Source organism: Pygocentrus nattereri, chromosome 3 (genome assembly GCF_015220715.1).
Source record: "Pygocentrus nattereri isolate fPygNat1 chromosome 3, fPygNat1.pri, whole genome shotgun sequence".
In the NCBI taxonomy this organism is placed as follows: domain Eukaryota; kingdom Metazoa; phylum Chordata; class Actinopteri; order Characiformes; family Serrasalmidae; genus Pygocentrus; species Pygocentrus nattereri.
Window position 1 is genome coordinate 48,126,407 of NC_051213.1, and position 144,179 is coordinate 48,270,585.

The 144,179-nt window shown below is 41.8% G+C and overlaps 4 protein-coding genes and 1 long non-coding RNA gene across 6 annotated transcripts in view; all 5 read right to left on the bottom strand.

Annotated features, from left to right (window-relative positions):
* Positions 1 to 5,850: 5,850 nt before the first annotated feature.
* On the bottom strand, positions 5,851 to 36,573 carry cacng7b (calcium channel, voltage-dependent, gamma subunit 7b). The gene is made up of 6 exons (XM_017714606.2): positions 36,295 to 36,573; positions 19,414 to 19,609; positions 18,242 to 18,328; positions 16,997 to 17,137; positions 12,073 to 12,218; positions 5,851 to 7,528 (listed from the first exon to the last, which is right to left on the bottom strand). The coding sequence occupies exons 2-6, from the start codon at positions 19,607 to 19,609 to the stop codon at positions 7,082 to 7,084; spliced, it is 1,017 nt and encodes a 338-aa protein (XP_017570095.1). The 5' UTR covers positions 36,295 to 36,573; the 3' UTR covers positions 5,851 to 7,081.
* A 4,818-nt stretch (positions 36,574 to 41,391) lies between these two features.
* Positions 41,392 to 92,904, bottom strand: prkcg (protein kinase C, gamma). 2 transcript variants are annotated; one of them, XR_005130121.1, is made up of 18 exons: positions 92,518 to 92,904; positions 91,200 to 91,430; positions 80,171 to 80,202; positions 79,077 to 79,159; positions 75,647 to 75,758; positions 73,216 to 73,344; positions 68,993 to 69,149; positions 67,696 to 67,897; positions 66,917 to 67,099; positions 61,837 to 62,010; positions 58,706 to 58,797; positions 58,551 to 58,613; positions 57,245 to 57,383; positions 52,449 to 52,529; positions 51,071 to 51,178; positions 47,967 to 48,107; positions 43,300 to 46,472; positions 41,392 to 41,729 (listed from the first exon to the last, which is right to left on the bottom strand). XR_005130121.1 is itself a non-coding variant. In XM_037537297.1 (17 exons), the coding sequence occupies exons 2-17, from the start codon at positions 91,427 to 91,429 to the stop codon at positions 46,311 to 46,313; spliced, it is 2,088 nt and encodes a 695-aa protein (XP_037393194.1). In that variant the 5' UTR covers position 91,430; positions 92,518 to 92,904; the 3' UTR covers positions 41,392 to 46,310. The 2 variants fall into 2 exon arrangements, 1 of the variants encoding a protein (XP_037393194.1); XM_037537297.1 differs by having other exon boundaries at positions 41,392 to 46,472.
* A 23,060-nt stretch (positions 92,905 to 115,964) lies between these two features.
* Positions 115,965 to 116,703, bottom strand: LOC119263071. Its single transcript, XR_005130076.1, has 2 exons — positions 116,638 to 116,703; positions 115,965 to 116,133 (listed from the first exon to the last, which is right to left on the bottom strand). It is a non-coding gene; the product is annotated as an uncharacterized LOC119263071 (long non-coding RNA).
* A 13,162-nt stretch (positions 116,704 to 129,865) lies between these two features.
* Positions 129,866 to 134,141, bottom strand: LOC108437464 (formin-like protein 14). The gene is made up of 2 exons (XM_037536697.1): positions 131,630 to 134,141; positions 129,866 to 131,581 (listed from the first exon to the last, which is right to left on the bottom strand). The coding sequence occupies exon 1, from the start codon at positions 134,064 to 134,066 to the stop codon at positions 133,494 to 133,496; it is 573 nt and encodes a 190-aa protein (XP_037392594.1). The 5' UTR covers positions 134,067 to 134,141; the 3' UTR covers positions 129,866 to 131,581; positions 131,630 to 133,493.
* The window catches only part of LOC108437450 (glutamate receptor ionotropic, NMDA 2D), a 113,132-nt gene continuing 103,026 nt past the window's right edge, over positions 134,074 to 144,179 (bottom strand). The window contains exons 14-18 of the mRNA XM_037537187.1: positions 137,069 to 137,310; positions 136,059 to 136,616; positions 135,975 to 135,977; positions 134,212 to 135,944; positions 134,074 to 134,077 (exon numbers count right to left, since the gene is read on the bottom strand). Of these exons, the coding sequence (XP_037393084.1) occupies positions 134,074 to 134,077; positions 134,212 to 135,944; positions 135,975 to 135,977; positions 136,059 to 136,616; positions 137,069 to 137,310 (2,540 nt within the window). The remainder of the gene's footprint in view (positions 134,078 to 134,211; positions 135,945 to 135,974; positions 135,978 to 136,058; positions 136,617 to 137,068; positions 137,311 to 144,179) is intronic.

A 144,179-nucleotide genomic window follows, 5' to 3' on the forward strand; every position in this document is an offset into this window, starting at 1 on the left:
CGTAAAATTAAAGAAGCTGCTGGTGAAAAAAGTCGAATTCAGCTCCAGTATTCACCGTCATTTTGCTGTCTTTTCTGTAGACTTTGTTCAGTTTGGTCGTTTTGTTTCCTGTTGTCGTCTAAATTCAGTCTAAACTGAATTCAGTTGTTTTTAATTGGTTGAGCTAGTTTGTATTTTAGTACTGCGCGCTCAATGTTCCCCAAAATTACCTTTAAACACGTATTTTTTTATTAAGTTCAGTAGTACTTTTGAAATTTGTATACAGTATGCCATACATTGCTAACATGCTGTCATTAAAAGGCTACAGTATTCTTACCGTTGTTCAGTGTTTTGACCTTAAATTATCTGAAGAATGTAGACTGACTTATTTAGGACTCAAGTATTATGACTATTGACTTGGGACTCGACTTGAAACGAGACTCTGCTATCTTGACTCGGGACTTGGAACGAGACTCGGCTATCTTGACTCGGGACTTGGAACGAGACTCGGCTATCTTGACTCAGGCCTTGAAACGAGACTTGGCTATCTTGACTCGGGACTTGAAACAAGACTCTGCTATCATGACTCGGGACTTGAAACGAGACTCGGCTATCTTGACTCAGGCCTTGAAACAAGACTCTGCTATCATGACTCGGGACTTGGAACGAGACTCGGCTATCTTGACTCGGGACTTGAAACGAGACTCTGCTATCATGACTCGGGACTTGGAACGAGACTCGGCTATCTTGACTCGGGACTTGAAACGAGACTCGGCTATCTTGACTCGGGACTTGGAACGAGACTCGGCTATCTTGACTCAGGCCTTGAAACGAGACTCTGCTATCATGACTCGGGACTTGGAACGAGACTCGGCTATCTTGACTCGGGACTTGGAACGAGACTCGGCTATCTTGACTCAGGCCTTGAAACGAGACTCTGCTGTCATGACTCGGGACTTGGAACGAGACTTGCAGCTTAGTGACTTGTTCCCTCCTCTGCTGTCTGCAGATTTCTTTGAGAAACTGAAAGCGAGTCTCCTGAGAAGAATGGAAGCTGGAGTAAAAGTAAAGAGCGACTGTATTCAGGTGTTTTACTTCTGTGTAGTTTTCTGTTAAATATTCGTTTTCTGCTTCTTTTCCTGACACTGAATAAACAAAATTAACTTAATTAACGGCTGTTTTGGCCAGAAATTATATAAATGACGGTGAAGTGAAATGCGTCAGCGACAATTAGCAGCCTAAGATTTTTTCTCTCTCTTTGGTGCAACATCTCATCTGTGGCCAGACTAAAAACCACAGCTGAGCTCCTTGAGACCCTCAGTCCCTCTGAAAACACTACATTATATAGAAGCACACTGGTGTATATATACATACATATTGATTAGCCTCGTCGTTAAAACCCCCTCCTTGTTTCTACACTTAGTGTCCAGTTTATCAGCTCCACTGACTGTATAGCTGCACTTCGTAGTTCTACAGTTACAGACTGTAGTCCATTGGTTCTTTGCACACTTTGTAGTGCCTATATATATATATATATATATATATATATATATATATATATATATATATATATATATATATATATATATATATATATATATGTAGTGTCTTTATATATATATATATATATATATATATATCGTTGTTGTCAGATGAAAACCTCCTATCTCCAAAATGGTAAGTTTACAGGAAAAGGACAAAACATGCTTTACTTTTAATGTAAGTCAATGGAACCAGACGTCTTTCCAAGTCATTTTGGGTAATTTCTGTTGTTCCATTCATCATGAAACATACAATACATATATTTACATAGAATATAAAGGATCATGGATACTTTCTAATTAAGTCCAAACCTGAAAAATGGAGAAAAAACGGAGATACAAGGTTTTCTTCCGACAGCAGCTATACGTGTCTGTATATGTGTGTGTGTGTGTGTATGTGTGTGTGTGTGTGTATATATATATATATATATATATATATATGTGTGTGTGTCTGTGTGTATATATATGTGTGTGTCTGTGTATATATATATATGTGTGTCTGTGTGTGTGTGTCTGTGTGTGTGTGTATATATATATATATATATAATGTGTGTGTCTGTGTGTGTGTATATATATATATATATATATATATGTGTGTGTGTGTGTGTGTGTGTGTGTGTCTGTGTATATATATATATATATGTGTGTGTGTGTGTATGAGTATATGTATGTGTGTGTGTGTGTGTAAAAATGAACTAATTTATGGTATGAACGGGGAAAGACACCTAGAACTGAGACAAAATGGTCTCGCTCTCTCTCTGTGATGTAATCGTTCCCAGAGACAGCATCAGGTGTGACTGTGTTCGCGTGCTCTCTCTGCATGCTGATTTGTTTTTCCGACCGTTTCTGTCCGGCCGTTGAACTTTCAGCTCACTCAGTCAATGACAGTGTCCTACATTTTCTGTGCTAATACAACACTATACTTCTCACTTTCACAGTGAAGGATCAGGCTCAGTCTGGATCTGTCACTCTCAGGCCTCTCTAGCACCGCCTCACCCTTCAGATGGACTGTATGAGGCTGTATTCCGGCTGTTGTGTTTGTTTATGCGAGGCTGTTGTTTCAGCACCGCGGACAGCGCCATGCAAATTCATTATGGCTGCAGTACCGCCTGTGACCTTGTAGATGGCGCTGCGGACACGATTGTTATTATTATTATTATTATTATTATTATTATTATGATGTCGTGGCATGTACTTTTACTTTGGAAAGTGATTTTTTTTGTCTCTTGCTCCTCGCCCCCCAAAACCTGTACTAAAATACTGTACAAAATATTTAAACACTTATATATATATAATATCATATAAACACTAGAAGCAAACGCAGTGACCCCTTAGGTTTTAAAATATATCAAAGCCCACCTGCTGCACACAGAACACACACCTGGATCATTCCTTGTAAAGCAGTGAATCTCTCTGGTATAAAATGATGTGAATGTGTTTCAGGCTGCTTGCAGCTTATAGGAACCTTTTTACAGTAAAAGAAGGTAAATATGCTCAAAGACAGCACAGAAGAGCAGAGCAAACTTAAAAAAAGTTAAATACACACATTCACAGATCACCGTTTATCTGAAGAAGCCACGCGGCTGTAAGAGCTGTAAACTCTGGACACTGTGTGTTATTAGTGTGTGCTGTGTAGTTCATTATAGCTGCTGTAACTGCAAACCTATTTGATGAATAAGGCTTCCGTTTGTCTGTGTATCAGTCCGTCTGTCTGTCTCTGCTCATCTCCGTCTGTCTTTCTGTCTGTCTACCTAGCTATCTGTCCCTATTTGTCCATCCATCCATCCGTCGGTCTCTGCTTATCTGTTTATCCGTCTCTGTATCTATATGCCTGTCTTTCTGTCTGTGTACCTAGCAATTCGTCTGTTCATCCATCCATCCATCCATCCATGCGTCGGTCTCTGCTTATCTGTCTATCTGTCTCTGTATCTATATGCCTGTCTTTCTATCTGTGTACCTAGCAATTTGTCTGTTCATCCATCCATGCATCTCTCTGCTTATGTCTGTATATCCGTCTCTGTATCTGTCTGTCTGTTCATCCATCCACCCATCAGTCTCTGCTTATCTGTCTATCCGTCTCTGTATCTGTATGCCTGTCTTTCTGTCTGTCTACCTAGCTATTTGTCTATCTATCCATCCATCCATCTCTGCTTATCTGTCTGTCTGCCTAGCTGTCTATTTGTCTATCCATCCATCTTTCTGCTTATCTGTCTGTTTCTGTCTATCTATCTATCTATGTGTCTGTCTATCAATCTATATGTGTCTATGAGTCTATCTATATGTGTCTGTCTGTCTGTCTATATGTTTGTCTATCTATATGTGTCTATGTGTCTGTCTATCTATGTGTCTGTCTGTATCTATCTGTGTCTGTCTGTCTATCTGTGTCTATCTATCTGTGTCTGTCGCAATGAATTTTAAAAGTCATTGGGCTGAAGTCGATCCGATTGTGCTTTGGTTAATCAAGATACAGTACAGGGAGCTATTTTGGGGCAGACAAACAAACAAACAAGGGAACGTCGTCACTCCTGTTGGACTGTCATCCGCCATCAGATCGATCCCATTTTTAAACAGAAAGAGCTGTCAGTTGCTTTCTTCACTGAAATACCGTCTCAATCAGAAGTAAACAGTCTTTTGTGTTCGTCTGTATTCGTCTCTGTCTGGATCTTTTCAGTGTAAAATAAAATGCTAAATCTCCAAAGAGAGAAGAGCGAAGATCAGTAAAGCAGAACAGGAGCTGGACCAGCACCGCAGGATGAAACCCAGTGAAAGTATCAGGTACTAAATGTTAATGGCTAAATTCTAACTGTGTGACTTTCCTCACTGACGTCCTTCATTAGAAGTCAGTAGAAGTATATGAGTGTTGGACAGTAGTTGCAGGTAAATAATGCAGACTCGGCATAGTGGCTTTATTATAGTGATAAAAGACTCTGACTCCCACAAATCTTACTCTTTAATACTGTCGCATGTTCATCTTCTTCATCATCAGAAGCAGCAGGAACAGCTCACATCCATTAGTCACACACTCAAAGCCCCAGGTAGGATTTTTTTTAGAACTAAATGGCATGTGAATTGATTAGCACACTAATTCTACATGTAGCAGCAAATAAGAGCCAGTGCTTATATAACCTTGGGAAGAAAACGACTAAATCCGTTCAATACGAATAAATCATAAATGGCTTAAGCCACCAGTCTGCTGCGAATAATGTGGAAAAAGTGCTTACGGCAAGTCTAAAAAGCCCAGAAAAAAAAAAAAAAAACACACTCCAGAAAGTCCTGACCAAGGCTTTAGGAGAAGCCCATTTGAGTCATTTTCATTTGTCATCTTTTCAGTTAAAAATACAACAGACATAATATTTACATCATAAAATCTGGTCTCCAGAATCTCTGCGTCAAAGTAGAAATAAAGTACTTAAAGTGGTCCTCTAAACTTTTCAAAACATCTGTATAATCCAGTGTGTGAGGCGTAATCAGAGAGATTCAGAGGGTTTGGTGTGAAACGGTTCAGACGTCTTCACAGTGGTGGTGATGGGAACCAGGCGTCGCCATGACTACAACACAGATATAGACACTTTATTTACCATCCAGAACCACCAGAGAACCTACACGAGTCTTCTGAGTGTGTATGGAATGTTGATGATGGAAAATCTGAATATAATAAGTTTTCTTTGGGGACTATTTTGCCTCACAACACCCTGCATGTCTCCCTCCACCATGAATGAATATAAAAAATATGCTTAGACCAAACGTTTCTCAGAACTCTTGTAAAAATTGTCGTCAGGCAGTGAATTCATAACCATTTCATGTACTGTCTGTAAAGGGGGCTTTTAGAGGGGGACGTCTGGTTCCTATCACCACCACTGTGAACAGTTCTGACTCGGTAAGTTGCTCTAGAACGGAGCGATTCACACCGAACCGCTCTGAACGACTCTGTTTACATCTCCGTTTAATTATGCAGAAATTCTGCAGAACCTCTGAAAAAACAGGTGGAATTCCCCTTGGATGTATTTGCATCTTTTCCCTGGTATTAGGTCATCTTAACTGTTTGTCATTAGTAATAACACTCATATTGATACATTGATTGAGAAAGTGATGGAAAACGAAGAAAACATTTCAATATCACCAGAAGAACTGAAGGCAATAGTTACAGTCTTTGTCCACTACATGTGAAAGTATACATTAAAGTCTGTGAAGTCTTTTGCATTGTACATCGCTTGTGCAGAAAACCTTATAACGCTCTGTAATGCCGCATAATGGAATCGTGTTCCACTATAACATTCATATCTGGACAGCAAGTCTTTCATTAATTACGCTCTTTATGAACGTTCTCAGCTTTTTCAGCTCAGTTGTTGTTTTTTTTTTCTCTTCTCTATCAGGCTGTGTCCAAAACGATGCCCTATTCACTGTGCAGTGCACTATTCTGAGTTGCATCCAAAGCTATGCCCACTATACAGTCCAGTATTTTGGGCTGTGTACAAAACTATACCCTGTTCACTATAAAGTGCATCGTGTTGAGATGCATCCAAAACTGTCCTGTTTATTGTAATGCACTATTTTTGAAGCTGCGCTCAAAACTATGTCCTGTTTACTATATATTGCACTGTTTTAAGCTTTATCCAACATGATGCCCAATTCACTATATAGTGCAGTATTTTGGGCTGTGTACAAAAGTGTAGTCTATATTCTGATCTGCAGCCAAAACTGTCATTTATGCTATATAGTGTACTATTTTGAGCTGCATCCCAAACTATGCCTAGTTCACTATATAGTGCACTATTTTGCCTATGTATAAGATTATGCCCTGTTTACTATGCAGAGCAGTTTTGGGCCGTGTATAAAACTACCCTATTCACTACATAATGGCGTATTGGGGCTGCGTGTGAACCTATACTCTTTTGAATATATAGTGCACTTTTGGGAGTCATTTGAAATCCCACAGTGCACCTCAGTAAGTATTGTAAACGATGGATCGTAGTGGACGCTTGTGTTGTTTAGGTTGAAGTTGACGTTCTGTATGTTTATATAATGTGCTGCGACTGCGGTGACTAAACTTGAGCTCGACCTGAGTTTAAAGACAATTTCTATTCCCTACAATAGTGTTTTATATAGTACCCTACTAATACAGGTAACAGCAGTTAGGGATCATTTGTATTCCCAGTAATAGTGCCCTATATAGTGCCCTTGATTTTCCAATGTGGGAAATAGTGATTAAGGACCTTTTCCGTTCCCTATGATAATGTTCTATATAGTGCCTTTGACTTCCCTTGTAGGGAATAGTAACTAGTGGTCATTTCATTTTCGTTCCCTATAATGATGTTCTATATGGTGTCCTTGGCTTCCAATGTAGGGAAGAGCAATTAGGGGAAAACTTTTGTTCCCTATAACAGTGTTCTTTATAGTGCCTTTCATTTTTCCAATGAGGGAAATAGTGATAAAAGAGCTTTTCTGTTCCATATAATATCGTTCTATACAGAACTCCACATTTAATAATAGCAAACAGGGGATGATTTGGAACACAGCCTTTGCCTTTCCTTCACAGCCATAGTGCGTTGCACTGCCTCTGTCTAGCAGGGAGAGGCGCTCATGCGCATATGCGTATGGTAGTGTGGGGGTGGCACTGCGGGGGGTGGCATGGCCAGGCCCTGGGGGTCAGCAGGGCGCAGTGGGTGGTTGTGGGTAAAGGTTGTCGTGGCATTGGGTGATTGGAGCTGGTAAGTGGTTGCGGAGGCAGGGCTGGAGACGGCGGTCAGGCTGGTGGGCGGCGGCCCCTGATGGACGGTGGGTTTGGGTGGGGGCTGAGGGTTCTGTGCCAGCTGTATGGAGACGTCGCTGGACAGCTCTGAGGCGCTGCGGCCGCGCTGAGGCGGCGGCCAGCTGTCTGGGTGCAGAAACTGACCACTGTAATCGCTGCTGTCGGACAGACGAGGGCGGTAGAGCGCAGGGTGAGGACGATACATCTCCTCCTCCGCATAGCGCTTCATAAACAGGTACACAGACATCACACCAGCACCCTTAAGAAGGAGAGATATAGAGAGAGATAAATGGGGGGATAAAGAAAGGGGGAGAGAGATAAAGGATGGAGGAAAAAGACAGAAAGATAAACGGGGAAGACAGGGAGGAAGGGAGAGAAAGAACAAGGGGGATAGAGGGAGTGATCAGGAGGGAGATAAAGGAGGAAGATGGAGGGAGGCAGAGCGATAAAGGGGTAGAAAAACAAAAGGGAGTGATAAGGAGTCAGATAAAGAAAGGGGGAGAGAGATAAAGGGTGGAGGAAAAAAGATAAAGGGGGAAGATGGAGGGAAAGAGCAATAAATGGGGTGAAAAAACAGATAAGAGGGATAAAAGGAGGGAGAGATAAGGGGGAGAGAAATGAGGGGGGAGAAAGATAAAGGGGACAGAGTGAGGGAGATAAAGGGGTAAGAGAGATAAAGGGGGAGACAGGGAGGGGATGAGATAAAGGGAAGAAAGACAAAAAAGCGAGGGGGGAGAGAGGGGGAGAAAGAAGTGGAAGAGAAAGGGAGAAAAGAGGGAGGAGAGATAGAGGGGGCAAAGACAAGGAAGAGATGAAAGAGGGGAGAGAAAGGGAGGGGAGAAAAAATAAAGGGAGGGAGAGGGGAGAGAAATCAAAGATAGAAATGAAGAGAGGGGAGAAAAAAGGGAGGTTGAGATAGAGATAAGAGGTAGGGACAGAGATAAAGGGGGAGAGAGATATAGGGAGGAGAAAAGGGGGGAGATAAAAGGAGGGAGAAAAAGACAGGAAAGATAAATAGGGGATAAAGAGAGGGAGGGAAAGATAAAGGGGAGAGAAAGACAGCCAGAGAGATGGGGGGGGGGACCAAAGAGAGATAAAGAGAGAAAGAGAAAGATGGGGAGAGAGAGATAAAGGGGGAGAGATAAAGACAGAGACAAGGGGGGGAAGACAGTGGGGGGGAGAGAGGTAAAAGAAAGAAAGATGAAAGAGACAGAGTCAAAAAGAGACCAACAGAAAAGGAAGGGAGAAAATAACAGAGTGAAGATGCATTCATATACATACAGTTTATAGAAATAAAGGAGACAAAGTCAGAGAAACGAACTTCACAGGAGACTGACAATCCATTAAAGGGCCCATATCCTACATTTTCTTATGATATTTGTGTACCAAAACAGCCAAATTTCATCACATGACCAACCCGGCCTCTCCTTATCCCTTATAAATAAACAGGCCGTTTTGTTGCTGTGCCTTTAAGACTGACACAGTCTTAGTCAATGGACATTTTTTGTGGACACATTCCCTACAGGAAACAAACTTCCATATGACATTATTCCGCATATTGTAGTGCCAGATTTCTATTTATTTGCTGCGTTTAACATGGAGAATGAAAAACAACAACCAAAAAACCAAATCAAATCATAAAATGTGCTGTAACTTTTGCACAGGGCACATTTTCCACTTTATTTTTCTCCCCTAAAATATGAAATTCATCATTAAAAAGTGCAGAAGTGTGTTCTCTGTAGATGATGTGTTCACTTATTTACACTTAGAAAATCAACAAAGTGTCATCTGAGCAGGGGTGCCAAAACTTCTGCATATGACTGTGTATGTAAATGACCTCTGTTCTGATTGGCTGCTCTCTATTGCGCCTCATTCAAAAAGCAAGCCAGGTTGAAACACTCCCTATAGCCTCAGTGAGAGTAGATGCGCCTACTATAGGCTTAATAGGCTGATAGGCGCAAATGTGTTGTTTTTGTGACATCACAAAACTGAATCATATTAAATGGGCTGTTTTTCCAGCTTAGGTTCCATAAATAAGCTGCATGGACCAGACAGTAAAGGGTATGTTATGAAACTTGATCTGTATTACATCACATTTCAAAAAGTGAGGAAAATTCCACGATATGAGCCCTTTAAAGACTGAAGGGGGAACACTGCACTGTTCTCTCTGCAGCTCCCGCACTGAGTCAGTGCTGCAGCTGAGATTAACTGATTAAACCATTTCACTGATTTAATGTTTTAAGAGCTTTCTCTAGAGCTGCTTTTCAAATTGCTATTTAAATCACTTCTTTTTTCTCTCGCTCTCTAACGTGCACACACTCCCCCTATCTGTATAACACACACACACACACACACACACATGGCTCTCTAAGCAGCCATGAGCGTGTGGCAGTGCGGAGACCCTGCTGAGTTAAGCAGAAAAAAGAGTTTCACACAGAAACTCCAATTCAGCTCAATCCTCTCACAAACTGCTGATTGACACACACAGCTCCGGCCTCAGAATCAACCCTTTATTCTCTTTCTTTACTCTCCTCTTTTTTTATCCTTCTCTTCTCTTCCCTTCCCCTCTCTTCTCCTCTGTTCTCTAGTCTGGTCTGATTACTCAGTATCTGCTATGAATTATTCAGTATCTACTATGAAACTAATGTGTACATTCTGTAGACATGTGCGGGAGGAAGTGTGGATCAACTCACAGGGTTAAAAAGAAGTAGAAACTACATTACAATGTACAGTATAAGATGCTGTATGTATTAAACACTACTACACTACGCAGTACACCATAGTGCACATACTATACCATACTACACTTCACAGTAACTCATACTACACATACTGCACCTTCATACACTATACCATACTACAGTATAACATGCACTTTACCTTATTACACTACACATTGCACTGTAATACACATACTATACCTTACTACAACACCATATTACACTACACAATGTACTATACATACTATACAGTGCACTATACTACACATACTGTACCTTACTACAACACCATATTACACTACACAATATACTATACATACTATACAGTGCACTATACTACACATACTGTACTTTACTACAATATCATATTACCCTACACAATATACTATACAGTGCACTATACTACACATACTGTACCTTACTACAACACCATATTACACTACACAATATACTGTACATACTGTCCAGTGCACTATACTACACATACTGTACCTTACTACAACACCATATTACACTACACAATATACTATACATACTGTACAGTGCACTATACTACACATACTGTACCTTACTACAACACCATATTACACTACACAATATACTATACATACTATACAGTGCACTATACTACACATACTGTACTTTACTACAATATCATATTACCCTACACAATATACTATACAGTGCACTATACTACACATACTGTACCTTACTACAATACCATATTACACTACACAATGTACTATACATACTGTACAGTGCACTATACTACACATACTATACCTTACTACAATACCATATTACACTACACAATATACTGTACATACTGTCCAGTGCACTATACTACACATACTATACCTTACTACAGTACCATATTACACTACACAATATACTGTACATACTGTCCAGTGCACTATACTACACATACTATACCTTACTACAATACCATATTACACTACACAATATACTGTACATACTGTCCAGTGCACTATACTACACATACTATACCTTACTACAGTACCATATTACACTACACAATATACTGTACATACTGTCCAGTGCACTATACTACACATACTATACCTTAATACAATACCATATTACACTACACAATATACTGTACATACTGTCCAGTGCACTATACTACACATACTATACCTTACTACAATACCATATTACACTACACAATATAGTATACATACTGTACAGTGCACTATACTACACATACTATACCTTACAACACCATATTACACTACACAATATGCTATACATACTGTACAGTGCACTATACTACACATACTATACCTTACTACAACACCATATTACACTACACAATATACTATACATACTGTACAGTGCACTATACTACACATACTATACCTTACTACAACACCATATTACACTTCACAATATACTATACATACTGTACAGTGCACTATACTACACATACTATACCTTACTACACCATATTACACTACACAATATACTATACATACTGTACAGTGCACTATACTACACATACTATACCTTACAACACCATATTACACTACACAATATACTATACATACTGTACAGTGCACTATACTACACATACTATACCTTACTACAATACCATATTACACTACACAATATACTATACATACTGTCCAGTGCACTATACTACACATACTATACCTTACAACACCATATTACACTTCACAATATACTATACATACTGTACAGTGCACTATACTACACATACTATACCTTACTACAACACCATATTACACTACACAATATACTATACATACTGTCCAGTGCACTATACTACACATACTATACCTTACTACAACACCATATTACACTTCACAATATACTATACATACTGTCCAGTGCACTATACTACACATACTATACCTTACTACAACACCATATTACACTACACAATATACTATACATACTGTACAGTGCACTATACTACACATACTATACCTTACTACAACACCATACTATACACTTCACTGTGCACTATACCATACAACAGTGTGTAGATAGCTCTACTCAACATTTTTTAAATAATGTTTTGTGATCTCTACACTCTGACCTCTTTGAGGAGGAAGGAGCTGGCTGCGAAGGCGAAGGACCAGCCATAATGATAGTTGAAGAACTGCTCCGGCTCTCGCGGCCTGTTCATCACTTCATCATTTATACTGGAGATATAGAGCACCAGGCCCACCACCAGACTCAGACCTGAGAGGCAGAGAGATGGTAAAAGGTACAGCTGAAATAAATGCATGAAACAGTGGGATTCCTAAATCAGAACTGACCAAAACAGTAGAGAGAATATAAAAATAAACCCTTATAAAACTGAATAATACACAGTGGATTAATTAAAAAGAAATTGTTAAATGTTTATAGAATTATGACTACAGTTTCTCCAGCCGCTGTCCACTGCATGCTGTTTTCCTTTGCAGTGCTACATTATGAAACGGGCTGAGACAGATATGAATGGCGTTTTCGGAGATTGCCGCTGTGGTAAACGAAAAAATGCCCCAGCAGAGATGGCTAAGCTGATTTTTTCAAAATTAGTGGGCAAAAGATAAAATGTGTTGTGTTGTCAGGTTGTCCCACTCACCGCTGCTATAATTATCTACTTCTAATAATTTATTCCCAGTTTATCTGCCTCAAGGTTTGATCACTACTTCTGACACAGAAGCCAGTCTATGAATTAATCTGGATGTTCTTCAGCTTTCCCAGTCGTTCCTGAATCGTGTACAGTTCTATTGTAGACACATCTAACATTTTTTCAGTTTTTACACAGTTTACAGTTTCTATTAATGATCTTAAATCTGAAGTTGTACAAGGTGAACAGATTAAAATTATTTTATTAATTTGTCTGCACCCAAACTACGTCTGTATTATTTACCGATCGGCAGAAAGGTTCTTTGGAGATGCGTTTTTTTTGTTTTGTTTGTTTAACAAGGTACATATAATGTAAACGTTCCCTCAAAGTTCGAGCAGTGGTTTTAAGGTCCGGCTGTGCACCTTAAATACATAAAAGCCTGGAGGCGAGGCGGGGTGTGTGGAGTCAGTACAGCTTAGAACAGATCATTTCGGTGGATTATGGTTCAGTTATGGACCCTGAGTAAAGGCACTGAGCCCTTGAGGGTCCCACTACAGTGACCGTTTCTGACCTTTTTTTCCTGAGTGGTGAGACCACCGATTCCACACTTTTGAGCAGTGATGTAATCCTCAACTCCTGTTCAAAATGGGGCAGTCGTGGGCTGGAGGTTAGGGAACTGTGACTGGAAGGTCGCTGGTTCGATCCCCTCGGCTGACGGTCCATGACTGAGGTGTCCTTGAGCAAGACACCGAACCCCAAACTGCTCCCCGGGCGCCGTGGATAGGGCTGCCCACCGCTCCGGGCAAGTGTGCTCACTGCCCCCTAGTGTGTGTGTATTCACTAGTGTGTATGTGGTGTTTCACTTCACGGATGGTTAAATGCAGAGGTGGAATTTCCCCATTTGTGGGATTAAAAAAGTCTCACTTAACTTAAAATGACTTTTCACATCCCGGACTGAAAAACAGTGTGAAGAGGAATGAAAGGAAAGAAGTAAAAAATATTATTTCGCTCAAGGACAGTGTGTCAGTTTAGGTTGTACAGCAGAGGGAACAGATTGTGGACAGATTAAAGAAGGCCTTTCCTGACCAGCTTCAAGGTTACAGAAGCAGAGATGTAAACAACACTGCGGTCTGCATACAAATAGACTTTACGGACAGAAGACGTCTGCAGCTACTGTAAACAGCAGTTATATGAATGTACATGTTATGCCTAATAATTCTGCACAGCAGCCCAACAATAATATTGAATGCGGATATTGATCCATTATGCCACTGGAGTGCTGTTTAGTGGGGGGGATGGTGGCAAACCAGCTTTTGAGTGCCGAAGCGTTGGGTGTTCGCAGGGCTCCAAACTGCTTCTGCAAATTTTCTATATTTCTATTCTATAATACGTTAAAATTAGGCAGATAAACAGTAATTGTGTGTTAAAATGTGCAGAACTGTGTTCTCTGTAGGGGATGTGTTCACTTATTTTCTCTTAGAAAATCAATAAAACATGTCATTTGACCAGTGAAACTTCTCTACTCAACGGTATAACCAGTCTGAGTGCAGCACAGCAGCTGGAGAAGAAGATATTATCGAAAGAACGCAGATCTGACATGGAACAAAAAAGGAGTTCATTAAGAGTAAATTTCTTTAGGTACTGTTTACTTTGTAAACAGTGACTCTTGAGAATCAGTTCACTGTATACATGTGCTTGGCATTGTGAAGGGATTGAAGAACCAAGTTTAGTTCCTGGTGTTTCCTGAATGGTCCCATCACATTGATCGCATGGAATTCCTTCACCAACACACTTCAATTAACATGAAGTATTAAAAAGCCAAACCTGGTATTTGTTGACAACCAAGCTAAAAAAAAAGAATCCTGGGCTTCCTCAAGAAGAACTTTGGAAAATAAAAGCAGTTAAAAGCACAGATATAAGCAAAGCCACTACCTGTATTAGTGCTATTTGTGCTTATTCTAATATTGTTTTTCCAAGTAAATAAACGGCCCATCTAAAAATCTAATTTCATTTTTAAACTCATTTCTAAGTGAGGTGTCTAAAACCTTTGTACAGTACTACATGTGTATATATGTACAAATATGATGAATGGAAAAACGTCTAGTTCCATTGACTTAAAAGTAAAGTAGGTTTTTTCTTTCTCTTGTAAAGTTATTATTTTGGAGATGCAAGATTTTCTTCCGACAATGACGATATACTAATATATAAATAAATAAAATAAAACATAATAAATAATGAGTATTATCAAAGCTTTTAATTTCATATTTCACTTAAAACTGCTGGTGTGGTTACACTAATCAGTCTACTACAGGTTGAGCCTAATTTCGAATTAAACAGGCATCTACTTGGACAAGTGTAGAAACCTTTTCCTTGAAGTTGAGTTTATAGTTACATTTTTCAAATAAATAAACATCATTATAATAATCACACATCGTCACGGTCCCCCTGACAAGGTAAACTGAACCGTTCTAGCCACGACTCAAAAATGATATTTTTTTGCAGGGCTGCTGACTCAGGCATTGCGAGATGAAAGTCACCTGGGCTTTTCTTTATGACGCACTACCCTGACCCCTCTTTCAAAAAAGCATGTCAAAATAAAAGGCCTCGTTTTAGTTGTGCTGTCTGACATTTGAGGAAGTCATAACTTGTGGACAAAAGTCTTTCAGCGAGTTAAGCATTTTTAAAGTTGCCTTATTTTGCAGCATGGTTTTTATTTTAAGGTTTTCATATATAGTCATAGCTAAACTATTTTATTTACTAGCTTATGAATAAACAATTTCACTTGCAAACTATTAAAATACTACTATAATAAATGTAATAGTAATTTTAACAAAATTACTATAATAAACGTATTTATTTATCAAGTAGCTTATTTGATTTGATTAGTTTGTTTATAAAATAAACAGACGGTTGCACCACCAGACGTTTTTGACTTCTACAGACGAAACAAACTAAAATGAGTTTTACATGGATGCACTGGATATTTCACATTAAAGAGGTACTGTTAAAGAGAAGGCGTCGTTAGCAAACTCGAGTAACTCCAGTTGAGCCTAAAAGCACCAGTGCTAGACAGAACTAGACAAAACAGATGGGGAATCTTCGTTATCAGACGTGGATTTGAGATTGAATAAGACAATGATCATCAAATGCAGATGGTACGTCTTCACTCCAGTTACTGCTGAAAACAGCATAATACAGACTGCAGTCTTGTAAACAAGGAATTGTAAACAAGCGTAACGCGTCTTTGTTATCTGAAAATGAATTTAAAGCCATTTTCTACTAATAAACATATGTAAAGATCATGCCTCATTTACCAAATGTCCTGTGAAACCTCAAGCGGTGTCTCTGCACACACAGTTAAAATCAACTGCAGAGCCGGGCTTATAAAGTTATTATTATCATGTGCTAAAATTGTGCTGAAACAGTTGTTATTGTGAGAGTGAGCTATATTACCATTACCCAAAGCTCTCCTTGAGGAAGTCCCGTGTTTTAAGCTCCCATCCAGTACCTGGTTTATCCACTCAGTCCTTCATTAAATTAACTCAGCTAATCGATGTGATTGTTGGAGAGCAGAGAGATGTCGGGAACCAAGCCAGTGCTGTTCTAACTGCATTAAAAAAGGCAGTAACACTTTATAATAACATGCCTCTATAAACAGCAGCTTAATAATTATCTAATAGTTTGTTAATGACCGTATAAATATTACTTGTGTATTTGTAAGTTGTACTATTTTAATTAATAACCATTTATTTTGTGACGTACATTTATTTAAAGCACAGTCATTTGTACTTTTCATAAACGTAAAGCATTTAAGTGTAGTAGGTAATACAAAGTGTCTTTATAAATACATAAAGTCAAAAACTTGTAATAGGGGTACAATTAATGTTATTAATGTTTAAAAAAATACACATTAACTGCTAGACATGCTGGAAATGCATGCATCACAGTGGGCAAGATCAACAACTACTAAGAATTACAGCTAAAACATGACTGGTGATTTATCATTTTGAAATGCTTAATACTCTGTTTCAAATTAACTCATTATTAGAAAACTATAATAAATGATTAGGTTTCTGGAGTCCATGTAATAAATGATATAGTTTATTAATGCATATGTAGCAATTATATAGTGATTTATAGTCGTTATGAAGTATTAGATAATTATTAGGTTGCTGTTTATTAGGGTTTGTTATTATAAAATGGCACCAAAAATCATGTTATGTTTTACTTTTTTAATACTTCTTTGTATTTATTCTCATGGCAAAAACACACTCTTTATTTTGCATTTTCTGTCTGCTGTTATTTAGTGTTTAGGGCTTTTAGGGCTGAAAAAAACAATAGACAGGGCTTGTAAATAAGGGATGGCGGATTAAATATGACAGAATGATGGAGTGGAGGTTTGTACCTGAAAGGATGAAGAAGATTCCGGAGACGAAGGCCAGGATGGTGTGCTGGGGGCGGATGTGTCCCACGTTACTGATGATGAAGGCAGTGAATACGAACAGTAAAGACACCATGGGGAACGGCGTGGCTGTTCGCACCATTTCTGAGAAAAACAAAAAACTTTTTGTTTGGTGTGGTGTTGATGTGTTTGTTTTTTTTTTGTTTATTACTGTTTTTTTTTTTATCAATACAGCCATAAGAATTTATGTAAAAGTGGTCAGCGCAGGGTTCTCCTTTAGCAGCTGTAGCCAGTCAGCAGCCTCACACACGCACTCTGACAACAGGCCATGTAGGAGAACAGAGTGAAGGACAAAACACCTCCACACTTTTACTCCCCGCAGGTTCAGCCCAACACCACATGTGTAATATAAATGTGTGGGGGGTGAACAGAGTGAAGACTCTCAAAATGGGTTATTTTATATGTTCTTCACTGAAAACAAGCAAAGACCAAGAATCTGAGGCTGAAAAATGAATAAATCACAGTTTTTTATTTGGCTAAACACTGAAAATGAGTCCCACAGACCTGAACACCACACAGCAGTGAAATGTGAATAGTGAGCTCATAACTGTGTTTTAAATTTATGAAAATAAGAAGAAAGAAGACAAATTCAGCTCTGCACTATGTCTAGCTCACTGTTCACATGTGACCTACAGCCTAAAACAGTCTCAAATCTATCGTAAACAGCGTCTCAGTCATCAGGCAGTGAATTCAGAACCAGTTCATGTAGGAACTTTCTGTGAGGAGCTTTTAGAGGGGGACGTCTGGTTCCTATCACCACCACTGTGAACAGCTCTGACTCTAAGTTTCTCTAGAAGGGAGCGTTTCACACCAAACCGCTCTGATCGGCTCTGTTTAACATCTTAATTATGTAGGCTTTCGTACAAAGGAGTCAGATTTGTGTTCAGACAACGAACTCTCGGGAGGTTTTGATCAGAGGCACTCACACAAACTCGTGGAGTGCAGCTCAATTCCATGCTGTCATTATAGCAGAAAGGGGACACGCCTCCAAATACGCAGAATATCTGAAATTTGCGTAAATATTGTAAAGATTCTGCCCTTTGGTCAAACTGTTATTATATTACCAAAGCTGGTAATATAATCTGTATAACAAACTTTGTAAGAAAATGCAAAATAGGACAGTCTCAGACTTTCGGACCCCATCGTACGCGCAACGGGCTCTCGTTCACCACACCAGGGTTTACTCACTGAGAATGTTTGCGGTGTTTTCTGTTGTGATCTCGATCTCTGGTTCTGTGAAATACTCTGAGGCCACACATCGTCCTTTCTCCGAACCTGAGAGCGTGAGAGAAGGGGTCATCAGAAGTCAAGAAAGAGTAAAAAGGACTATGAAACCTGGAAGGAAGGAAATCACATGTCCACCAGCTTTAATCAGATGAAGTTACTAGGTCCCATTTTAGTCATTAACACTCCGCTCCTAATTCCGTTTTTGGGGTTTCATTTCATTCTGCCGTGTTGGTTTATCTCAGGGATTGCTTTGTGATTGGTCACACCTCTCACTTCCGAGTTTAGCATTTTATTTTAGACCCAAAAGAGAAAAAAAACAAAACAGTCTGACAAACTTCCATCCATCCATCCATTTTCTAAGCCGCTTCTCCGTCAGGGTCGCGGGGGGAAGCTGGAGCCTATCCCAGCATTCTTCGGGCGGAAGGCAGGATACACCCTGGACAGGTCGCCAGTCCATCGCAGTCTGACAAACTTGAATTACTGAATTATCGGATGCTCTAAGAAGTTCCACTATAAGTTACTCAGTACGTAAGCAGGTTTTTGAGCTGGCTGGTTTTTGGAAAGGTACTTTTCCTCAGGGATGTGGGTAGGAGTTTTAACTTCGGGTGCAGAAATTTTAAGCAGTTTATGTGTGACGTGAATGGTGATGTCATGCAAAATTATTACCTTTTTTGATAATTTACATCACAGCGTCATGATGTGGCAAGAGACAATATACCCACTGAACCCCAAAGTTTTATTTCACGCCTCTATGTCTCTGTTCTCTTAGAATAGCTCAGTCAGTTTACATTGAAGTCCCTGTTATTACTGAATAATAAGCCTTAGTATGTAATAAACCTGGGATTTTAATAAGTTATTAAGTGACACATTGAACCGCCGCTGATACACACCCTGATTACTCTGCTCTTGCTCCTTCCAGGTAAGCTGTATGCAAATGAGCCGAATGCTGTCCAGTCAGATTGTTAATGTGTGGTGCACAGAATTTATATTAGAGATTTTTATGTTGTTCAACTGGTTCAGAAAAATGAGTGTGTGCTTTATTGAATATAATTCACGGTAATTACTTAGAATATTCTAAAATACAACACCCTCCAATGTGCCACCTGTGTGTGTGTGTGTGTGTGTGTGTGTACCTGCTATGAAACACACTCTCCACAGGCCGGAGTGCAGTGCCATCTTGACGTCGATGGTTTGGTTCTGCTGCAGTACGATGCCCTCCTCCATCAGCAGCCAGTAATCCGTTGCCACGGCAACCCCCACCAACAGCAGCCCGCACGCCCCAAACACCGTGGAGAGGAGAGTGAGAGCCCGACTGCTGCAAGAGCTCATCTGCGCGCACACACACACACACACACACACACACACACACAGAGGAATGAAAAATCCAAAAAGATTCTCCTTAAAAACATCTCCACAATATTGCTGTACAACCAAAGGAAAGACTTCGGCTGCAAGGGGAACTCCACCGATTTTTCAAAATTTCTGCATGAGATTCAGGGAGATTCAGTCATTCAGGGTGGACTGATATTGTAATTAAGTGACCCTTGTTGGTCCCACATCGGGGAAATTTCACCTCTGCATTTAACCCATCTGTGCAGGTAAACACCACATACACACTAGTGAACACACACACACTAGGGGGCAGTGAGCACACTTGCCTGGAGCTGTGGGCAGCCCTATCCACGGCACCCAGGGAGCAGTTGGGGGTCAGGTGTCTTGCTCAAGGACACCTCAGTCATTTACTGTCGGCTCAGGAGATCAAACCAGCGACCTTCCAGGCACGAGGCTGGTTCCCTAACCTCCAGCCCTGAACTCAAACTTTCCTCCTTCATCACCAGAACTTCTCACAATGAAATGATGTTAATCTCCTCTTTCCTCCTAAGGGTATAGCGAATTCAGAAATCAGTGATCCTTCATTGGTGTAATATTGAGACAATCTTAAGAAGGAGATTTTATCCTCTGGGAAAGTCATTTTATTTACTATACAAAACCACCAGTGAACCTACACGTGTCTGCTGGAGGTATCTCCTGCTGTTCAGATGTTTCTGAGGACACCGGTAATCTCACATCTCGCCCTTTGAGGCTTCGTAGAGATCTAATAAAGTCACACAGTGTGCTCAGATCGGCCAAGATAATAACATCTGAACTGAACAAGTGACGAGAACTCAACAATTTCTCATCCAACACAGGACAACATCTCAGTTTCAGTGCTGTGAATTACTGTGGTCACGTTTATCTGGACCAGCAGTATCTCACGTCTTTTCATCTAATGCTGTTTCTCCTCAGGAATGTTAAGAGGAAGTTTTATGAGCCAACAAGGATCGACATTTGAGCAGTAAAATTCTCCAATTTCTTTACTCAGGTCTGCAATTTAATATGCATAATAAAAACCCACTTTTCAGTTGCGTTCGTCGTCATGAGTGTTTCAGCAATACTCACACAGCAGCAGAGAGAACTTCACGGATAAACTCACACCCTCACTCACACACACTCAAACACACACACACACACAGATATTAAAAAGAAGAAAAACGTACAGCATTAGCGACTCAGTTCAAGCTTGAAATCCACTCTGGCACGGCGACAGAGTACAAATGAGATTCAAGCGCTGGAGCCAGAAGCTCCAGTTAAAAGGAAATACTTTTGCTTCATTTTCAGTATTTTTCACTGCTCGCACTTTTGTCTTGATGATGTGCTTTTAAACTGTACCGATAATTAGAGATGCACCGACCCCATTTTCCTCTCCTGATACCAAATCCGATATCTGGGGTGTGTTCGTCACCAAGGAAACACAGCACAGCGTTCACTTACATGGAAACGGTGCCTTGAATACTGTGTTGTTATGCACGCTTTGCAACTATGGCAGCTGATAGGGTCGTTCTTGACGTCCTTTTTGAAGAGTTTTCAGAGTCTGGCAAAGTGCTTGGTCTGCTGGACCCACTGCATTACTGTTTTTAAATCAATACAGCCACAACAATTTATGCAAATCTACCAGATTTTTAAAGTATTACAAGCGTAGGGTTCTCCATTAGCAGCTGTAGCCAGTCAGCAGCCTGTCTATGATGTGCACCCTCACACACACACACTAACAGCAGGCCATGTAGGAGGAGAACAGAGTGAAGGACACAGCACCTCCACACTTTTACTCCCAGCAGGTTCAGCCCAACACCACATGTGTAATATAAATTGGAGGGGGGGGGGGTTTGGGGTGAACAGAGTGAAGACACTGAAAATGGGTTATTTTATATTTTATATGAAGTAATAATAAATCACACAATTTCTTCTTTTGTTAAACATTGAAACTGGGTCCCACAGACCTGAACACCACACTAGAGATAAATACGTGAATAAAGACAATTATATAAACAACTGCATTATAAAGTAGAAATGCTTTCAAAAACTTCAGATAAAGAGTGTTTGTGTAAATCTACACATACAATAACCCATACAGTTAGTTTAGAATAAGTGTCTTCTAATGTCTTAGAGCAGCGTACACCAAGCTGCAGTGGCTGCATTCGTAGAGGCGTTATTAGACTTTATTGTGTGCTCTGCTTTATTAATATGGTGGGTTTATATACACATCATTGCTGATTGGGCAACACCTGTGACACCCATCAAACGCGAGAACGCGCCTCAATGCACACCGTGTCACACCATTTTAACAAAACATGCCGTTCAACCTGGAAATTAGTGAAACGGCCCACATTCTGAGATTGAACGTGACCCTAAACTGTGGGTATTCGCCGGCGCAGGGTATGAATCCGATATCTGTGCTTTAATAAAACTGTGTTTCAATTCTGATCAGATCACTGCGTCTGTCACTAGAGCGAAAGACAAATAACAAAAGAAAGAAATCAGAGTAAGAGTTCACACGCACTGAGAAATCTGATTACTGAACTAAAATCCAGCCTCTTTATCGGATTTCTTAATCAGATCGGAGTATGGCGTTATATGTGACCATGTCAATATTCGGATAACTGCAGGAATCTGATTATGATTGGATTATTGAGTGCATGCAAACGCACTCAGTGCGACTTGGTTCAAGACTGATATGCAGTATTTTGACCAAAATTGTTTGCTATTGTTGGATAATAGGAACATGTCGATGATTACAGCACTTACGAAACAACTCTGTGATTGGTTAGAGGCTGATTTGCATATTGCAGACTTTTGCAGTTTCAGGACCGCAGTGATTGAAATTTCAGTACAGATTGACTAACAATATATCGAGTAGCTCTAATGCTAAACTGCTTCAAGCTTAAAGCTGTTGTCCCCTAGTGGCTGTTAAAAGCCAATCAGATGAAAGGCCAAAGTTCATCTAGTAGGACGGGTGTTGGTCACTGAGGCAGAAAGTGAGACCTTATTGGCAGTGAATCAGACCTCATACACCCACACACACACACACACCCACACACACCCACACACCCACACACACACACACGCGCTGAGCTATGAGTCACAGTTCATGCAGAGATACAGACCTCTGTTTCACAGGAACACTTTCATTCACACTCACACACAGCCTTAAGTGACCGTTTATATGGTCCAGCATTCCTCTACACTGCATTTAATACACACTTTAACACTATAAATTCTATCATCATATATTATCAAAATGGAAGCTTTACAGAAGCAGACAAAATATTCATTACTTTTAATGTAGGTGATGTAAAATCAGCTGCAAAGACTAAAATCATGAAATTAATATCATGAAATCATCATGAAATTTTCACACAACATAAAAGGACAGCTGGAGAGCTCAAAATAACGTAGAGAAATTAAAATACTTTTGTCTTTGGACAGTGACGATATATTATCACATCTATTTACATGAAAAATGAAATGGATTCAAATATTTCAGAATTTGTTTGTATTAATGCTGGACCAAAAACTCAGACATTACATACAGACTCACAGACTAGTTCACACACATATATATATATATATATATATATATATATATATATATATATATATATATATACACACACATATACACACACACACATTAGTAACCACCTGGGACAGCATAGCAACAGCCTAGCAACGCCTACCAACCACCTGGGGTGACGCAGCAATGGCCAGGCTACAACTTATCAACCGCCAGCGATACAATAGCAATGGCCTGGCAAAAGTCATCAACCAGCAGAAGGCAGAACATCTGAATCCTCAACTTATCAGAGCCTGCTGAAGGCTTCGTTTTACTCTAATTCACTCTCAGAAGTCTTCGGCACAGAGATATTCCCATCTCCCTCACATGTTAACAGAGCGCATCACTCCTCGTGTGTCTTCACCACTACCACCGGGATCGGCAACATGTGGCTGTTGTGGCTTCATATCTGAATCAGATCAGTAGGTAATAATAAAATAATCCTCCTCTACAGTAAAATGAAGCTCTGCTGATCCTTCAACACAGTTTAACAGTAAATGGTCTTAAACGCTGGAGTTAATGTAGAACTGCTGATTCACCCTTTAACCCTGAAGATCAGCGCAGACGGCTGATCACCATAGCAACACAGACAACAGTCTCGCCCAGCCAGTAGCTACGAAACGGCAAAGAGAGAGATTTAAGACGGACATCGATAATTTGGTGATGACTGATTTGCATTTATAGTCACTCCAGCTGGTTTCCTGACACGTTTAATGTGCAACAAGAAACTGTCTAAAAAGTCATAACGCTGAAGTCACTTCTCCTCCGGCTGCTTCTCATTCAAATTCTCCTGTTCCACCTTCCAACATTTAAGGTGGAACGGGAAAATTCAAACAAGAAGCTGGCAAATGAGAAACAACTTAAGGTTAAGTGATACTTTTTTAATCCCATAACCGGGGAAATTCCACCCATCCACCCATTTAACCCATCCGTGACGTGAAACACCACATACACACACTAGTGAAAACACACTCACTAGGGGGCAGTGAGCACACTTGCCTGGAGCGGTGGGCAGCCCTATCCACGGCACCCGGGGAAAAATTCGGGGTTAGGTGTCTTGCTCAACGACACCTCAGTCATGGACTGTCAGTGCTGGGGATCAAACCAGCAACCTTCTAGTCACAGGGCCACTTCCCGAACCTCCAGCCCACAATTTTAGCCTCGTGAAAAGCAGAGAGACATAGTTAAAGGAAACTATTCCGCTTTCACAAAATGTTTCCTGCCAGAGATGTGACAAAGCAGCTATAGCTGAGCTAAAGCTTAAAGCAGAGCAAAGTAAGTGTTTTAGCTTATATTTTTAGCCCGAGACATATTTACAGCCAAGATGGTACAACGGACGGAATGACTGGGCTGAAATGGACTGACGTACTGGAAATGGATGTCGTTGAAGACTGTAAGGGGATGCCTCGGCTAACAGAATACAGGGGCATTATGGTTGAACTGTACAAGCAGGTACTGCAACCCCTCACTGCTTTACCCAGTTAGGTTAAGGATTACACTGCCTTTAGGCAAAAAGAGGTGGTTGGAGTCGATCACCGAGGCACGAACGTACATCTTCAGAATGGTAATGGCGAACTGTGAGAAGGACTACTGAAGATACGTTCTGGGCCAAATCAGTGACGGAATAAAAGTGATTTTATCCTGTGACAAACGTGTGAGGTAGAAATGAGTCTGTCTGGTGTGCAGCAGCTTCTGGCCTTAAGAGTCAGGGTGTGTGTGTGTGTGGAGGGGGTTATTTGGATAATTGTCAACTATCCATCCATCCATCCATCCATTTTCTAAGCCGCTTCTCCGTCAGGGTCGCGGGGGGGTGTTGTGGAACCTCTAATTACATCTACACAATATAAACTAAGATTACAGTACTGCAATTATGTCATATATCGAGATACACCTTCCCACACATTAAGACCACACTGGTGAATCAATAATGAGACATGGTTAAAGACTGGCCTGCAGTATTTTGATCAAAAATACTTTCCTTTCTTTTGGGTTATGTAAAGACCTTGATTTGATCCATCAAAACACCCACAGGAACTTGTCAGGACCTGTGATTGGTCAGGATGCTAACAGCACACAATATAAAAAAACACTGTAACTGATTAGTGGGCTCATTTGCATATCGCAGCCTGGTGTATATCTGGATTGGCAAAGAGCAACGTCACAATAACGATTAGCAAAAGATTCACTGTGCAGCTGTAATTTACATACAACCTGAAAAACTGACTGACTTTCAAATAAATTTGCTGAACTGAATGCTGCATAAGTGATGTTCATTAGACAGAGAGAGAGAGAGAGAGAGAGAGAGAGAGAGAGAGAGAAACAGAAACGAGCGAGAGAGAAACAAGGTAAAGTGAGCGCAGTAAAGAGAAAGAGAGTAATAGGTAAAGACAGTGAAATGGGAATGAGAGAGAGAGGGAGAGAGACAGTCAGAGAGAAGGAAGAAAGAGAGCTAAAGACAAGAAGAGAAAAGGAGAGAGGGACAGAGAGATGAAGACAGGATAAGAGAAGGGAAAGGGAGAGAGGTAAAGACAGGAAGAGAGAAGGGAGAAAGAGAGAGATAAAGAACTAGGAATAGAGAGAAAGGGGGTAGAGAGAGAGAGAGTTGAAGACAGGAAGAGAGAGAAGGAAGGGAGAGAGAGGGGTAAAGACAGAGGAAGACAGAAAGGGGAGAGAGAGAGGGGGGTAAAGACAGAGAGAGAGATAAAGAACAAGGAACAGAGAGAAAGGGGGGGGAGAGAGAGAGAGAGGTAAAGACAGAGGAAGAGAGAGAAAGGGGGGAGAGAGAGAGAGGTAAAGACAGAGGAAGAGAGAGAAAGGGGGGAGAGAGAGAGAGGTAAAGACAGAGGAAGAGAGAGAAAGGGGGGAGAGAGAGAGCGGTAAAGACAGAGGAAGAGAGAGAAAGGGGCGAAGGGAGAAAGAGAGAGATAATATATAACAGGGCTGGTGGAAGAGACTGTAGAGATCAAAGTGAAATGCAGTGTGAATGTGTGTCTGTTCATATCCCCCCTCCCTCTTTCTCTACCCCCCCCCCTCTCTCTACCCCCCCCTCTCTCTCCCTCTCTCTCTCTCCCCCTCTCTCTCTCTCTACCCCCCCCTCTCTCCCTCTCTCTCTCTCTCCCTCTCTCTCTCTCTCTCAAACAGCTGATCGATGCTTAATTAATGCTGCTGTGTCATTATGCGCCTCTATCAGACATGACGAGCAGAGCACTGAGCTCCACCCTGACTGTAAGTCGTATGAGGATGAGTGAACGATATAAACCCCCGATGATGCTGATAAATCTGAGTGCGTCTCATTCAGGACCAAACTGGAATTAAGACATCATCAATTTTGATAAATCAATATCGCTGAGGAGCTGAAAAACCCCGATAACTGATTTTAGCTGTTGCAATTCAATATGATCAAAAACTGTCTCAACTTTCACATTCTGTTACATCAAAATAATCGATTTAGTGCTTAATTATCATTAACGATCATTAAATCCGTCAGTAGAATTTTCCCTTTTTTTCCCATTCTGTAAGTGTGAGCACTTACACATTTACACACGCGGCAATGAGCAAACAAACAAAAGTTTTCAAAGCTTTCAAAAAGCTTTCAAAGCAAAACTCAGACTCGTTAGAAAAAGGCCTCAAGGCTTTGTCGCCCCCCTTTGGTGCAAATGGAAACAGACCTAGCTGTACTGATTACTGTAAAATATCAATATTTCTCAATAATCTTGTCCTAATTTATTGATTTATCATCCCAGCCCTCAATATAAACAATCAAAATATATTATTACACATGCAGAATCCAGGAATCACACTAGGGCTGAGAATTATTAAAATATATTAAAATATGTTCATATTTGGAGGAGAAACGGATCATCTTTAGTTCTCAGATGCACCGCCGTGGTTTTTGGAGGCCTTTGAATATTTTCAAACATGGTTAAAGCGCTCTTCAGATTGATGGAGGATGTGCTGTAGATGGCAAAAGAGTGTGATTCCATAAAATCCCTCAATATGAGCGACAGCCCTCATATTACAGGAGTATAACATGGCGTCTTATGGGTGACGCTAATATCAATAAATCTGTGGAAGTTTAATATTGACCAAACAATATATGGGTCAGGCTCAGATCTCATTCCATGAGTGAGCTGTGTGTGTGTGTGTGTGTGTGTGTGTGTGTGTGTGTGTGTGTGTGTGTGTGTGTGTGTGTGTGTGTGTGTGTAAAATCTGTGTTCACACATCCGCTCTGTTTTCAAACTGTCGTTTCCTGTCTCCCAGAGCTGGTGACTCAGAGAGAGAGAGAGAGAGAGAGAGAGAAAGAGATAGGGAGGGAGAAAGAGATAGAGAGGGAGGGAGGGAGGGAGAGAGAGAGAGCGAGAGAGTTAGAGAGAGGGAGAGAGAGAGAGAGGGAGGGAGGGAGAGAGGGAGGGAGGGAGAGGGAGGGAGAGAGAGAGCGAGAGAGAGGGCAAGAGAGAGAGAGAGAGAGCGAGAGAGGGAGCGAGAGAGAGAGAGCGAGAGAGAGAGTGAGACAGAGAGAGAGACAGTGAGAGAGAGAGAGAGAGAGAGAGAGCGAGAGAGGGGGGAGAGAGCGAGAGAGAGAAAGGAGAGAAAAAGCGAGAGAGGGGGAGAGAGAGAGCGAGAGAGAGAAAGGAGAGAAAGAGCGAGGGAGGGGGCGAGAGAGAGAAAGTGAAAGGAGAGAAAGAGGGAGAGAGAGGGAGAGAGAGAGAGAGAATGAGAAGGGGAGAGAGAGAGAGCGAGAGAGAGGGTGAGAGAGAGAGCGAGAGAGAGAGTGAGACCGAGAGAGGGGGAGAGAGAGAGAGACAGTGAGAGAGAGAGAGAGAGAGAGAGAGAGAGAGAGAGAGAGAGGGGGTAAGAGAGAGAGAGAGAACGAGAGGGGGGGAAGCGAGAGAGAGAAAGGAGAGAAAGAGCGAGAGAGGGGGAGAGAGAGTGAGAGAGAGAAAGTAGAGAAAGAGCGAGAGAGAGAAAGGAGAGAAAGAGCGAGAGGGGGAGAGAGAGTGAGAGGGAGTAAGGAGAGAGAGAGCGAGAGAGAGAAAGGAGAGAAAGAGCGAGAGAGGGGGAGAGAGAGCAAGAGAGAGGGGGAGAGAGAAAGTAGAGAAAGAGTGAGAGAGAGAAAGTAGAGAAAGAGCGAGAGAGAGAAAGGAGAGAAAGAGCGAGAGGGGGAGAGAGAGTGAGAGGGAGTAAGGAGAGAGAGAGCGAGAGAGAGAATGGAGAGAAAGCGCGAGAGAGGGGGAGAGAGGGAAAGGAGAGAAAGAGGGAGAGAGAGAGAATGAGAGGGGGAGAGAGAGAGACAGGAGAGAAAGCGTGGGAGAGAGAGAGAGAGAGAAAGCGAGAGAGAGAGAGAAAGGAGAGAAAGCGCGAGAGAGAGAGAGAGATGTGATGGTATGATGTTGAGGCCTGGCTATAAGAACGCATTCAAATGATCATCTAGACAAGAAAAATATAATGAAGATGCAGCTTTTCCTTTAGACCCCATGCGTCAAGAGTCCCGCAGGCCAGATCAGGCCTGCCACACAATCCTCTGTTTCACAGTGCGCTGCACTACAGTCCCCAGCATGCACTGCAACGTAATCAACACCCTAACAACAATCCATGGGACCTCAATTCTACACGGATCTACACAATTCCACACCAGTCATATCACCAAACACACTAACTGTATTTCAGCTGCAGTTCAACCAATAAAAACACAACGTCAGCTCAGAAACTGAGCCCAAGTTTTAATAAGCCTGCAGTAAAGCAAGGATGCCAGGTGTTCAGTTTAAAGTAGGTTTGAAAGACTGAGCTCCTGAGGACATTCAAATTTGGAATATTTCAAGTATTCATGTAAAGTTACAAGTGGCTGTATTTTACTGCTGAAGTACTTTGCATATGAATAAACAATGGACAGTTCAGGTTACAACACAACATTAATTAAAACTGAAATAAAACCAATTTTTCCCCACAGAATTGATGAGGCTTTTTAATAATGGCCCTCTTAGTATTTAAGTTTGACACCCCTGCTTTAGACTAATAGTCACACCACACTCAGCGCGCTGACAAACAGCCAAATACCTATTAGGGCCAGGATACAGTTAAAAAGCTCCACATTTTAATATTTCATTCCTCCACTCTCCCACTATAATATGTGTTTTAAGTGCCACAATCATACAACCCCAATTCCAATGAAGTTGGGACGTTAGACCCCAGAATTGTGATTTTGAGACATTCAAGGGGCCACAGACGTTAATTACAGGGTCCCATACCTCTCCCTCTCCCTCTCCCATAACCCTCTGTATTTGGCACCTTGCCTCTATCTCTGTGTTATGAGTTGGTTTGGAGCAAAAATGTGCACCGTCTGGGGACCTGAAGACCAGTTTGAAAAAACACACACACACACTTTTCTACACCGCTCATCCTTCTGGGTCGCAGTGGGGGGGTGCTGGAGCCTATCCTAGCAGTCATTGGGTGGAAGGCAGGACAGGATACACACTGGACAGGTCGCCAGTTCATCGCAGGGTTTGAGAACAATATATTAAAACACTGGTGATCCAGAAACGTGGCACGGTTAAAGATTGGTCTGCATTATCTTGACTAGGGGTGGAAATTATTTGACCAACGCTTTCAGGTCAAAAACATTCATTTACTATATTTAAAATTTCCAGTAAACATCAGGTCCTGCTTGAACAAGCTTGTTTATCGTTTAAATCAAGCAATGTTTATGAATTGTATACATGAGGGCACAACAGGCAGCTGGCTCCTCTAAATTAAGGGGGTCACTATTATTTCTTTGATATGGGGGACGTGAGATGAGACGCACTGAACACAGTTAAATTTCATGCTATAAAACATGTTATGGCATGAATAGCTTCTGTAGTTGTATCTAACGCTAACCATAATATTCCTAAAAGTAATAACAAAACAAACGCAAAAAACTAGAACTGGGAAAAAAAATGGTTTGGTTTGCCTACCTTGAACGGTTGATTAGCCAAACGGATTGAAACAGCTTGTTTCTCAGTCGAGTACCACAACATCGGGAAAACCCAATGCTAACACCTCAAATATGCCACACTAATTTGTGAAGACATCAGTTATGAAGCGTTGAGAAAACGAAAGCCAGGTTCCTATTTGATTCTTCTGTTCCACCTTAAATGTTACCGCTGCTTCATTTAAGGCTCAGTTGACACTCATTTTTTTAATGAGGAGCTTCTGAATCGAAACCAATTTCAGCCACAGCAGGTGCTTCTCGCCCTACAGGATTCAGTAATAATGTAATATAATAAGTCAGGCGATGTGCGCACTCATAAGTCATTCACAATGCTTTTAAACACGGTTCGGCCAATCAGATTCGACAGAATCTGCATTTCTAATTTGTGTCTTTTAAAGCTGAGAGAACGTCACATATTTGCCCTGCTGAATCTCAGACGCACATCCAGTAATTTATCACGCACTTTCACACATGCATATACAACTACTGTGGTTAGAAACCTGCAAATCTGTGGTTTGTTCTTCATATCTGCTCACGTGACTTCTGAAAAAGTAACAGCAGGCATTTTCAAATAGACTCCAAACTAGGTTGCACTGATATGGGAATTCTGGGCTGATATAAATCATGAACATATATGCTAATATTGATGCATAAACATTTTATAAATGTAGACACCGGGGCTAGATCCATCTGGATCGGCATTACAGAGAAATGTGTATGTCTGTGGGGAAACAAACGGAGAAGAATGAATAAAATGCAGACATACATCACCAACATCTGCCCACTGGCGCAATTTAGCTTTTAAGCAAATATCTGCTAAAATTATCTCTAAAAAAATACGATTTGCGTACCTGTTACTGACACTGGCACTGAACTGCATGTACACATTTAGTTTAACCTCTATAGGAAAGCACTGATAAACAGAATGGAACGCTCTGAAGAAGCCGCACATGAGCCGAAGGCCAGCGTGCCCAGATTAAGCTGCAGAACCCTCACGGCTTGTAGGCCGAGACCGCGGCATCGCCTGAAGCAGCTGGCTGAGCAAGGACCACCATAGGTGTTGCACAAAGAAAGCCGGCTAGTCTCCATGGAAGGCTAATGGCTAATAGTTAGCCCCAAGAGACTGGCTTGTCCCTCCAGTCTCTTTTCCCAATGTTAATTACTAGTGTATATGGTGTACATTCAGTCGGTATATATATATATATATATATATATATGATCCAGAACTGATCATTCAACATTGGTATCTGACCTCAATAATGCTCAATCAAATACCAACAGCAATGTTTCAATATCTAGTTGTAAAGTCTTAGAAAAGAGGGAGAAACTCTTAATAACCTTCATTTCACAGACGCAAAACCGTCTACCAACACACTTCCCAATATCGACCTGCATCGCTTCTCTGCGGAGAAGATGGTGATTCCAGACAGCAGGAAGAAACCTTCAGCTCGCCAGGCGAACCTCACGCAGCAGGGCAGAGTGTGTGTGAGGACACGGGCGCCTCGCAGCGCCGCTCCAGGCTGTATTTGTGCGCGTACTGGTTACTTACTCATGCGGATCTTCCGGTTTAGTTTTACTACACAGGAGGTTTAATACACAGTCTTTGGCTACAGTGACACACAGCCAGGCGTCTTTCACCGTATCAGAAGACCAAATCATGTCCATTAATGACGTAAAACGACAGCCTATCCACCAAGAAGTGCCTTGAGTTTGCTTCCGTAGCTGTGCACTGGAGTTAGGAAGACACTAAATGTGGGCAAACATTCCCACAATGCACTAAATGAACAGAATGTCGCTGAAGGAAAAACTCTTTGTGCTTTACAGTGTTCATGTTTAGTTGTATTTATTCTGTTAAAAATTAGGCTAAAAGTTAGTAAGGCGTGGGAAAGAGATAATTAAACTGTGGACATGACTTAGTAAAGCAAGGGCATGAGATCCTAATGCGTGGCCATCTCGTTCCCATGCCTTACTAACTCGTGGCCATACAATAGGATCTCATTCTCACACCTTACTAAGTCGTGGCCATGACTTTATTATCTCGTTCCCATGCATTACTCATTCGTGGCCATGCATTAGGATTTTGTTCTCACAATTTACTAAGTCATGGCCATGATTTTATTATCTCATTCTCACACCTTAGTCGTGGCCATGACTTTATTATCTCGTTCCCATGCCTTACTAACTCGTGGCCATACAATAGGATCTTGTTCTCACACCTTATTAAGTCATGGCCAGGACTTTATTATCGTGTTCTCACACCTTAGTAAGTCATGGCCATGACTTTATTATCTCGTTCCCATGCCTTACTAACTCGTGGCCATACATTAGGATCTTGTTCTCACACCTTATTAAGTCGTGGCCAGGACTTTATTATCTCGTACTCACACCTTAGTAAGTCGTGGCCATGACTTTATTATCTCGTTATCATTTATTATCATTCATTCATATTTTATAAATTTTGTTTAGTCAAATATTAACACTTTTCTCAGCAAATAAACACAAACTACACAAATAAACAGATTCTGAAAATGTGTCTTGGGTGTCTGAGACTTTCACACAGTGCTGTAGTTAAGATGTAATAGAACTGAAGAGTCACTCGGTAGCACCTGTTCAGCACCTCTAACAGACTTGCTTAAGTGGTTTCGGACACTGGATGACCGTTATTTATAAGCACGGACACATATATGGACAAAATTCAGCTTCTGCTGCGTCTGTTTTTAGCAGTGTGACACTCACAGATAACAACTCGGCACGGAGTCCGCATGATGCTAATTGGTGGAGTATTAGTTTCCGTTACTTATTAGCACCGTTAGCCTCACAATTCATTACTCATTGTTCTGTTATGTTTTTAGAGATACCAGGTTTTGTTCTGACGGCGGTGAAATACTAACATTACCGAAGAAGTATTCAAATTATTCGGGCCTAGGCCCGGCGTTGTGATGTCCGGTTCACACTGGGAGGTCTGCCAGCTCAGCCGTTACCTTACTAACGCCCTTAAGCAGTTATCTGCAGTCCAGTCTCCCGTGTACTCGAATCCGGAGAGACCTATTAAAGCCCAAACTGAAATTCCAAACCGATTTAAAATCACTCGTGATAGAGGTCTGCGCTCCTGCGGGTTGTCACGAGTCCTGCCACAATATCTTGAGGCGTGGGACTAATTTATAGTGCTGTACGCCGGAGCGGGCAGGAAATCAGCCCACTGCAGGCAGGAGTGAGCCGAAACACACGTGGAGAGAAATCCTGTAAATTAATGAACAGCCTAAATAAAGTAGAATGATCACTAAGTTTATATATACACACACACACACACACACACACACACACACACACACACACACACACACACCGGCCACTTTATTAGGTTCAGTTGCCTGTTAACACAAATAGCTAATCAGCCAATCACACGGCCGCAACTCACTGCATTTAGGCATGACGACTTGCTGAAGTGCAGACCGAGCATCAGAACGGGGAAGAAAGGGGATTTAAGGGGCTTTGAACGTGGCGTGGCTGTTGGTGCCAGACGGGCTGGTCTGAGTATTTCAGAAACTGCTGATCTGCTGGGATTTTCACACACAACCATCTCTAGGGTTTACAGAGAACGGTCCGAAAAAGAGGAAATATCCAGTGAGCGGTCAGTTGTGTGGATGAAAATGCCTTGTTGATGTGAGAGGTCAGAGGAGAATGGGCAGACTGGTTCCAGATGATAGAAAGGCAGCAGGAACTCAAATAACCAACCAGAATCTCTGAGGAACGTTTCCAACACCTTGTTGAAAGTCTGCCATGAAGAATTAAAGCAGTTCTGAAGGCAAAAGGGGGTCCAACCTTTTACTAGCAAGGTGTTCCTAATAAGTGGCCGGTGAGTGTGTGTGTGTGTGTGTGTGTGTGTGTGTGTGTGTGTGTGTGTGTGTGTATATATATATATATATATATATATATATATATATATATATATATATATATAATACAGTCATTCTGAAGAGCTGAGAAGCAGCCAAACACATGAAGTCTTGAAGCTCACAGAGACGTCCGATGGCCATAGCTGCCCAGCAAAACACCAAAAATAACTGCTCTGTGGTTCCATTCCATCCTGCTTTGTGTTTACTCGGAATGAATGGCGTTTGGTGAAGTTACTTCACAGTGAGCCTGATGCTCACGACTGCCGTGTTATTTCAGCAGAGAATAATGTGTTTGTGAACAGACTGTGTCAGATATTGGATTTCACTTTGCCCTGACAGAACTGCGCAAGTGGGGCTGGACAAAACGTTTCGGTTGCAGGCAAGAGCGGGATGAAATCTGCCGGAAGGTGCAGGACTAAATAAAAACAGTCCCACGCGGACGTCTAACTCACAAGATCTGACGAAAACCTCATCACGAGTGCTGTGTGACTAAAAAACACACAAAATCCAAAATAAGAACCCGTTTTATGTTTAAACTGAGGGGCTGACGACTTATGTTCTTATCTACAGGGAGGCTGGTCAGCTGGGTAACAGGCTGAAAGAGCCTGAATATCTCCATCATCAAGATCACAGGCTTGAATTAAAGCACTTACGCTATGATTTACTGTAAAAAGGCCAAAAATGACACTTCGTCTTACATGCTTCAAGTGTTCGTGTTTCAGTCAGAAGCAAACCCCGGCTGAATCCCAAACAGCTCCGTACTCCCTAAATAGTGTTCTAGCTAACGAAGTTTGGAAATTCTAGCCTCTACAGCCAAACAGTGCATCATTTATCAAGTGTGGATGAGTCTGAGTCCCAAACGACTGCTTCTTAGCTGTATTTTGCTCTGTTGGGCTGCAGGATCCAGTATTTATATTCTTACACAGTGCACACAGAGAGCAGGGAGCAGTTAGAGATTCAGCCCCAGTGTCAGAGAAGGGGCACCGCTGGATTGGTGCTAAAGAAGACTCGCGATGATAATGTGGTGACCAAAAAGTACGCATAAAGTAAGTGTTTTTTGCATTAAGCAGTGCTGCGCTGTCATATGCTCATTGTTATATAGCAAAAAAGAACCGAACGTTCTTCTCCTCAATCAGCGGTCCATGCTTTGTTGGCAATAATACAATACTCTAAAGGAATTTCTTGGCGGAATACTTATGTCGATTATTATTAACTTGAATTATTTTCTGAAAAAAATTGTATTTTAGCAGATTTTATTTTGGCCACCGTTTTATAAAAGAAGCTACTTGAGGCTGTGTGTTACTGTGACCTTATCACAGGGAAGGGAGCCACTCGTGGCTTATTGCTTTAGTATCTCAGCCCCTCTTCACAGCCTCATAACTCCGGATGTGAGTGACGTATGATCTCGAAAAGTGGTGGAATGGAAAGGGCGACTCTATGTTTGAACTGTAATTCTGCGCCGTAGATACAGAAACAGATATGGTAACATCGAATTTGACATGCGTGAACCCCAGAGGGTTAAGAAGGGATCTCATGCAGTGTCGCCTTGTTCCTCTGGGAAGCATGACAGTGGCTGAGGGTCAAAGCACCTGAAGGCTTCCAGAGTGAAACAGGGACAGTGTATGTATGTGACCCTGGGATGAGGCTAAGGTGCGGAAAGTCCTTGGCCTAAAAACTGAGCCACTTCCAGCCCACAGCACTCTAGCGTGGTTCCCAGAGTCAGCCCTGTTTGCTCTAGCCTGTTAATTGGTTAATGAGTTGAACCAGGTGTGCTAGATAAGGTGCTCAGTGTGGGGTCAACACGACTGGAGCTGGGAACCCCTGAAAATACAGGACACAACTGTGTCAGCCATTCTGAATGGTCATTTCAACTGGACCAGCGTCCAAGTGTTAGAGAAAACGTCTAAAATGATAAATACTATAATTTCTCACTGAAAAGTCGCTCCCTACAACACCTTTCTGACATCAGCTCGAAGGAAAACCCCCTCAGTTTCTAACACGAGCCTGAAGTTGGCTTCTCGTTCGAATTCCCCGTTCCACCTTAAATGGTGCGGCAGTTACACTGTGGCGCATGAGACCCCAGAATGTAACTGCTGCACCATTTAAGGTGGAACGGGGAATTCGAACGAGAAGCCAACTTCAGCCTCGTTGCTCGATAACGACTCTGTCAAACGACCAAAGCGACCAGACAAATAAGATCAAAGCGCCTGTTGTTACTCACCTTTCCGGGAGAACCGAGAGAACCGAGAGAACCAGCTTTAAAGACGAGCTAAAACCCCTCACAGACCGCGGAGACGAGGAAGCACACAAACACCACCGCGCTCGCGCTCACTCTCGCTCTCTCGTGACGCCCTCATCTCCCGCTTCTTTCTGCACGCTCGCGCTACAGCCTGTTTTAGCAATGCAGTTAGGAAGCCAAGGTGAAAGAGAGAGAGAGAGAGAGAGAGAGAGAGAGAGAGAAACGAGAGAGAGAGAGAGAGAGAGAGAGAGAGAAACGAGAGAGAGAGAGGGATAAAAACGAGAGAGAGAAACAGAAAGAGAGGGATAAAAACGAGAGAGAGGGAGCGAGAGAGAGAGAGATAAAAACAAGAGAGAGATAGAAACGAGAGAGAGAAATAGAAACGAGAGAGGGATGAAAACGAGAGAGAGAGAGAGGGATAAAAACGAGAGAGAGAGAGACAGTGAGAGATAAAAACTAGAGAGAGAGATAAAAACGAGAGAGAGAGAGAGCGAGAGAGGGATAGAAACGAGAGAGAGAGATAGGGATAAAAACGAGCGAGAGAGAGAGAGGGATAGAAACGAGAAACAGAAAGAGAGAGAGATAAAAACGAGAGCAAGAGGGAGTGAGAGGGAGAGAAAGGGAGAGAGAGAGAGAGAGAGAGAGAGAGGGAGAGAGAGGGAGAGAGAGGAGAGAGAGAGGGAGAGAGAGAAAGGAAAGGGGGAGAGAGAGAGAGAAAGAGAGAGAAAGGAGAGGGAGAGGGATAGGAGAGGGAGGGGGATAGAAACGAGAGAGAGAGAGAGAGAGAGAGAGAGGGATCAAAACGAGCAAGAGAGAGAGGGATAGAAACGAGAGAGAGGGATAGAAACGAAAGATAGATAGGGATAAAAACGAGAAACAGAAAGAGAGAGGGATAAAAACGAGAGAGAGAGGGAGCGAGAGGGAGAGAGAGAGAGAAAGGAGAGAGGGAGAGAGAGGGAGAAAGAGGAGAAAGGAGAGAGAGGGAGAAAGAGGACAGAGAGGGAGAGAGAGAGAAAGGAGAGGGAGAGAGAGGGAGGGAGAAAGAGGAGGGAGAAAGGAGAGACGGAGAGACAGAGTGAGAGAGAAAGAGAGAAAGGAGAAAGGGAGAGAACGAGAAAGGAGAGAGGGAAAGAGGGAGAGAGAGAGAAAGAAGAGACGGAGAGAGAAATAAGAGAGAGAGAAAGGAGAGAGGGAGAGGGAGAGAGAAAGAGGTAGAAAGAAGAGAGAGGGAGAGAGAGAGAGAGAGGGACAGAGGGAGCAGAGACAGAGAGAGAAATGAGAGAGAGAAATGAGAGAGAAATGAGAGTGAGAGAGAGAAAGCAGAGGAGAGAGAGGGGGAGAAAGAAGAGGAGAGTGAGAGAGAGACAGACAGAGCAGAGACAGAGAGAGAGAGAAAGAAATGAGAGCGAGCGAGAGAGAGGGAGGGAGAGGGAGAGAGAGAGAGAGAGAGAGAGAGAGAGAGATGTGATGGTATGATTGAGGCCTGGTTATAAGAACGCATTCAAATGAGCATCTAGACAAGAAAAACTAGAAAGGAGAGAGAGAGAGAGAAAGGAGAGGGAAAGAGAAAGGGAGAGAGAAAGAAGAGAGAGAGAGAGAAAGAAGAGAGAGAGAGAGAGAGAAAGAAGTGAGAGAGAGCACCTTTTCACCTGCAAGAATAACAGCAAGCTTTTACTCCTCTTTTCTATGAATTGTTACTGTAAGAATCCACACGTGTCACTGTCTCCTCTTCGCTCCTCAGTTCTTCAGCCTATCTTTAGACCTGTGATGAAAAAAAAACTGGTATTTTTAGAAGCTATATCAATAGAGCATAGTACACTCTGACCTCCAGGAGAAATAGATCTTACAGCGTCACGTGACACACGGCCCCTGAGACGGGGAGACGTCAGCTGTCAAGACTTAGACAAAATCACTCAAGTTGTTATAATATTTTACAATATACAGTCATATACTAACCCTTGTGTGGTGTTCAGGTCTGTGGGACCAATTTTCAATGTTTACCCAAAGAAAAAACAATGTGATTTATTATTATTTCAGCCTCAGATTCTTGGTCTTTACTTGTTTTCAGCGAAGAACATAAAATAACCCATTTTCAGTGTCTTCACTCTGTTCACCCCCCACACATTTATATTACACATGTGGTGTTGGGCTGAACCTGCGGGGAGTAAAAGTGTGGAGGTGCTGTGTCCTTCACTCTGTTCTCCTCCTACATGGCCTGCTGTTAGTGTGTGTGTATCTGAGTGTGCATGTATTAGTATGTGTTGTGATGGGGGGACAACATGGACAGGCTGCTGACTGGCTACAGCTGCTAAAGGAGAACCCTAAGCTTGTGATAGTTTAAACATCTGGTAGTTTTACATAAATTGGTATTGATTTAAAAACAATAACGTGGTGGGCCCAGCAGACCACTGAGTAACAATCACATCAACACCACACAAGGGTTAAAATATAAAAGCAGCGACTTATGGACGCTTATTGAACAAGAATCGTCCCATATGTGTCTCAGTACAGCAGGTAAAGAGTTACGTTCATAATTGACCAATTTTACATGACTAGAAATGAAATAGTTAAAGCGATAATTTGACCAAAAAATGATAAAGTAACGGTTTCAGACAGGACGTGAAGTTTGCTCCTTTAGTTTTATAGCCAAACCTATACGCTCTTAGAAAAGATGGTTCTACAAGGGTTCTTTAGTGAGGAAAATGGTTCTATATAGAACCATGAACAGGCAAAGAACCCTTTGCCTGAATAAAGCGTTCTTTGCATGGTGAAGTGGTTCTTCAGCTTGATGGAAAATGTGCATAAATGTGTTATAGATGGTTCTATATAGCACCCTAAAGGGTTCTTCTATTGTTACAAACTTGATGCTGTAACTATAGTAGAACCCTTTGGGTAACTGGTCCTGAATCTGGAAAAAAACTCTTATGACCTCAGTAAGCCCACGAGACTTAACTAAAACAGTAAACGACACTTCCGTTTCCCAATGAAATCATCGTTTGAAAACAGCGTGTTATGTTTAGTTGGGTTATATTTGTATAACATTAACAGCTGTTTGATGATCTGAGACAATCAAGTGAGAAAAGTATGCAAAAATAGAAGAAACGTACTTTTTCATGGCATTGATATATTTAACTGTGAGTGGCCTAGTTGTCTTCTGTCAGTCTCTTGCTCGCCCTTGCTTTTATTAGTGTTCATGTCTGGATGGGGAAAAAGCTCCGGCCTGCCATGTGTGGGGCGATGTGTTATCCACAGCGCTGTTACACCATTAACTAATGGGAACTTCATATGAATCACAACCTATTTATTCCGACGCGGCAAACGATGGCCATTAATATGTCAAGGAAAACGAATTAGCTACACAGCTCCAGCGCAACTGACTAAATAAGCAAATTTCAGACTCCAAACGTCATTTTAGGATAAAAGGGGGATTTCTGGTTGAACTATTGCTTTAACAGTAAGCGTGTGAAGAAAGTAGAGAGAGTGAGAGCTGGGGGGGGGGGGGGGGGGGGGCAGTTACAGTAAGGAGGTTAGGCAGGATTTTAATAGGCGGGGGATCTGAGGGTGTCCTGTTATATCACTGTATCCCTCCGGGAGCCAGCCGGGATGGAGTGATGAGAGGTGAGACTGAGAAATGGCTACAGAGCTTCTTTTAGCAGCTGCCTGACACAGGAATATAATGACCATCATGCATATCCATCATATAGGTTCACTCGGTAGGTTTACTGAAGCCCATCTGTTGCTGCACAATTCATTAGCCCCCCCTTCACCCCATTCATCAAAAGAGGGGCCATCATAGGACCACCACTGACCACTGATGAAGGACCAGAGGGTGACCAGCACAAAATGTAGCAGCAGATAAGCTGTGCTAGCATCCTCTAGTCCAGCGGTCGGCAGAATCCGGCTCTTTGACTGCCCTGTTGCTCCACGGCTGAATCAGATCAGCAGGTAATAATAAAATAATCCTCCTCTACAGTAAAATAAAGCTCTGCTGATCCTTCAACACAGTTTAACAGTAAACGGTCTTAAACGCTGGAGTTAATGTAGAACTGCTGATTCACCCTTTAACCCTGAAGATCAGCGCAGACGGCTGGTCACCATAGCAACACAGACAACAGTCTCACCCAGCTAGCAGCTATGAAACGGCAAAGAGAGAGATTTAAGACGGATGGCGATAATTTGGAGGCAAATGGACGTCTTTGTGTTTATAGTCACTCCAGCTGGTTTCCTGATACGTTTAACCTGCAACGAGAAACTGAAACACTAAGAAGTTGTGAGGCTGAAGTCTTCATTTATGTTTTTTAGCCTACACCAGTGCATCAGCACTGTCACGATTGGCCCCTCCCAGTCCTGTCCACGTGTTCCTGTCGTGTTTTGGTCTAGTCCATGTGCTTTTTGTTTTGATCCCAGTCTGGCCCCTTGTTTGGTTACTCTGCTGGTCTTTGATATGTTTCATGTTTGAAGTGTGATGCGTTATGTTGTTTGATCTCCCAGCCCTGTTGTTTGTTTGCCCCGTTTACTTTCATTATGTCCGACTGTCGTTCTCTCCGCGCTGGTTCTCTGACCATGGACCATTATGACCCTGATTTTGGATTTGCCCACAATAAAAGTCGCTTATCTCAGCACACGCGTCCGCCTCCTCGCTCCCCGGCGTTACAAGCACATACTGAGTCATATTTACAGCCAAGATGGTAAAACGGACGTGTTCTGGCTTTTCTTAACATTTGGGTTGCGACCTCTGCTCTACTGTTTCACCAGTGGTCAGCTTAGGACCACAGAGCTGCTCTTGTTTGGACAGGTTTGAGTGGTGGACCACTCTAAACCTAGCAGTTTCACCCAAATAATATGTGGTCAGTGGTGGTCCTATGGTGGTCCCTTTCGATTGATTAATTTTAAATGGTTTAAACGAGTCTAATCAGCTGTGCAGCAACAGAAGGGTGACAGTCAGTAACTGTAAAGCCGCAGAGTGCACCTGTATGGTAGGTGTTTCTGATAAAGTGGCCACAAGGTGGGTGGTCATAGTAAACGTAGTTACAGATGAAGAAATGAACAGAGCAAAAAACAACGAGGTTACTCAGCTTGTAAAGTCAGTATGTTTCACTTTATTCCGCACCTTGAATAACACAAACGAACAATTACCAAACTACTGTACAAATTAATGTAAGTGTCCCAATCACATCTATCTATCTATCTATCTATCTATCTATCTATCTATCTATCTATCTATCTATCTAATTACATCATGACAGTCAAATAAAGAGCTCTAAATCTGTGTACTGGCAAATACTTAAATAATTATAATCACTCATGTAAAATACAATAGCATGTAAAATACATTTAACAAACAGCGAGAAATGGGACAAAAATTATTTATGCTCCATCTGGTGACATGGCCTTGAGCACACAGCTGCTTCCAGAACCTTCAAAACACAGAGATGTGATTAATTCACCGTTAACAGTGGGAATCAACAATTATATGCGCTTTCTGCAAAGCGTCTTAGCCCGAATCAGCATATGAAGCAGAGTCTGTTCAGCTCTACTCTGCTCCTTTTGGTCTAAACTAAAACGCTTGAGCTGCTAAAGACTGCTTAAGCCCAAACCGAAGCCATGTGCATCTTTTATTACTCGGCTGAATGTACCTCAGTGAAGGTCTGATGGATTTTTGAGTATTTTCAAATGTACTCTTACTTCTGAACTTTATTAGCGAGGAACCTAATCTACTTCTTACTCCGCTCCACTTTAGTCATTAACATTTCCTTTCTAATCCCCTGTTGTGTTAGTACAGCTCCTGCAGTCCTTACGGGTTCTTAGTCCTCTCGCTTTGGAGCTCAGCGTCTTGTTTTAGACCAAAAACTGAGTCGAACAAACTTCACTGTCTGCGCTGATGGACGCTGGATGGACTGAGAGGCTCCCCTGCGGTTCTACAGTGGAACTCAGCTCTGTTTTTAGACCAGAAACCAGATTTGACCCCAGTTTGTTTTTTTTGCTTCACACTTAAGATGGTTCTTCAAGGGTTCTATAGTAAAGGCAATGGTTCCATTTAGAACCATGAGTTCTACATTTGAGCCATTTCATTCTTAAATGGTTCTTCTACAAGTGAAATGTTTCTTTTAAAATGATGGAGAAGGTGTTGCTTATGGTTCTATAAAGAACATTTGTGAAACTGGTTCTATATAGCACCAAAAAGAGCTGTTATAAGCTTGGCATTGTAAGAATAGAAGAACCCTTTTTGGTGCTATACAGAACCATATACAACACATTCTCCACCAATTTGAAAAGTGTTTCAACATGCAAAGAACCATTTAAGCATGCAAATTGGTTCTATGCAGTACTAAAGCGTGTTCTACTGTCGTCAAGCTTGTAACAATAGCACAATCCTTTTTGGTGATACATAGAACCCCTCTCAAAAAGGTTCTATACAGAAACATTTACAAAACATTCTCCATCAGTCTAAAGAACCATTTCACCATGCAGAGAACCCTTTAAGCAATCAAATGTCTTTGAGTGTTTATGGTTCATAGCACTATTTTCTGTACTAAAGCTGCCTTAAAGAACCATCTTTTTAAAAAGTGTATGGTTCTATATAAAAATCATTCTTCTGTTCTATGTTGTTGTAACAATAGCAGAACCGTTTTTGGTGCTACATAGAACCATATACAACACACTATCCATCAATCTTAAGAACCATTTCACCATGCTAAGAACCCTTTAAGCATTCGAATGTGTTCATGGTTCTATATAGAACCATTTTCTGCACTAAAGAACTCTCGAAGAACCATCAATGGGTCTACATACCACCAAAAAAGGGGTTTTCTATTGATGTATGACTGAGTTTGTAACAACAGCAGAACCCTTTTTGGTGCTGCATAGAACCATATGCAACACACTATCCATCAATCTAAAGAAGCATTTCACCATGCATAGAACCATTGCTAAATACAAGCACTGTCTTTGCTAAAGAACCCTTGGAGAACCAGGGAGCACTTTTACCTCTTATTTCACTGAAGTGAGACTCTTTCCCGTTTCGTCTGCGGTCTGAGTGTTTAGGCTACTCCTCTCTTCTGTTCTCCCCGAGTCTCCTCTCCTCTGTAAGAGGTGACCTGTGCTCACTGAGTCTCTCTGCACTGTTGCTGGGTGGAAGCAGGTTTAGGCTCTGGGAGCGGGTGGTTCTGGATGCTGTGCACACTCAGAGTTTTCCAGGCCAGGTGTTCTGCCTTAAACCAGGCCAGGTCAGAAACTGAGCCACCGCTCTCTAGTGACCGCCTACAGTAGAGCTGCAACAATGCGCTGAGGCAGATCCATATATGGTAGAAAATTCATTCAAATACAACACTATGCAAAACTGAGAGACCGTCCTTTGTTTATTTAAAACCGCACCGTGTTAGATTTCAGTTAAAGGTGAAAAAAGTGCCAGGAGCATGAAAAATCTAAAATACGATGAGCATGCACTGCTGCAAGTCTCCCTAAAAACATTAAATAATCATATAAAATCCTCAAGTTCAGACCACGCCGTACATTTTTACGCATTACTGATGACGCCAGCGGAATTAAATGTGGGCCAGAAGGCATTATGGGATACTATACACCGTAGAAATTTAATATTTGGCATAATCACAGCTTAGGCTGTTGCTTTCTGACACTACGGTTGGTCGTATATTACAATGAATATATAATAATTATTCATACAGAATTATACTACAACACAATTAGAACAAAATGGTAAACATGCTGTTGTTAGTAAGTGATAAATATGGGCTGAATTAATTTTAGAGCACTTATCTGATGTGAAACAGTCCATTTGACCTGCAGCTGTACCAGAACACTAGACGTGCTGTGCAGCCGGATGTCATATACTGTACATATATATGACCATAAACCTAGACAACCAAATAATCACAATATAGAGATAATTATAATAATTAATTATAAGAAATAAATTCCAACTCATTAATGTTGTGACGATGTTCTGTGCTGCCACATTTTTCACCATTACAGTTTATTCGTCGTCAAGTACGTTATACGTTAGTGTACTATACTGCATCTGTGTTTACTTTTTAAAAATAAAATCTTTTGTTTATGATTTGTAAAATTAAGCTAAACTGTAAAGTCGAACATTTTCTGTTCTGGGATGCTATTTTGGATCTATCATCAAGCAAATATTTTTTTTTTCATACATGCACTTTAGTATTATTAAAGATTTTTAAGTATTTCTGGCTAAAAACGGGGAAATTAAGCTATTTATAATTTAACTGTTAAAAATATTAAATATATATTAAATTAGACATTTTATAGTTTCTTATAGTGCAACATTATATCAGGCATCAGCTCTTATTTCCAATGAATTGTTCAGTGTATAATAACTGGGAGAGCTGAGATGTTGAAGGGGAATTCCACCAATTTTTGAAAAATTCAATCACTGAGATGTAAACAAAGTCATGTGGTCATTTCATACGTGACGCCTGAAGGTGGTTAATCTGAGAAAAAATCTTTTTGCCTGGGAAATATGTTTCCTTACAATACGCTACATGCATCTCTCCACCATGAATGGATTAAAAAAAACTAGGTTTCAGACGAAACCTTATCAAAACCTTATCAGGCATCCAGCGGCGTGCTCTGTGAGGGAGCTTTTAGAGGTGGACGTCTGGTTCCTATCACCACCACTGTGAACAGTTCTGACTCCAGAACAAAGCGTTTCCCACCAAACCGCTCTGAACGACTCTGTTTACATCTCAACTGTTTAAGTGTTTTAGCAAACTGGTGGAAGTCCCCTTTAATATTTATTAAACAGTATACAGTAAAATCACCAGTGTTTATAATGACTATTACTGACAGTCATTTTTATACGTCTTGAGTTTTTATACATTTTAAAATCAATTCAAACGTCTTCCTTTGCTTCTTAGATGACACACCTACACACTGAGTCTCATAACTTTTAAGATGCCACAAACACTTCAGCATTACGCTCAACAGTCTAACGACTCAGCTTATTTGTTTATTCACAGAAGAGGTTTAAAAAACTGTGCAAAACAAATTCTGTCACTTCAGGCTTTGGCTTTCAAACAGTGTCCAACAAAAGCAACTTTTAGGCATATATAATTTTTAAGCATTTATATTTGAATATTTCATGCAGTGTTACACATCTTTGCCTAGATATGTAATTTACAACTTATCTAACATCCAAGTTTACCCTTCCTATACATTTGTTATAATTACATGATAGTAAATCACTTAATAAATGCTATCAGATACGTGTAACATTAAAATCGATCCAGAATAAAGTGAGAGATGTACGTGCTCATGTCCAGGGAAAGAAAGAGGCCTACTCAGCATTGGTACTGTAACACAACATGAGCAGCTGCTACTGAAATTGAAAACGAAAATATTAGCTACTGATCTGAACCGCAGCACCTTACCGAAGTTACTCCAGTGGCTTTCTGACCACTGTACACAAGAATGGCATCATGCACTAATTAATACCATTTTTAATCAGATATTTTAGGAAAACTGAGCTTCAAACAACTTTAGTCCCTTTTTGCTGAGGCAAAAATATATTTGCATGCACACTGAATCACTAACAGAATACATGTGTACAATATCTAACATAAGGTGACTTGTTACATGCAAATTGATTATTATAGATTATATCACCACCTATACCGGCCTATACGGTGTTGTGCTGTTGGTGTTGCACACAGCTGACCTTTTCTGCTAAATTAGGGTGAGTTGCTCTGATACTCTGCATTTCAAAGTTTTCTTGGAAAGAAATTCGGATATGCTTAGATATAATGTTTAGAAATGCACTATATTATATATATACTGCTGATGTTTTTCTGGAAAATACTTGATTCTCTCGACTGCTAGCGGCTTACACTGGTGATTTTACTGTACAGCAGAGTGTTTTTGAGTTAACTACTTTCATTAATATCAATTCATTGGAAAACAACTAGTTCCTGATTAATGAAGTGTGTTTTAAGGTTGTAGGTAGGGCTAAGATGATGATCTCAGACAGCGGTGAGAGGGGTGGCAGGGAAATCAAGGTTAATGTAGGTAAAACCCTGGAAATCTTCCTGATCGATGGCTGCGAGTACATCTGGGTCAGAAGGCGTGAGGGCAGAGGAAGCAGATGTGAAGAACTTGTCAAAATTTTCTCCTTTTCTTCCTCCCTGTGAACAGAAAAAGAAAGAATGCACAACCATCAACTGACCATCATGGCTCTCTAGAGCATTACGGCAGCTGCATCGGCTCTACCTGGTGAGGTTCTGTAATCCAGAATGAATCTGTAGTCTTTGCACTTTGTACAGTCAGACGGTAAAAATTGTGGAGAGTTTTTAATCCAGTATGGAACTTTAAGATCCAGCCTATCATGATCTTAGAGAACCTCATGCAGCCTGCAGTTCAACATACAAATGGCTACATCAACACACACACACACACACACACACACACACACATTTGGGGACAGAACCTTATGTAATTTAGAGGAGGGCTTGTTTTCATTTTGCAGTGCAAGACACAAAAACATACATGTGCACAAACACAGAGTGAAAGAAACTGAAGTAACTGCTGTTCAGAGGGACAAATAACAAACATCAACTGAAAGCCTGAAAAATGCATCCAGATGCAGCTCAGTCCTCATTGCCCACTGCCACACAGGCCACATCTCACTGCCACACAAACCCCTACACGCTTAAAAAAGATCTTCAATGGTTCTTTAGTAAGGACAGTAGCTCTACATATAACACTCAAAGAACCATATTGTGCTTAAATCGTTCTCTGAATGGTGAAATCATTCTTCAGACTGATGGAGAACGCGGTTCAAAAAATGGTTCTATTGTTACGATGTCGAACCTGTAACCCTTTTTGTTGAACCATTTTCTTCACTAAAGAACCCCCTGAAGAACCATCTTTTTAAAGTGTGTAGCACCAAAAAAGGTCCTGAGATTGTTACGATTTCAAGCTTGTCACAAGAAGAATGCTCTTTGGTGCTATACAGAACCACACACAACACATTCGACATCAATCTGAAGAACAATTTGCCCATGCAAACAACTTAATCATGCAGATGGGTGTTTGAGTGCTCAGGGCTCTAAATAAAACCTCTGTCTTTACTATAGAACCATTTAAGACCCATTGTTTTTTAAGAGAGTACCCCTGCCCCAGCACCAACACTTTGTCCTAACAGCGAGCGACGTGATTAAGTGACAACGACGAGAAAACGCTCCTGTTCTAATCGCTTGAAGAGAAACTCATGGATGTCTACAACTGCCTGGACGTTGGAGATGGACACCGTTTGGCTTGTGTCACTGACTGATAAGGATACTTGGCTAGATAGCCAAGAAGATGTAGCAGATATCAGTGAGCAGAAACAAACGAGCTGCCCAACACCAGAGTAGAATAATACTATTTTAACGCTATTATTTAACTCTATTATCAATTATTAACGTGTTATATATTTCATTATGTCTGAGCCTCAGAATCACAGCTGCACAGCAGAACAGCAGCTATTTTCTGATTGTTCCGCAGTTTGTTTATGTCTTGCTCTTGACATTTCCAGTGTAGACACAGTGTAGAAGTCTTGTTGATCTGGTGACGTGACATTCGGACGCTCTCTTGCTGCTAGGATGCGGTGTGAGAGTTACTGTAATGTTGATACTGACGGCTCTAGGTTTGAAGGGTGGCTGAATCTCCAGTCTCTCCAGCCTGTCCCAGTCGATCCAGCGGAAAAAAGGATGCTCCCGGATCTCTCTCTCTGCATCCTCTCCTCCTCCCAAGCGCTTCCCCGGGTTCTTAGTCAGGAGCTATCAACAGAAACAGACAGAGGAGGTTGTGCGTGGTTTAAAGGGGAAGTCCACCAATGTTATTTTGCCATAGAACATCCTTCATGTATCCCTCCCCTGTGAATGGATTAAAATAAATGGATTAAAATACATTGTAGGCCAGAATTTTGATCACAACATTACCATAAAACAATGTCTTAGACACCAGGCACTGAATTCATAACCGTTTCATGTAGGAACTTTCTGTGAGGGAGCTTTCAGAGGTGGACGTCTGGTTCCTATCACCACCACTGTGAAGAATTCTGACTCTGTAAGTTTCTCTACAACAGAGCGTTTCAAACCAAACCGCTCTGAATGACTTAATTGACGTTAACCACTTAACTATGCAGACATTTTGAAAAATCTGCGGAGTTTTCCTTTAATACAAAAGCACAATATTGAAATAATTCCATGCTTATCTGGCTGTTTTCCAACCTCTCTTTAACCCTTAGAATAAAACATGCTGTTTGGTACTGTGCCTTTAAAACTTATATATGTAAACAAACTCAGGTCTGATGTCCTGTGTAGCACTTTGTCCAAATGAACCATGAATTGTCTACATTTTGCACCCAACAAATCAAATTCTTTTACTTTAAAAGATATATGAACTTTTTTCCCATGAAATGAGAAATATCTTGAGGCAGATACATGTGGAAATTCTAGCCTTGTTCCTCAGCGTTCCTCACTCCCAAAACACAGGTGTATTTGGAAGAAGGAAAACTCTAAAGCTGTCCAAGAGTGGGAAAGGGAAACACTGCAATAAGAAAACTCCTCTGAAGAGCCATCAAGGAATGATGCTGCAAGCTGGACTTTTCACCCTTAGAAGTCACAGCGTTTATAAAAGCCTGCTAAATTTCTCTATTGATTACTGCTGACTGTAAATGTCACTCCTTATGTAAACAACTGTCTTTAATCATGCAATTATGTAACTATATTTTAAAAATGATGTGATCTAACACAAGTTAGCAATATTGCAATAATCTTTGGACTTCAGCAGGACACTGTAGAATGTTTTTCTAGCATTTTATTTTTATATTTTCAGGTCTGTTTATAACATTCGGACAGTTTTATGTACCACAGCAGTCCAGGTTGAAACACTCCTTAAAACTGCACTGCTTGGAAATAAATCGTTTTTCAGGACATCATTCATCATTTTTTTGTTTAGTTTCCATATCTGGGCTGAATGGACTGTGGAGAGAATGGTTACAATGTTCAAATACAACATCAAACTCTTAGTTCTGTAGCGTCGCAGATGAAATCAGACGCTTGCGGAAAAATAAACAAGGTGAACTTTATTAAAAAAACGTAATCCGAGCTCATAGTCAAAACGGGCGTGGGTCAAAACCAAACAATCCGAAGGGCGAGACACAAGATCAAAGTCCAGAGAACAATCCACAAGGTCAGAACACGGAGATATTGCCACAGGCAGATAAACCGAAGGGAATAGCAAAAGAAGTAATCAGTAAACAGGCAAACGGGTCAGAAACAATCAGGCATATATACAATGAAAACGCTCAGTATGTCGACAAACGATACAATACTGCAGGAGACATGTGAATTCCCAGAGGAGTCTGGGGAATGGAGTCCAAGTGAGTATCAGAGCCCGAGGGATGCGTGACAGTTTCAAAGATGCCATAGAATACAAAACTGTTTTTACATTGGCAGAGTTGAATAAGGAGAAATCGGTACATGAACTGACACACTGTGAACTTCAAACACCGTTGGCTCCTCCTTCAAATACAAATCCGTCTGGAAAAGAGGGCAGCAAAACGGGCCGATTCTAAAACTGCTATATAACAGTCTTGACTCAATATTTACTCCAAAATTCACCCACACCAGCTCACGGTCTAGCCCAGCGAAATGACGACAGCGGAGCGACAGCAATGAAAATGAGAGACTATGTGCAGAAATGCAGCATATCCAAATCCACCATCCAAAGGAACTGAACTGTTAACGGGCTGATGTTTGTCTTCAAACAAGGCTGAGGTTGGCTTCCTATTTGCCAGCCTCCTGACTGAATGTTCCACTCCGCCTTAAATTCTACCGTTTGTACAGGCGCCAGACTGTACCATTTAAGGTGAAACAGAAAATTTGCAAAACAAGCTGGCGGACAGGGAGCATTTCACTCCAGACAGTTTCTCAAACCTTGGACGATATCAAGCAGCTTCACTGAGTGTTTCACACTGAAGAGGCGGAGATGCAGTTCCAACTTTATTTGCATCACAACCCCAAAAGCAGCCTGTAAGCAGTCATGCTGTGTGATTTCATACACTTTTTGACAGCTGGCGCAGATCATCTTAAACTGAAAGTTTCATAGTGAGCTGACGGCTTTAGTTTGTGTTGTCAAGATCGAAAGCGAGTAGCTTTACTAGCAAGCTCCAAGTAACAAGCCTAGCTACCTAAAACAGCGCAGACGTTCCATTCGAGCAACAGCGGCGACATTTCAGAGTTTGTCTATAGGGCAGTTGTGGGCTGGAGGTTTGTGATCACCGGTTCCCTGAGCCGACATAACGTGAATCAAATGACCTTGAGCAAGGCACCAAACCCCCAGCTGCTCCCTCACCAGCCAATCAGAGCAGAGCTCATCAGATTATTCATGAGCCCCACAAAAAGGGGGAGTGTAAAACCGCATCTGGACATTTTTTGCCCCGAGCGAAGTTACATGCCAGGCATCAGAAAACAATTTAAAATACTGAGTAGTTGCGTTCTATGGCACTTTTCAAAAAAAGAATGAAAAATGTAGTTTTCCATGATGTGGGCCCTTTAAAACAGGCTTGCAGAGATGATCTCTTCATGTGGGTAACTACTTGCTAAGCTCCACTAGGATAATGTTGTATCTTACCTTTTTAACTTGGTTATTTGCAAACATTGTAAAAGGTTATGAAAACTGTTTTTATAAGGAAACAATGACAACATCCTTAATAAAACAGTAGGAAGTAGATTACCCCCTTGCAAATGGCGACAGCCTCCCGGGACAGACTCTTGGGATAAGAGACGCTTTGCTCCATAATGGACTGGAACAGCTCCTCCTCATCGATCCCATCAAACGGAGGCTGAGAAAAAGAGGATTCAACCACTAAATTATGCAATGATTGAGTTACACAGTAATAATATAATAAATAAATAAATAAAAATATATATTTTTTCCTATTTTTTAAATTATGCTTCTGAATTTGTCATAATGCTGACAATGGTTCAAAGGCAGTAATCGCCAGGAAAGAGAACTGAGAGAACTAGAGGACGACCAGAATGACTTAACATCTTGTTAAATAATATTAAATGTAAAATTATTAAGATAAGATAATAAGATAACATTATGAAAATGTAACATTTCTCATTTTTCATGTAACGTTTCTCACAGTCATCTACTGCTGAATTCTGGAGTGACTCTACTGTAATGATGGACAACAGCTTGTTTTCAATATGTAAAGTACATGGACATGGATTTGGAACTCCTGCCTATCAGTTTGACGTTTCTCCAGCAGGGGGTGCTAACACTAAAGTTGCTGTACCGTTTCTAGTTCAAAGATCGAACGATGTTTCAAAAGTTAAATATAAAACTTTTCAAAAGATAAAAAAGTTCATTACCAACGGATGTTGAGGTACACAGTATTACGTGACTATGAAGATTTTCATTAAAACTTTAAAACCATTAAAGCTGAAAGAGCCAAAGACCAAAGAAACACAGCTGCAAAAGACTGTGTTTCACTTTTGATCTGCTGCTCAAACTGTTTAAATGTGTCTATGCCGACCAGCGCAGGAGAGTGAAGGACACAAAAAGCGTTTTTTTAATAAATGTTAGTAGTAATAGATTCTCTGAATCTTCAAACGCTGTGCTAACACTCAACAACCATCGCTTCCTCTAAGCAGCTGGCTGAGGGTCTGACAAATGAAGCTGACTGATGCCTACAAAGCAGATGAAGCTATAAAAAGATACCAAAAGCGCCTCCAGCTCACAATTATCCTCAACCGCTTAAAGCTGTCTTACATTTATCTATTTTTAAACAATCTACATAATATTAACGACAAAATATCTTAATAAACACCAATAAAGGGTATTTTGTTCATGTTATTGAGGTCGTCTTGTGGCACTGACAGTGGGTATCCACTGAGTCTATGACCTTCCTTTCAATTAGGGCTATCTGGGGAAATTAAACAAATTAATCCAACAAATTAATTCCATACCATCTGACCGATCAAATCTCACAGATTACTTTACACAATCTCCTTTAGGAAAATGACTGTAGCTTTTGTTTTGGCAACATAACATTCTACACTATAGAACAGTCAGCTATGGAGAAGAAAGAGGGTACATTAACTCACCTGGCCAGCCAGCATCTCATAGAGCAGAACCCCATACGACCACCAGTCTACAGCTTTACCGTACGGCTGATATGCTACAATCTGACAAACAAACAAATAAATAAATGACTAAACAGAGTCTTCACAGCAGAATCATCTCATGTATCATATGCTACAAGAGGAATCTGTCAATAAGCAAACATAAAGCTGATATGCCTTAATGATTTTAAATGATGTGAATGAGTTTGTGTGAATCTTCTTGATAATTTCTCGGATCGTTTATTCAAATTCCAAAAAAGTTTGGACAGTGTATGAAATGTAAATAAAAAAACAGACAGCAGTTTGCAGTGCATTCCAAAAAAGGTGGGATGGACCGTTTAAGACTTAAAACATCATAAACAGGTGATACAATCATCCTCGGATAATAAAGGAGCATCCAGGAAAGGCCGAGAACTTTAAGAGCAAGAATGAATCACCTCAGCAAATAGACCAACTGTTTAAGAACAACGTTCCTCAATGAGTGATTGGACGTTCCTCAATGAGTGATTGGACGTTCCTCAATGAGTGACTGGACTTTAGGCATTTCACCCTCTATAGTGCACAAAATAAAAGATTCAGTGAGTTCAAAGAAATCTCTGTGCATAAAGCTTAAGTCCAAAAAACTACAAACGAATGCTGTGACCTTCAATCCCTCAGGTGGCATTGCAGTGAAACCGGCATGTTTCTGTGATGGATATCACTTCATGGGCTCTGGAATACTTAGACAACCCATTATCAATAAACACTGTTTGTTGCTGCATCCACAAAGGCCAGTTGAGACTGTACTAGCCACGTCAACAATGTCAAATAACAAAGTCAACTTTTCTGGACTGGAGTTCATCTGAAACGTAGGAAACAATGGACGTTGTGTTCTCCAGGCCAAAGAAGAAAATGACAATGCAGATTGTTACCTGTGTAAAGTTTAAAATCCAGTGTCTGGGGATTTTAGTCATATTTTGGAGCAACACAATGTCACATAAAAAAAAAATCCATTATTCAAGTTTACTTAGCATCTCTTAGCGTATCAACTGAGCACAGAGACTGTCCTCTACTCCTCTACATTGTGTGAAAATTTTATTATGAACAGCAGGACTGTCCCGAATACCAGATTTGGGCTCCAGAGCATCGGCAGCAATTAACAGTGAACATTCAAAGGTTTTATTTTTTGGGAGAAAGTCATTCAGAAAATTTGCATCCGATGCACGTGCTGAGAGCACATCCACTTCATCCGCTATAAATCCATCACAGTGCGACTTCACTCCCTCGACCAGGACCACTAGCCTCTCTTAGTGGTGGGCTGGTGGTGACAGCATAGTGCATGCACTGAATCCCAGAATTAAAGACCGAATATCTACCCGACGAATGAATATCCGAGTTTAATTTCTTGGAATAAAATCTCTTAAACTTACACTGAAAGTAAATGACATACCTTCTCCTTTAAAGATACCATTTTGGAGATGCCTGTTTTTTAGGACAGTGACAATATTCTGCCCTCTAGCCGACATTTTTTCATTGATGTCCATGCTTATTTCAGCATGACAATCAGAGAATGCAGGTGCCAGGCTGACCTGCCTGCAGTCCAGAAGCATCTCCCTTCAAAAATATGTGGTGCATTATGGAGTGCAAAATATGGCAGCAAAGGCCCTTTACGACTTGTATAACAGTCAAAAGGAAATTTTCTGGACAGAGCTGCAGGCCTTATAATTGGAATGAGCACCGTTCTCAATATAATACAGGCTGAACAGAATTTACTAATCCATGCTTTCTGTTTTTGTAAGTATTTCATATTTTCTCCAAATGTTTTTGGAACTGAGGTTTGTAGAAAGGCTGGACATTCTGCTTAAAAAAATTTTGGACTTCAAGTTGCTTAGTTTGAAGACAAGCCTAAGAAAATCATTTTGCAGCCGATGTATGCACAGTGTTTGTGTGTGATAATGCGGAGATAATGTAATCGTGTGTGTGTGTGTGTGTGTGTGTGTGTGTGGAAGAGTGTGAGTGAGAGAGATTAATTTCCTTGCCAGCAGGGACACATATTGCATCTGTATAAAATGATGGGGACATGGGGATCAATTTTTTACGTAATAAAATCAATAAGAGTGGGTTTAACTGGTGGGTTAATGATAATGTGCTGACGCATGCACAACTAGAGTTCACACACACACACACACACACACACACACACACACACACACACACACACACACACACGGACACACATTACAGTGAAGGTAATCACACTCACATGAGTACGAGTGCACATGCACATACACTTACACAGTGGTATGTGCTGACTGATCACACTGATTGAACGTTAGAGATTCATTATTCCAAACTGAAAACAGCAGACATGCTGTATCTAGGGGTGGACATGGATGGCTGGGGTTGTAGGATGGTCAGGAATATCGCCGCTGCGATATGACAAGACACAGGGCTTAACATCTAAACAGAGGGTTGGGCAATGTGGCGATATGTTCTCCTTAAATGATGTTGTAATGTTCTTTTGTGAGTATATGACGTGTACGCTCAGTACTTCTACAAAGATCTCCCATCTCCTTTCTCGGCAGGTAAACATTGAGTGTGTTTACATGCACTTGAGTAATCAGATAATGGGGAATCTCCAGGTCTAAATGAGTCAGACAGTAATCAAATTTCTGCTTTTCAACCAGCCAGTAAACTCACAGAAAAAGACGCGACGTAAATGTGACGTAAAACTCTTTATATAAATATCGAGCCACTTTACCTGAAAATATGAAGATACATCATCTAGAAGATAGAGAACATTTAAACCTTTCATTGTGTTAAGCATGAATCTGGTTTCAGCGTCGCTCCAAAAGAGTTTTGCTGCGTCTTGTGGCGATGCTGCTCTCTTATTTCGGGTACCATTGTCTGTTTCGCACACGCACGGACTGAGATATTAAAAAGAAATTCACAGCAACGAGAAATCTGATTACTGAACTACAATCCAGCCTCTTTATCAGAATTCTTAAGCAGATTTCTAGACCTTACTCCAATCTAAACATGGGTATGCAGTTTACATGACCAGTCAAATAACCAGATAATCAGATTGTGATTGGATTATTGAGTATATGTAAACACACTTACTGTAGCGTCAGCGCAGAAGGAAATGCTCTTTTATTTATTGAACAGGAGCTTCAAAAACACCAAAAAATGACCATCCCAGCGCTACCCCAACATGAAACACAGGGAGAGTGTAAGATGGGAGGATACGACATATGAGAAGGGTAGACTACAACTAGTAGACTACGACTAGTATACCACCAAGTCCACCCTTCTTGGACAATATATACATAATATAAACATAACTACACCTAAGAACAACTACAGGGAGCATATCGCATCCCGAGAGCCACTTCATCCCACAGTGGCATAGAAGACCTCTTTAAAATTGAGTGTTTTTCTCAATTAAAAATAAAAAGCTTTTGCTTTTAGCTCATCCGAAGGCAGCCTCCTTCCCTTTCTCACTAGTGTCTCCTCCTCATCCTGATTTAAGCACAGCATCTAAAAAATCTCTTGGCTTTTTATGACCGGGGCACAATATATTTGAATAATATTGCCACCCTGGTAAGTTAAACAGGTTCAGTGCACTCACTGATATCACCATGTGGGACTTCTGTATAATACGCCATTTGGTGCCACAAAGATGAACTGAGATTCACTTCAAAGGGCCATAAAATAAATAACTCTCTGCAGAGATCCTCAGTTTATTTTATTAACCCCGTAGCTTCCAAATCACATGAATTCATGCAAGCTATATTGTGTGCTCTATGAATTAATAAGTCACATGTATGGTGGGAATTGAGTGCCATTTGTTTTGGTTACACAGGAATTGTAGTTACCTGCTTCAGAAAGTGACAAGTGTCAGTGTGGAAATACAAAGCCTGTAAACAGCAATGACCAGTGTCCAGTAACTGTATAAACTGTATAGTAACAAGTAGCTGAATCTTGTTATTCATTTATTTTTATCAATTGTTGGAGTTGCCCTCCTGTTTCTACTGTAGATTTTTAGTTGTTTTAAAATGTAGCACTACTATTTTATTGGTGAGTTTCTTCCATTGTAACTCATGTTCCATGAATTGTGGTATATGTCGTGTATTGTGAAAGTGTTTTCAAGTATCGTGATATTATCTTTTTGCAATATTGCCCAGCCTTACATGAACACATAAGACAAAACAGTCAGAATGAGTTTGATTTTGTGGGTTCATGTACAATCCGCATCTACTTTATTGTAAATGCTTTAAGCTCCACTTTGATGTTGACGTTTGTGTTACCCATCCTCTAGTTCTTCATCAGTGGTCAGTATCTGACCACAGAGCTGCTCTAGGCTGCTTAACACCGCTTTGTCTGATACACTCATACCAGCACCACACACACTACCATCTCAGTGTCACTGCTGTGCTAGGATTGGACAACCACCCAGTGATACCTGGACAGCAGTCAGAAATTGGGTAGAGGGGGCTGATAAACTGCAGGAACAGATGGACTGTAGTCTGTAACTGTCAACCTATATAGTGGAGTTATAAGGCAGATGGAGAGGTGGTGAGTGGAAGTATATGAGTTTATTAGTGGCTACGCAGTGCATGTCCCCTAAGTGACCCCGTGTCTACTAAGAGTAACAGTCTTATAATTAGGAATAATTGATTTTAATGCACCAGATGTCTCAAATATGAATGTGAAGCCTTTGTTGATTATGATATTGTGAGCAGCGTTGTACTGATCTCTGATGTAGCACAGTGATTTAATGCAAGTTGGGTTTGAACCTCAGGAGCGATGTAGTCAGGAGTGCCGCAGAACGTCCGTGTGGTGTCTCCCTCCATCATGCCTTCTCTACACATCCCAAAGTCAGCTATCTTTATATGGCCCTCACTGTCCAACAGCACGTTATCCAGCTTCAGATCTCTGACAGACAGAGAGAGACAGAGAGAGAGAGAGAGACAGAGAGAGAGACAGAGAGAGAGAGAGAGAGAGAGAGAGGGAGAGAGAGAGAGAGACAGAGAGAGAGAGAGAGAGAGAGAGAGAGGGAGAGAGACAGAGAGTGAGAGAGAAACAGAGAGAGGGAGAGAGAAAGAGAGAGAGAGAGACAGAGAGAGAGAGAGAGGGGGAGAGAGAGAGAGAGGGGGGGGGGGGGGGGGGGGAGAGAGAGAGAGAGAGAGAGTGAGAGAGAGAGAGGGGGGGGGAGAGAGAGAGAGAGAGACAGAGAGAGAGTGAGAGAGAGAGAGAGAGACAGAGACAGAGAGAGAGAGAGAGAGACAGAGAGTGAGAGAGAAACAGAGAGAGAGAGAGAGGGGGAGAGAGAGAGAGAGAGGGGGAGAAAGAGAGAGAGAGAGGGAGAGAGAGAGAGACAGAGAGAGGGAGAGAGAGAGAGACAGAGAGAGGGAGAGAGAGAGAATAAGAGAGAGAGAGACATGGGGGGGAGGGGGGACAGAGAGAGAGAGAGAGGGGGAGGGAGAAAGAGAATGAAAGGGGGGGGGGGGGGGGGCAGAGAGAGAGAGAGAGAGAGAGAGAGAGAGGGGGAGGGAGAAAGAGAATGAAAGGGGGGGGGGGGGCAGAGAGAGAGAGAGAGAGAGAGAGAGAGAGAGAGAACCATTTAAGCACATACCGAATGCATGGTTCTAAAGTGAACTACTGCCTTTATTAAGAACCCTTGAAGAATAATCTTTTTTTAACTGTGTAAGGCTTGAATGAAATATCATTTGCCCAATAAAACTGGCCGATGTTAAGGTTCTAAATTTATCAGTATTTACAGAAAACCTGCAATAAAGCAGAAATAATGTGTATTTAAATGGTATTTAAACAAACACATTCAAAAAGGTGATGCTATCTGAACAAAAGCTGTTTGCTTTGTTTTTGTCGTTTGAGTTTAACGAATTCAACAACTATATTTGACAAATTACAATCACATCAGTCACTAAAACACTAGAGCATTTTAAACCATATAATTATCTGCGCTAAATTGTCAGTGATTTAAAATTTTAGCTACTTAAAATCAGTAATGTTGAGTGAATGTTCGCTTCACAATACAGAATAAAACTCAGTCGATAACTGTGGCCATGATCTGTGCAGTACCTGTAGATGATGCCTTTGCTGTGCAGGAAGAAGAGCCCCACTGCTATCTCTGCTGCATAGAACCTGCAGGAGATTATTCATTAATGTCCGTGTTCAGGTTGATAAAAGCAGAGAAGACAGATGTGGAGGAGTAAGAGCACTGCTACAGGACTCACGCTGCATGGGGCTCTTTGAATTTTCCAACAATCTGAATATGAAACATCAGATCCCCACCATTCACATACTCCATCACGTAGTACAGCCGATCCTGCAAGAGGAACATTATTATCCACAGTCAGCTGCTCAGTCATTCCAATAGTCATATGAGCACCATCACCAGTCACTGATCTTTGACTGAGAAGTGTATGATTTTGTTATTAATCTTGAGACTTCATTCAGCATCTCTAGCTACTGTAAATTATTCAGGAATTAATAAGAATTATTCAGAAAATACTGTGAATTGTTCAGCATCTAACATGAATGAATCAGAATCTATGACTCATGAACTATTCAAGAATTCAAGAATCATTATGAATGACCGAGTTACTACTATAAATGATTCAAAAAATTCTATGAATTATTTAGTAACTATTACTTTATTTTAAAGAAATTACTACTACCGATTAAGCAGCCATTATAAATTAATCAGTATCTATGATTTATTCATTGCCACTATGAATTATTCAGCGTCTACTAAAATTTATTCGGAAAAAACTGAATTATCCAGTATCTACCATGAATTATTGCAGAAATCCTACAAACTATTGAGTAACTGTTATAAATGATTCCAAAATTAATATGAACTATTCAGTCATCACTCTAACTTACTCAGGAACCACTATAATTTATTAAATATGCACCATGAATTAATCAGTATCTAGTATGAACTATTCAAGAATCATTATGAATTATTGAGTTACTACTATAAATTATTCAGAAATTAGTATACATTATTTAGTAACTACTAAAATTTTTAAGGAATTACTATTAATTATTAAGTAGATATTATAAATTAATCCATATCTACTACGATTTATTCAATACCACTATGAATTAATTAGTAACTAGTACAAATTGTTCAATATATACTACAATTTATTTAGTAACTAATACGTCTTACTCAGTATGTCTTACTATGAATTATTAAATAACTACTGATAATTATTTAGTAATTATAAATGATTCATTTTCTATTTAGTGTCTACTATAAATTTTTGAACAACTGCTAAGATTTATACAGTAATTACTGAAACCTACTATTAATATGCAGTAGTCAGTAACTATTATGTATTAGTAGCTACAATAAGAACACACTGGCGTGCCGGTCAGATGATCTCATTCTGGACTCTGTAGTTAATTAGGGCAGTCAGCGGATTCAGACCAAGACAATGGATGCCACAAGACGTCTGATCCTGATTTTGATGCCGAATGTGTTCAGGATACAGACACATTGACACTTTTCTTCAGGAAACCATCTGAACGAGCAATCAGATAATGAAGGCATTGCATAATTATTCCCTGTCAATCTTCACTTCCTTAGATAGACACACACACACAGGCACATTATGTAATCCCCTCCAGTCAAAATTTTAAAAAGCAATCTGTTCTCATTAAGTAACTCCTCCCCTCAGGGCTATTAATGTCCTTGGCAAGAGCATCAGCACCAATTAATTAATTAAATAACTGTAGCTCCTATTTAGGCCAGCATGCACCTCCACGTAACAAAGTGAAAATAATGATGTAATGTTTTATCAGGATTCAGTGGCATTTCTGAGAGAAAACTGTGCTGACTACACAGTGCCCACCATAGAAACTCACTCAAGACAACCAAATGATCGTGGTAAAGTAGTGGGGGTCCTGGAGGAAATACCACAACTGTTTCATCAGTGGGAGCTGAGAGATAATACTGCCATATACACACGCAGCTGTAGGAAGCCCTACTCATTATATTTATCTTTGCTATTTTATATCCAATAAAAACCTATAAAACATCATTTTAAATATGCGGTGTAGAAACCAAAAGGTATGGTAAAATGTCAGTCAAATATATAAAATAAGTTAAATTATTACTAAATAACAATTAACTTACTGTAATTATTTATTTGCATAAAAAAAGTATTAGCCCCTTAAAATCTCAGGCTTATTAGTACTAAAGCTTATTATTCAGTAACTACAGGGACTTCAGTGCAAACAAGCTGAGCTATTCTTGGGTTATAAACAGGCTACCAGGAATGCCATCTGTGGGTGGGCATTTCAATTATTATTATCTGTGGGTGGGTAATAACAAAAATGCTGCTTTTCTTAAACAGGGTTTGTAAACAAGGACAAAAGGGGTGGACAAAAGGAATCTGATTTATTGTAGGGGGTCCAGGGCCTGCTTTGAATGAGCCACCTATCCATGCTGGAAGATTTACCTAGCCAGCTAAATACAAATACCTTTACTGTTGTAGTATAAGCACAACAAGATTAAAAAAAATTAAATAATTAAAATATGATATATAACATAAAATAGAATATGGGATAGTATAGGATGAAAGACAGAGCATATTTATAGAGGAACAAATATTGTGTTAGTCTTCTGTAATATTATTTTATATCCACCCAACAAAGCCGACTGCAGCACACATCAGTTATAACCATCCTAGAGCTGGCTAATGAATAAACCAGTGGCCAAGCTTAACACACAGCTTGCAAAACGTAAAAACTCAACCGTTAACTATACATGACTGATACAACGTATAAAAGGTATGAACAGTTTAACCTGGAACAGGTTTGGCAGTTCATTTAACCCTGTCTAGACTACATATATGTAGAGGTGTGGTGGTTTAGTAATGTAAAAGAGGAGCACTGACTAAGCTCACCCACACTTTCAAAACAGCCAACGGGAAGGAAGAGCATTTTTGATAAGCACTATCAAAATTAACTATGACCAAAAACTGAACAGTCAAAAACCAGCTAGAACAGTGATTTTTTTGTTTTCACCAGACGGGCAGATGATTTCCCACCTGTAGACACGCCCTGATTGTAAAAGTGCATAATAAAACGCTGCATCCTCACTGAAGGATTAACGTCTTCGCCTCATGATTGGATTATTCTGGATATTAGCTTCACTAGAAGTTAATTCTGGATGTTTGCTTTACTGGAAATCCATTCTAGATGCTCAGGGTGTTAATGAAGTTCACTCTTGTTTCTCAGTCATTTTATACCTTCACCTGCAGACAAACTGATTTTATATAAGAGAAAACTCTGAATCCAAACCTTTAAACTGTAGTGTGAGGTATTCGTACATGCGCTCTCTCACGCTCACCTCGGTCTGGAAGGCGCAGTAGAGTGAGGTGAGGAAGTGCGGGCGGCCGCTTAGCCCTAATACTCTTCTCTCCACCATCGCACTTTCTGTGTCCTCATCCTGAAACAGGACGTCCTTCTTCAGCACCTTCACCGCAAAGAGCTGCTCGCCCCCCCTCTCCTCCGCCAGCATCACCTAACACACACACACACACACACACACACACACACACACACACACACACACACACACACACACACACAACAACAGCTTCACACTGCATTCTCTTTGCCTCAATGTTAATCGGGAAGGTTCCTGATGTGAACAAGTGTTGGCACAGTCAGAGAACGGCAAGAGATCACAATTTTGATCCTGGAAGTCTGAGCATAACTGGCATTGCTCTCTCTGGGTGGGTAGGATGGTCCTCCTTCTCCCCCCACCACTTAGCGTGGGGGGTCTGTTGCTGACTTTACTTTTTTAGTGTTCTCCTCCAAGAGCGCTGAGCTCCAATAACGTGTTAGCAGCATTTTGAAAAGATGTAGTGGAGCTTCATGTGTCTTGGGCTACGTTCACATTACAAGTCCCACTGCTCAAATCCGACCTCTCTAACATGATAATTCACACTCGTTTAGGTAAATGATTCAAATCTGTCATTAATGTGAACGAATCGGCGTCCTGAATTGACCCACGTGCACAAAAAGGTACGTATCCCATCTAGGACCACATATGAAAGTGGCTCAGGTCGGATTTGCGTCCACACAGCCCTGAAAACATCAGATCTGAGGCACATTAGGGCAAAATATCGGATTTGCGCCACTCGATAATGTGGAAGTTAGTTAGTGGAAACTGGACATGACTAAACAAAAAAAAAGAATAAATAAATCTAAACAAAAGTGAAAACCAGGGCTTTTATTTGATGTTCTGTCTGTTATTTCAGTGATTGAAAAGTCTTGCCTACACTCTTAAAAAGATGACTCTTCAAAGGTTCTTTAGTAAAGACAACAGGCCTCATTCAGCAACTCCATGAAGAGTTTTCTTCTTAAAACCCACTCACGTGTTTTCTTATGTGGGCTTTGTTCTCAGGTAAGAACAGGGTCTACACACACTCTAGAGAACAAAGGTGAGAACTGCTCTGTGCTTCAAGAACATGTCATGAATCTGGCGTAGACTTTTTCGCAGGACCTTTCTCAAGAACACATTTAAGAACAAACTTAGGAACATATTGGAGATTGAGGCCCAATGGCTTTAGATAGAACCGTGAACGCTCAAAGAACCACTTTATGCTTAGAGTGTTCTTTGCATAGTGAAATGGTTCTTCAGATGGATGGAGAATGTGCTGTATATGGTTCTATGTAGCACCAAAAAGGGTTTTGCTATCGTTACAAGCTTGTAAGGATGGAGGAACCCTTTTTGTTTCTTTATACAACCCTTTCCAAAGTGATTCTATTTAGAACCCTAAACAGCACATTCTGCATCAATCTAAAGTACCATTTAATGATGCAAAGAACCCTTGCAAAGAAATGGTTCTTTGACTGTTCATGGTTCTATACAGAACCACTGTCATTACCAAAGGACCTTGAGGAAACATCTTTCGTACTTTATAATTAGTCAATATGTTAATACGACATTTTATAACTTTTAAATCTGCAGTCTGGCAGTCAAACACAATTTCACACACTTACGTCAAGCCGAGTTGAATTTGTTGGTTGTTGGTTTCTGACACTGCTGATCGCTTATAAGCTTACTGACTGTCTGAAGACTGAGACCAAGTGGATAAACAAGGGGAATCATGTGCCCTGCTGATTGGTTGGAATGAAAATGAGGAGCCAGACTGGCCCTCGGCAGAAAGACTGGACACCCCTGCTGAATGGCAGACTGTCCATTTTTATAGATATGTTATAGTGTCAGAAAACACAATCAAGACTACCAGAGATCACAAAGTACCAGTTAATGGAGATTAAGAAACTGGTACGGCTTGTAGAAAGTGGGTGATGATTTATACATATTTTTACATATGCAGTCAGCACAGTCCTAATTGGTGGGGTTTAAGCGTCATTACTAGTTTGCTAGATTAGCCTCGTTGCTCTGGCGCAAACCTCACTTTCATAATCGTAATGGCATTTTGTATATCATTCCTAACGTATCTCAAGTCACATGCCTATCTAAAGAACTGAACTGCTACTGTTATTGAAGCCTCTGGCTCAAAATTTTAGTGTTAGTAGTATTTAATTTAAATACAAAATACTACAAAGTAAAAACGAAAATGGGGAGCGATGCTGAGGCGGACGCATGTGCGGAGACAAGCGAGATTTATTATGGGCAAATCCAAAATCAGGGTCAAGACAGTCCAGGTTCAGGTAGCCAACACAGAGAGAATGGGGGTCAGACATGACAAAAGAACACTTCAATCAGTCCATGAAACATCAAACACAATCAGCCCATCAAACATCAAACACGATCAAACAAAGACCTGCACTAGACGAAGGAAAACACACGGCTTAATACAAGAGGGCTAACGAGGGTTCACAAGACAACACAGGTGGAAAACAGGTGGAAACAATCGAGGGCGGAGACAAGAAACAAGGGGCAGAACCGGGAGGAAACCAAACAAAGAAGCACATGGACGATAAAAAGTAGGTGGAGGAGTGGGAGGAGCCAATTGCGACACATTTGTTATCTATTACTGATAAAATTTGCTTGCAAAAGAACAAAACTAAGCTGACAATAAATACACGACAACAAACTTATCAAAATGATTAGAGCACATAAACCGCAGCATGTGCCATGAAATCCAAAGTCCTTGACAAGTGCGAACTCTCGGTCGTTCAAGGCATTAAATTCCACTATTGTGTTGTTTGCTTCTGTTGTTTTGCTGTGCTCCGTCTATCCTGCATATCAAGTGATATTACGTGTCGTGCCCACTGTTGATACTTGACATGAACAGTGATTAGGAGTCTCTTATCTAATGCAGTAGCTCCATGCAGCCGACGTGTTTCGCACCGCTGATCTGCTGCCACTCAAAACTGTTTGAACCATTTGCCTCATTAACCATTACCATGTTAAGTGTTCGATTTTGGCCATTTGTTGTAGTCCTATTTAATCTTCAATCAGACAAAACCCGAACATTCTACCTTTCACCACTTTGGGCCAAAACGTTTCGGTGAAATCCTTATTCCTCATCACTCTAATTTCAGCCTTCACACAGAAAAAGCATTAGAAGCCTAAACCAGGATTAGCTACACGATCAAAATTCACTCCTGCAGAATGCAGAGTTTCATTTTAAATGCACGGCTGCTCACTTTGCCCTCCCCTTTTGCTCTTTCCTTCCTTTCTGTCATCCCTCGTTCTCCTTTCCATGTCACTTTTCTCCACCCTGCCCCCCCTCATCACGCTGCGTGTCAGATATCTCACTGTCTCCAGGTCCCGTCGCTCTCTCTCTTTCTAATCTCTTCCCTCTCTCCTTCCTTTCTTTAGCATGCCGCTGTGCCCTGGAGGATGCACTGTCTACTGAGCATAACCCTGCACTCTTATATAAGCAATCCTCTAGTGCACACGCTCACACAAGGGCATGCACACAGGAACACACACACACACATTCATGTACACAAAGACGAGTGCATTTTTAGTAATTAAAACGACAGTTTGAGCCAACTTTCAAATTTCCACAGTCCCCCTCCACCTACCCCAAAGGTAATCAATCAGCCAAGACACTGTGGTGTCTGAGGTTTGCTTTTTTTCAGGTTTACACTAAAGCTATGAGGCTAATAAGTAATGGAAGCTAAAACCCCACCAATTAGAATCAGAACTGTGCACCTAAGTCATCTCTAATAGACTTGCTTATGTGGTTTCCGACACCTTGTGACACATCGTTATCTATGTTCGCTGTATTAGCCTCTTAGCTCCAGCGCAAAACAAATGCTGGAAAGAAAGAAGCGAAGGAGTCGCCATGACTACAACACAAATATGGAAATTTTATTTACTATCCAAAACCACCAGTGAACCTACACGAGTCTTCTGGGCTTTATGTGGAACGTTGATGACGGGAAAGCTGAATTAATTCGTTTCCTTGGGGGCCTATTTTGCTTTCTTCTCAAAACGATCACAACACAGCCAGGCAGTGAATTCATAACCATTCCCTGCAATAACTTCCTGTGAGGGAGCTTTTAGAGGGGGACGTCTGGTTCCAGGTACCTTCACGCTGAACACTTCTGACTCAGCAAGTTTCTCTAGAGCAGAGCGTTTCACACCAAACCGCTGTGAATGACTTTGTTTACATCTTGACCGTTTAATATGCAGAAATACTAAAAATTCAGTGGAATTTGTCTTAATTTGTGACTGAAAATACAATTACAAATGGTTTAAGGCATGTAAGTGTTGGGACATGAAGCTGTAAGACTGAGTCTATGTTATGCAAGTTTCAGCTAACTCTGTTTTAGTTTATCAGACAGAATAAGTAGTGCAGGCTAAACAACACAGCTATCAGGGCTTGTACGCCAATGCAAACAGCCTAGTTTGAATGTGTGTAGTGTTTTTCTGTGTTTTTGCCTCTTGTTTACTTGAAAAAGAGCTTTAGTTATGGTTTAGCTTTATGGCTACTGCTGTTTTTCGAGTGATGAGGCCTCTGTATCTGATATGGCTGGTGACTGGACTGTTAGTGTGTAATCCATAATATTACATTTCGTTACTTAATGTTATCGAGCAAACAGAAGCTATTTAATTTATTTATTATCATAAGAGGAGAAATACAGTAAAACAAGGATGTGTTCCTTTATTATTTCTGTTGAGCTTTCAGGAACGATGCAGAATGCTGTGTCCTTGACAAAAGCTCTTTTTATAAAAATAGGTAAGAAGACAGGGCGGCAGTTTTTCTTGTATTTTAATTGGCTGAATGAAACGTTGTCAGACTAGTATGTGCAGGTTTTTGTTTCTCAACAAATCGATTAATAGAAGTGGACCAACTAATCCATTATGGATAGTCGTTAGTCGTAGTAGATATGCATGCATGTTTTTTTTATTAATGCACATTTCACAACACGTGCATGCTTGAGTGTGTCTCTCGGTTTTGTTTGTGTTCACTGGGCTGCGTGTCTGTCTCTGCTACCTTGCCAAAGCTGCCCTTTCCCAGCACCATAAGGAAGTTGAAGTCATGCAGTCCGACTCGGCTTTTCCCTGCTGGTACGCTGGTGGGTGCAGGGCTCAGCACGGGTGGGCTCACGTTAGGCACAGGTGTTGCCACGGTAGCAGGAACAGGAGAAAGAGAGGGAGACACAGTGGAGTCTGGCTCCTACAGAGAGAGAAGAACAGAGAGAGAGAGAGAGAGAGAGAGAAATGCATGACTCAACCAATGTGGATGCCACTGACTCATATGTGTAACTCTACTGCCCCCATGTGGACATATATTATATAACAATTGGGTTACAGATGGCCTTGCAGGTCCCAAAGAGGTTGCAGGCAGGTCTGTTGTGGTGCAGCTGTACATGAGCCTAAATTCAACACTGCCCAATGCCAAACGTGGACTAGGTAGGGTATAAATTACCCCCAGGGCATTGGGCTGTGGTGCAGTGGAACTGCGTTCTCTGGAGAGATGGCGCTCCATCCAATACCTTTAGGATGAGCTGGAGTAATCCAGAACTAAAACATCAGTACCTGACCTCACTAATGTTCAATCAAATCTACACAGCAATGTTCCAAAATCTAGTGTAAAGCCATCCAAGAAGAGCAGAGGCTGTTACAGCAGCAAAGGAAGACTCCCTATCAATACCCTTCATTTGAGAAGAAATGCTGGAGAACCAGGTGTCTACAAACTTTTGGACTTTTTAGTGTAGTATAGCTGTGTTGCAGTGATGGTTGCAGCCGTAACTGCAGATGTGCATGGGTTACCTGCAGGTCTGGGTCGGGTACAGGTATATTGTAGTACTCTCCCTCGTCCTGGTTGAGCAGTTTGAACCAGCCACTGACGGGTCGACGAAAAATCTCACTCACTCCGAATGACAGAGCGCCCATGAAGTCGTTCCGAGACGTACGGTCCCAGTCCCACACTTCTATGGACAAACGCCTGTCCCACTGCCTGCCACGCACTGAACTATGGACGGGATAAAGAAGGAAAAAAAATGCAAGGCAGAGAGGGGGAAAAGTCAGAAGTATGAAATGCAGTGTGGGAAACAAAGCTAGAACCTCAGATAGGATTAGAAAGCATTGCAAGTAGTTACGTGAGTAATACCGTTTTCTTTTAAACACCTAGAACCTGCTTTGTCTTTAAAGTTACTGCAAGGCAGCAAAAAAGTGTGCGCATTTGTATTAAGAACATTTTGGAAAGTCTGGTGCTGCCAAACTTTAGAAAGGCAGTTTTTTTGCCAGACGTGATGAAGTTTCCTCTCCTAACAGCTGATGCAGTTGCACAAGCACATGCAGAGAACAGGTTTAGGCATTTGGGTAACTGTGGAGAGCATTTACATATTTTTCTAAAATTAGGAAAATATTTGAGTGCTTTAGAGAGGATAATTAAATGGTTCCGCTGTAAGCAGCCGTTCAAAGTGGTTTAACCTAAAATGCTTCTAGAGTCAGAATTGTCACAGTGGTGGCGATAGGAACCAGATGCCCACCTCTAAATGCTCCCTTACAGAAAGTTATTACATGGAATGGTTATGAATATGTTACTGAATGTCCAAGACATCGTTATATGATAGCTTTAGCATCATCTTCTCAAAACGATCACACAACAATGTCTTGGATATGAATTTAACATTTAATTTTATGTTAACATTCAACATATAAACTCAGAAGCCTCGTGTAGGTTCTCTGGGGTATTTGGACAGTAAATAAAATGTCTATATTTGTGTTGTAGTCATGGTGACCCCTGGTTCCTATCACCACCACCGTAAAGACGTCTGAACCATTTTAGACCAAACCCACTCTGAATTATTATTTACATCTCAACCACTGAATTATGCAGACATTCTGAAACATCGCCTGAAAGCTTGACTCTCTAAGGCTGGTGTAGTGTAGTGGATAACACTGCTGCCCTCAATGCAGCCGAATGGGGTTTATTCCCAGCTCAAGTAAGCACACCAGGGTACACCAACAGAGTTCTTCGGGTGCTACAACCATCTGCCATCCTGTATAAAAGCTTCTGCCAAATGCTTAAAAAAATTTCTCAAACAGGCACAAACACACTCACAAAGTGAAGCTCTCGTTCCACACGGGGTTCAGAGTGGAGCGGATGGTTTTGGTTTTCTGTTTGCTGTGGCTCTTTGGGTCTGGGATGAGCTTGAGCTTCACGTAGGGGTCGGACAGGCCGTTAGGGTCCATTGGGATCAGGTTACGTGCCTCAAACACTGCACAAACAGAGGAGATTCAAACAAGGTGCAATGAAAGTACAAACTAGTCAAGTGATATTTCCAAGCTCTGCACACAAAAGCGACCTTTGAAGGCTGCTGTTGTGAGGTTGGCCAGGCTTCACAGAGCTCTGGTAAAAATCCCATTCAGCATAATGAAAAGCTCTAACACACAAAAATACACAAACATATTAGGAAAAATACAAATACAAAAGTTTGGAATGACTAAAACATTTTATTTTACATAAAAATGTCAGTGCTTATTTAAATATTTTATGTTGCACCTTCATGCCGAAGCAAATTCCTAGTCTGTGAATGCTGATCATTGACAATGGCAATAAAACTTCTTCTGATTCTGATTCTTCTTCTGAAATATAGCAAACTATTCACAAACTATTCTTTAATTAAAGTGAATTATTTACACAGCCAGCATCTCAGAATCATTTTATACATTTATCTGAGACCAAATTAGGGAGAACGCTGATTCCAAACTTTTGAACAGACAGTGATTTCAAGCTTTTTGACAGCAGCGTAAAATAATAACTTTTACTTTTCTTTAAAATGTTGTGCAATCAAAGATTTCAGACATAAACATGTGATTGACAGGCTAAGCGAGAGGTTCACTGGGTTTAGCTGTTTTAATGTTATAACCTCATAGTTGACAGGAGCGGCTGTAAAATGTCTGAAGCCAATGCTTTTTCTTGTTGTCTTTTTCTTGACATATATGCCCATATTACAGCAGAAACAGCTTGATGTCTCAAACTATAACAATAAAATAAAGTGATAACAACGTAAAGAGACAAACAGAGGTTTGGCTGTCTAGCAACTTTAAAACAGATGAAGCTACTAAGACGATGTTAATGAAAACCTCTCGTTGGAAACTCAATCCTACTAAGATAGAAAGCGCCCCTTGTCATGGAGATCAGCAGTAGCGCAGTAGCCAGAACAATCCAATATATATATATATATATAAATGCATTACTTAAGCCCAATGCTACAAACTACTAATGAAATTGTTGTCAGGTTTCAGCATTGATTTCAAACATGGTTTTGAACTGTAATTTGGCTTTAAATCTCTCGTCATTCAGAGAGAGTGGACTTTGGTCTTGCACAACTGGAAATAAATGCCCGACAGTGTTGCCAAGATGGCCAGCGAGGGGACAAACGTTCCCATAAGGACTTTGTTGCATGGCCATTACATTTTCTGGAACATGCTTGCTGGCCAGCTGTGTGGGTTTCATTATTTCCCACCCTTGTGGACAGATCCCGGACCACCTAAACTCAAACTCATTATTGGGCGGCTGCAAATTGCAAAACTTTTTTGACCCAATTCCATGGGTGGGTGTGCAGTGATGACTAGCTGCTGTTTTTAGGAGAGAACAAACATCGCCTCGGTCCACTGCGCCACCAAACAACAAACTCCCTTTCTGGCATGGGAGAGCACTTATTTCAATTCAATTAGGCCAGCCATGGCAAATGATGTGGCTCGGAAAAACACCCCAATGTAAATTCGCCCGGGCAAACTTGGTGAGCTAAACTTTAAAATAATTGAATAAATAAAGTAAGGGCTCAGTACTGTAATAACATGGACAGAATTTTACGCATAGGCATAAAAATGACATGATTTAGGGAATTTGGGATTTCAATGCTTTTAATCACCCATTTCGGAGAAGCGGGTCCAGCAGGCACACAGAGATATATTCAGCATGAAATTTAATTCAACCGAAGCACCTCTGCAAGACTGCTGGACAGACTGGGTGAGGAATGATAAACACATGGAATAAGGAATGATAAACACATGGAATAAGGAATGATAAACACATGGAATAAGGAATGATAAACACATGCAGGGTGTTGGTATTACCAAAGGCACCAAGTGGGAGCACATTTGGTAAGAAGTAGTTTAAAAGTAAAAATGACAAACAACAAATATATCCTACATAAACACGGAATGAAACACTCAAACACTAAATGCTAAAATAAAGTCTACCCTAAAATGAAGTACCCTAAGGGCCAGTTTCCCAGGCAAAGCAGGTAAATCTCCATCGGAAATTCTTCATCTTTGATATGGGTCTGAGTAACCAGCCCTAAGTGACATCAATTATTTTACACTGTATTTTATATCCCCTCTGAGTATAACTGAATGTCAACACTGCTCTCTGCTGGAGAACCTCTGAACTGTGACAAGTAACTGCTATAACCAAACACTACAACACGGTTCCTCAAACAGGTCCACTGGGCTCCCAGATGGTCCAGATATTGCTTTATACCTTTTTTGGGAGCTGGGATAATCTTGGAGACTCTGAAAACCACTGCTTTACTGTATTACATATGATTTCAACTTGCTGAACTCACTGCACTATGAAAGGTAGCATGTGAGAAAATGCCTGAACCTGCCGGAAGTGTCTCCTGCTATGTCACCTTGCTTTCTCTTCTAACCAACCCACTTTTCTCCCCCTGGTCTACTGGGCCTCTTTAGCGTCTGTTCAGATGGTTCTCATTAACTCATAAAACTGAAAATGGTCTTATCACTAAATACCTACAGTTGTTCGTGTCTGGGCGGTTCTCAGCAAGCAACTGGTCAATTTATCATATAAAGAATACATTAAAAATGATATCTTAGCAAGTGAACACAAACAAAGTTTCAAACCTAGTAAATATATCATATTTCTACATAATTTGAGCTTAGCAGCTGGTTTTTAGATTGTGTTAAAATTTCATGACAAATGGACCAACAGACCCATTTAAGTCAGGAGGTTATGTTTTTGTCTACTCCTTTAATTGACAGTGACTGTATGCTATATTTATTTTCATCATTTCAACAGGAGGTGTAAGATTATTAACATACTTCTAGATGTTTTAAGTTAAGTGTTACTTTTTTAGCCCATGAACAGGCAAATTCCACCTCCGCATTTAACCCATCCATGAAGTGAAACACCACATACACACTAGTGAATACACACACACACACACACACACTAGGGGGCAGTGATCACACTTGCCCAGAGCGGTGGGCAGCCCTATCCACGGCGCCCAGGGAGCAGTTGGGGGTTAGGTGTCTTGCTCAAGGACACCTGAGTCATGGACTGTCGGCTCTGGGGATCAAACCGGCGACCTTCCAGTCGCAGGGCCAGATCCCTAACCTCCAGCCCACGACTGCCCCAAAGGTTGTTGTAAGTAATTTTATCTAGTGACATCGTCTAATAATTTTGCTTATTTGAAGAAATAATGCTTAAAACAGTGATAATTATCTGCTCATGGAATAAAAAAGAAAACTTTTCTAAATAAAATTCCTTATAACACGTAAAAATAAATAAAAATACGTTAAATAACCGTATAACATTTGTATGACAATCTGAGAAACATGAGAGAAATGTTACCTCGTATCTCCAAAACGGTAACTTTAAAGGAGAAGGAGAAAATATACTATACTTTTAATGTTTTTAAGTCAACAGAATCAGATGTTTTTCCAAGTAATTTTGGGACATTTCCGTGGTCCATTCATCATGAAATTAACACACAAATGTAAAGGGCAGCAGGCTTTTTCAAATCATGTCAAAAACTGAACAATAAAAATGGAGATACAAGGTTTGGTTCCGACAACAGCGTTACACTGACTACATTTCTGTTGCCTTCAGTTGCCAAGATATAATTTGTTGCAGTGTATGCTGAAAGGGCAGCATCACTTTGGTCGGCTGTGTTGCCGCAGTCAGAGACTGTACTGGCTGGTGATTTGTCACGACTTGTGAACTCGAGTAATGAGGAACTTGTTCCAAGTTCACCACTTGTATTTATGACTTGTTTGAGTGCAGCGTCGTCCCGCTAAATTCACCAGTGGTCAAGTTTATGAGACCTGTCCAAATGCACTATTAACTGACCCGTGACAAAAACCTCCTCCCTTTATGCTCACCTGAGAGATTTTGCCCCCCGTCTATTGTGGGACTTGTGAAACGTAAAACGCACCGTGAACTCTCCTCTACAGGTAAGATGATTTTAATTTGAACCTTCACACACGATTTTAGCACTTCCAAGCACTGTCCCCATCTCTCGGCTGCTTGTCTCTCACCTGTGACATATATATCCTCCTTCTCTCCGCGCACACTCAGGTGAATTCGCCCTCTTTTCTCGGTGTGGTCGTGTCCGCACAGGCTGGGTACGCTGTTCTCACATCGCTTGTGAACGTTCATGTCACAACCTTAGACACGAACATAGAAAAAATGACTTCAGTTTTTTTAGGCCTGATTTCAAAGAGCTCATCTCTGCGTAATTTGTCTGAACTACTGATGATGCCTGCCACATCACCAGGCATGCATATGACTCCCAGCATGCACCTGTGCTTTTTTTTTTTTTTTTTTTTTTTTTTACTGGATGTGTCAGTCGATTGCAGGCTATCTCTGAGATTGCCTGGACTCACAGCTTCATCACACTTCCCCGAGCTACACCCCTTACAAGCCCATCATTAAAATCTTATTGCACTGATGTGATCCAAACTTGTCGGCCGGACATTAAGGCCTTGTGCTATCATTCAGATATCTTCCTGCTGGGCATTGATCCCAGAACTAATCAGTCTACTTCATTCCATTCCCATTTGATATTTCCTTGCTTCCAGATGTCTTCGCAGAATTGCGCCTGGAGCTTACTGAGCCAGTGCATAGTAAATGGTCATTGCACTGGCCGTTTGGCCGGGCAGACATGGCCAGGCACAAGTGAATGCAAATCAAAAAACCAACACAGGGCAGACGTATTTTGTACAGTAAGTTTTTCTGTTCGGCCCCAGTTCCTGGGTCATGGTGGAGTCACAGAGTAGTTCTGTAGATGAAGATTAAAAGCACCATGGAGGTTTAATTTAATAATTAGCTGAAAATCGATTTGTTGTTGGTGATCAGTTATCAGTTGACACAGCTTTCACTTAAATGCAAAAGTGCTGCATATTGCTTTGTAGTGTTCATATGATCCAGGTGGTCATCAACAATTGCAGGACACCACAGTAGGTCTTAGCAAACTCAGTTCAGTAGTATCAGCAGCTCCAGCCCCTGTAGTCTCAGAGATCCCAATTTATGTGGTGCAGCTATTACTAATGTCTGGTGTCCATAAGTGTGCCTCCAGACTGTCAAACAGTGTGCCTCATGACTCTCCCATAATGTGCCGTCAGATTGTCCCAGAGTGTGCCTCATGATTGTCCTATAATGTGCCTCCAGACTGTCCCAGAGTGTGCCTCATGATTGTCCCATAATGTGCCTCCAGACTGTCCCAGAGTGTGCCTCATGATTGTCCCATAATGTGCCTTCAGATTTTCCCAGAGTGTGCCTCATGATTGTCCCATAATGTGCCTCCAGACTGTCCCAGAGTGTGCCTCATGATTGTCCCATAATGTGCCTCCAGACTGTCCCAGAGTGTGCCTCATGATTGTCCCATAATGTGCCTTCAGATTTTCCCAGAGTGTGCCTCATGATTGTCCCATAATGTGCCTCCAGACTGTCCCAGAGTGTGCCTCATGATTGTCCCATAATGTGCCTCCAGACTGTCCCAGAGTGTGCCTCATGATTGTCCCATAATGTGCCTTCAGATTTTCCCAGAGTGTGCCTCATGATTGTCCTATAATGTGCCTCCAGATGGCCCCAGAACATGCATGCAGATTATGTCTCCACATTGTCCCAGAGCAAGCCTTTAGATTGTCTCAGAGTGTCCCTCCAAAATACCATCAGCTCCAGCAGTGCTGCCTGGGGTTTCAGAGAAGGAAGAAGGTGCACAGGTAGGCGTAATTATTTTCTCTAGTGTGCAATCGCATTTTGTTCCACACTGTCCTTCCCTGCAAAGTCCTCGATTAGACCTCCTGTTTCCACTATTCCTAAAAGTGTCCCTCTGTTCCTGCCTGTGCTGTCCTGTGCTCTGGTCCTCCTCCATGAACCTTCCAGCTCAACCCCCTCATTACAGTATGTACTAGATGTTGCTCCATGTGCTCTCCTGTTTCTCAGTGATGACTATGTATTATGCTGTCCATTTGTCCCCAACCTCTATCAAGTTACCTTTAGATGATTTCTGAGAATGCCAAAAAAGGGAACTTGTGCTTAAATTAAACTCTCTCAGACTGTTGTGCTGTACAGTGTCTCTGTGATTACATCCCTAATGATGACTCGTCATGCAAGTTATCCCTGACTGATGGGACATGTTTATTAAAACATAAATTGATTTTATGCTTGTTAACTTGTTATGTTATTAAATATAATGATGTTAACTTCCTGGCACTGTGCAATTCCACCATATCACAGATCTGCTGTGTGGCATCTCAGGTTTCATACCGATTGACTAGCTCTGTCTGCTGGTAGAGCTGACAGTCAAATTCAATTAATGCATAACAAGTGTTTTCTTAAAGCCCAGTGGCTTGAAACATTTGTTCTATTAATGAAAATCTTGCACTAAATTATTTGTATTAAAATTAAGTGAAATGCAGTGTCATAGGCACATTCACTCATACCCACATAGACACACTCACTCACTGGAGCATTTCATGCCCTGGTGAATGAGGCCGTACAGCAGAGAGCCACAGTGATCACAGAAGGTCGGGCTGGAGTAGGTGTGTATCTTAAACTTGTGTTTACTCTTCAGGTCCTAGGGGGGGGTGGAGAGACAGAGAAGAGAGAAAGAGAGAAGAGAAAGAGGGAAGAGAGAGAGGGAGAGAGACAGAGAGAGAAGAGAAAGAGAGAGAGGGAGAGAGAAAGAGAGAAGAGAAAGAGAGAAGAGAGAGAGAGAAAGAGAAGAGAGAGAAGAGAGAGAGAAGAGAGAGAGGGAGAGAGACAGAGAGAGAAGAGAAAGAGAGAGAGTGGGAGAGAGAGAGAAGAGAAAGAGAGAAGAGAGAGAGGGAGAGAGAGAGAAGAGAAAGAGAGAGGTTTAAATTAGGAGTCTGATGAGAATCCCACTGATGCTGCCCTTTTCTCTATAAATAGAGGAGCTCTGATGAGTCCGTCTCTCTGCACAGACACCTGTAAACACACACACACACACACACACACACACACACACACACACACACACACACACACACACACACACACACGAAGGAAGGGCTCCATTTTGAAGTGACTGTGAGCCAATTAGCTCAGGCTATTTTGAGGAAGCTGAATGGTGGATGAATAAATGAGTTCATCTCAGCTGTGAAAACTGAATCCTCCTAAACGCTTGGTGCTCCCTCTCTCTCTCTCTCTCTGTTAATCTCTCTCTCTCTATGTCTCACTCTCTTTCTCTTTGCCTATCTCTCTCGATTTCTCCCTGCCTGTCTCTCTCTCCCTCTGTTAATCCCTCTTGCTCATCTATCTCATCCTCAGCTCCTGTCATCTGTCTTTTCCTCTCCCCTCTGTCTCTCTCTGCCTAGTCTCCGCCCATTTTCTTCATCCTCTGCCAGACTTCATCCTTCCCCTCCTCTCCCTCTGCGTGTCACCCGCCATAAACCCTGCGCTCTCTCTTCCGCGCGCATACACACATCCGTCTGTCACACTCTCTCCCTCCCTCTGATACCTGCACACACACACACTCAGAGACACACACAGGCCTGGGTGACAAAATCAATGCCGATAATGATCTAAATCAGACATTTTGTTCGATATAAATGATAGGCTGATTATTAAATGACATAAGTACGCTGCTTCTGATTCTCAGTCTGGTGTAGCAAAGGCCTGAACCTCTAGTGTAGGAGTGCACGCAGATATACAGTATATACCCACCTGTGACGCAGGGCCAGACCGGGACTCAGGAGTTAAACAGACGAGCCCAACTCTATAGGTATTTTATCTATTACACACAAACACCCATTCATTCAAGAGAAAAACGAGCACTCTCATTCATTTTCACCTGTTCTTTCAGTTCTGAACATGCAATTAAAAGCATCGCTGTTAGGGGGTCCTGAGTGGTGCAACCGTCTAAGCATTGGTCCAATCACCAGGAGATTGTGAGTCTGATCCCTGGTGATGCTATAGCCAGCCGTAGCTGGGATTCCAAGAGAGCACAACATGTCTCGCTCTCTGGGTGGCCGTCCAAGCCTTATGGTTTTGCTGAGCTCACTGGTGCATTCCTCCTTTTAAATGATGTACTGAACTGTTGCACTGGCCACTCCTAAAGTCTCTGCTATCTCTCTGACAGGTTTGCTTCGCTTTTTCAGCCTCATGTTGGTCTTCTTCTTTTGCATTGACACCTCTTCGTAAAAACACAATGAGAGTTCCCATGAGCGGCTAACAAATCGCTGCTGTCAGAAGAAAACCTCGTATCTCCAAAATGGTAACTTTACAGTAAAAGGAAAAAGCCTGCTTTACTTTTAATGTAAGTTGATAGAACCAGACTTTTTACCAAGTCATTTTGGACCAGTTCTTTTGGTCCAATCTCCATGAAACTTACAAACAATGTAAAGGACAACAGGTATTCTCAAATTCTGTCAAAAACTGACAAACAACAAAAATGGAGATGCATTTTGTTTCTGACAACAGCAAAATGCATATTCAACACTTGGAATTAAATCCAGACCCAGGAATTACTGTATTTTAACCCAGGAAATAAATAAAGAGGGAACAGGCCACACCTGGCCAAGAAACTGCTTATCAGTCAATTATCCGATTACTTTCAAGCCTATGAAAAAGAGGTTTTGTTAAACCTCTTGAATTAAAATGAAAAGTCTAAACCAATCACATCTGGTGTAGAGAGGCAAAATTACAAAAACTGTGTCACTGTTCAAATACCTTTGGATCTGACTGTAAAATGAATCATTAGGAAATGATTGATAACAAACAATACAGAAAAATAAACTGTGCATTTCGGCCATTCATACACACATGAATTCATAGATCAATGCACACGCACACGCACACACACGCACACACACACGCACACGCACACACACACGCGCGCACACACACACGCACACGCGCGCACGCACACACACACACACACACGCACACACACACGCGCACACACACACACACACACACACACACACACACACACACACACACACACACACACACACACACACACACACACACGCACACGCACACACGCACACACACAGGCATGAATGCACACACTCACACTCTCCTTGACCTCATTCTAAGTGCATTTTATTTATTCCATTTAGAGTAAAAGATGCCACATCATGAAAAAGGAGAGAAGCAAAGAGATGAAGAAAAGCAATTTGGCCACCCTCACTATCACACACCTCCCGTCTTCCTCATTCTCACTACCTCTGTCACTCTCTCTACTATCGGGTTCTACACCAATACGCCATCATCGCAGCACTTCTCATCAGTGCCTTTCTCAACGGAGGAGATATGTGGGTCTGTGTGTGTGTGTGTGTGTGTGTGTGTGTGTGTGTGTGTGTGGGTCATTTCATTTGTGCTTTTCTGACATCTTCTTAAACTCTGTGTGTACATCATCTGCTCTGATACCAGCAGAGCAGAAGAGATGGAGAGGGAAAGAAGCAAGTGCTAAGGATGAAAGGAATGAGTGCAAAAATGTTATGGATGGAGAGAGCTGGGTCTGGAGGGCAGACCCCTCCCCCCTCTGAAAATATCGCTTCCTCTTTACCTCAAAATCAAGAGCAGGGAGGAAAAGCGGACTCACTCCCTGTGAGCTTATATCAGCTCGTGTTATGATGTTGAATGTTCTAATAAACTGAAAATGGAAACATTAACATTTTAAGAGGCGGATTTTAAGGCACATCTCGTTTTCACTGTATTGAAAAACGTAATTGATAATGCATCGAACCAAATTATGAGATATATGCATCATCTAATACATATGGGAATTGCAAAACTGTGCCAATCTAAGAGAGGTATACTGAGAGAGAGAGAGAGAGAGAGAGAGAGAGCAAGAAAGATGGAAGAAGTAAGGAAAGCAAGGAAAGGATGGAAGAAGAGTGGAAGGAACAATCCACAAATTGAGTACCTCTGCTTTAGGTCCAGTGATGGCTCCAGGACATGTGAAAGTCACAAACTCATGACAGCGTTTGTGCACCACAAAACTGCAAACTAAAAGAGATTCAGGTTAGATTTTAAACCCGTAGATGGTACTTATGTTCAACATAAAAGAACAGTTCACTGTTCAAAAGTACCCAGATGCTCCTTCTAATTACTGGATCGATAAAGCTTCACTGAACACCTTCGGAGTGACAAAGCTCTACTGATCATCTCTGGGATGAGCTGGAGGGATGATGCTGCACTGAACACCATTAGAATCATTTTTGGGATGAGTTAGAGTGATGAAACTTCACTGAACACCTTTGGGATGCGTTTTGAGGTGTATTAGAGGAATTACACTTCATTAAACACATTTGGGGTGATGTTTGGGGTGAGTTTGGGGTGAGCTAGAGTGATGACACTGCACTGAACACCTCTGGCATGATTTTGGGGATGAGTTAAAGTTATGACACTTCACTGAACACCTTTGGGACAAGTTCTGGGATGGGCTGGAGTAATGAAGCTTTATGGAATACCGTCTGGGATGAGTTTTGGGGTGAGCTGAAGTAATGAAGCTTCATGAAACATTTAAAGGGATGAGTTGTGGGGTGAGTTGGAGTAATGAAGCCTCACGGGCACCTCTGGGACAACTTTTGGAATGAGTTTTGAGGTGAGCTGGAGTGACAAAGCTTTACCGAACACCTTTAAATTGAGTTTTGGGATGAGTTGGGGTGATCAAGCTCCACTGAATTCTTTTGGTATGAGGTGGGTGGTTTGTGATCCAGAATTAATCATCCAACATCAGTACCTGACCTCACTAATACTTCTGTGGCTGAATGTAATCAAATCCTCAATGTTCCAACATTTAGTGCAAAAAATTCCAAGAAGAACAGAGGCTGTTACTGCAGCAAAGAGGCCACAAACTCCCTATTAATTAACTAAGTGATTTTAGAAAAAAATGCTGATGAAGAAGCAATCCGGATACTTTTGGATATATACAAAAATTTAACCTTGCTCAAATGTTTATTCTCAGAAAGGAAGAAGGTAAATGTCAAACTCTATGTAACATTATGGCAATGTTACCTTGGCATTGAAATCCCTGCTTTCCTATACCCCTGTGAAGAGAAAAGAGAGACAAAAGTCAGTTTCTTTATATTCTATTGCACAGTATATGACTCTTGTAACAGACAGGGCAGTGGCTATTACAGTAACCACCAGGGGGCAACAGAGAGGACTACTTATGCTTTGAGAAACAGTGACATCAAGTGGAAATGATTTCATTACAACATCAGCATTCAACTTCATACTCCACAACAAAATAACAAACATCACACCTCCTTTATAGTAATTTTAATGACCAAAACGACATAAAACCCACTCATAAAAGTCAGTGACGGCCTGTATTTTGATGGTATAGTGTTATATTGTTCTCAAAGCCTGTGAAAGGTTTTGGCAAGGCTACAGCACAAGATGGCATATTCCTTACCGGTCTGCAGCAGAGTCTGAGACAAGACAAGGACGAGAGAGAGAGAGAGAGAGAGAGAGAGATACATACACTGAAAAATCTCTTAAGACAGAGAGAGACAAAGAGAAAGTGAGAGATACAAAGAAAGAGAAAGAGAGAGAGAAAAAAGACATCATAAATACATCACAAAAAAGAGAGAGACACTGCAAGGCAGAGACACATTCTAAGACAGAGACATTCTAAGACAGAGACATTGTAAGACAGACAGAGATACACACTAAGACAGGAAGAGATACACAATGTAAAACAGAGACATACACATTATAAGACACTAAGACACTGTAAGACAGAGAGAAACACTGTAAGACAGAGAGACACACTGTAAGACAAAGAGGGACACTGTAACACAGAGAGACATTGTAAGACAGACACAATGTAAAAAAGAGAGACACATTGTATGACAGAGAGAGACACATCAAGACAGAGATACACTGTATGACAGGCAGAGACAAAACAAAGAAAGAGAGACACATTGCAAAACTAACACTGTAAGATGGAATGATAGAGATAACAAGACAGAGGGGATGAAAAGAAGGAAATGGAGTAAAAAAGAACAGATGGAGAGAAAGAGGGTGAAATGGAAAGATACACACAAAGGACAGACAGAATGAATCAAGAGACATAGAAAGAATGAGACAGAAGTAAATGGAGAGATATACACTTAAAAGACAGACAGAGAGATTAGGAGAAAGAAAGAGTGTAGGTGATACAGAGAGAGAGAGAGAGAGAGAGAGAGAGAGAGAGGGAGGGAGATGTATGAGAGAACGTGTGGAGCCGGCTGGTCAGCGGGAGTAAAGAGGTGGACTGATTTTGGGGCCATATGGCTGCCTGCAGCGCTGCACTGGCTGGGCTGCTCTGTGCATGTGCTTCAGCGTTAGCTCAAACAGAGCGGCCTGCATAATTTAAGCCGTCCCTCCGGGCTCGAGCTTTACCAGCCATGGAGGAGGCTGTGCAGACAAGCATGCTCTGGAGTAGATGTGCAGAACAGAACTCAGTGTAGTCTACTCTCTCCTTTAGTGCGCTCAACAGGCTCTTTCTGATATTTTAAAGGGCGCTTTTGCTGCATTTTTTGCATTCTGCTATTGTCCTCCTGAAGTCCACTCATAACGAGCTGATACATTTAGACTGAAACCCTCAAAGACGTGAGGAAAACTTCAACCATTCCTTTAGGATGTGTGGATCCTTCAGAAGGCTTCAATAATCCTCAACAACTGCCACAGTCTGCAGGAACAACACTCTGAATCACTTCAATGGGAATGGGTGGGGCTAAGCTGCTGCAGGCTGACATCCCAATCATGAAAAATTCAAAATGGACTGTTGTTTTGAAGCTTAGTCTTAGGTTTGGTTTAGTAGCTGTATAGAGTCAATGGTTTGGTTTAGTAGCTGTATAGAGTCAATGGTTTGGTTTAGTAGCTGTATAGAGTCAATGGTTTGGTTTAGTAGCTGTATAGAGTCAATGGTTTGGTTTAGTAGCTGTATAGAGTCAATGGTTTGGTTTAGTAGCTGTATAGAGTCAATGGTTTGGTTTAGTAGCTGTATAGAGTCAATGATTTGGTTTAGTAGCTGTATAGAGTCAATGATTTGGTTTAGTAGCTGTATAGAGTCAATGGTTTGGTTTAGTAGCTGTATAGAGTCAATGGTTTGGTTTAGTAGCTGTATAGAGTCAATGGTTTGGTTTAGTAGCTGTATAGAGTCAATGGTCTGGTTTAGTAGCTGTATAGAGTCAATGGTCTGGTTTAGTAGCTGTATAGAGTCAATGGTTTGGTTTAGTAGCTGTATAGAGTCAATGGTTTGGTTTAGTAGCTGTATAGAGTCAATGCTTTGGTTTAGTAGCTGTATAGAGTCAATGCTTTGGTTTAGTAGCTGTATAGAGTCAATGGTTTGGTTTAGTAGCTGTATAGAGTCAATGGTTTGGTTTAGTAGCTGTATAGAGTCAATGGTTTGGTTTAGTAGCTGTATAGAGTCAATGGTCTGGTTTAGTAGCTGTATAGAGTCAATGGTCTGGTTTAGTAGCTGTATAGAGTCAATGGTTTGGTTTAGTAGCTGTATAGAGTCAATGGTTTGGTTTAGTAGCTGTATAGAGTCAATGCTTTGGTTTAGTAGCTGTATAGAGTCAATGCTTTGGTTTAGTAGCTGTATAGAGTCAACCAGCCAATAAACTCTGAGAAGAAGGCGTGATGCAAATGTAACGGAAAACTCGAACTTCATGCTGCAGTTATTTTCAAAAACATTGCGCCACTTCACCTGAAAATATAAACAAAGAACATCTAGAAGTCCTTAATTTTGTCAAGCATTTATTTGGTTTCAGCATCATTCCAAAAGTGTTTTGCTGCATCTCGTGGCGACGCTGCTGCTTATTTACAGTACCACCATCTATTTTCACAGATGACTGAGAAAGAAATCAGAGTAAGAGTTCACAGCACTGAGAAATCTGATTACTGAGCTAAACTCAATCAGTAATCAGATTTCTAGACCTTACGGAAGACATACACATTAAAAAAGGATAAATAATAAAAAAAGGAATGCAGTATTCACGCTTGCATCAGTTAAGAAAACTCATTAAGCTCTCATTATTTTAATAGTTTTTTCTCAGTATTTCACTACAATAGTTCATGTTTGGCCATATTTATCCTGGTCATTGTACATTCCAGAAGAGTAATGTCCCAAAAACAAGCCAAACAAGCTGCGCATGAATGGAGGGTTCAAACCATATTTTCAAATTACTTTCTGGCTGCTGTACGGCCACCGGCCAAAAAAAATCCTTTTTTTGATGAGTAGGAAACAATTTTGCAGAGTCATCAAGCAAAAGTAAAGACCTTGGATGTTTGTGTATATGTTTATCCCAAAATATTAGAGAAAGTATCCTGAGCACAGTATCAGAACACATCCACATTAGGACATGCCCAAAACATATGGATATACATGTCAACGATGGCAATAAGGGTCTTCCCCGACTGTAAATTTATACAGTAAATTGGTTATAGCATATGGCATTTGTGTGAACTTTACATTAATCATTTAGTGTGCTGGGTTCTTTGAAGTAATAAAGCAATTCTTCCATGCTGTGGCCCAATTAGGTTGCAACCAAATGCTTCTAATTTGCTGTGGAGCCAAATCTTCTTTGCAGAATCGCTTTAAATTTAGCCACACTGTAAGGTTTTCGAGCATGAACTGCCCAACGTCCTGCCACAGTGTCTCAATGGGGTTCAAGTCAGGACTTTGAGTAGGCCACTCCAAAACCCTAATTTTGTATCTTTTGAGCCGCTCAAAGGTGGGATGCTCTTGTGGATCCTGGTTTGGAAATTTTTGGATTGTTGCATAACCCAATTGTGTTTCAGCATCAGATCACAGACTGATAACCAGATATTCTCCAGCAGGTAGAGACCACAATTCATGGTTACCTCAGTTGTGACAAGTGGCTCAGACTCTGAAGCAAAAAGTTCCATACACCATCACACTACCACCGCCATGTTTCACTGTTGGTATGATTGGGGAATGCTGCGTTAGCTTTTCACCAGGTGTAACGGGACCCCTGTTGTCCAAAACAGTCCACTTTCAACTCATCAGGCATAGGACATCATTTCAAAGGTGTTTTTTGGTAAATGTGACAATCTTTTATGCTCGTCTTGGTTAGATGTAGTTTCACATCGCAATTTTCTCATTATTCTTCACGGTCTCGTTCAAACGGTGGAATCCTGAACACTGAACTTTAGTGTGTTCCAATCGGAAGGCAGCTGTCTAAGTAGGCAGCATTTTAAGGCAGCATTTGCACGCTCCCGAGACAAGTCCTGTTCCATTTGGAAGGCACCTTATGGCAGCTGCCTTCTTCTAAGGTGCCTTATTTTGACCAAATCTGAAGGCAGAATCGCATGTATCCTTGTCGGTGAAGGCGATCCCACAATGCTGTTCACCTGCTGAGAGGTCCTTCGCTCCGGTCTGATAAACATGGTGGGTGAATTTTAGAAATGTAAGTTATTTCTTCACTTCTGTCATTACTATTCTGAATAACTGTTGTATTTGTGTGAAGTACTGAACATATCTGTGTTTATAGGTCTCTAGAAATTGTTCCTGTGGTGAAATTCTGGCAGTTTGCTCGTCTAAGGTGAGTTGATCGGCTGCGTTTGTAGCTCGTTAGAGCAGGCATTAGTTAACTAGCTTAGCTAGCAGGCTAACTGTGTAAACGTGCTGGCTCTTCAAAGCGAGAGCGTTCGGTTTAAAATACTGGCTGTTCAGCGTTTCGTAGCGTTTAGTTTCGTTTAGCGTCAGTATTTAGGGGTTTTCTTTTGTCCTCAGGAACGAATGTTAAAGGTGCTGTCTGAGGGGCCGAGGAAGAAGAGGTGCTGTCTGAGGGGCTGAGGAAGAGGAGGTGCTGTCTGAGGGGCTGAGGAAGAGGAGGTGCTGTCTGAGGGGCTGAGGAAGAGGAGTGGCTGTCTGAGGGGCTGAGGAAGAGGAGCGGCTGTCTGAGGGGTTGAGGAAGAGGAGGTGCTGTCTGAGGGGCTGAGGAAGAGGAGCGGCTGTCTGAGGGGCTGAGGAAGAGGAGCGGCTGTCTGAAGGGCTGAGGAAGAGGAGGTGCTGTCTGAGGGGTTGAGGAAAAGGAGGTGCTGTCTGAGGGGTTGAGGAAAAGGAGGTGCTGTCTGAGGGGCTGAGGAAGAGGAGCGGCTGTCTGAGGGGCTGAGGAAGAAGAGCGGCTGTCTGAAGGGCTGAGGAAGAGGAGGTGCTGTCTGAGGGGTTGAGGAAAAGGAGGTGCTGTCTGAGGGGCTGAGGAAGAGGAGGTGCTGTCTGAGGGGTTGAGGAAAAGGAGGTGCTCTCTGAGTGGCTGAGGAAGAGGAGGTGCTGTCTGAGGGGCTGAGGAAGAGGAGGTGCTGTCTGAGGGGCTGAGGAAGAGGAGGTGCTGTCTGAGGGGTTGAGGAAAAGGAGGTGCTCTCTGAGTGGCTGAGGAAGAGGAGGTGCTGTCTGAGGGGCTGAGGAAGAGGAGGTGCTGTCTGAGGGGTTGAGGAAAAGGAGGTGCTCTCTGAGTGGCTGAGGAAGAGGAGCGGTCACTGGGAGAAAACTGCGTTCTGAATGACCGACAGCAGCTGGACTTCCCGAGCGTATTTTGGGGGAAAACACAGCGGGACCACAGCTACGGACTGACGTTCTCCTTATGAATGACTTATGCAGAAATTCAGAAATAAAAGCTGTTTTTTTTTTAAATAAATACTACAGATGATTATTGTTGCTCCTCCACTTGTTTTGTATTGCTGTACCTACCACAGTCACACAAGTGTGAGGTTAATATTGACAGCTAAATTTCAGACTCAGAGCTCATAAATCAGATGAGAACACTAACTACTCCTAACGTTAGCTGCTTAACAGATGGCCTGGGATCATTTTTTTGAGTGCATTTTGTACAAAATTAAATGTAACATTACCGTTTATCCTCTGTGTGTTAGAAATAAAGGAGGTTCATTAAGGTGGATGAGGATGAATTGAAATAATTTATAACCTAAGTCACGATTATCTGCGTTTATCTGGGCTGCTGAGTCGAGTATATAACCATAGATATGACTCCTTATATCAGCCTATTCATATACAAACTTCCACAACAGTGTCAGTGCAGAAAACCAGCTGCTGCACATTCAGAGCCGTCCTTTTACACTGAGATGATCTGCCTTTAGTCGGAGGCGAGTGTAAGTTAACCAGCGACTGCGAGTAAACAGATCAAATGTGAACAGCACAGTGAACGTTACGACGTATGACAGCTCTGAACGCGATGCTTACTAAGGTTTCTATTCGGTTAAAATGCTGCCCAACAAGAAAGCTGGCTTTGAAGGCAGTGACTAGTTAGGAACCTGCCTCCAGAATGGAACACACTACTTATCTGAGGTTTACGAGGCCTGTAGTTCCTTAGGTGTTCGTTTGTGACTCTCTTGTGACTTTCTGGATGAGCTGTCGCTGCTTTCTTGGAGCCCCACTTTGGGGCGATTCACTACCGTTCCAAATTTTCTACATTCTGAGTTAATGGCTCTCACTGTGGTTTCCTTTTAGCCAAATTCACATTGATGAAAATATTTTATTTAGGTGATGTTTAGATTCAACAGGGCTGGCAGTAATCATGTCTAGTACAATCGAATAACTGATGAGACAATTGCTTTTCCACCTAAGGCCAACTGGTATAACCTTTTTAATATCAAATTTTGGCTGATGGTCTGAAATAATTGTCACAATATAGAAAAAAGAGGAAATCATGAGGGGGTAAATAATTCTTCATGGCACAGTATGTATGAAGCATAATGTGAGAAAGATTTAAGGACGAGTAGTAAGTCATTCAATAATCTTAGAGTATAAAGGCACAGTAGTCCATTTGTGTTTCGTTGTCTGTGAGCTCTGTCATTCCAGTCGTTATTGTGGGCAGGTTCAGCATTTTCAGCACGAGGTGCTATGTTTGCTCATGCTAATACTGACAGTATTTCAAAGCCAAAGCCCAACAGGAAGCTTAAAAATGTTGGCACTGACAAACGACTGTGGCCCACTTCCAAGCTGGCAGGCATGGTGAGTAGACGAGGTGAAAGCAGCAGCTAATCCCAGATCTTAGGCCTCAACCTGAGGTAACTAATCAGCACCTGCTCACAGTGTTGATCACTATAACTTGAGGTAGGTAGCCACTACAGGAGTGAGTATAAGCAGGACATGCTGCACTACAGTACTGACAACTCGTTAGTTTCTACAGTGAAATTATACAGGATCCAGGCGATGTGTGCTAGAGCTGACTCTGGATTTATACTCTAAAATAAGAGTTTAAAACCAATCATTTCAGAGAGCATGAGCTGGAGCTTTTGCAGACTAGTAGAATCCACATTATCATGTTGCATGGCTGTACAAGCTAAGAGGTTTACCGATGGGGATCCTCTACACTTTGCCGTCTAAAATATGCATGCGGACATGTTTAGCATGAATTATTTTCTATGAGAAATGCTTTAGACCTCCCTGTGCAGTGTGTTGTGGTTGTCAAGGGAGTCATCAAGCTTCCAAAACACAGGGAAACACGTCCACCGTCTACATATGTAAATGGAGCAAGGCTTATGGGTGTGTGTACGAACAATGGAATGCTAACTGATCTGCAGAGGCCAACTAATGATTATTTCTAAAACCGGATGATCTATCGACTTGATGAAATAGACTAGTCTCACTATGCCTTCTGCAGTTTTCTCTCACTTTAGCCTGTCACAGCACTGTTATGACCTACAGCTCTGTCCGTGGTGCAGTGAAGCAAACCATATCGCCCCCTACGCTTCCTGTAGTGTATTACAGTCTGTCAGAGCGACTGTGTGGATCATATGAACATTATAGAGCTTTTTAAATGAAACAGTAGAAGCCGTATCGCCCCCTACGCTTCCTGTAGTGTATTACAGTCTGTCAGAGTGACTGTGTGGATCATATGAACATTATAGAGCTTTTTAAATGAAACAGTAGAAGCCATATCGTCCCCTACGCTTCCTGTAGTGTATTACAGTCTGTCAGAGTGACTGTGTGGATCATATGAACATTATAGAGCTTTTTAAATGAAACAGTAGAAGCCGTATCGCCCCCTACGCTTCCTGTAGTGTATTACAGTCTGTCAGAGCGACTGTGTGGATCATATGAACATTATAGAGCTTTTTAAATGAAACAGTAGAAGCCGTATCGCCCCCTATGCTTCCTGTAGTGTATTACAGTCTGTCAGAGCGACTGTGTGGATCATATGAACATTATAGAGCTTTTTAAATGATACAGTAGAAGCCGTATCGCCCCCTACGCTTCCTGTAGTGTATTACAGTCTGTCAGAGCGACTGTGTGGATCATATGAACATTATAGAGCTTTTTAAATGAAACAGTAGAAGCCGTATCGCCCCCTACGCTTCCTGTAGTGTATTACAGTCTGTCAGAGTGACTGTGTGGATCATATGAACATTATAGAGCTTTTTAAATGAAACAGTAGAAGCCGTATCGCCCCCTACGCTTCCTGTAGTGTATTACAGTCTGTCAGAGTGACTGTGTGGATCATATGAACATTATAGAGCTTTTTAAATGAAACAGTAGAAGCCATATCGTCCCCTACGCTTCCTGTAGTGTATTACAGTCTGTCAGAGTGACTGTGTGGATCATATGAACATTATAGAGCTTTTTAAATGAAACAGTAGAAGCCGTATCGCCCCCTACGCTTCCTGTAGTGTATTACAGTCTGTCAGAGCGACTGTGTGGATCATATGAACATTATAGAGCTTTTTAAATGAAACAGTAGAAGCCGTATCGCCCCCTATGCTTCCTGTAGTGTATTACAGTCTGTCAGAGCGACTGTGTGGATCATATGAACATTATAGAGCTTTTTAAATGATACAGTAGAAGCCGTATCGCCCCCTACGCTTCCTGTAGTGTATTACAGTCTGTCAGAGCGACTGTGTGGATCATATGAACATTATAGAGCTTTTTAAATGAAACAGTAGAAGCCGTATCGCCCCCTACGCTTCCTGTAGTGTATTACAGTCTGTCAGAGTGACTGTGTGGATCATATGAACATTATAGAGCTTTTTAAATGAAACAGTAGAAGCCGTATCGCCCCCTACGCTTCCTGTAGTGTATTACAGTCTGTCAGAGCGACTGTGTGGATCATATGAACATTATAGAGCTTTTTAAATGAAACAGTAGAAGCCGTATCGCCCCCTACGCTTCCTGTAGTGTATTACAGTCTGTCAGAGCGACTGGGTGGATCATATGAGCATTATAGAGCTTTTTAAATGAAACAGTAGAAGCCGTATCGCCCCCTACGCTTCCTGTAGTGTATTACAGTCTGTCAGAGCGACTGTGTGGATCATATGAACATTATAGATCTTTTTAAATGAAACAGTAGAAGCCGTATCGCCCCCTACGCTTCCTGTAGTGTATTACAGTCTGTCAGAGCGACTGTGTGGATCATATGAACATTATAGATCTTTTTAAATGAAACAGTAGAAGCCGTATCGCCCCCTACGCTTCCTGTAGTGTATTACAGTCTGTCAGAGCGACTGTGTGGATCATATGAACATTATAGAGCTTTTTAAATGAAACAGTAGAAGCCGTATCGCCCCCTACGCTTCCTGTAGTGTATTACAGTCTGTCAGAGCGACTGTGTGGATCATATGAACATTATAGAGCTTTTTAAATGAAACAGTAGAAGCCGTATCGCCCCCTACGCTTCCTGTAGTGTATTACAGTCTGTCAGAGCGACTGTGTGGATCATATGAACATTATAGAGCTTTTTAAATGAAACAGTAGAAGCCGTATCGCCCCCTACGCTTCCTGTAGTGTATTACAGTCTGTCAGAGCGACTGTGTGGATCATATGAACATTATAGAGCTTTTTAAATGAAACAGTAGAAGCCGTATCGCCCCCTACGCTTCCTGTAGTGTATTACAGTCTGTCAGAGCGACTGTGTGGATCATATGAACATTATAGAGCTTTTTAAATGAAACAGTAGAAGCCGTATCGCCCCCTACGCTTCCTGTAGTGTATTACAGTCTGTCAGAGCGACTGTGTGGATCATATGAACATTATAGAGCTTTTTAAATGAAACAGTAGAAGCCGTATCGCCCCCTACGCTTCCTGTAGTGTATTACAGTCTGTCAGAGCGACTGTGTGGATCATATGAACATTATAGAGCTTTTTAAATGAAACAGTAGAAGCCGTATCGCCCCCTACGCTTCCTGTAGTGTATTACAGTCTGTCAGAGCGACTGTGTGGATCATATGAACATTATAGAGCTTTTTAAATGATACAGTAGAAGCCGTATCGCCCCCTACGCTTCCTGTAGTGTATTACAGTCTGTCAGAGCGACTGTGTGGATCATATGAACATTATAGAGCTTTTTAAATGAAACAGTAGAAGCCGTATCGCCCCCTACGCTTCCTGTAGTGTATTACAGTCTGTCAGAGCGACTGTGTGGATCATATGAACATTATAGAGCTTTTTAAATGAAACAGTAGAAGCCGTATCGCCCCCTACGCTTCCTGTAGTGTATTACGGTCTGTCAGAGCGACTGTGTGGATCATATGAACATTATAGAGCTTTTTAAATGAAACAGTAGAAGCCGTATCGCCCCCTACGCTTCCTGTAGTGTATTACAGTCTGTCAGAGCGACTGTGTGGATCATATGAACATTATAGAGCTTTTTAAATGAAACAGTAGAAGCCGTATCGCCCCCTACGCTTCCTGTAGTGTATTACAGTCTGTCAGAGCGACTGTGTGGATCATATGAACATTATAGAGCTTTTTAAATGAAACAGTAGAAGCCGTATCGCCCCCTACGCTTCCTGTAGTGTATTACAGTCTGTCAGAGCGACTGTGTGGATCATATGAACATTATAGAGCTTTTTAAATGAAACAGTAGAAGCCGTATCGCCCCCTACGCTTCCTGTAGTGTATTACAGTCTGTCAGAGTGACTGTCTGGATCATATGAACAATGCAGAGCATTACACAGTGCTTTATAAGTAAACAACACATTGATTTTCCACAAATACACATTATTGATGACTAATTGAATCTGTTGATTGATTACTATTGCTATCCTAGATGGTTGTGCTGATGCAAAGTACCAGATGAAGTCGGTGCAGTGGCTGCAGAAGGTGGGCTGTTTGAAGAATCGAGCTGTGAACTGATGGTCCTTTACTTCTACAATCCTCTTGTGCTTTAGGGCTCCTTTCCTCTGGAACACTGGCAGCCTGGGTGGAGGAGAGAGGGGCGAGGGAAGAGGAGAGGAGGAGGGAGATGGGGAGGACAGGGCCAGCGGAGAGAGAGAGGGAGATGGAGAGACTGGGGTAGACATGCTGCGGAAGGGAAGGAAGGTGGTTGGAGATGGGCGATTGAAAGAAAGAAGGATGGCAGAAAGGTTTTAGAGAGAGACACATGAGTAGAAAAGAGGGAAAATGGGGGAAATGAGTGTGCAGAGAACAGGTGGTGGTGAGTTGCCATGATATGTTGGTCCAGGTTAAGTGCAATAGGAATAAAAGAAAAGAAAGAGAAAGGGAGGAATATTGAGGAGGAGAAATGGCAGGAGAAAGAAAGATCCTCAGAAGGAAGTCAACAGGTACAGGAAGTGTTGACAGATGTTGTTGAGGAGTGGAGAGAAGGAATCCACAGGAGGGTAGAGACAGAGAGAGAGACAAAGAGAGAGAGAGTGAGAGAGTCTGTGAAGGAGAGGTTAATACACATACAAACACAGACTTCCAGAGGGACTTCTGAAGCACACAGCGATTAGTGCGCCTCCTGCCCTACTTCACAAGCACGCTCCACATCACCATGTCAACCGCCCCCCCGCCACACCACCTGCTCCTGCACTCCTTCACTCCTGCCCTCCCTCCCTCCCTCTCTCTCACTCCTTTTTCCTCTCCTCTGCCTCCTCTCCCTCCATTCACACCACCCTTCAGCAGAGAATCCTAATAATGCTCTGAATATCTGAATATGACTTCTTAAATAGCGCTAACCACACACGCTAACGATGAATGGAACCTAGTAGCCACTAATCAGCCTGACTGCATTGGCATGTCGCTAAGTGATGGCTATCCACTTTCACTCACTGTTAGCAACAGTAGCTTCTGAACTATTCCTGTAAGTCAGAGTCCCTGGGCTGTCTTGAGCCACTTTAGTGAAATGAATGGGTTCGATTTGGCTCACATTTATTTTAGAAGGGCCAATACTGGGAGTGAGTGATCAAATCGAGCAACAGGAGATGAGTGGAAGGAGAAAACAAACAGAGCAGGAGAAGGAAATGAGGGAGGTTAAAAAAAACCCTGAAAATGCAACCAAAATAAATCACCTGGATTTAAGAGTGATAAACAATCGATGACTGAAATGGAGGACGGAAAAGAAAAAACGAGACCAGAATGAAGAAAGAAAGAGAGAAAGAAAGAGTACCTGTATTTTCGGCTGTTTGGTCGGCACACCTGGTCAAAAGTCGCTCTTCTCGCTCGCCCCTCTTCCTCTCGAAGCTTCCTCACCGCCGACCCTCACTCATAAAAAGCGGAAGGAAACGAGATGCTGAAGAAAAGGAAAAGTCCACCAACTCTCAACAGCCCCCCAAAGAGAGAAAGGATAAAAAAAAAAGAGAAAAGAGAAGAGGAAGATAGTGAGGGGTGAGAGTGGAGCTTTCCAGGAACGAAAGAGGAGTGGAGGAGGAGGTTGTGGTGGTGGGCTCCCGATCCCTTTATCCAATAGAGAGCGGAGAGGGGCCGAGACAAAGAGGCGATTTTCACTTTCCAAGTTTTGATTGATTCTGTTTTTACCAACAGGATGAGCAGATGAGGTGAAGAGAAGAGAGAGAGAGAGAGACAGAGAGAGAGAGAGAGAGAGAGAGAGAGAGAGAGAGAGAGAGAGAGAGAGAGAGAGAAGGAGGGAGTGGTGGATAGAGAGAAATAGGCAAGCAATTCATTTTTGAAATCTGGGTTACCTCTCTCTGGAGAGTGAAAGAGAGACGGATGGAGGGAGGGACAGAAAAAGGACAGAGAGGGAGAGATGCTGGCCACCAACTTGGCCGTCCTTGGTCAGTGGACTGCCCGGTTGGATGTGTGTCAGAAGGGAAGACCGTGGAACAGATGAGTAGATTACTTCATCTAAAACCGATGATCTCGGCCACTCTGCATACAGTCCTCATCAAAGTCCTGTAAAAGTAGCTCATCTGACGGGTGGGTTGGGAGTGCAGCGCGTAGCCCGGGGCTTGGATGACTAAAGAAAAGGAGTTAAGTGTATATTTGGAAGCAGGGGAGACCCAGGGATGGTTATAGTCTGTGCTAGCTTTGCACGTGCTAAGAGTTTGTCATATATTTGGAAGCACGAAGGACCTCGGGGTGGCTATGGCCTATGGTAACGCTGCTAATGCTGGCTTGCTCACTTCTGCCTGGCGTTAGCAGCTCACTCACACAGGTGGCTAACTGTGGCGGCCTCGTCTGCAACTTAATCCAGGTCAGCGTGGAAGCATTCGGGGAAAAAAGAGGAAGACGGCCACCATGTGTAGGCAGAGAGAGCAGGGCTGAGGAAAAGAGAGCAATGATTAAATGAACCAAGAAAAAGAGAAATATAATGGGTAAATGCTAATTAAACATCTTCTGTTTACTTGTTTACAGTACTGTGCAAAAAGTCACAACACCCTTCATATATTCAGTTTTCAATCAAATTGGCCGTTAAGTATGACCATTTTTCAAGGCCAGGAAGAAAATCTGAATATTTAAAAGATTTACTCAACAATTACATTTAATATCCTATTTTTATGTCCACTCTTTACCTTTGTTCTTTTCAGGAGACTTTCAGCTCCTCAAAGAACCTGCAGACACACCTCCAAAGTTCAGTCTTAGAAGCTGGTTGATGATTTTCTGAAGTAATCAAACCCATTCAGTGGTGCTGAGGTCTGGACTCTGGGGCGGTCAGTCCATCGTCCAGCTTCTTTGATGTGTCCGTCTCCTTTTCTCAGTGAGGTTCTTCTTGATCAGCTACACGTCCTTTCAGACCCACAACGCTGAGTGGTCTTCTCACAGTGGAAGGATGGACAGAAACTCCTGTGGATGTTTTCAGATCTGAAGCTTTGAGTGCTGTTTATCTGATGGGGGCAGTTTTGGGGGCTACCTGGGGCTGGATTAATAAAAGTGTGTTAAGAAAGAAAATCTTCTTAAAGGTGTACTTCATTTTAAAAAAAAGAGACAAGAAACTGTTCTTCTTCTTTTATCTTATTTTCTTTTCTTAAGAATAACTCTAAGAACAAGTGGTATTCTTAAAAATATTACATTCCTAACTTTACAGTAGCCTCGTACTTTTAGGCTGTAAATTGACAAGGTGAGCTTAACTTATCACAGTTGGTGCCTCTGCTGCTCCTACTCGTCCTCGTCCGTTACCCCACAATTATCATATTTTCCAATAAAGATTTTTCTCCTGTTGGCTGTTTTTTCCACCATCACATCTAATTCTTGTATGGTAATTTTAAAAAAATCTTAGTTTGATGTTTTTCCTCCATTTTGCTCCTCCGAGCGGATTAAACTAAGTAACGGAAATAACAGCTAATCCAAATTCAAAGCGTATCTTGCATCGTTTATGGTCCATGGTAAAACGCATACATAAGAAAACAATGAACATTTATCTTAAGAAAAATAACATTAATATCATTAAGAGAATATTTAAAAACTTCATTAATTTTTTTAAGAACGTTATAATGAACTTCTTGCTTGTCGAGAAATTATATATAGAATTTATATTCATTTATTTTATGAAAGCTTTCATGAATCTGGCCCCAGAGTTTCAGGTGGTTGTTAGGAGTCTTATTTCTTCTGTAGCTCTTTTTGAAGATTTTTTGAACCCTAGTTTTGGAAACTTCACACCTATTTTCATTTTACTTTCCCTTTCATTACGGTAGTGCGTTATTTTATACCTAACATCCTCCTGAAAAAGGGAAGAACTAACTTAAAAGTCATTTTGACTGGAAATGAAGTAAATGAATGCCGCTCTTTGGACTATTTTTATTTTTATTTTTATTCTATTTTTATTTTTTTGTGTCCCCTGCCACACAGTCACACAGTGTTACCAAGTTGTGAGGATGAGACTTTTCCTCTGAGACTTTTGGATCTTTTGGAATTGCACCTAAAGCAATGCTACTCAAGCTCAACATGCTTGGAGGACAATGGTAACGTCTAATTCTGTTATGACAACTAACGGATGCCCATACTTGCCAGCATCATGATGGCATAGAGGGAGGACCACCCTACCCACCTAGAGGGAGTGAGGCGAATTATACTGTCTTGGATTCCTGGCTACAAATATTTGGGAGTCCAACTTGTAATCTCGCTTAGTCAGCTGCACCACTCAGGAGCCGCAGCTGCTTTTCAAAACTACTAATAGCAGGGGCCCAACAAATATTAATATATTAATAGGTAAACAATTCCAAATATTTGCTGTAATATAATAGGAGCAGGCTGTTTGTTCTTCATCATCAGAATGAATAAGCCAGCAAGACAAGATGCAACAAAAACATACCTGCACCCTGAGGCAACATGATGTGAGAGAGAGAGAGAGAGAGAGAGAGAGAGAGAGAGAGAGCAGGGGGAGAGGCAGGGATGGAATGAGCGCGAGATGGAGGGAGAGGTAGAGGGAGTAAAAGGTTGAAGGTCTAATTATGTAAAATGTAGGTTATTAGTCTCCTGATGAGGACGCTATGAGAAATTTAATTAACAATTATAATTAGCAAGATTGTTAGAGAGCAAAACGGTGTCGTCGGACGGCCGTGTGTACGGAGGGGCAGGAGTGTGTGTGAGTCACTGTCATTGAGCGCGTGTGTGCGCGAGTGTGTGGAGGTCAGTGTGTTTTATAACTTAATTCCACATGTTCCGCTCGCCGTTTCAGAGCAAGTACCTGCGGCCTCCCGCATTAAATCAAGAGCAGCCTGCTCATCTGCTTTCTCCTCACATTCTATAGGCAGATTCTATAAAAGCCTTTCTGTCTGCAAAGCATGAATCTGCATTTATTCATTAGTCATTGGTGCCATCAGTAAATGAGATCATGTAAGGAGAACGTGCACTTCTGAACAACACACAGTACAACAGGCAAACACTGCGCTTTTAGAAATCTTATTCTTTGGTGACTTACACTGTGTGTTTGAATCGCCCATCGTGTTCGGCCAAAGCCTGCAATGCATGTACTCACAGAGTACGAAAACAATCGGTCCGACTGACATGACGCAGCATGGGTGCTCATACTGTATGTGAAACACAGCCCCTACAGTCGGCTCTACATTTCCAATGAAGCTGTTTCATTCAAAACAACACGCAGCGTCTGAATCTCAGATGGCTCCCTTCTCCCTACATAGTGCACCACATATTTAAATAGTGGCTCCCATAAAGTGTATCACATCCAATAAACAGCCTTCTGGGATTCAGCCATGCGTGGACAGTTACATACTAGACTAACCTTCACAACAGCGTTGCTGCAACTTGTGCCACACTGTGTGCTGAAGCTGAAGACAGGCAGCTCTACGAATACAAAAAATCACTGTATTTATTTATACCTCACAATTCAACTCAGTGAAACGGAGCAAAGTCAGCATCCTGCCTCCGTGCAGGAGTGGCGGTTGTTATTGTGTGAGGTTTTGGGTGCAACTTTGAGAAACTGGTTCGTGAGCCTGCTCACACTGTCAGACAAGGTGACCAAAATTTCGGACATGTCAGAAATCTATCCGATTGTCCGACTGCTCAGTCGGAGCTCGTTTGGGCAGTTGATCGGGCATCTTTTCTCCTCATACCGCATGGCAAATGACGGCCGCTGAAGCAGAAATTCGGCCCGATCGTGATATTCAGTTGGCTCCAGGCAAATCGGGCTTAAAATGGGCTAAAATCGCACAGTGTGAGCCTTAAATCTAGTCGATATCCAATATTTCTCCTGCTGAGACTGTTGTAAGCTTATTCTAAGATCATTTACCCTATTACCCAGTAATTTTATTAATTGAAATTATCTCACTATGTTGGCAGATAACTTTGCTTGTTGTACAAAATGTGCTTGAAAGCAGCAAAACTATCTGCCTGTATAGTGAAATCATTTTACTTCAAACAGGTAGAAAACGTCTGAAAATGAGCTAAATAATCTTATAACAAGTGCACAACCATGTCAAAATAAGAAATGTTAGAAATATCGACTAGAATTAAGATAATTGACAAGACAACGACAAGATATCACGGTAAAAGACGGTAAAAACAAGGGACCTCTGATTTAAAAGCGTTGTTCACTCTTTGGTTTATCTCACTCAAACCACAGCAAGACACCAGCACAGAAACGTGAATATGTTGAGTGATGTGATATCCTACATTAGTATCACATTTATTGTTCCTAACAGATGAGGCTACTCTAAAAACCCGGCTGTTGAGCTGAGCTGGTTGAATGCTCTTGGAGGGGAGGCTGAAAGGAACACTCTGTATCATACAGGCAGATATCTGTCTGTGCCTGTCCACTAAGCCGCCTATGCTATCACTGAAGGCTATGCATAAGGTAAACCAGGGTAGCCAGGCCTTTTAAGCCAATGGAATGAAAAGTGGTACAGTTTCTGAACAGCTAGGTGAACAGACCGCATTAAAAACAGACCACTAAGTTCTTGTTTAGGCTGAAAGCAGACGTAATGGTAATAACCAGAGGGTGGAAAATAACCAACATATCCAACAACAACCACTAAAATTTGGTGAAATCACCAGAATTTAAAGACAAAGTCCATGTCATCCCCCTCACTCAAACCTTTGTTTACCCAAATAACGATTTTCTTACCTGACCTTACCTGTGATTCTGGGGATGATGGACAGTACAGGAAGGCCCACGGTTCACAAAACAATCCATTTATTTTTTTCACGTGGACAAGCAACTTTCATTCGCCGTAACTACATAATATACAGATCTACTCTGCACATAACAGGCGTGTACAACAAGGACCCAAGCAGTAGTGCAGTAGTACAGCGATTCTATTATTACTTATTAGGGTTGACAAAAAGTATTTTGACAGTCCATTATTCACGTGAATTAACTGACTGATAATCAATTACTGTGTAACGATGGTCTGTCAGCGTTAAGAGTCGTAACAATAAAATATTTGGAAATGTTATAATAAACTGAGGTCAATTTATCCTCATGGAAAAATGCGGTGCTTTGCATGAGCCTTCCCATAACTTTGAGCTAATAAACAAGAGCTAAAAATAAGTGATAATAATAAATACGTGAATAAAAGTTAGAGCTCTTCGGGCTGCAACATAATTTAACCGGTATACTTAACTGTGCTAGTTCACGAGACGAATAAATGGTGTTTGCAAACTCAGCTGTACTAAGCTACTTACTTTGGATTAGTTTTACACACATAGCTAGCTGATGTATGTAACACTGTTACAATAGATTTTTAGGAAACCTTATTTACACTTATAATTAACAGCAACTTATACAGCTTGGAGCATTCCAGTGACCGATGTTAGCAATGTGACCTGATGAGCTTCTGTGACTTATTCTCATTCTGAGAAATCGCTTCCAGTGTGAACTGCACATCCTCAGGGAGGACTTCGGAGTGTCAGAACGTCAGCAGGTTAGATTATGGTTTGCTGTATCATTCGCAGCTGATTGTGGAGTATTTAGGAAGAAATCTTGTGAACTGACTTGACATAACGGTGGTATTCTATTACAGAACCACGCTCGATTTCCGTGAGCTCTTTAGAACGACCCATTCACGTGTGTACAGGCAGACTGCATGGCTAGCTGCTTAATCTTATACATCTGTGGTAATGGGACTGATTGAAACACCTGAATTCAATGTGTCCCAATACTTTTGTCCCTACAGTGTATATTCTTGATGTGATTGTATCATCCTACTCAGTGCGTGAAAACAGACTGATGTTCTGCGGCCCACGTGGTTTAAGATACAGGCTAAAGATAAATTAGGTTTGCTTGTCAAACTGAAGATCAGAGTTGCACGCAAGAAAACAAATGTTCCATGCAAAGGCAGAATGAGGGAATGATGAAGGAGAGGAGAGGGAAAGGAGAGCAAAAATCATTTTCTCAGCCACATCAGCCGTTCACGAGGCTGAGCCGTCACACACTGTAAGAGCAGGATTTCAGGCCATGCAAACATGCCAAATCACACACATGCATTATACTTACGAGCTTCTGATAACTGTCAGTTTTTGGAGAGGGAGCTATTTGTAATAGCCGGAGCATATCAACATGCATAATTAAGCAATAGAGCACGAGATCGCGGCTGTGATTTGGTATTTGCGATAAGACTGCTCTGCTTTTAAAACAGCTCTGAAAAGTAAAGGAGAAAAGGTGCTACACAGGCACACATTTAAAAGCAGAAATGTCACATCGCTCTTAAATGATCTGGAGTAATTCTCTGGACATTTTTCATGCCATTTTTTAATAGATCACATTCAGGCTTTTCCTAAATATTCCAATATATTGCTAGGCCCTGCCCTCGCTGGTGACTCTATCTACTTAACTCTTACCCACCCAGAGAACGAGGCCAATTGTGCTCTATTGGGCTCCTGGCCACAGATGGCTGATTGAACCTGCGCTCTCCTGATGACAGGGGCAACGCTTAGCCGGTCGCACCGCTCGGGAGCCGCCAGTCCTATAGTCATGCAAAACTAAGCTATGCTGAATTTAGTCTGTAACCAACCACCTTAAAAACGATGGTTATTCAATGGTTGTGTTTAGAAACCACGAGTTCTATATTCTTCTTCAGATTGATGGTGAATGTGTTGCCTATGGTTCTGTATAGAACCTTTTTAAAAATGGTTCTATTGTTATAACCTTGATTCTGTAACAATAGCAGAACCCTTTTTTGGTGTATATAGAACCATATACAACACATTCTCCATTAATCTGAGCAAAGATATCACCATGCAAAGAACCATCCAAGCATGAAACGGTTCTACACAGAACCCATCTTTTTTAAGTGTGTAGTTTGCTTGCTAATCCATGTAAACTCAATATCTAAGACAATGCATGATGTTGCGTCCGAATCTAAAATACAAGCCGCTTTCTGCTGAATAAGTACGTTTGCCCTTAAGAGCCCTTGCACTCAGAAATGGTTAACTCTTCTTGGATGACTTATTATGATATTATAGAAAGTTTTTCCTTTCTGCTCTGCCTCGTCTCAGTCTGCAGTGGGCCAGCATGAGGTTGTTTACAATTTGCATATTCATGCATATTCAAAGATCTTCGCATTGTTAATGAGCGTTCATGCTCCCTTGCCATTTGCAATACTTTATTGGGCGTAACATTAATAAACCAAATTTTACATAGTGGTTAGTTACTATTTTACTATAGAATCTATTGTTTCATTGACTCCACCTCTTACACACACATCATTAAAGCTACGCTGATCTACTTTATAGTTATTCTGTCACATTTCTGTTATGTCTTTTAAACTTTACTTATTGTCCCGCATCCAGTTAACTCCCATTCAGACTCCATTTCCAGGACCATGTGACTTAGGACTCTCGCTCACACACCTTTCGGCGTTCAGGGTCTCCTGAATTGTGTTTATGTCATGTGATAGGTTTGGTTTAGTATTTAAGCCCTGGCTTAGTTCAGCTATATCGCAAAGTATTGCATCCATGAGATCATACCGAGCGTTTGTTTTGACTGCCTGGATTACCCGTTTTTCGCTTCTTGGTCTTTTCCCCTCGGTACTGTCGCCTGTGTTGCTGGATCAGTGTATCGACTCTTGGACTCCTTTTCGACCACGTTTTTGCCTGTTTCCTGTTTTTGCATTAAAACCCTCTTTTAAGGATCTGCGTGAGTCTGTGTTCTGCAGCCACGTCACACTTAACATCACTGTCCAAAGAAAATGTATCTCCGTTTTTGCCGATTGTTATTTTTCTAAATCTTTTCATTAAAAATGCTTTAAAATCACTTGAGATAAATATTTCTTGGACTGTTTTCACTTAATGTAAATTTCGCAGTAAACTATTAAGAATCGTCACTGGCTCCCAGAAATAATCTCAAAATACAAGAGCATACCATTTTAAGAAAACAGTGTGCAAAAACAAACATAATGACGTTCTGAGTGGACATGAAGAGGACAAAGATTTCCCAGAAAGAAGCCTGTAAAGCAAATATGCACATATTAAAAAATACGGGTTGGCTTTTTGGCGTCTGTCATTTTTGTGGAGCTGGGCCCATAACGTGCAGGCCTTGGTCATGTAGAGAACGCGGGATGGAGTGTTTTATGGTCGTTTCTCTGCACTGCACTCCTTCAGCTCATAAACCTGAGCTACAGCCATGCTCAAACACATTACAGCCGTAAAACACCGGGCCACCCCGCAGTGTCCTGAGAACACACGCACGCATACAATGCTTTTACAGCTACATCAGTCTTTTCAGACAGATTTTCTGTCCTTATCTTTCCATTGTCTTCTGTAGGAGAATAAATGCTGATGTGCTCCATCTAATCCAACCGAGTCTTAATTTGAGAACAAGCTGGATCTGGATCCAGCACCTTAGTGGGTAATATCTTCATCAATGGACCAACAGAAAAGCTCAACAATTAAATGAAAAGAAATCTAGTTCCATTAACTTCTAGTCAAAGTTAAGAACGTTTTTTTGTCACTTTGTTCCATGGCATGCGCTTTTACTTTCAACTCCTGTTTGGTCATGCAGAGAGAGAAACGCTAATCAAAACAACACAGACGACATCTTTTGAGTAACGCTGAGCTAAAACGCTGGATTGTGAGCAGTAGCACAGCCAGGACTGCTGCTTTGGGTGGGCACAGCAAATCTGCAGTCGGACCAAACCAAACCGCTGAGACTAAGATACACAAAAATCATGTACTTGCTCACGATTTTTCTCATTCAGACATTAATTTGCTCAGATTTCACTTTAAAGTTGGATCATTATTGTATTGTAAGTACCAGATGTTCAAAATATCACATGTGGCCAGTGTAGGGTTCTCTTTTAGCAGCGGGGGCCAGTCAGCAGCCTGTCCATGTTGTTCACCCTCACACACACATATATACTCACACACACACACACACACACATACAGGCCATGTATGAGGAGAGCAGAGTGAACCATATTTTTACTCCTTGTGTGTAATATAAATGTTTGAGGGGTTATTTTATATGTTCTTTAAAGAAAACGAGCAAGCGTCGAGAAGTGGATCCCAGTGAAGTATTGTCTAAAGGCTGCATGTGAGAATAACACACAGCCCAAACATTACTAGTAAAACATTCTGATAATGTTCGGTGTCTGAGCACAGGTCAGTAATAACGCCTGCCTCTCGGTTCAGCAGTACAGTCTGAGGCTGCTCAGCGAGTTCTGATTGGGGTCTGTGTGCTGGGGGCATGCTGAATACACTTCACACACACAGCACACCATTTCACTACTCATTTCCTGCTAATTTCACACTTACACTGCATGATGTGTAATTAAAATTTAAAAAGGGAGGAAAATGGCCTTGAGTGAGATTTCTGAATGAATGTTAATAAAACTTTCACTAAGTGTAGAAAAAAGACAAGATTACAGAAGCAAATTACAGGAGTGTGTGTTTGGACTGGGAGAGCTGTGGCATTGCTGATTTTATGCTGTAGATTTCAGAGGAATAGTCAATACAAGTGCTGTGATGGGACTTTTGGAGGAGAAGCAGGAACTATAATTAAGCATTTGCATTAAAGGTCACATTTACTTATGTCTTGAACACTTTAAATTGCATCACTCGGTTTAAATCGTAGATCTTCAGCGAGTCATAAGATACCGCTAAAGACTCATAACTATTTCTGCCATTTGGCTGAAGCTCTTATCCAGAGCGACCTACAATTAGATCATTTTACACAGGCAGGCGAAGGTGGGGTTAGGACTCTTATGGGTGTAGTGTAGGGCGCTGCGTAGAAGGCGGAGGTGTTACCCACTACACCAACCAACCACCAACCAAATAACTCTTATTTAAGAGCCTAAAGTTATAAAAAAGCTCACTGTCTATCACACAATGGTACTAAGCTAGTAGGGTGAAGGCTACCACATGCTTCCACCAAGACGTGAAGTCGCATCTTTTCAATCTCATCACTGAACAGCTCGACATGCATGGAGGATCATGCTAACTGCCAATTCTATTACAGCAGCGGTGCAGAGGCCTGCCCTGTATCGTAGTCATGTGTCATGAACGGCTCAGCTCTTTGATACAGCTCTTTGATACAGCTCTTTGAGGAACCAATTCTTTTTGTTGAAAATTAAGACAAACAAATGAGTAGATGTTGATCTGACTCACTGAAAAAAGATGAAACAGCCACGAATACCGGATAGAATCACAATGTGAGGGGAGGGAAGATCATCCCACCCACCCAGAGAGAGAAAAGGCCTATTATCCTCTTTCGGACTGCCAGCCACAGTTGGCTGTGGCATCACCGGTTAGCGAACTTGCAATCTCCTGATGCTTCTATGAAACTGTGTGGAGTTGTTCAGGAATCCCTAACAGACTCACTTAAGTGATATAAAATGCATTTTGCATGGAAGAGAATCATAGGCTAAAATGTTTCCAAGGAGACCAGAACACACAAATACACACACACACACACACACACACACACACACACACACACACACACACGCACGCCCAGGAGTGTGTCATGTCATTTCCGGCTGGCTGATCTTTGCTGCTGGCTAGCTTTGTAAGTGCCACTCACTCAGAGGCTGATGATGAAATTCAGCCGCCCCAGCTGAGGCCGCTGTCTGGCTAACTAATCACTCTAATTAGGAAAATTAGCCAATTATCCACTCAGGTAAAATGATTTCCAGCACATACCGCCTCTGAAGGAATCCAGATAAATACAGTTTAAGGGAGGGAGGCTGAGATGCATGAAGGGAGAGCTGTTTGCGTTAATTACGTAAGAATACATACTGTCCTGTCTTCTGTCTTCTGTGTCTTTTTAACTGACTTTTGTTAGATAACACGTAGACCTTGATTCATCAAAACACCCCAAAAAAACTAATCCGGGGCTGTGATTGGTCAGGATGCTCAAAAAATAGACTGGTTAGCAGGTTCAATCACAAATACACATGCTGTACTACACAGTACTCTGCTATACTGTGTACTGTGCAATGAACTGTTTCCAATAGAAAAGCTTTGTTGTATCATCACTGTCATAACTCTATAGGAGAAGAGAAAAATGCTGTTACATGGCCGTATCTTACATTTTTCTTGCATTTCCTCCCATGTCCTGTGAGAGGAAACCCACAGAGAGACATGCAAACTCCACACAGAAAGGATCCTGGTTACCTGGCCAGGGAATCGAACCCAGACCCTTCTCGTTGTGAGGTGACAACACTACCCGCTGCACCCTCTTGCACCAAAAACATTTAAAACTTTAACATTCAGTATCCATTTTTTTTGCTATGAGAATTTGCAGACATATGTTTGTTGCCTCGAAGCAACGCTGTGCGACCGCGGAATGGATTTAGCCAGTCACAAGCCAGGTCTCACCACTTGAGGGAACACAGCTCTGTCATTTTTTCCCATTGTCTCACAATGTTGCCTCAAGGCAACGAACTCCAAAAAGACACCTGCACACATTATTACTTTTTTAAATGTTTTTGAATCTAATATTCCAGACTGATTATTAATAATCATTATATACAATTTAATATAACATATGTAATAACCAAGGACCGTTTTATGTAAGAAAACTAATGCAAGAAAGTCAAAATTTTTAATTGCCCTCTTGATGCTCGCAGTGGAGTCTTAAGAAATTAGTTTTGATTGGCTGCCCTGTACTGTGTCTTTTTCAAAAAGCAATCTGGACTAAAATGCTTATAACACCAGTCTGATTGGGCGGGGCTAAATAGCTGTAAGATGAATGGGCGGATATATGCAAATGATTTGCATTTGTTATGACATTGCTAAAACAATAACAAAACAGCCGTTACAACTTACTGTATGGCCTGGGGACTGAACAGCAAGCCTTAAAACCTAAATAATGCCCACATTTATTGATTGCAAAAAAGCAATTAACATATGTTGATGGGACAACATTATCAAGTCTCTGGCCTTTTCTATCAGTCTATCTATCAGTCAGTTTTTTTTTTTGGAAAAGACAAATACCATTTACATTTATGGCATTTGGCAGACTTACAACGTGACCATTTTACAGTGAAGGTAAAGGTGGTGTTAGGAGTTAGGAGTCTTGCCCAAGGACTCTTATTGGTATAGTGTAGGGTGTTTGCCAGGTGGGAATTGAACCCCAGCCAAGGCAGAGATGTTACCCACTACACTATACCAACCAATAATACCATACAGGATTTTACATATGACAGCATTAATATGAAAATACAAACTCAGCAGCATTTAACTGAATTCCTCTGGCTGTTTTGCCATCCTAAACTCTGGATATTAAGATCTGAGAAACCATAAATTACCATAGAAAAGACTAAACTCTTTACTCAGCAAAACTGAACACAAACAGTTTGAAAGTAAAACAGGGGCATTTCTTGCTTGAGAAAGAATGAAAAGAGCCCACAGCTCTACAATCTTACATCAAGAAATTGTACACAGTCCAAATATTGCAAAAAAGGAATTTCTCAGAACACAGCAATTCAAACAGCAACCTGGCAGGTGTGATACGTGATTCCAACATCACTGGACCTAGAAGTAGATACCAATCTGATACCTGGGGCTGTATTACAGAAACATCATAATTAGTTACCATGACGACTTCAGTACAGACTGAATTCAGGACAGCAGCTATTACAGAATAACAGTTCCTATCTCATCATTATCTCCAGATCAGAAAACAGCATCACACAAACATCCTAACTAGACTAAACCTCCTAAATTCTGTCCTGACTTTAGGATGAACCCCAACAGGGTCCTGACTTCTGTTTAAGGTCCGTCTCAATGGTTTTTAGGCGGCTGAGTACGGCAGCGTAGTTCACTACCAGCATAACGAGCTCAATTTATTTCGCTGGGAGATGTTTTTCTTTTCTAACTCTGCGTTTTAAAAATCTCAGACGCTGCCGACTCGAACTCCACCGCCCCTCTGATCACCTTCCTGTGTTAATATTACAGTGATGGTGGAGAATAATGAGGAGACGGAGCTGAACGTGTGTGCCTGTTTATTAGGAGGAGTAACGTTAGTGCGCTCGGCTAAAGCGTTTTGGAAATGGAGACTGAAACTGGGGAGCGACGACGCTCTGACAAACAGCAGGGGACGCTCTGATAAACAGCAGGGGACGCTCTGATAAACAGCTCTCACAGCATTCACACCTTAGTTTATCACACTTTACATCAGTAACGTCAGCTGTACATTATGAAGTGAAAAATGAGTTTTGTTACAAGAGTAACATGATAAGAGCTCAACAGGCTCCAAAGAACCTGTTTGTGTCAGAACCATGAACGTTTTCGTTCATTGTGTTTTCGGTCTCGATTTCAGAATTGTTTCACTCCTAATAATACCAATAAATACTACTATTATTCATTACTAATATGCGCATAAAATAGTGTGTATGTTAAATATTTAAGAAAAAAAATGTCCCCTCCCATTGGAGATGACCACATTCCTGGTGGCCTCCATGTAATCTGACTCTGAGACCCCCGATTGACGCAGCAACTGAATATAGACAATAAAATAATAAACCCAGCAAGCCTTTTTCTTTCTTAGGTTTGGCAATCTTGAAAATGCAATTTTGGTCAAATGAGCACACACTTAATTGAAAATTACTGTAGCGGATTGTAATGGGGTGAAACGTTCTAAAATCGATGGAACCGAATCATCACATTCAGACTGATCCATCACAATGCAGGGATGCATCTCCACACTGTCAGGGCTCCACAGTGCTAGCTGTGCTCACCTGTCCTGGTCCAGAAACGTCAATCAGTTCATCCTCACGTGACTCTGATGAACAGAGACAAACCTTGTCCACTATACAGCCTTCTATCTCTCTCGCTCTCTCTCTCCCTCTCCCGTCTGTCCTTTTCCAGATTAGCAGAACAATCTGCATGTGTCTGATCTTGTCTTTTGCTGTCCTCAAATGAAATTAAAAGAAATGAGTTTGGGGAAACTACACTACACTCTGCTCAGCAAAGGGAATGGTTCTATTTATTTAACATTCGAATGCTTAAATGTTCCTTTGCGTGGTGAAATCGTTCTTCAGATTGCTGTGCTATGTATGGTTCTATATAGCACCAAAAAGGGTTCTGCTTTTGTTACAAGCCTGACATACAACCCATTCTCCACCTTTCACCATTTAAGCATGAAACGGTTTTGTATAGAGCTCATGGTTCCAAACAGACCCAGTCCCTTCACCACCATTTAAGCATGAAATGGTTCTGTATAGAATCGATACCTTCAGGAATGATTGCATTTGGAACCATGAGTTCTATACAGAATCATTTCTTTCCCCACCATTTAAGCATGGAATGGTTCTGTATAGAACTCATGCCTACAAACAGAACCATTGGAGAACATTAGCAGTGTACATTCTAAACCAATTATCCTTATATCTAATATAATTTTCTCCACTTGTCCTTCGGTCCAGCTGAATCGTCCAGCCGTCTCTCTGCACTGCAGCCACAGGAACAATTTCCATTTCCCAGCTGTGAATCCAAAATGATGTCAGTTCTGTCAGCAGAGAGAACCGAGTGGCAGCAACATGAAGGATTGAAAGCGTCAGGGCAAACACACACTCCTCTAATCACTCGCATGTGTTTTTTTTTCTCCTCCTATGTGTTTTCGTCGACATGAGAAGGAAAAAAAGGAAATCCTGTGAGACAAATGGATATAAATGCTAACGTCAATAATGATGAGAGAGCAGCGCCGTGCCATGTGAACGCGGGGGGCGTCCCAGTGGACTCGGGGTAATTTGTCACTGGGCTCCCAGTGCAGTAATGGGTAACAAAAAAGACAGAAAGGGAGAAAAAACGAGCCAGGGAGAGCTGAGAGAATTTGCAGAGCGGAGGGAAAGATGAAAAGGCGGCGAGGTGCTGTCTCTATCTCTCGCTTCTCCTCTAGGTTTTTTTCTTTTTTTTCATTGAGAGATCAAGTCGATGTTCTGGTGGAGCCTGCGGCACTCTGAGCTCATGATGAAAGACAGAACAGTGCAGCTTTTATCACGTGCAGTGTGTGTGTGTGTGTGTGTGTGTGTGTGTGTGTGTGTGTGTGTGTGTGTGTGTGTGTGTCCTCTACTTCCTCTGATCCACAACCCCCTCTCACTGCTGATTCAATTCGCTTAAACAATTCGCCTGGAAATGATTCAATGCATCATGAAATCTCAAATGTCACCACAGTTCAGTTCAATATTACAAATCAGACCCTGATTCAGTTTGACTCAATACTACAAATGGCAATGCAAATCAACTCAATATGACCAATGACACTTCGATTCAACTCAATATGATCAATGGCACTGCGATTCAACTCAATATGACCAATGACACTGCGATTCAACTCAATATGACCAATGACACTGCGATTCAACTCAATATGACCAATGACACTGCGATTCAACTCAATATGACCAATGGCACTGCGATTCAACTCAATATGACAAATGACACTGTGATTCAACTCAATATGACCAATGGAACTGTGATTCAACTCAATATGACAAATGACACTGTGATTCAACTCAATATGACCAATGGAACTGTGATTCAACTCAAAATGACCAATGACACTACTTTTCAATTCTATTCAATAATACAAATTTCACCATGATTTGATGCGGTATCACAAACATCACCACAATTTGCTTCAATATTACAAATGACACCGCAATTCAGTTTGAACCAACATTATGAATGACACCGCGATTCAATTTAGTATTACAGGTGACACTATGATTCAGAACGATTCCATATTTCAAATGTCAGCATGATTCGATTCAGTATTACAATGGTCACCACAATTTGGTTCAGCTTTACAAACGTCACTGCTATTTGCTTCAGTATAATAATTTTGAATCAGTATAATGATGAATCAATTCAATATTACAAATATTGCCACAATAGAGTTGATTCAATATTTCCAACACCAGCATGATTCGATTCAGTATTAAAATCTCACCATGATTCAAATCAATATTTAAAATGTCAGTACGATTAGTTTTAGTATTACAAATTAAATTACAGTTTAATACTACAAATCTCACCATGATTCATTCTGATTCACTATTACAAATTTCACCACTATTCGATTCATATGTCACAATTTGATTTGATGTTACAAATTATTTCATTTGACTAAATACTAAAAATTTCACTATGATTCCATGCAATTCAATATTTCAAACGTGACCATAATCAGGTGATTATCACCATGACTATAATATATATTTTAATATTTATTATATGAAAATCATACATTTCACTGTTTTGAACAAATGAAACATTACACTATGGTTCAGTACGACTTAGTATAATAAATTTCACTATGATTTAATATGATATTGCAAATTATTTGAATAAATATTACAAATATCACTATGGTTAGATTTGATTCAATTGTACAAATTACACCACAATTCAATTTCTTGAGATATGACAAATTTCACTGTTTCCAATAACTGAAATATACGTTAGATTTGACTCAAAATGACAAAAGACAGCATGATTCAATTTGAATCAGTATTGAAATGGTACCACAATTAAATTCGATTCAGTGTTAAAAATTTCACCACAAATTGGTTATTTTACAACTAAAATTATTTTAAAAATGACACTAAGTATACAAATATAACTGAATACGGACAACTAAAAAAACAAAACAATATATCACTGCTGTCGGAACAAAACCTCGTATCTCCAAAACGATAACTTTACAGGAGAAGGAAAAAAACGGCTTTATTTTGAATGCAAGTCAAAGGAACCAGACGTCTTTCCAAATCATTTTAGGCCATTTCTTTTGCTCCATTTATCTTGAAATTTACAAACGATGTAAAAAACAACAGGCACTTTCAAATTATATCAAAATCTGAAAAACGTTAAAAATGGAGATACGAGGTTTTGTTCCGACAACAGCGATCTGTACTTTTTGGAGGGGTTTTCACATTTGCAGATAGCCCAAGCACTGTTATTTGAACAAAACCTTTCATTGGAATCAGTTGTAATATTCTACATTTGATGCAGTTTAATCGCCACGTTCAGACTGATGCATTTTTACTGCCCTAATACTCCAAGTGTCTCTCCTCTCTCTCTGTCACACTGATACAGTGCTAATCTAAGCATTCAGGCTACAGTGAGAGGATAAGCAGAGGCTCAGTCTCTGATGGGCTGCGCTAAAGTCCCTCTCTCTGCAGCTGTGGTATAAACCTGGCTCAGCAGTGATCAATAAACAGAATCTCCACACCCCACACACAGATAAAGCACGGCAGTGGCTAACGCTCCCCTGACGGGCCTTAAACACTCTCCACAGGACCGCTAACAACACACACTCACACACAACACGCTAATAACACACACTCACACAGAGAGATAACACTAGCGCTGCAGCCCTCCGCTGCGGCAAAGATCTGCACTACTGCGCTCTCTCACATGAGAAATATCAGAGTAATGAGGGCTCCGATTAAGTATGTATCTTCTTTTATTAACGTGATTTCTTTCATCTGTTACCTGTCGCCCTGGAAACGGTAAACCCAAAGTAAAAGGGGGTGCTGTTCACACATACTTTGGGGTACAGTCATGATCTTGGTCTCACCAGAGAGAAGACACACACGTTCTTTCACAGCCTTAATATATGAATTACTGACGCAGAGCTAGAACGGAGGACAGAGGCTAGAGTCCTCCTGACTCAGATCTCTAAAATGACCCCTGACTCTTGCCGTGTTATCAGACCACATGTTTTAGGTCATGTTGCCTGCGGAGGCAGCGAGGCTCTGAAAGTGAGGACACAGATTTGCTAATGCATCGTTACTGGCGATCGTTACTGCTGTGAATAACTCATCATATAATGTTTTGCAGGAACCGAATCCTGAGATTTCAAGCCTTTTACAGGTATAATCGCATCGCAGTATCGCTGGACGATCTGATACATATACATCATGTTTTAAAAAAACTGAACTGTGTCGGAACCAATACAGTGATCCAGATAAGGTTAATGTGTTTTCATAGAGACGCATGTTTCCTTGACTTTCTACCCAAAAAGAAGCTAAACATCCTGTGCAGGGAACAAACTTTAACATATGATTTTTTTTCTTATTTTATTTTAATGCAGAAATTATTTGCTGAGTTAGAAAATGTGCCAGTTTTATTTGACCCCAATAATAAGTTTTGCATTAAAATGTACACAAGTGTGTTCTCTGTACAGGACGTGTGGAAATCAACAAAAAAATCTCTCTACTCCACTGAATTCTTACATTGTGTGAACATTTCATGATGAATGTATCAACAGAAATGGTCCAAAATTACTCAGAATAAAATCTAGCTAACAAGTCCTTTATGCATCATATGTGTTATATGGCACAAATGATACGGTGTCTGCCGTAAGCCTGTATAGCTGTTCATAAGTGCAGGTGTTAATAATAAAAATAGCAAATGACTTCATAAAATCAGGTCCCATGACGTGCTATAACATCTGTTCATAACAACCCTATAAACAATAATGCAGCAGTGCGGTAGGACACAGGTTCTGATAGCATTTCATTGTCGAGACGAGCCTCTTCCATACAGATCTGCACATAAACCCAGTTGAGCGTTTGCTGGTTGTAATCATTTCTGCTACAAACAAATCTAAGTACCGTTATAGCACAACCACAGTGTTTAAATCAGTAAATCAGGGGTATCAGAGGGGTAGTATAATGTAAGCTATAATCTCTAGTCTCAGTTATATTAACAATAAAAAAATGGGTCTCATTCGCCAATATCCTCCTAAGTTTCTTCTTAAATGTGTTCTAGAGAAAGGTCCTAAGAAGAAGTCTACGTCAGATTCATGGCGTGTTCTTAAAGCGCAGGAATGTTCTCGCCTCTGTGCTGGTGAATGTGTGGGTTCCGTTCTTACCTAAGAACAAATTCCAAATAGGAAAACACCGAAGAATCTCAGAATCTTTGTTTTGATTGGGTTTTAAGAAGAGATTTAGTATTAAGAACGATTGGAGAATGAGGCCCTTTGCTCTGGTTATTCACTCACCCAACCCACACGTGAGAGAGCACTTGATTATACCTCTATTCCTCTTCTCTCCTGTCCATCTGACTGCTGAAATATGTATACATGTAGTTTCATTAAATCAATTCAACAAATTTTAAAACTGTGGGAGAATTTAAAACATGTTTCAGTCTTTAGTCTGTGTTCACATTTCTTAGCGGCACACTTCATTTCCAATTTTCTGAGGAAGGCATTAGGTTACCTTCAAAAAAAAGGAATATATCAGGATCACCATCATCACAAGTTTCTACGGTTGCAGTGAAAACTCTCCACACCGAAACAAGTGATAATATTATCACAAAAACTGACAACAGCTGGTGCAAAATCTCAGTGACAAATGCGCCATGAGATCCTGGTGCGTCTGATTAAATAAGAGCAAATATATATACAGAACATAGAGAAAATATATAGAACCTTTTCTAAAATGGTTCCTATTAGGGTTCTGCTACTGTTACAATGCGAAGCTTGTAACAACAGAAAAAGCCATTTGGAAAAGAACTATTCTTTGAGTGTTCAGGGTTCTATACAGAACCACTGTCTGCACTTTCTTTTAAGAGTGTACACAAAGCTACAGTTAAGAGAAGGAATGAGAAGAGAGAGCAGGAGGTGCATCTGATGTCTGTAGTCTGATGTCATGTGATGTAGCTCAAGTCTGCATCCTAATGGTTCTATATTTGAAGGCGAATGTGCATCACAAAAAAGTCAAAGCTGGTGTAACAGTATTCAGAGTGACACGAGTTAAGAAAGGAACATCCAACGCAGAGAGAAAGACTCAGACAAGTGTATACAAAGTAAAGGCAACACAGCCAGTAAGCAGCGGCTTCTATTATAAGTTTTCAGTTATATTCTCAGTACAGGGAAGCACATCTAAATTGCTGTTCGAGGTAATCGACCGAGCAGTGCGGATGCTGCAGATGGTGATTAGGATGGAAAAACTCTGGAATATGCAGAATGTTTTCCTTCTCCTGTAAAGTTTTAGTTTTGGAGATATGAGTTTTCTTTAGGGGGCGGCACGGTGGCGTGGTGGGTAGCGCTGTCGCCTCACGGCGAGGAGGGCCTGGGTTCGATTCCCCGGCCGGGTGACCGGGGTCCTCTCTGTGTGGAGTCTGCATGTTCTCCCCGTGTCTGCGTGGGTTTCCTCCGGGTTCTCCGGTTTCCTCCCACAGTCCAAAGACATGCAGTCAGGCCAATTGGACATGCTAAATTACCCCTGGGTGTGAGTGACTGTCTGTGTCTGTCTGTCTGCCCTGTGATGGACTGGCGATCTGTCCAGGGTGTATCCTGCCTTTCGCCCGATGACCGCTGGGATAGGCTCCAGCGCCCCCCTGCGACCCTGACGGAGAAGCGGCTTAGAAAACGGATGGATGGAGTCGCTTACTACAGTCTCAAAAAGTTTGGAGACACCTGCTGATCCTGTGTTTCTTCTGATTTCAAGTTTGTCCTCTCTTTGCTACAGTAACAGCCTCTGCTCTTCTGGGAAGCTTTTGCACTAGATGCTGGAACATTGCTGTGAGGATTTGACTGAGGTCAGGTACTGATGTTGGATGGTCAGTTCTCGTTCACTCCAACTCATCCCAAAGGTACTGGATGGAGCTCCATCACTCCAGAGAACACAGCTCCGCTGCTCCACAGCCCAATGCTACAACGCCTGCCACTGGCCATCGCGGCTTGTTGCTCTAGAGTCTCTCGTTTCATTGGAAATTATTTTCTATGAAGATTATACAAGCTGAGTGTGCAATCAAACACCAGCGTCAAGCACAGGGTGCACCTGAAAGTGCATCAGTAGGTTATAGACCTCTAGGGCCCTGCATCATTTTCTAGTCAGAGACATGCCCAAATCAGGAGCTCTGGGTTTTTCGCCAAAATCGCACCTTGTGATAAGCAAAGATGTTCCAAAAGTATCATCTTTACTAGATCCTTTTCCCCAGAATATAACTGGGGTATGTAATTATGAGGACAGTAAGTGGTCGTAAATGCAAACATTGATACTTAGACGAAACAAGATTTCTTGTCCTAAGAAAATAAGTGAAGACCTGTCAAAGCTCACTTGCTATACGCTTTGGCCTCCTGCCTCCTTGTCACTTCATTTGAAGTAATGAGCCCCATGCTGATTGAGTCATGCAGCCAATATGTACACACTTCCACATCAAGATATCAATTTTCAATCACACATCATTAGCCAGAATCACACACTTTGCTGAACACAACCATGACAATTTGGAGAAAACTGAAAGGTGCCAGGAATCACGACAACAGCCCTCAAACAACACCAACGTGAACGATTACAACAGCTTTTCAAAGCTGCGTCCTCACAAAGACCTGAGACAATCCTAAAGAAAGGGACACTGTGATGCTTTGAGAAGAGCTGACCCGTATTGACAGTAAAAGCAGAGCTAACTGTTGGCTACCAATGATGCTGTTTCAGCACTTACTGATGGAGCCTTTAAATGACCTCCTCAGTAAAATCTACTTATCAGAGAAAGCAACAAACTCAATACTGTATTACTGCGCTGTACTATAGTGCTGCATTGTACTGTATCACTTCAGCTGTACCCTGTGATTTAGTTTAGCATTTTCTCCTCTACTGTTACTGTATTGTGCTATATTACTGCATTGTGCGTTGTACTATATTGTTGAATTGTACTCTACACTATGTAACTACCCTTCACTTGGTCCTATATCATTAAATTGCACCCTGTCCTATAGTATTGCACTGTACTCTGTACTATTGCATTTACTATATCATTGAATTGTACTCTGTACTATATTACTAAACTGCATTTTGTATTGCATAATTGTATTCTACTCTGTACTATTTTGCAATGTCGTTGCATTTACCCTGTACTATAGTAATAAACTGTACTCGATATTTTAACACTGTACTACAGTACTGCATTCTACTCTGTACTCTGTTATTGACTTTTGCTATATGTAAAAATATGCTATATTATTAAATTGTATTCTCTGGTATAATATTGCACTGTGCTTTGAACTGTAATATTGCATTATACTATATCACTCAATTGTACTTCGTACTATATTTAAAGGCACAATGTAGTATATGTTTCATTTTAGTCTGTACTATATTACTGCATTTACTATATCACTGAATTGTACTTTGTACTTTATTATTAAAAGGCGTAATGTACTATTTTTCACACTGTACCCTGTACTATATTACTGCATTTACTATATCACTGAATTGTACTTTGTACTTTATTATTAAAAGGCGTAATGTACTATTTTTCACACTGTACCCTGTACTATATTACTGCATTTAATATATCACTGAATTGTACTTTGTACTTTATTATTAAAAGTAGTTAGTTTGTGGACAGGGTGATGGTTAGGCTTGCGCAGAGATGTCTGGATATGCTACAACTACACTGCAGAATTGAGCACAGTAAATCTCATTGGAGACCTTGACCATGAACTCCACAAAAAGGCATGACTGACAGTAATACTTCCCACTTCGTCATGCTTGTCTGGTTATTTGAAGAAAATGACCGACTAGTACTGAAAGCATTCCACCTTCTCCCAGACTGGATGGCCAATTTCGGTTCAGCGACGCCACATGTCCAGATGGTAGTTTCCCCTAAAAATCAAAGCTAGGCTTGAAGTAAAGATAAGACTAGTTGAAATGTTCAGGCCAATTTGCCCTGGTATTAAAATTAACTGGCTTTAATCCTATTTGCGGCTACATCCAGTTAAAGCTAAACCGAAAAATGTGCAAAGCATTACTGCTAATGGTTTATTTGAGACAATGTGGAACATGAAGGTCACATTCCTTCTCTTCGCAAAGACGTATTCCCTGAATTAGGTGTCTGAACATGGTGTGAGAACAGTGGTGAAGGGGGTTACGCTTGCCAGGTTTTACTGCAGAGATAAGCTGCGCTTTCCTCGGACCTGCAGACAGACAGAAAGAGTCACTAAATAACAAGCATAAAAATAAAATGAAAAACATCAATGAACTAGTTCAACACTGTGGAAACTTTGATATCAGATGTGTGTATATTTCATAGAATACGCTCAGTGCTGACCATTAAAAATCAATCCTTACAGAGACACAGAGAGAGAGAGAGAGAGAGAGAGAGAGAGAGAGAGAGGGAGAGGGAGAGGGAGAGAGAGAGAGAGAGAGAGAGAGAGAGAGAGAGAGAGAGGGAGAGGGAGAGAGAGAGAGAGAGAGAGAGAGAGAGAGAGAGAGAGAGAGAGAGAGGGAGAGAGAGAGGGAGAGAGAGAGGGAGAGAGAGAGAGCGAGAGAGAGAGAGAGAGAGAGAGAGAGAGGGAGAGGGAGAGAGAGCGAGAGAGAGAGAGAGAGAGAGCGAGAGAGAGAGAGAGAGAGAGAGAGAGAGAGAGACAGAGAGAGAGAGAGAGAGAGACAGAGAGAGGGGAATTAAAGAAATATCTCACCAAGAAAGCAACAGAATGTACTTTATCTTCCTCTGCAGGGAGATGTTAAGCAGCACACACACATACATGCTTAAAAAAATAAAAAGAAAGAAAGAAAGAAAAAAGTCATCTAACACAACTGAAGACCCTTTTGGCTCTTTTGTTTGATTGGCTAATATAATCATGATTCAGAAAGACAGAGTAAGTAAGTGATTAAGTAATTAAATGAGTAATTAAGTAAATAAATAAAGAAGGTGGCAGTCTTAATATCCCGTTTCACTCTTTCATTCTTCAAGTTCTCATTTCCATAAGTGTCTCTCGCTTTATCCTTTTTCCATCCTATTTCTTTGAAACGCTGAACGCACTTCTATATAAAGCATTTTTCCATTGTCAGCAAAAGGAGACAGAGCAATGCCCGCTGTTTTTCCTAGCCAGCTTACTAGAGCTGGACCACAAAAAAAGCCTGACTATGAAGTTTAGTCTCAGACTAGGCTGTATCTGCTGGGGGCTGCTGTTATACTTTCTTCCTTCTGTTTACCCTTTAACTCTTCATTCTCTGTGAGCGAACAAAACAGCTTAACTACACACTAGACAACGTAAGGATGGAGCGGAAGATGCATACGCATGCAGATCTTGTCTGTCTAGAAGAGGCGGAGTTTGACCAGTTAGAATTCAAGGGGAAACAAATTCACATTTAAAATGAGTAAAGTACTAACAATAAAGTTCATAAAGTGAAACATCAAATATTACGTGCACATTTTTTGGGAACTGAGGTTTGTAGTATTTCAGCACATCCCTTACAGAAAATCTTGTTTAAAAGTTGAACTTAAATGTTTTTAAGCCGTTCAGAAGTTGCTCTGCCGTCAGGTTTGGAAACTATATGACTGCACTCTACACTGGTGATTTATTCGTAAATGCAGCGCAGGTATGTCTCTGAAGCTCATTCTCTGGACCGGTTACACACTGATCTAACAGACATGGCATGCAGATGACTCGGCAGACTTCATGTAGCTCTGTCCTGGGATTTCACAGGGAAATATGACACTCATATGGCATATAGTTGGAAAGCTCCGGTTCTCTAGTTCAATACGGAATCTGAAGTTTGGTTGATACTTCAAATGGTTGTAAAGTTTAAATTAAACGCATTCTGAACATTCTTAGAGGGTTAAACTTTAAATGGGAAACCTTCTTTATCTCTGGATAGTTCTGTCGATGTGAGACATTCAAAGTGGTTTGGTGTGAAACGGTTCATTGTCGAGGCTCAGATTTCTTTACAGTGGTGGTGATTGTGTCCGTAAAAATATACCCGATGTACTTACTGTCCAAAACCACAAGTGAACCACCAGAGAGGTTTTCTAATGCTAAAGCTCCCAGATAACCAGTGGTGTATCTTTAAAAAGGTTTTCTTTGGCTATTAACATACCATACAGCACACTGCATGCAGCTCTCCACCAAGAATGAGAAAAAAATCTCATTATCGTATCATTTCACATTAAAACCACTCTAAACAAATCATCTGGTACGATTTATCCCCTTTGTTGTATGGACAGAACCCAGTAGCCAGCATTGCTTTGACCATTAGCCATCTGGTGCCATTTAGCCCTTTTATTGTACCATTCAGAGCAAGTGGTTAGCATTAGTTTGACTATTAGTGATGTATAGGACGATCTGCAACCTGCATGCTTGTTGGTTTGGAATCATTACATTAACATTTCTGCTCATTTTAATTAAACAATGTAGATTATTCATTATGTTTTATTCAATGTTGAGCAGTGAGAAGATATTTCATGATAAAAAAAATCATCATATCTTCTGATATTTATCTATTTATAATGTATTTTAATCATATAGTCTTCAAGATTTGATTGCCAGTTTTGAAATACGATACATTTATGATATTAATTTTATTACGATTAGAAACCCACAGTGGATAATGATTTTATTAGAACTTAATTTGTAGAGGAAAAGCAGTTAGAATCATTTCTACACATTTCTACGACTAAACTGTTTTATATTACTGAAAACACTGATTGGTTGTGCAAGAACAAAGGAAAACAATGCATAAACAGTTATTATTAGAAAATTGTGATTCTCTTGTGCATATGAGTTTCTGGTCATTTGTATTATATTAAATGGGGTCAGACAGGTGCGTTCGTGAGCACTACAGCTGGTACAGGTCACAAAGCTGACCTGCGCATCATTACTGAACATGAATTCCTGACCTGTCTGGCTCAGAGAGGCCTCAGGGTCATAGTGCAAAGACAAGCACGTCATCCATTCATTACCTTCAAAACAGCTTCTCATTTTGTTCCCTGAGCAATTAAAGGTCAAAAGAAGGATCACAGAATGTTGCGCCGTCACAGTCGAGCAGCTGAAGAAGCAGAGCAGCAGTCGATCGGCGTTTAAAGAGAATTTCTTTATGAAGCAGTTCTGACCCCATCTGACCACACCCATGATGCCGTGACCAAAGAAACGCTGACTGGACGGTTCAGTCTGGACTGTGCAGTGCAAAGCTTGTGGATCCCAAATGACTCTGTCACCCTCATGCACACAAACCACACATGGAGTTCTTTTCAATGCTTTGTCACACAAAACTCATCTACGAAGGATTTTTAAAACATCCATCCATCCATTTTCTAATCCGCTTCTCTGTCAGGGTCGCGGGGGCGTGCTGGAGCCTATCCCAGCAGTCTTTGGGCGGAAGGCAGGATACACCCTGGACAGGTCGCCAAGCCATCGCAGGGCAGACAGACAGACAGTCACTCACACCCAGGGGTAATTTAGCACGTCCAATCGGCCTGACTGCATGTCTTTGGACTGTGGGAGGAAACCGGAGAACCCAGAGGAAACCCACGCAGACACGGGGAGAACATGCAGACTCCACACAGAGAGGATCCCGGTCACCCGGCCGGGGAATCGAACACAGGCCCTCTTTGCTGTGAGGCGACGGCGCTACCCACCACGCCACCGTGCCGGATTTTTAAAACAGTGAGACAGAATTTTTTCCACATCCATGTTCCACGTTTTCATCTTGTCCTTCTCTTCAGAAATTTTCGTCTGATGTATTCCAAGTTCCTTCTAAGATTCTGAAAGTACCAGTTAATTTACCTGTATCTTGTGTTAACTGACCAGTATCTTGTGTTAATTGACCTGTATCTTGTGTTAATTGACCTGTATCTTGTGTTAACTGACCAGTATCTTGACCTGTAGATGGTTGCCACCCACTCCACTGATAACAAGCTACAAAGCGGATTTCATAGCATTTGCTGCTGTATTAGCTAGAAGGCTTATGCTGTTCAGGTGGAAATCACTTAGTCCACCAGCTGTTTTTGTTGGCTGAGAGATCATCTTACATTTTGCTAAACTTGAGAAAATAATATCTACAGTACGAGGCTCCACTTCTAAATTTTATGAGATATGGTGTCCTCTTCTTGAGTATTTAAAATGAATGCGGTTCCGTTCTGCTTATCTGTAATTGGGTACTTTGTGACTTGCTTTGCCAGCTGATTATTTAGTAAGAAGACCAATATACCCCTGCCCCTCCCCCTCCCCCTCCCCCTCCCTCCCCCGCCTATGGGCAGTTTTGGATGTTGTAATGTTTGAATGGCTAATTGATCGTAGTTTATACGTAGTACATACAAGCCTATTTGCCAAGATAAGTTTATATAATTGATCATTTTTGTTTATTTACATACATCCTTGATAATAATAATAATAATAATAATAATAATAATATCCGTAGTATTTGTAGTTTGTGTTTTGTGCTCAATTTTCTGATTGCATGGATAAGTATAAAACCTTTAAAGTCAATAAACAAAATTTTCTAAAAAAAAAAAAACAAACAATGCTGTATTAAAACTATGAAATACAAAAACCACCCTGACGATGTCATATGACAACATGACACTGTTTTAAGATGAACAGAAAGAAACTGCTCCATGGCCTGTTAGTTGGTTAATTCTGATAGATGACGTTGTCGATCTGTAAATAAGTCAGGACATAGTATCGTTCTGTGGTACTCTTGGCTCCCAAAACCTATTTCAAAGGTGGAAAAAACACCACTGACCCTGTATAAACAAGCAATTATCAAAGATTTCACTTGCCAGGTCAAAGTTTGGCTACAAGCCGTAAAAACGTCTGTGAGAAGCAGCCACGTTTCTAGAGAGAAGACCATTCTGAATGAATTAAGAAGCGCACATCACATAATCAAGTCAAGAACTCACTGAAACAGCATGTAATCAAGACAAGAACCTACTAAATCAGCGTGCGGTCTCAGCAAATGCAGCAGCGCTACTTAAAGCTGAAGCTTAAAACTTAAAAAGAAGTTTCTGTCTAAAACAGAGAGGCCCAAATCCAGTCCTGGAGCCAGACAGACCAGCTACATGTAAGTTCAGCTGTTGGCCAGTCATCAAATTAAATTGTATCTACACTCTTTGTCCATTTCATCAGCTCCACTGACCATATAGGAGCACTTCATAGTTCTATAATTACAGAATGTAGACCATCTGTTTCTCTGCATACTTTGTTACCCTGTTCTTCAGGGGTGGGGACCCCTACAGGACCCCCACAGAGCAGGCACTACTTGGGTGGGTATTCTCAGCACTGCAGAGACACGGACATGGTGGTGGCGTGTGTTGCACTGATGTGAGTAGATCAGACAAGAGTTTTTGAAAACTTGTCGCTGCTGGACTGAGAACCAAAAATATCCAGCCAACAGCGTCCTGTGGGCAGCGTCCTGTGGGCAGCGTCCTGTGGGCAGCGTCCTGTGGGCAGCGTCCTGTGGGTGGCGTCCTGTGGGTGGCGTCCTGTGGGCAGCGTCCTGTGGGCAGCAGTCTGTGACCACTGATGAAGGACTAGAGGACGACCAACACAAACTGTGCAGCAGCAGATGAGCTGTCATCTCTGACTTTACATCTACAAGGTGGACTGACGAGGTAGGAGTATCTAATAGAGTGGACAGTGAGTGGACAGTGTTTAAAAACTCCCACAGCACTGCTGTGTCTGATCTACGGGTACCAGCACAAGACACACTAACAAACCTCCTAAGAACCACAAAGAACCCTAAGCAGGTGTAGTGTTCATAAAACCAACACAAATCACAAAGAGAGCACAAAAAAGGCAAAAAATAAGGCCCAGCCAGAAATGGCAAACAGCTGGAGTTACATATTTGACAAGTTAGATCAAATAAATTATATGTACTGCGATTTTACTTTGAGCTCCAAACATAAAACTAACATCCATGCAGTTCAGTGAGACCTCAGCTAACATCCACAGCTCATGCTCTTACTCGGCCAGTCCGGCAGATGTGGAAACATCTAGATTGATGCTGTTTCTGACAGCAAATGTTTTACAAAACACATTCCTGTGTCGTGAGGAATTATCCCACATGTAATTCTGACCTTGCAATGTGATTTAGAAGCAATATGTACCGATAATGGCACACCGAACGAATACCACTCAGCCTCATTCAGCTGTAATATTGCAATGACAATCAACCAACCAAGAAATAACAGCCACAAGTTTATTAAAATTAATCAGCCTGCTGAAAAGAACAATGACAGCAAGCGACGAAGCCGACTGACAACAAAAGCTAAACTCTCACAAAGCTGTTTACATCAGACTTGAGTGGCAGATCTCCAATTCTAACACTTCTTGTTGTGTTTCTCTAATTTTTACAAGGACTCTGATAACCTGCCGGATGTCTCCATTAGTCGCACCATGCTTTTAATCTGCTGTGAGCTGTTGAAAATGTGTAGCTAGTTCTCTCAGGCTATTTGCTGATATGTTCACTGTTTACTAGCGTACCCACTGTAGGCATCCAGAAGGTTCTGTGTTGTGATACTTCATTTAGTAACATTTATATGCAGTAGCGCTCGCTCTGAGCTATTTTTCTATGTGGAGTGTAAATAGACCTTCTTCTTAATTAGTTTCTGTGTATAATTGTCTCAAAATCTAATAATAAAAATCAATAATGAAACACTGGTACATGAGACTGTGCTATACTGTGACATTCTGGCACTGCTGTGTTGATCTGCTCGGCCTTCCGACTCAGGGCTATGATGGAAGCACACCAGCGCCAACATCTCACAGCATAGCACTCCCTCTAGTGCAGGTGTGTCAAACCCAACCACTTGAAGGGCCACATTACCTGTGGGTCAAATCTGAAGCCGCATCTTTTGGAACTGTCGGTCACGCAACGTCACTGGACGAGCAAACCGCCAGTTCTGTTACATCAGCTAACAGACGCCTGCGTTAACTACCACCACGCTGAGGCCATCCTACCCACCCAGAGAGTGAGGCCAATTTTGCTCTCTTAGACTTTCGACCACAGACAGCTGCAGCAACACCAGGAATCGAACTTACAATCTCCCGACGAGAGGGCCAACGCTTAGACGGGTGCGCACCCGGGAGCCGGGGTAACACTGATCTAAACCATGCGGACGACTGAGGCTTACCATCATCGTCAATGAATTCTGAATTACACCAGCAAATTCTAAAGGAATACGTCAGGACATCTGCCTGTGAACTGAATCTCAAAAGAAAGTGGATCATGCAGCAAAACAACGACCCTAAGCATGCACGTGTCACGCTCCCCTCCAGACAGAACTCCATTTCCCATAATGCTACTGACCTTCATATGACTCCTAACCAGGGTCACATGACCCCCCCCCCAGTCTCCTGATTACTAAGTGTTTCCACCTGTGCTTTAGCCCATAAATTCTCACCCTGGTGTGTAGTCCTTTGCCAAGTTTTGACTATCCCACTAGCATTTCGACGCGTTCCCTGTCTGTGTGATTTCCCGTGTTTGACCTTTTTGACTCCGTGTTTTGCCTCTCCCACTTGCACTCTGTGTTCCAGTTTTAAATCTTTGCTTGTTTATTCTTCTTCGTCTTTTAGTACGCCCCCTTACTACATATACTTTTGCTGTGGCTGACTCGGACTGTTTTTGACTACCTCTTTGTGTCCCTTTATTAAAACCTCGCTTCATAATCTGCGAGTGTCTGATTTGTGTCCAGTCCTGCCGGCACGTTGTTCTACCTAGGAATGTTTAAAGAAGAATACAGTTAATGTTTTGGAAACGCCAAGTCAAAGTCCTGGGGTCACATCAGGTACTGAAAGCAAAGGTTCACATAATTTTGGTGCTCACAGTTACGTAATATTGGATCATTTTCCTAAATAAATAAATAAATGACTAACTCTAATATTTTTGTCTCACTTGTTTAATTGGGTTCTCTTTATCTACTTTTAGGACTTCTGTGAAAATCTGATTGTTTTAGTTCATATTTAGCAGAAATATAGAAAATTATAAAGTGTTTACAAACTTTCAAGCACCACTGTAGAATTACAACTCTGTAGAATGTTTTGATGGGAAAGAACTTTTTTATTATCTCTTAGTCACTGAACTTCTACTTGCAGTATTTTCTGTTCACCTGTTTGAACTCTGCTCTTCAAAAGCTCATGCATTTATTAGGTGGCACTGTGTGCAGTTTGCATGATTAGCTACAGTCTTAGTAAACCAATTGTGAGAGTGTATTGCAGCCAGAGGAAGACATAGCTTTATATATATACACACACACACACACACACACACACACACACACACACACACGCAGTGAGGAGCTGAACTTTCCCCTCCTCTGCTGTCCCTGCAGACGGGCAGGATCGCCTACAGAGCAGCGCAGTAGCTGTTAATGAAGTGATACTCTGTATTTGAGGGTCTCATTTCGTAAGGCAAGATTTCAACCACTACACCTTGTAACTCAGATCCAAGAGGTTAGGGTGACACTTAAAAACAAGGTGTAGAGGTAAAAATAAGAAATGGGACAGGGCCTAAATGCACCAGCATTGCTACATTACATTTAGGCTATAAGTTCGCAAAAATAAAGTATTTAAGAAGACAAGAGGAATAATCTAACAATTGGTAAATATAAGTTAATAAAATACATCATATCAAATCAGCTTTGTGTTACTATGCAGTTTATACAGCTAATTTCCACCAGTTGTTGTGTTTACAGGCTCTCTAAAGTTAGTCTAAACATTTTTATGGTCAATGCAGTTGTTCGGTGTTCTAGAAGTACTGACCACACCCGTCACCTACTCGGAAGAGCACACACGACATAATTTATCACGATATCTATAGCATATCGTCATACTGTCCACTCTCATGATAGACGTGATGCTGAATCTAGCCAGCGAGTTCCACTTTCTTATCTAGGTGCTGGGACAATACAGCGGCGTGAGAGAGGGAGAGAGGTGTGCAGGATGCGGAGGCTAAGTAAAGCCTGCCGTGGGCTGCCACAGGAGCTGACCTGCTTTGCTACAGAACGGCTGCCTTCAGATCAGCTCGCAGCTGAGGGAGAAAAGCAGACACTTCGATGTCAGCGAACCCGTCCTTCAAGTAATATCTCACATCACAGCGCCTGAAGCTAGTCTGTGCCTCAAACTCCTGAGAGAGCAAGAAAAAGAGACAAAGGGAGAGAGCGAGAGAGCGAGAGAGAGAGAGAGAGAGAGAGAGAGACTCTAGAAAACCTGTAGGATTAGTGACAGTCCAGGACCAAAGGCAGCCTGCAGGAGGCTCTGTGTGTGCAGCTGTGTGTACTGGGACTAACAGGCATTATGTATGTAACAGTTCAGGGTATGGGGATGGAGAGAGTGTATGAGAGAGAGAGTATAAAAAGGAGAGGGAGGAATAAAGAAATAGCAGAGAGTAAGGAAGCGAGAAAGAGGAGATAAGGGGAGAATCAAGAGAGACAGGCAGAAAGAGGGAGAGAAGAGAGAGAGTATAAAAAGGTGAAGGGGGAACAGAGAAATAGGAGAGAGTGAGGAAGAAAGAGAGGGAAGAGAGTGTATAAAAAGGACTCAGACGAGAGAGAGAGAGGACAGAGAGCGAGGAACGTAAAGGAAGAGGGTGACAGAGGAAGGAAGAGAGAGTGAAGGCAGGAAAGAGTATAAAAAGAGAGAGAGTATGAAAAAGACAGAGTAAAGGAGATAGCAAGAGAGAGAGAGAGTATAAAAAGGGGACAGAAAAAAGAGAGTGAGGAAGAGAGAGTGACCAAACACAGAGAGAGTGAGAGAGAGAGAAAACAAGAGAGTGAGCAATACAAGGGAAGAGAAAGACAGTATAAGAAAGAGAGAATGTGAGTACAGGAGAGAATAAAAAGAGAGTGTATAAAAAGACAGAGAGAGCGTAAAGAGCAGCCAAAGAAGACAGTAAGGAAGAAAGAAGGTAAAACACACAGGAAGAGAGAGAGAGAGAGAGAGAGGATGAGAGAGAAAGGGAGAGATAGAGAAAGAGAGGGAATTGTGTGGAGGGAGGGTAGATAGTAGAAGAGAAACATTCCCCCAGCAACAGGCATACAGGCAGTGCCACAGGCATACAGACTCACTCATGAAAATTCATGCACGCACACACACACACACACACACACACACACACACACACACACACACACACACACACTCACAATCTAGCAGAGAAAATGTAAATCTCTAAACGTGGGCAAGGTCAGAGCTAAAAATCAGTAAAAACCGCAGCAGTGCAGCTCTCAGCGCAGCAGACGGGACGATCCGGCCCACATCAGCGCCTCACTGTGAGACCAACGACAGCAAACTCAGCTCACCATTAAAGAGGACGCAGACAGACTCAGCTCTCTAGAACTAGTAGAGAGGAGAGTTACACTGTAATGTCTTCTGGGTTTCTCAAACACTAGAGGGCGCTCCCGAGCGAGTCCAAAATGAATGGGTTAACATGGAGCATTTGAGCAAAATCATAGTTTATAAAGGTTTAAAAATTTTATTGTAAAATAATGCAATAATTTCCTAAACACAGAACAGCATAAAACATTTTAACACTGCTGTTATATTTTTAAGCTTTAAAACTCGAGTTATAGGAGTTTAAAACGGCGCCTCATGTACGTTCATGACGTCAATGAGCGTGAACAGCCAATGAGCTGCTCCGCTCGCCATTCAGCAGCAGTAATGTTAGCGTCCTACTGCCTAAAACCCGTTTGCTGTAGAAATAAGGAAACACACAAGTGAGTTTTATTGGCTGTTTTAGTGAAATACATCCTTCTACTTTCTAAAATTAAGTTCTTTTCGCTTTTAGCTGTTGAGCTCCATTTACTCCCAAACATTGAGGACTCTCTCGCAGGCGCCCTCTGCTGGTTTGCAGACCTGTTTTTGATATAACGGAGGAGATAGGAAGTGGCCAGGCTCCTCATAAACCGGCTCTGGCCTCTGTGTGTACCCCGCTGCCCCCCAATCCCCCACCCCCCACGAGCTTGAGCCCAAATTATACATAAGTGCTTCCTGCATCTGTACACAGACACTCGCAGAACACAAACACTCACCCTGCGCATGATATTACATAATGGATGGCTCAACTTCTCCATCCAAATATTGACCACCACTGACATTTCTACACGGAACACGCTGTCCACTCACTACACTAACGGCATGACAATGTGCTCAACAAGCTCGCATCAAACAACCTGGGCTGAGTGGGGAACCTTCAGGAAGCTTTTCATACTGAGTCCTGTAAACAAACATGCATTTTAATGCTGCCTTTCATCTTTTACATCAAGTCTTCATCTGAGAAGCTGTATACATTTTTTAAGAATTCCACCAACGTTTCAAAATCCCTGCATAATTAAGTGGTTAAGATGTAATCAGAGTCATTCAGGGGGGTTTGATGTGAAACGCAGTGTTCTAGATAAACTCAGTACTGTTCACAGTAATGGTGGTAGGAACCAGACGGTCACCTCTAAAAGCTCCCTCACAGAAAGCTATTACATGAAATGTAATATGCTGTCTGATGTCTGAGACACTGTTTTATAGATATTTTACGATAACATTTTGGCCTAAAATGCATTTGTCAATTTATCTGAATCTATTCATGGTGGAGGGATACATGAAGAGGCAGAATTACTCACAGGGGTGGTGACAGGAAGCAGTTATTGCATGAAATAGTTCTAAATATGCTGCCTAATGGCTGAAATTTTAGGCATAAAACATTTCTTAATCCATTTACAGCAGAACGGTATACGCAGGTCACTGTGCGGGAAAATAGTCCCCTCAAAAATGTTTTTATTTTCAGTCAGATTGGGTACTAATTTATCATCATCATTCAACTTAAACACATATGTGGGTTCTCTGGTGGTTCTGGATGGTAAATAAAATGTCTATATCTGTGTTGTAGTCATGGCGACGCCTGGTTCTTATCACCACCACTGTAAAGACGTCTGAACAGTTTCACACCAAACCCTCTGAATGACTCTGTTTACATCTCAACTGCTGAATTATGGGGAAACCTTAAAAAACTGGTGGTCAGCTCGACTTTCCGCATTGTACAGACACACTGAAAAACAGGCGGACCAATCAGAGCTCAATAGTCTTGGCTGCTGTCCAAACAAATGTGCATTACAATGGTGGCTGAAAATTTTGCTTGTGTTTGAGCACAAATTAAATACATGGACAACCACAGCTGGAAGGCTGTGGAACAACGGTAAGCACCTTAGTACAATGTAGTGACCGAATCCTTTTCCTCCCCCTTCCATCCTCTTCCCCCTGAAATGGCATACCCAAAGTAAAGGAGCTCGGTTCCCACACACATTGGGCTAACGTTATGATTTAGGAAAGGAACCAATCTCCAGATTTTGTATCAATCATACAAATAACTGTGTGAATTACTCCTTCATATGCAGTCCAGAAATGTGTCCTTCTTTTCGCATGGCACCGGCGAAGATTCGAGAACATAGGGGCATCAACAGTGGAGTGAATGGCAGCTGAGGAGACACATTTAAATGTAAGTATTGGGTTAAAACTGAGTTGAAGACCTAACGGTACAAATGTTTAAAAAAGCCAATGTGGTCTGCAGCACAACTTACGAGTAGACAGAGAGAAGCATCTCCAGCTCTAATAAAAAAATAATAAAATCACAATGATACAATGATAGATCTCTAAACTGATCTCTGACTCTGGCCGTGTTATCAGACCACATGTGTTGGATTGTGATGTCTCTGTGGAGGCGGCGAGGCTTCGAAGGTGAGGATGCACAGGTTTCCTAATGTCGGCTCATTCCGTGCTCATGCTGCAGCTGAGATGATCGTTACTGCTCTGAATAACGGATCATAAAACGGTTCGTGGGAATCGAATGCTGAGATTTTAAGCTTTTTAACGGTGTAGTGCTTCACAGTATTGCTGGACAATTTGATGCATGAAAATGACAGAAGTGAACACTGACAGAAGTGTGCTGGTACTGGTACAGTAATCTAGAAAAGGTTCACTTGATGCAAAGGCTTCACTAAGTTGAAAAAAAAAAAAAAATAAAATAAAATAAAAAAGTAAATAATATAATATACACATTGCTCATCATGCGACTGGTCAACACAGAACAACAGATTGTGTACAGTACAGTCCGGACTCTGATGCAGCCCTTCAGTCGATTCATTAATCCATTACATTTTGATTAGAATCAAATTGATCATCATCTTTAATAATCAATCAACAGGAGCAAGAACACAGTAGCTACTGGTCTCTGTTTTTTGCTAAGTGTGAGAACTGACAGAGGGATAAAGCAGTGCGTTAAACCATGAATTAAAATGAAAAACAGGTACATGTAGAAAGTAGTAAATCTATTAGGACTGGCAGGTTAACAAAAAAAGGATTTATGGTTATTAGGAGACACCCGAATGATTTAATAATACAACAGAGGAATCATATAAAATTAATCCCAAACATTGAATGTATGCATGAATAAGAAAATATAATGAGAAAGCAGTAGTTTAGGTAGTATTAGAGCAGTGAAACAGTATTGGAGTCAAACAGAAAAACAACAAATAAGCTTACCAATACCCACAGATGGATGGATGGATGGATGGATGGATACATAGTGGTCGGATGGGCGGATGGATGGATGAACAGATGAATGGACAGACGAATGGACGTGTGAAAAAGCTGAAAGGAAAAAAAAGGCCAAAAACTTTAGGCAGTATTACAGAAGCATATATTAAAGCAGTATTAAAGTCAGTGAAAAACCCGCTTGCGAATACCAAAGAATCAGTGAAAGAAATGGGATGAAATGGATGGACAGATGGATGAGGACATTAGACTTGACTCTTGTCTTTTTTTCTTTTCACAGGCACTAATGTTTTCACAGTCATATAGGAGGAATCAAAATTCAAAAATGTTTCCAGTGTCTAGAATTGCTACAAAGCTAAAACATTTAAAACTATTTCTCTAACACTATACCAAACTTAACTCAGTATATATATATATACCTGTCTGTATATATATGTATATATTTATTTGTACATATATATTTTGTATAGATAAATGATAGAATTCAAATGATAACTTAATACAATGGTCAATCAAATATCTAAGTTAATTCACAGCATAACATGATACATTCTCCAAAAACAGTATATATATATATATTTTTTTTTTTTCTCAGCAAAATTAAGCTACATGGAAAAAAAAACTGTTCTGTACATGCAGTCACAGAGTTAGCGCCTTTTAACTCAGTGAGGGTCAGTGACAGATCAAGTGAACACACGCCACACCAGATCTGTTCAATTGCTCTGCAGCCCCTATTAACCCCCCCCACACCCGAACACACCCCCTACTGCATTCTGACAATAAGGCCTCCTGCAATGAAACTGGCTAGTAGTTCATACTTGCACGTAGTCCATGAACCTCTGCTTGAACTACAATGCTCAGCTACTCTGGAAGCCCAGTGGTGTACCTGTGCTATAACTACAATGCATAGTTATGCATAGTTAGAATGTACAGTTGCTATCTGATCCAAAACTTTACCTTATTACAATCACATAATACGATTATTTTCTGTTGCTTTTGGATTACGTATTTTTACAAAAACATATAATAAAGACAAGTTAAAACAAGTCTCAGTATAACTGAACAGACCATTTTTAAAATTTCGTGATAAAATTATTTGTGCTGTGAACAAACTTGCGAATGGCAGAACGTCACTCAGGTAAAAGTGGCAGAAATAATCCAGTCTTTCGGATTTGTGTGTCTGTGAACAGCATAAAACACACTGAATCTGACATTTTCAATTCCGATTTGAGACGCTTTTATATATGGAACTGAAATCCAATACGTATCCGATATGCAGCAACGCGACTCAGTCTGAACAGCCAGATTGGAATTCATGGTATTCTGTTGATATTCTGCGGGTACGGCATCAGGGCTAGAATGCAGCAACGCCAATGTGGACAGAACTGTACACACTAGTGATCCACTGCTTTTAGAACACAAGGGCGTTTAGAATTTGACACACTGTGTGTCCTAGTTAGAGTCTAAATGCGCAAGAATCTAAATCTAAATCACAACAAAACTAAAGCACAAGATGCTGACTGCCCAGTGCCAGACGAGGGCGCTAAACACCAGCAACACGTCTGATTACGGAAGAAACGCATCCAGTGCACACATTTACTAAGTCGGCTATGCTTCTGGGTCGCGAGGGGTGCAGGACCTATCCTAGCGGTCACTGGGCGGAAGGCAGGAAACGCCCTGGACAGGTCGCCAGGTCATCGCAGGGCAGACAGACAGACATATACATTCACACACATTCTCATCGAGGGGTAATTTAACATCTCCCATTAGCCTGACTGTATGTCTTTGGACTGTGGAGGAAACCCACGCAGACACGGGGAGAACATGCAAACTCCACACAGAGAGGACCCCGGTCACCCGGCCGGGGAATCGAACCCAGGCCCTCCTCGCTGTGAGGCGACAGCGCCACCCACCACGCCACCGTGCCGCCCCTAGTTAGAACAATTACATAAAATGTTTGAGAGCAGCAGGCAGTCAGAATTCTATGCTCTAGTTAGATCACAAGGACATGAACTACTTGTAAGTATGAACTACAAGCCAGTGCAGGTGCACGGGGCGGGGCTTGTCAGAATACAGGTAGAAAGAAAACACCATGGATCACAAGGGACTGAGCGGCTGTGCTCACAATTCAATTGCACAAGCCGCACTTCAATACCTGAGCATGTTCATTTATCCCCTACGTATGCGATTATGTGTAGCTACCCTTTGCAAAATGGGGCAAAGCAATCCATCTCATTGCAAATGATAACACACTTCCAAAAAAATAGTCCTCATTAATAAAGCGAGAGACAGACATCACAGATCCTCTTAAACAAAAGGGTAAAGGGTGATCTAATCTCTTTATCCGTGCGAGTAACTCTGCATCCGTGACTTGCGGGTGTAACCGTGATGTCCAGTGACATGAGCATCCAAAAAATGCTACAAAGTCTAAAAGTGTCTCTACATTTTGCTACATCATGTCAAAGCTACATTCAACTACAACGAGGGCAAATGAGCTGTGCCTGACGTCAAATAAGCCTCGCTAACATTTTCATGGAGTAGGTTCGTCTGCAAGAACTGAAAGCCTGATGTGTGCTCAGTAATCATGTGTCTGTGTGTGTTAGCACTGCTTTGGATAAAAGACGGTTGTATTGTTTGCCCTTGATGTATTAACTGATGATGCTGATGCCTTTGCTGGCATGAGCCAGAGCTTTTGTGCTTTCTAAAATGCATCCTCTTTGCAGTGGAAAATAGTGTCTGCCAAAGCAACAAGTGGTGGCGATACACTCAAAGAATTTGCCAATTCTTTCTATCTGAAAAAATTAGTTGACTATTAAAGAAATTGTACAAGTACACATCTAAAAGACAAGGCCCACCAGCGAGTGTTATTTACTAATTTTAATATTATGTAGCCATCTAGTGCCAATTATAGATATTGCAACCCATCCTCATTTTGGTTAAGACAGTTATGTATTGCTTTTGTGTTAAATACTGTAAAAGCCAACAAGAGAGATCAAATGGCGTGGGTCCACTCTAGTGATCTGTATGCTCTGTTATTTGGCATCCAAGACTAGTCTACTATTTAACTGCAGACACAGCTAGCTTACTCTACTTTTAAAATACTAACACAGTGAGAGCAATAAATAGACAGAATAAAAAAGGAGTGGGGAAATCCTGGAGTAACAAAACAAATCTTACAGAAAAAACTGCTACATGTACTTTGTTGTTGTCCTTTTGTTTTTTCTGAAGAACGTCTCCTTAGACCATAGTTACATCCCTGTTTGACACAACAGCGACACCACAGCATCAGAGTTCTGATAGGACAAGAAAAGCTTGGATGAGATGGGGGAAATTCCCCCCATCGGGATCTGATCGGCTGATGTCTTGCATTAAAAATAAAGCAAAAGTGTTGATCCTTGACGCTTAAGTGACGAGTTCAAAGTTCAAACAGCTCTTTCCGACGTGGCCGTGAGGATCGGACACAAACGGGGGGGGATGTGACTGCATCGCTGAGGCGAAAGCAAAAGAAGCAAGGCCGTCTCTCAGCCAATCAGGGGATGGTGACCACAGGTCAGACTGATCACTTGCTCACCGCAAGTCAGCCGTTAACAAATTGGAAAAAGCAGCCTTAGCCCCAGCAGTTTCCGTAGTCAGTGAACTCCCGTTGAAGGCGGACAACCAAAAACAAACAAAAAAGTCTTTTCCTTAAATGATGGAGTGTGTGTGTGTAAACATGACATCATTACTCACAGATTCCGGAAAAAGCGCTATCCAGCATTCTCGTTGGAGGACAGGACTACGGATGACATCGTAATGCTCAGTTCAGACCGGAGGTGGAGCACGGCTGGGGTTTCCGTGGTGACGGAGATGGCCTTCGTTGACCCGTCTCCCGTCATGACATCACTGCCGCCGTCCCGGCGGCTGCCATTATGGCGGTTGTAGTCGCTGCCCTGGTCCCTGTGCGCCACGTGTATGTGCGTCACACTCCAGCTGCGTCTCACCGTAGAGCTCACACACACGCGCAGCAGCGAAGCCCCGTGTCATACCTCGCTCTCCAGGCTAGAGAAGTGGGCGGAGCCACGGCGTGAGCACAGGCTCTTGGCTTTGAGGGGCAGGTGGGGGGAATAGAAGCGTCGCGGTTGGGGCACGGAGCGCAGTCTCTGGTACTGGAGTTTGGCACTGGCTGTCACGGATTGGGAAGCACCCGTGGCCGGTCCAGGTGACAGCACTGGTGGGGGGGACACTGAAGCGGAAGAAGGGGGTGGGGGGATGGGCATGGGGAGGGAGGAGGGTGCGGAGGTGGAGGGCAGCAAGGGTTGGGGAGGGGAAGGTGCCGGATCTGAATGCTGTGCCTGCTGGGTACTGAGGTTGGACTGGCTCCCGGATTTGGTGGTGTCAGGTTTTGGGGGAAGTTTGGGGCGGGAACCCCCGCTGAAGCTGTGGCAGTGGGGGAGCAGCTCTTCCTGGCTGCGAGAGGTGATACTGCCCCGCTTGGGGTGGCCATGAGGTCTGCCGTGGCTAAACTGCGCATATGAGCATGCATCTTGCTCCCTGTCCCGAGCCCTTTGACTTTTACCCTTTGACCCACTGCGACCGCGTTTCTCACCCTTCATCGGCAACTTATCTACAGACCAATAACGTCTAGGGGGTGGAAGCGAAGTGGGAAATGGCGGGCACTGGGGCCCGAGTCCCCCACTCCCTCCCCTAGAGCCCCAGCCAATCCCTGCACCCGAACCCCAAAAATCTCCCCCTCCCCACCCTTCAGATCGCCCCAGGATGGAATCGTCTCGGCTGTTAACGCTTCCTCCTTTCTCTCGGGCAGGGTAGGTTCCGAAAAACCAGCCCCCGCCTCCGATTCCACTGGCCCCTCCTGTCCCGCTGCCCTCCCAGTACCTCTCGAAGCGGCCAAACTCCCCAGAGGATCCATCATCAGAGTAACTTTCCTCTGCTTGGACTCGATCCCTCTCAGACTCAGATACTGCCCCTCTCCCCCCCACCCTCCTCACTCTCTCCTCCACCCTTTCTCTCTCTTCCTCCTCTTCTTCATCGTCCTCTTCATCCTCTGAGTCCCACTCATGGAATGACAATCCCTCACGGGTGTGCGCCCGACCCCTCTCGTAGTGCAGAAGCAGCGGCCGCCGCTCTCCTCCCCTCCCTCCTGCCTCCCTCTCTGCTCCACTACTCCTCCGTCGCTTGGCTGATGGGAGAAGGGTGTGCAGGGAGGAGGGAGGTGACCCTCCAGATGCTTCTGTACCCCCTCCACTGACCCAGAATTTGACAGAGGCAGGTAACTTGTTGAGGTTAGGGTACCGCTTGCTGGACGGCCTGTGACGTGTGTGGCTGCCCTTTGGCCTCCTTTCTCTGCTCCGACCCCCTCCACTTTCCTCATCTCGTTCGTCTCCCATTTCATCCCCTCCTTCTCTCCTCCCTCGCTCCCTCTCACTTTCCCAAACTGAGAGGTTTCCCTTGTCCCCGAATGTGCTGCGGTACTGGGTGGAGAAAGACGAGTACTCTCCCTCTCTTTCTGCATCCCCGTCTCCCTCTCTTTCTGCCTCCACATCACCCTCCTCCGGCTCCGAACGCTTGCCGACAGACACCTTCTTCTTTTTTTTAACCTTTGTTGCCTTCTTCTTCTTCTTTTTCACCTTTCGTCGCTTACGCTCCCTCTCTCTCTCACGCTCCTCTCTCTTCTTCCTCTTCTTGTTCTTCTTTTTCTTTTTCTTCTTCTCCTTTTCGCGCTCTTTCCGACGCTTTCTCTCCCGCTTCCGTTCAGTGTCACCGGATCCTCCACCACTTCGGTCCCTCTCTCTTTCCCCCCATCCTGCCCACCACTCCTGGAGTTGGGCAAGCTGGCTGCCGCCCCTCTCTCTCTCTCTCCCGCTTTCTCTCTCTCCATGAGGGCCACGAGGCTTGCGTGGGGGTACAGGAGGTGGTGGCGGACCATGTGTAAAGGATCTGGGAGATAGAATGGAGTGCTCTCTGTCTCGGTTGTGTCCCTGTAGAAGGCTGGATTCTTCTGTTAGCTCATCCAGGTCCTCTTCCTCCTCCTCCTCTGCCTCTCTATCCCTAGTGCTACGTGAGGAGGTGCTAGAGGTGGATGAGGGAGATGTGGATCGAGAGGAAGAGGCAGAGGAAGTGCTAGAGGAACTAGTGCTGGAAGAGGAGGATGAGGTGGAGGTGTAAGGGAGCGAGGCAGAGGGGGATGGAGGGGTGTATGTTGGGGAAAGGGGTACAGGCATAGGAATGGGAAGTGGGGGAGATGGTCTGGGCCTACGACCTGCATCTCTGCCACCTCCTCTCCTGCCCAAGGGCAGAATGTTCTCATACAGGGGACCACCAGGCTCCTTTGGCTTTTTGGGCCGCCGCTTTCTCCAGAGGGATGAGGGGAGAGGAGGAGAGGGGTGCTGTAGTGGGGGGTTAGGGGGCAGTGGTGCTGGGGTCTGGCTTTTTGGGGGCAACCTAGGTGTCCCCAAAGACTTAACCCCCTTCCCCTGACCCCCTCCACCAGTACCCACTCCCACCTTCTTCCCCAACCCGTGGTCCATGCCCTTCTCCTGGTAGAAAGCCATGCTAGCCGGTGGGGGCTGCTGGTGGCTCCTGGGGGCTGTTTTGGGAGTCTGAGAGCCTGCCTGCTGGTCCACACATGGCCCCAGGCCTTCAGGATCAATAGGGCCATAGTACCTCTTATATCCATCCAGACCACTGCTAGCAGCTCCACTGCCTGCCCACGTAGGAGCTCCTTTTTGTGGAAAGGGCCCTATATCTGCCATGCCCCCCCTAACCCCCATGGCTGCACTGGTAGATTTGGGAAGCCTCCAGCGGTCCACTACTGCCAGTCTGCGGTCTGGGCGGGGCAAGAAAGTAGAGCATGGGAGAGGGGCTCCCATAAGAGGTGTGGTGGAGGGCCCCATTGCTGCTCCAGAGTGTACCACAGCAGGAGGGGACCCAGGAAGTGGAGTTTTGTAGGACTGCGGAGGTTGAGGCTGCTGTTGCTGCTGCTGTTGTTGCTGCTGCGTAACCAACGCTATGGCTGGGTTGGCCACAGCTGCCGTGACAACATGGGATGAGGGAGGGGCTGACACCACGGAGGGATGATGGTGGGTGGTAACTTTGGCTCCACCTTGTGCAGTTTCATCCTCAAAACTGCAGCAGCTGTACATTCCCTGAGAGAGAGACAGAGAGAGAGAGAGACAGAGAGAGAGAGAGACAGAGAGAGAGAGAGAGTGAGAGAGAGAGAGGGATGGAAGGAGAAAGAGGGGGGAGGGAGAGACAGATAAAAAGGGTATTGGCAACAGAGGTGTTATTTTGTGAGACGAGTATTTGTCCCAGAAATAAGATTGCAGTATTCTGATACGATTTTCCAGCAGGCTCAGCTATTCTGAGCGTATATGGGGATTTGATTTGAGAAGGACTCTAAGCCTGGAGGTAAAGTATTACCAAGCAGCCTTATGGGTTAGAGCATCTCTCCCACTCTACTGCGCAATATCTCATACACAACACACAACACTATTCACCCTGCCCCAGCACCTCATTTCCCCAACCACTCTTCCTCTCTGCTTTTCTCCCCTTTAATCTCCTCCATCCTGCCTTATCTGTCCACTTATGCCCCTCTTACCCTGCTGAAGGCCAGCAGGAAGTCCAGTTTGCCGGTCTGGCCCAAGCCGCTCATGCAGTGACGGAGCCTCCAGTAGACGAGGTGCTCCCAGGCGAACACCAGCAGACTCAGGCCCATGGCCACCAGCAGCATGTAGAAAACCCCGGCCATGTTGTCGATGTCCAGCTTGGAGCTCATCACCTCGATTTTATCGTTGTGACAGATCCCTGAGAGCCAGAGACGCTCCAGCATTTCGATTTCATCTGAAGGGGGAAATGAGGGGAGGAGAAGGGGAGAGGAGACGAGAGAAGCACACAATTTGTTTACAGTGTAACGATATACGAGACACATATGAAAAATTCAAAAGACCTGTTTCAATCAATAAAATATGAATACAATTCGGCTGCTCTCCTGCCTCAATCACACACTAAGACTGAAGATTACACTCATAAGCTGGCTATTTATGTGCCATCTCAGTATCTCAGGCACTGCAGAGCAGAGGCCAAACTCAGAATGGAGAACATTTTTGTCATCTGAGGGTAACCTTGAAGGTGAAGACTAGCTAATCAAGTAATCATGGTGCAGAGGTCAAGTCATTATGACAGAGAGAAACAAAAAGAGACAGAGAGAGAGAGAAGGACACGAAAGAGAGAATGAGAAGGAAGAGAAGAAAGTGGAAAGGGAGGGGAGATTTGTTTGTCTTTCCGATGCCGCATTGTGTCGGGGGAAAATGGGCGGATAGGGGGTAAAACAAAGAGGAAGAGAGAGACATAGATAGGATTGTGTCATAATGACAAACAGCAGGAGCGCTTTTTCAATTCAGGGAGGAGTGCGTTAAGGTAAAAAAAGAGCAATGGGAGGGTGAGCGAGGGAGAGAGAGAACGAGGTATGCAAGTATGTATGTCTGACAGTGCAAAAGGGCAAAAAAACTAGCAGAATGAAATAAGTCGGAAAAGAGAGTGGGAGCAGGAAAAACAGAGAAGAGAGCAGGGTTGAAGGGTGAGATCATAATCATTTAATTGTGGTGGAAGGTGGTCAGTGTGGTGGTGGAGGGGGGGCAGCTAAAAACTCTAGAGAATTGCTAAAGAATCTTTTATCAACAAGACAAGCTGGAGTACTGCTTCTATCAGTCACTTATTTACTTCTGGAACTCAGGTAATGTCTACAAAAACTGACAAAATCAATTTGTAAAAGATGCAACTCCAAAATATGACTAGCTAATGTTCGAAGCAGCTGTAAAATACGCATCATACACAAACATGACCGCACACATTAATTGAATTCTGTTTTAAAACCATTGTGCCGTTCATAGAATCACTTTTGACCATTATGTTGCTCACATAGACTGGAAAACGGCTTCAACAGTATAGAAACTGTTGTGAAATACGCAACATACGCACTGTGATTGCACACATCAACAGAATTCTGTAACTGGGTCACATTGACGTGACATACATTTTTTGTCTCCAAGTCTGTTATTTCCCCCAAAAATCATTTAATAAATATATGCCCTATTTCCAGTTATTCAACAGCTCCTATTTTATGTCATCTGAAAAACAATTTTTAGTGCATCCATGTAAAATCACCCTTAGTTTTTTTTTTTGCCACCAAAATCTAAAAATGTTGGGTGGTGCAACCGTCCAACCACTTATGTTCAATACATAAACTGTCAAAAAAGGTAAATTAGCTATATAAAATTCTAATTAAAACAGTGTGGCATGATTTTATATTTGAAAACTTTAAAATAAAAACCACGTTGCCTAAAAAAGCAACTTTAAAAGTGCTCAACTCACTTAAAAGTTTTGTATGCAATTTCTTATATCCTCAAATGTTAGGAGGCACAAACAAAAACAAAGGACCCAAAAGACTCAAGTGACCTGCATGTGGAAAGCCAAACTCAGTAGTCCTTTCACAAATGTTTTGAAAAAATGTGATTTTTGAGCCATGGTTAAAACATTTTCAGGCAGTCTGGCCTCAGGGGAACCATGAATATGTGTAATTATTATAATAAAGCTTATTTATTTGAAAAATGTAAAAACAGACTCAGGCTCAAGGACAAAGGTTTCTACGGTGTCTAAGTCTTAGTCTGGAAAGTCAGGTGGCTCAACCAGTAAGTCAAGTGGTGAAACCAGAATAGCAGTTGAAATGAAAAGCTTTGGTAACACTCACACACACACACACACACACACACACACACACACACACACACACACACACACACATATATATATATATATATATATATATATATATATATATATATATATACACACGTGTGTATTTCAATCATAAATATAGTGTTATCAAAGCTTTTCATTTCCCATATATATATATATATATATATATATATATATATATATATATATATATATATATAATAATGCTAAAATCTATTTGTCACTGACCCATCAATTCATGTCTATGCTGTTGCTTGCATGTTCCGGGCATGTTCCGAGTTAAGCCTGTGACACTAAACTGCACAAAACTTTGCACTGAAACTTGGAGACAATATCATCAGTTTTTTTTTTGTGTTCACACAACAAAAAGAAGAATCAGACATAATGTCCCACGCTGAAATGTACATATATTCCTACAAAATTCCATTTTGGGAACAAGCGAAAGCAGCACAGTGTTTCCCCTTCTTGTTGAAGAGTTAAAACTTTACGAGTGCTTTTGGATACAGCTCAGATGTCCGTAGCTCAGTTCGAGTTGCTTTTGGAGATGCTAGCAGGATACACAACGAAGCAGAGGACAAACTAATTCCTTAGATGTTTATCAAGATGTGCAGGTTGCTGGGACACAATCGATCAGTCAGCTTGATTGTTGCTGTGCCGATGGCAACAGAGACAACTATGATTGGTCCAGTGAGTGCATGTGGCCTATAGAAGCTGACAAAAAAAATCAAAAATCAAACAGAGGGCAAAGAAAGATATAGTATAGTGTAGCAGGTAACATGCCTGTCTCCCATGTTCTAGACTGGGACTCAAGCCTCCACCTGGACAAGCACCCTACACTATACCAGTAAAAGTCCTTGGGGAAGACTCCTAACACTGCATTTTTCCACCTATGTAAAAAATGATTAAACAGGCCCTAAAACACTGGGCAAATCAATTTCCATTACTGCCTTACAAACAGTTATTCCCCTAAGAGATATAGGCATTCAAATCACTTCAGTCTTCAGTTACTCTTCGTCACAGTTACCAAGACTGAAATTCAAACATGCATCCAGAGTTGTTGGAGAACCAAACACACAACAATGTGGGAGTCCCAACGAAATAACGGATATAAATGCTTTGTGGAAAAACTCCTTCCCAGCTATCAGCTAACATCTTCAGAGTGATAAATCCATGGAGATGTAAATGACTATAACCCAAGCACCTGATTAGACATATTAGCTGGAGATGCTGAAGCAGCTCGCTGACAATAAACTAGTTGGCAAAAAACTAAACACCAGCAAGGGGCGAGCCGATTCACTGTGATCCGCAGGGCCTCTGAAGACATTTTCCACAACCACTGGCTCCAGTGAACGAACATCTCTCCGCTCAGCACTCCCTCTCTCAGATGCTGATACTTTTTGAGGGAGAAATGAAAACTGTTCCACTGAAAGCGGCTGCAGCAGCAACTGTAAAGAACGAATTGCATTCAGTGTAACGTTGGTCAGCAGCAGTGAAAGACGTTCTTTTCCTCAGTATGACAGTTTGTTCCTTTGTTAATTGCACAAACTCGGTGCTCTGCTCATCGTTAGCTGACAAACCACTGAAACTGAGATGAGGCTGTTTTTGCGTCAAGCTTGAACACATGAGTGAGCTGTACATGCTCTACTCGTCATCATTGTTATAGTTACTGCTTTGGAGGAAGCAGCGTTACCCTGCAACTATCTGGATAAGATCATCTGCAAAATGCCATAAACAGAAAAGTAAATATTCAGTCACGCATGTCTGAATATATTTAATGACGTCCAAATAAACCACTACTTATAAAGTGAAGGACTGAAATGTGGAGCAAACTCAGGACATGGGAATCAGGAATCCTCAGGAAAATGGAAAAAACTTCCGACGCTCCTTTCAGATGTCTAGATCCTCTTAAAGGCTGCAGTGATTCATTTGTTTCACTCTGCTACAGACTGTATGCAGGAACAACACCACTTCAATAAGAATGGGTGGGGCTAAACTGCTGGAGGCTGCTTGGCTGGTCATATTTAAAAGTGCTCTTGACTGTGACATCACAACTGTGATGAATTCAAAAGGCATTATTTAGCAGCTTAGGCTACATTTACACAGCAGGTAAAAGTGGCCCAAATCCGATCTTTTTCCTCTTATGTGACACAGATGTGTCATCTGTGTGTCAGCATGAACAAAAAAAACACACCGAATCTGATGTTTTCAATTCCGATTTGAGACGCTTTCATATATGTTACTGAAATCCGATCCGTATCCGATCTGTGGCAATGCGACTCAGTCTGAACAGCTAGATTCACGCGACTTTTACGTCTGTCTAAATCGACATTCATTATCATTTAGCGCTGCTGAGACTCAAACATTTAGGCTGATGCTTCTGCACGAAAAATAGAGCAGACTCATCGCAGCTGCTCCGTGTTCAAAGGCTGCAGCGTTTAAAGAATCTGAGGACACGATCCAAGGAAGTGGCCGTGGCCGAATAACGCGCCCTTTCTACGGTGAACTCGAACACATTCTGGGTGACGAGTCCAGCTGTCAACCAGTGGAACTTCATAATCGCTCCTGTGATGCTGGCGAAGATGAAACTGAAAGCCCCGGGAGCGACAGGCCTTCGCTGGCTGTTTACCTCCGCCTCATGAAGCTCATGTGGGTCGGTTTAGGAGCTGATCTGTTCAGACTGATGTCGCATACAGATCACATTTAAAAGATAATGTGAACAGCCAAACACAAAAAAATCGAATTTGGTGAGAAAATCAGAGTCGGGCCACTTCCACCTGCCGTGTAAACGTAGCCTTAGATTCTATATATGGGCTGGAAACTTTAGCACTTTTTACGTGGTACACCCAATTCGTTTATTCAAAAATATCAAGGAAAACTCTGTTTTTTATGATTTGGATCCTTAAACATATTCTTATGTGTAAAGAACTCTTAAACCTACAGCTTAAAAGTCTATTTTTTGACCACTGCAGTATATCACTCAAAAGGCATCCTCTATTCAGCTTCTCTATTTACAGCCACTGGCCATGGCAAACATTTCTTCGTCCAAAGCCAAACCCAGCAGGTGTGTAAGACTAAACACACACACCTCTCGGCCTGCCTTGGCATGACTCAGTTTGTTTGGCAGCACTGGCGAGGGTTGGCACGGGGAGACGGGCACGGTTAAGTGGGCACATTTTAGCAAGTGAGCTTTAGCAAGGCCCTTAACCTGGGCTGAGGGCCAGACATGCCGCCATCTGTGTGACCTACAGCCCTGATCCCTCAGCCGCCTCCTCCGATCCCACACTGACCTTAACAATTATCAGCCCAAAGACAGCCACGAATGTGGGTTAGACCTGAAGGTCAGCTCACCAAGAGTTTCACAACAAATTATCTACCAGCTTACAGCTACAGACTGAAAACTAAAACATAGTCTTAGAATACCACCACACTATAACAGACTTTGGTAAAAATGTAAACTACAGCTAAAACTACATAAGTGAAGCATCCAAAAAGGTATCTCTGATTTCAGAAGGCACATGTTTAAAATACTGAAGCAGGTAATATTCAGCAGGATGGACTTCATAACCTTCAAAACATTTTACAGCAGAAGGAGTTTAACTAATTTAGGTGCATTTGGTCTGTTCATCATGACATTTTGCTGAAACTCTAACTGAACATTACACAAACGTCTCAACAGTGTAATATAATATTCATTTCTTTCAGTGTTTAGTGTGCCCACCCTTGACTTGACTTGATTTGGTGAACTAAAAATAGGCAAGGATGTTTTTCCACATCTTAAAAGTTCAGTCTTAAATGTTGATAGTATTGTCTGTTTCTAACAATCCTAGTAATCCCTGTTACAAATTACAGGACCTTCTTAATTTTACTCCTACCACTTGTTTTCGAGTGTCTCCTTGCCTTTACAAGGCGAGTTACAAGGGGTAGTGGTTGAAATCTTACCCTACAAAACAGCACAACCTTCAAATAAAAAGAGCATTACTTCATTAACAGCCACTAGCACTCCTTGAAGGCAACCCTGCCAGCCTGCAGTGACAGCAGAGGAGCAGCAAACCTCGCTGCTGGGCTTCAGTTAAATTTAGAGCATTATATGCCTTTATAGGGGAGGGGACAATTATTTATTGTTGCCCACCCTTAATTCTTCAGTGATACGAAGCTGAAGTCAGCTGTTTACCAGCTTCTTATTCAATTTTTCAGTTCCACCTTAAACGGTGCAGCAGTTATGTTCTGGGCCTCAGGTATCAGAACTGCTGCACCTTTAAAGGTGGAATGGGAAATGTAACTAGGTAGCTACCGAAACATCAGCTACTACTAGACATTTCTTATGCCTGTAATGAAGAAAAGGACCGTAATACATTGAAACAACATTAATGACATGTTTGGAGGGCCTTGTAGCCCTAACACATCGCCTTGTCCCTCTATCTCAATAAGAATTGGGACACCCTAACCCTAAGCGTCAATGTGCAAGATGGAGGGACAGGGGGCTAAATTGTAGGGCCAAGGGGTGAAATGGGACTGGGCCTTTAGTAAGATGTTCAGTTTTAGTATTTTACTGAAATTGTTCTTCTTTTATGTCTGTTTCCTTTTCTCGGTGAGGTTCTTCTTGATCAGCTACACATCCTTTCAGACCCACAGCGCTGAGCTGTCTTTTTACAGTGGAAGGACGGACAGAAACACCTGTGGATGTTTTCAGATCTGAAGCAGCTTGATGTTCTCCTCTCTCTCATAGATGAAAGTGCTGCTTATCTGATGGGGACTGTTTTGGTGTCTACCAGGTCTTTCAAATGTTTCAGTTGGTTGTTAGGGGTCCCATTTTCTCTATATTTGTATCATTTTTTCAACTCCAGTTTTGGAAATTTGGAAAATTATTTTATATGTAATCTCCCCAGAAATTGGTCTCTGATTTTGCACTGTACTATATGTCCGTGCAGGGCAGTGTGGTAATGGTAATATGGTGC

Bases quoted from the DNA above. Each gene is read 5' to 3' on its own strand.
- cacng7b (XM_017714606.2), bottom strand. From the start codon at position 19,609: ATGAGCTCTTGCAGCAGTCGGGCTCTCACTCTCCTCTCCACGGTGTTT. The intron at 12,219-16,996 runs GTACAAACCTCC...TCTGCCTCTCAG, and splicing joins AATCTTCTTCATCCTTTCAG to GTCTGAGTCTGGTGGTGGGC. The intron at 7,529-12,072 runs GTCAGAGTGTAG...CTCCTTCTTAAG, and splicing joins GCTCCTTCCTCCTCAAAGAG to GGTGCTGGTGTGATGTCTGT.
- prkcg (XM_037537297.1), bottom strand. From the start codon at position 91,429: ATGTCTACCCCAGTCTCTCCATCTCCCTCTCTCTCTCCGCTGGCCCTG. The intron at 80,203-91,199 runs GTACTTTGCATC...TTCTCTTCACAG, and splicing joins CACTGCACCGACTTCATCTG to GGGTATAGGAAAGCAGGGAT. The intron at 57,384-58,550 runs GTACTGCACAGA...TCTGTCTGTCAG, and splicing joins AGCAAAGGCATCATCTACAG to AGATCTGAAGCTGGATAACG.
- LOC108437464 (XM_037536697.1), bottom strand. From the start codon at position 134,066: ATGAAGGGTGAGAAACGCGGTCGCAGTGGGTCAAAGGGTAAAAGTCAA.